General features: G+C 35.1%; 1 protein-coding gene across 1 annotated transcript; it reads left to right on the top strand.

Moving 5' to 3' along the window:
* The first annotated feature begins 22,776 nt into the window (after positions 1-22,776).
* On the top strand, positions 22,777-122,654 carry LOC148944445 (TWiK family of potassium channels protein 7-like). The gene is made up of 6 exons (XM_089100099.1): positions 22,777-23,072; positions 51,075-51,203; positions 61,264-61,408; positions 64,858-65,009; positions 101,678-101,903; positions 121,849-122,654. Exons 1-6 carry the CDS (start codon positions 22,809-22,811, stop codon positions 122,379-122,381), a joined length of 1,449 nt encoding a protein of 482 aa, XP_088956225.1. The 5' UTR covers positions 22,777-22,808; the 3' UTR covers positions 122,382-122,654.
* The last annotated feature ends 9,325 nt before the right edge of the window (positions 122,655-131,979 follow it).

Raw genomic sequence — 131,979 nt, 5'->3', positions numbered from 1 at the left:
TTCAACGAAAAAAATCCAAAATGAACTTTGAAAAAATAGACAATTTAACTGTGACAAGGTAAACCACGACAAAACACTACTGAAATATTCCAACTCTTGTCTTTCCCGAATGAAATTCAAAATGAACTTTGAAAAATCAAGAGCATGTAACTGTGACAAGGTAAAGCACAACAAAACACTACTGAAATATTCCAACTCTTGCATTTCAACGATAGAAATCCAAAAATGAAGTTTTAAAAATCATGAGAATGTAACTGTGACAAGGTAAACCACGACAAAACACTACTGAAATATTCCAACTCTTGCATTTCAAGGAAAGAAATCCAAAATGAACTTTGAAAAATCAAGACAATGTAACTGTGACAAGGTAAACCCCGACAAAACACTACTGAAATATTCCAACTCTTGTCTTTCACGAACGAAATTCAAAATGAACTTTGAAAAATCAAGAGCATGTAACTGTGACAAGGTAAAGCACAACAAAACACTACTGAAATATTCCAACTCTTGCATTTCAACGAAAGAAATCCAAAATGAACTTTTAAAAATCATGAGAATGTAACTGACAAGGTAAACCACGACAAAACACTACTGAAATATTCCAACTCTTGTCTTTCACGAACGAAATTCAAAATGAACTTTGAAAAATCAAGAGCATGTAACTGTGACAAGGTAAAGCACAGCAAAACACTACTGAAATATTCCAACTCTTGCATTTCAACGATAAAAATCCAAAAATGAACTTTTAAAAATCATGAGAATGTAACTGTGACAAGGTAAACCTCTACAAAACACTACTGAAATATTCCGACTCTTGCATTTCAAGGAAAGAAATCCAAAATGAACTATGAAAAATCAAGACAACGTAACTCTGACAAGGTAAACTACGACAAAACACTACTGAAATATTCCAACTCTTGCATTTGACGAGAGAAATTCAAAATGAACTTTGAAAAATCAAGAGAATGTAACTGTGACACGGTAAAGCACAACGAGACACTACTGAAATGTTCCAACTCTTGCATTTCAACGATAGAAATCCAACAATGAACTTTTAAAAAATAATGAGAATGTAACTGTGACAAGGTAAACCACGACAAAACACTACTGAAATATTCCAACTCTTGCATTCCAACGATAGAAATCCAAAAATGAACTTTTAAAAATCATGAGAATGTAACTGTGACAAGGTAAACCACTACAAAACACTACTGAAATATTCCGACTCTTGCATTTCAATAAAAGAAATCAAAAATTAACTTTTAAAAATCAAGACAATGTAACTGTGACAAGGTAAACCACGACAAAACACTACTGAAATATTCCAACTCTTGTCTTTCACGAACGAAATTCAAAATGAACTTTGAAAACTCAAGAGCATGTAACTGTAACAAGGTAAACCATGACAAAACACTACTGAAATATTCCAACTCTTGCATTTCAAGGAAAGATATCCAAAATGAACTTTGAAAAATCAATAGAATGTAACTGGGACAAGGTAAACCACGACAAAACACTCCTGAAATATTCCAACTCTTGCATTTGACGAAAGAAATTCAAAATGAACTTTGAAAAATCAAGAGAATGTAACTGTGACAAGATAAAGCACAACAAGACACTACTGAAATATTCCAACTCTTGCATTTCAACGATAGAAATCTAACAATGAACTTTTAAAAATCATGAGAATGTAACTGTGACAAGGTAAACCACGACAAAACACTACTGAAATATTCCAACTCTTGCATTCCAACGATAGAAATCCAAAAATGAACTTTTAAAAATCATGAGAATGTAACTGTGACAAGATAAACCACTACAAAACACTACTGAAATATTCCAACTCTTGCATTTCAAGTAAAGAAATCCAAAATGAACTTTGAAAAATCAAGACAATGTAACTGTGACAAGTTAAACCACTACAAAACACTACTGAAATATTCCAACTCTTGTCTGTCACTAACGAAATTCAAAATGAACTTTGAAAAATCAAGAGCATGTAACTGTGACAAGGTAAAGCACAACAAAACACTACTGAAATATTCCAACTCTTGCAACTCAAAGAAAGAAATTCAAAATGAACTTTGAAAAAATAGACAATGTAACTGTGACAAGGTAAACCACGACAAAACACTACTGAAATATTCCAACTCTTGTCTTTCACGAATGAAATTCAAAATGAACTTTGAAAAATCAAGAGCATGTAACTGTGACAAGGTAAAGCACAACAAAACAGTACTGAAATATTCCAACTCTTGCATTTCAACTATAGAAATCCAAAAATGAACTTTTAAAAATCATGAGAATGTAACTGTGACAAGGTAAACCACTACAAAACACTACTGAAATATTCCAACTCTTGCATTTCAAGGAAAGAAATCCAAAATGAACTTTGAAAAATCAAGAGAATTTAACTCTGACAAGGTAAACCCAGACAAAACACTACTGAAATATTCCAACTCTTGTCTTTCACGAACGAAATTCAAAATGAACTTTGAAAAATCAAGAGCTTGAAACTGTGACAAGGTAAAGCACAACAAAACACTACTGAAATATTCCAACTCTTGAATTTTAAGGAAAGAAATTCAAAATCAACTTTGAAAAATCAAGAGAATGTAACTGTGACAAGGTAAAGCACAACAAAACACTACTGAAATATTCTAACTCTTACATTTCAATGAAAGAAATTAAAAAATTAACTTTTAAAAATCATGAGAATGTAACTGTGACAAGGTAAACCACGACAAAACACCACTGAAATACTCCAACTCTTGCATTTCAACGATAGAAATCCAAAAATGAACTTTTAAAAATCATGAGAATGTAACTGTGACAAGGTAAACCTCTACAAAACACTACTGAAATATTCCGACTCTTGCATTTCAAGGAAAGAAATCCAAAATGAACTTTGAAAAATCAAGACAACGTAACTCTGACAAGGTAAACCACGACAAAACACTACTGAAATATTCCAACTCTTGCATTTGACGAAAGAAATTCAAAATGAACTTTGAAAAATCAAGAGAATGTAACTGTGACACGGTAAAGCACAACAAGACACTACTGAAATGTTCCAACTCTTGCATTTCAACGATAGAAATCCAACAATGAACTTTTAAAAATCATGAGAATGTAACTGTGACAAGATAAACCACGACAAAACACTACTGAAATATTCCAACTCTTGCATTACAACGATAGAAATCCAAAAATAAAATTTTAAAAATCAAGAGAATGTAACTGTGACAAGGTAAACCACTACAAAACACTAATGAAATATTCCAACTCTTTAATTTCAAGGAAAGAAATCCAAAATGAAATTTGAAAAATCAAGACAATGTAACTGTGACAAGGTAAACCACGACAAAACACTACTGAAATATTCCAACTCTTGCAACTCAAAGAAAGAAATTCAAAATCAGCTTTGAAAAATCAAGAGAATGTAACTGTGACAAGGTAAAGCACAACAAAACACTAGTGAAATATTCCAACTCTTGCATTTCAACGAAAAAAATCCAAAATGAACTTTGAAAAACATAGACAATGTAACTGTGACAAGGTAAACCACGACAAAACACTACTGAAATATTCCAACTCTTGTCTTTCACGAATGAAATTCAAAATGAACTTTGAAAAATCAAGAGCATGTAACTGTAACAAGGTAAAGCACAACAAAACACTACTGAAATATTCCAACTCTTGCATTTCAACGATAGAAATCCAAAAATAAACTTTTAAAAATCATGAGAATGTAACTGTGACAATGTAAACCACTGCAAAACACTACTGAAATATTCCGACTCTTGCATTTCAAGGAAAGAAATCCAAAATGAACTTTGAAAAATCAAGACAATGTAACTCTGACAAGGTAAACCCCGACAAAACACTACTGAAATATTCCAACTCTTGTCTTTCACGAACGAAATTCAAAATGAACTTTGAAAAATCAAGACATGTAACTGTGACAAGGTAAAGCACAACAAATCACTACTGAAATATTCCAACTCATGAATTTTAAGGAAAGAAATTCAAAATGAACTTTGAATAATCAAGAGAATGTAACTGTGACAAGTTAAAGCACAACAAAACACTACCGAAATATTCCAACTCTTGCATTTCAAGGAAAGAAATCAAAAATGAACTTTTAAAAATCAAGAGAATTTAACTGTGACAAGGTAAACCACGACAAAACACTACTGAAATATTCCAACTCTTGTCTTTCACGAACGAAATTCAAAATGAACTTTGAAAAATCAAGAGCATGTAATTGTGACAAGGTAAAGCACAGCAAAACACTACTGAAATATTCCAACTCTTGCATTTCAACGATAGAAATCCAAAAATGAACTTTTAAAAATCATGAGAATGTAACTGTGACAAGGTAAACCACTACAAAACACTACTGAAATATTCCAACTCTTGCATTTCAAGGGAAGAAATCCAAAATGAACTTAGAAAAATCAAGACAACGTAACTCTGACAAGGTAAACCACGACAAAACACTACTGAAATATTTCAACTCTTGTCTTTCACGAACAAAATTCAAAATTAACTTTGAAAAATCAAGAGCGTGTAACTGTGACAAGGTAAAGCACAACAAAACACTACTGAAATATTCCAACTCTTGCATTTCAAGGAAAGAAATTCAAAATCAACTTTGAAAAATCAAGAGAATGTAACTGTGACAAGGTAAAGCACAACAAAACACTACTGAAAATTCCAACTCTTGTATTTCAATGAATGAAATCCAAAATGAAGTTTGAAAAATCAAGAGAATGTAACAGCGACAAGGTAAAGCACAACAAGACGCTACTGAAATATTCCAACTCTTGCATTTCATGAAAGAAATTCAAAATTAACTTTGAAAAATCAAGAGAATGTAAAAATCCAAAATGAACTTTGAAAAATCAAGAGAATATTACTATGACAAGGTAAACCACAACAAAACACTACTGAAATATTCCAACTCTTGCATTTCAACGAAAGAAATCTACAAAGAACTTTGAAAAATCAAGAGAATGTAACTGTGACAAGGTAAACCACGAAAAAAAACTACTGAAATATTCCAACTCTTGCATTTCCAGGAAAGAAATCCAAAATGAACTTTTAAAAACAATAGAATGTAACTGGGACAAGATAAACCACGATAAAACACTACTGAAATATTCCAACTCTTGCATTTCAATGAAAGAAATTCAAAATGAACTTTGAAAAATCAAAAGAATGTAGCTGTGGCAAGGTAAACCATGACGAAACACTACTGAAATATTCCAACTCTTGCATTTCAATGAAAGAAATTAAAAAATGAACTTTGAAAAATCAAGAGAATGTAACTCTGGCAAGCTAAACCATAACAAAACACTACTGAAATATTCCAACTCTTGCATTTCAACGATATAAATCCAACAATGAACTTTTAAAAATCATGAGAATGTAACTGTGACAAGGTAAACTACGACAAAACACTACTGAAAAATTCCAACTCTTGCATTTCAAGGATAGAAATCCAAAATGAACTTTGAAAAATCAAGACAATGTAACTGTGACAAGGTAAACCCAGACAAAACACTACTGAAATATTCCAACTCTTTTCTTTCACGAACGAAATTCAAAATGAACTTTGAAAAATCAAGAGCTTGTAACTGTGACAAGGTAAAGCACAACAAAACACTACTGAAATATTCCAACTCTTGAATTTTAAGGAAAGAAATTCAAAATCAACTTTGAAAAATCAAGAGAATGTAACTCTGACGAGGTAAAGCACAACAAAACACTACTGAAATATTCCAACTCTTGCATTTCAACGAAAGAAATCCAAAATGAACTTTTAAAAATCATGAGAATGTAACTGTGACAAGGTAAACCACGACAAAACACTACTGAAATATTCCAACTCTTGTCTTTCACGAACGAAATTCAAAATGAACTTTGAAAAATCAAGAGCATGTAACTGTGAGAAGGTAAACCATAACAAAACACTACTGAAAAATTCCAACTCTTGCATTTCAACGAAAGAAATCCAAAATGAACTTTGAAAAATTAAGAGAATGTATCTGTGAAATGGTGAACCACTACTAAACACTATTGAAATATTCCAACTCGTTCATTGCAAGGAAAGAAATCGAAAATGAACTTTGAAAAATCAAGAGAATGTAACTGTGACAAGGTAAAGCACAACAAGGCACTACTGAAATATTCCAACTCATGCATTTCAAGCAAAGAAATCCACAGTAAACTTTGAAAAATCAAGAGAATGTAACTGTGACAAGGTAAACCACGACAAAACACTACTGAAATATTCCAACTCTTGCATTTCAAGGAAATAAATCCAAAGTAAACTTTGAAAAATCAATAGAATGTAACTGTGACAAGGTAAACCACGATAAAACAGTACTGAAATATTCCAACTCTTGTATTTGACGAAAGAAATCCAAAATGAACTTTGAAAAATCAATAGAATGTAAATGTGACAATGTAAAGCACAACAAGACACTATTGAAATATTCATACTCTTGCATTTCAACGAAAGAAGTTCAAAATAAACTTTGAAAAATTAAGAAAATGTAGCTGTGACATGGTAAACCACGACAAAACACTACTGAAACGAAAGAAATTCAAAATGAACTTTGAAAAATCAAGAGAATGTAAGTTTGACAAGGTAAACCACAACATAACGCTACTGAAATATTCCAACTCTTGCATTTCAATGAAATAAATTCAAAATGAACTTTGAAAAATAAAAAAAATGTAACTGTGACATGGTAAACCATGACTAAACACGACTGAAATATTCCAACTCTTGCATTTCAACGAAAGAAATCCAAAATGAACTATGAAAAATCAAGAGAATGTAACTGTGAGATGGTAAACCACGACAAGACACTACTAAAATATTCCAACTCTTGCATATCAATGAAAGAAATTCAAAATGAACTTTAAAAAATCAAGATAATGTAGCTGTGACAAGATAAACCATGACAAAACACTACTGAAATATTCCAACTCTTGCATTTCAATGAAAGAAATTAAAAAATGAACTTTGAAAAATCAAGAGAATGTAACTGTGGCAAGCTAAACCATAACAAAACACTACTGAAATATTCCAACTCTTGCATTTCAACGATAGAAATACAACAATGAACTTTTAAAAATCATGTGAATGTAACTGTGACAAGGTAAACCACGACAAAACACTACTGAAATATTCCAACTCTTGCATTTCAACGATGGAAATCCAGAAATGAACTTTTAAAAATCATGAAAATGTAACTGTGACAAGGTAAACCACTACAAAACACTACTGAAATATTCCAACTCTTGCATTTCAAGGAAAGAAATCCAAAATCAACTTTGAAAAATCAAGATAATGTAACTGTGACAAGGTAAACCACGACAAAACACTACTGAAATATTCCAACTCTTGTCTTTCACGAACGAAATTCAAAATAAACTTTGAAAAATCAAGAGCAAGTAACTGTGACAAGGTAAAGCACAACAAAACACTACTGAAATATTCCAACTCTTGCATTTCAAGGTAAGAAATTCAAAATCAACTTTGTAAAATCAAGAGAATGTAACTGTGACAAGGTCAAGCACAATAAAACACTACTGAAATATTCCAACTCTTGCATTTCAACGAAAGAAATACAAAATTAACTTTGAAAAATCAAGAGAATGTAACTGTGACAAGGTAAACCACGAGAAAACACTACTGCAATATTCCAACTCTTGTCTTTCACGAACGAAATTCAAAATGATCTTTGAAAAATCAAGAGCATGTAACTGTGACAAAGTAAAGCACAACAAAACACTACTGAAATATTCCAACTCTTGCATTTCAAGGAAAGAAATTCAAAATCAACTTTGAAAAATCAAGAGAATGTAACTGTGACAAGGTAAAGCACAACAAAACACTATCGAAATATTCTAACTCTTGCATTTCAACGAAAGAAATCCAAAATGAACTTTGAAAAATCAAGAGAATGTAACAGTGAGAAGGTAAATCACAACAAGACACTACTGAAATATTCCAACTCTTACATTTCATGAAAGAAATTCAAAATGAACTTTGAAAAATCAAGAGAATGTAAAAATCCAAAATGAACTTTGAAAAATCAAGAGAATATTACTGTGACAAGGTAAACCACGACAAAACACTACTGAAATATTCCAACTCTTGCATTTCAAGGAAAGAAATCCAAAATGAACTTTGAAAAATCAATAGAATGTAACTGGGACAAGGTAAACCACTACAAAACACTACTGAAATATTCCGACTCTTGCATTTCAAGGAAAGAAATCCAAAATGAACTTTGAAAAATCAAGACAACGTAACTCTGACAAGATAAACCACGACGAAACACTACTGAAATATTCCAACTCTTGCATTTGACGAGAGAAATTCAAAATGAACTTTGAAAAATCAAGAGAATGTAACTGTGACACGGTAAAGCACAACGAGACACTACTGAAATGTTCCAACTCTTGCATTTCAACGATAGAAATCCAACAATGAACTTTTAAAAATCATGAGAATGTAACTGTGACAAGATAAACCACGACAAAACACTACTGAAATATTCCAACTCTTGCATTCCAACGATAGAAATCCAAAAATGAACTTTTAAAAGTCATGAGAATGTAACTGTGACAAGGTAAACCACTACAAAACACTACTGAAATATTCCAACTCTTGCATTTCAAGTAAAGAAATCCAAAATGAACTTTGAAAAATCAAGACAATGTAACTGTGACAAGGTAAACCACGACTAAACACTACTGAAATATTCCAACTCTTGTCTTTCACGAACGAAATTCAAAATGAACTTTGAAAAATCAAGAGCATGTAACTGTGACAAGGTAAAGCACAACAAAACACTACTGAAATATTCCAACTCTTGCAACTCAAAGAAAGAAATTCAAAATCAGCTTTGAATAATCAAGAGAATGTAACTGTGACAAGGTAAAGCACAACAAAACACTAGTGAAATATTCCAACTCTTGCATTTCAACGAAAAAAATCCAAAATGAACTTTGAAAAAATAGACAATGTAACTGTGACAAGGTAAACCACGACAAAACACTACTGAAATATTCCAACTCTTGTCTTTCACGAAAGAAATTAAAAATTAACTTTGAAAAATCAAGAGCATGTAACTGTGACAAGGTAAAGCACAACAAAACACTACTGAAATATTCCAACTCTTGCATTTCAACGATAGAAATCCAAAAATGAACTTTTAAAAATCATGAGAATGTAACTGTGACAAGGTAAACCACTACAAAACACTACTGAAATATTCCAACTCTTGCATTTCAAGGAAAGAAATCCAAAATGAACTTTGAAAAATCAAGACAATGTAACTGTGACAAGGTAAACCACGACAAAACACTACTGAAATATTCCAACTCTTGTCTTTCACGAATGAAATTCAAAATGAACTTTGAAAAATCAAGAGCTTGTAACTGTGACAAGGTAAAGCACAACAAAACACTACTGAAATATTCCAACTCTTGAATTTTAAGGAAAGAAATTCAAAATCAACTTTGAAAAATCAAGAGAATGTAACTGTGACAAGGTAAAGCACAACAAAACACTACTGAAATATTCCAACTCTTACATTTCAACGAAAGAAATCCAAAATGAACATTTAAAAATCAAGACAATGTAACGGTGACAAGGTAAACCACGACAAAACACTACTGAAATATTCCAACTCTTGTCTTTCACGAACGAAATTCAAAATGAACTTTGAAAAATCAAGAGCATGTAACTGTGACAAGGTAAAGCACAGCAAAACACTACTGAAATATTCCAACTCTTGCATTTCAACGATAGAAATCCAAAAATGAACTTTTAAAAATCATGAGAATGTAACTGTGACAAGGTAAACTACGACAAAACACTACTGAAAAATTCCAACTCTTGCATTTCAAGGAACGAAATCCAAAATGAACTTTGAAAAATCAAGACAATGTAACTCTGACAAGGTAAACGACGACAAAACACTACTGAAATATTCCAACTTTTGTCTTTCGCGAATGAAATTCAAAATGAACTTTGAAAAATCAAGAGAATGTAAGTTTGACAAGGTAAAGCACAACAAAACACTACTGAAATATTCAAACTCTTGAAAAATTCTCTTGAAAAATCAAGAGAATGTAACTGTGACAAGGTAAACCACAACAAAACACTACTGAAATATTCCAACTCTTGCATTTCAACGAAAGAAATCCAAAATGAACTTTGAAAAATCAAGAGAATATAACAGCGAAAAGGTAAATCCCAACAAGAAGATACTGAAATATTCCAACTCTTTAATTTCTTGAAATTAATTTAAAGTGAACTTCGAAAAATCATGAGAAAGTAAAAATCCCAACTGAACTTTTAAAAATAAATAGAATGATACAGTGACAGGTTAAACCACAACAAAACACTACTGAAAAATTCAAACTCTTGCATTTCAACGAAATAAATACAAAATAAACTTTGAAAAATCATGAGAATGTAACTGTGACAAGGTAAACCACGAAAAAACACTACTGAAATATTCCAACTCTTGCATTTCAAGGAAAGAAATCCAAAATGAACTTTGAAAAATCAATAGAATGTAGCTGGGACAAGGTAAACCACGATAAAACACTACTGAAATATTCTAACTCTTGCATTTCAATGAAAGAAATTCAAAATGAACTTTGAAAAATCAAGAGAATGTAACTGTGAGATGGTAAACCACGACAAGACACTACTGAAATATTCCAACTCTTGCATATCAACGAAAGAAATTCAAAATGAACTTTGGAAAATCAAGAGAATGTAGCTGGGGCAAGCTAAACCATGACGAAACACTACTGAAATATTCCAACTCTTGCATTTCAATGAAAGAAATTAAAAAATGAACTTTGAAAAATCAAGAGAATGTAACTGCGGCAAGCTAAACCATAACAAAACACTACTGAAATATTCCAACTCTTGCATTTCAACGATAGAAATCCAACAATGAACTTTTAAAAATCATGAGAATGTAACTGTGACAAGTTAAACTACGACAAAACACTACTGAAAAATTCCAACTCTTGCATTTCAACGATAGAAATCCAAAAATGAGCTTTTAAAAATCATGAGAATGTAACTGTGACAAGGTAAACCACGACAAAACACTACTGAAATATTGCAACTCTTGCATTTCAAGGAAAGAAATCCAAAATGAACTTTGAAAAATCAAGACAACGTAACTCTGACAAGATAAACCACGACAAAACACTATTGAAATATTCCAACTCTTGCATTTGACGAAAGAAATTCAAAATGAACTTTGAAAAATCAAGAGAATGTAACTGTGACACGGTAAAGCACAACAAAACACTATTGAAATATTCTAACTCTTGCATTTCAACGAAAGAAATCCAAAATGAACTTTGAAAAATCAAGAGAATGTAACTGTGATAAGGTAAAGCACAACAAGACACTACTGAAATATTCCAACTCTTGCATTTCAAGGAAAGAAATCCACAATGAACTTTGAAAAATCAATAGAATGTAACTGGGACAAGGTAAACCACGATAAAACACTACTGAAATATTCCAACTCTTGCATTTCAATTAAGGAAATCAAAAATAAACTTTGAAAAATCAATAGAATGTAACTGTGAAAAGGTAAAACACGATGAAGCACTACTGAAATATTCAAACTCTTGAATTTGACGAAAGAAATTCAAAATGAACTTTGAAAAATCAAGAGAATGTAACTGTGACACGGTAAAGCACAACGAGACACTACTGAAATGTTCCAACTCTTGCATTTCAACGATAGAAATCCAAAAATGAACTTTTAAAAATCATGAGAATGTAACTGTGACAAGGTAAACCACGACAAAACACTACTGAAATATTCCAACTCTTGCATTTCAACGATAGAAATCAAAAAATGAAATTTTAAAAATCATGAGAATGTAACTGTGACAAGGTAAACCACTACAAAACACTACTGAAATATTCCAACTCTTGCATTTAAAGGAAAGAAACCCAAAATTAACTTTGAAAAATCAAGAAAATGCAACTGTGACAAGGTAAACCACGACAAAACACTACTGAAATATTCCAACTCTTGTCTTTCACGAACGAAATTCAAAATGAACTTTGAAAAATCAAGAGCATGTAACTGTGACAAGGTAAAGCACAACAAAACACTACTGAAATATTCCAACTCTTGCATTTCAACGATAGAAATCCAAAATGAGCTTTTAAAAATCATGAGAATGTAACTGTGACAAGGTAAACCACTACAAAACACTACTGAAATATTCCAACTCTTGCATTTCAACGAAAGAAATCCAAAATGAACTTTGAAAAATCAAGACAATGTAACTGTGACATGGTAAACCACGAGAAAACACTACTGAAATATTCCAACTCTTGTCTTTCACGAACGAAATTCAAAATGAACTTTGAAAAATCAAGAGCATGTAATTGTGACAAAATAAAGCACAACAAAACACTACTGAAATATTCCAACTCTTGCATTTCAAGGAAAGAAATTCAAAATCAACTTTGAAAAATCAAGAGAATGTAACTGTGACAAGGTAAAGCACAACAAAACACTATTGAAATATTCTAACTCTTGCATTTCAACGAAAGAAATCCAAAATTAACTTTGAAAAATCAAGAGAATGTAAAAATCCAAAATGAACTTTGAAAAATCAAGAGAATATTACTGTGACAAGGTAAACCACGACAAAACACTACTGAAATATTCCAACTCTTGCATTTCAAGGAAAGAAATCCAAAATTAACTTTGAAAAATCAAGAGAATGTAACTGTGACAAGGTAAACCATGACATAACACTACTGAAATATTCCAACTCTTGAAATTCAATGAAGGAAAACCAAAATGAACTTTTAAAAATCAAGAGAATATATCTATGACAAGGTAAACCACGACAAAACACTACTAAGATATTCCAACTCTTGCATTTCAACTAAAGAAATTCAATGAACTTTGAAAAATAAAGAGAATGTATCTATGACATGGTAAACCACGACGAAACACTACTGAAATATTCTAACTCTTGCATTTCAACGAAAGAAATCCAAAATGAACTTTGAAAAATCAAGAGAATGTAACTGTGAAAAGGTTAAGCACAGCAACACACTACTGAAATATTCCAACTCTTGCATTTCAAGGAAAGAGATCCACAATGAACTTTGAAAATTCAAGATAATGTAACTGTGACACGGTAAAATACTACAAAATATTACTGAAATATTCCAACTCTTGCATTTCAAAGAAATAGATACGAAATAAACTTTGAAAAATAAATATAATGTAACGGGGACAAGGTAAACCACGATGAAACACTACTGAAATATTCCAACTCTGCATTTGACGAAAGAAATTCAAAATGAACTTAGAAAAATCAAGAGAATGTAACTGTGACACGGTAAAGCACAACGAGACACTACTGAAATTTCCCAACTCTTGCATTTCAACGATAGAAATCCAACAATGAACTTTTAAAAATCATGAGAATGTAACTGTGACAAGATAAACCACTACAAAACACTACTGAAATATTCCAACTCTTGCATTTCAATTAAAGAAATCCAAAATGAACTTTGAAAAATCAAGACAATGTAACTGTGAATAGGTAAACCACGACAAAACACTACTGAAATATTCCAACTCTTGTCTGTCACGAACGAAATTCAAAATGAACTTTGAAAAATCAAGAGCATGTAACTGTGACAAGGTAAAGCACAACAAAACACTACTGAAATATTCCAACTCTTGCAACTCAAAGAAAGAAATTCAAAATCAGCTTTGAAAAATCAAGAGAATGTAACTGTGACAAGGTAATGCACAACAAAACACTAGTGAAATATTCCAACTCTTGCATTTCAACGAAAAAAATCCAAAATGAACTTTGAAAAAATAGACAATGTAACTGTGACAAGGTAAACCACGACAAAACACTACTGAAATATTCCAACTCTTGTCTTTCACGAATGAAACTCAAAATTAACTTTGAAAAATCAAGAGCATGTAACTGTGACAAGGTAAAGCACAACAAAACACTACTGAAATATTCCAACTCTTGCATTTCAACGATAGAAATCAAAAAATAAAATTTTAAAAATCATGAGAATGTAACTGTGACAATGTAAACCACTACAAAACACTACTGAAATATTCCAACTCTTGCATTTCAAGGAAAGAAATCCAAAATGAACTTTGAAAAATCAAGAGAATGTAACTGTGACAAGGTAAACCCAGACAAAACACTACTGAAATATTCCAACTCTTGCCTTTCACGAACGAAATTCAAAATGAACTTTGAAAAATCAAGAGCATGAAACTGTGACAAGGTAAAGCACAACAAAACACTACTGAAATATTCCAAGTCTTGCATTTCAATGAAAGAAATTCAAAATAAACTTCGAAAAATCAAGAGAATGTAACTATGACAAGGTAAAGCACAACAAAACACTACTGAAATATTCCAAATCTTGCATTTCAGCGAAAGAAATTCAAAATCAAGTTTGAAACATCAAGAAAATGTAACAGTGACAAGGGAAAGCATAACAAAACACTACTGAAATATTCAAACTCTTGAATTTCATTAAAGATATTCAAAATTAACTTCGAAAAATCAAGAGAATTTAATAATCAAAAAGGAACTTTGAAAAATCAAGAGAATATTACTGTGACAAGGTAAACCCCGAGAAAAAACTATTGAAATATTCCAACTCTTGCATTTCAACGAAAGAAATCCAAAATGAACTTTGAAAAATCAAGAGAATGTAACTGTGACAAGGTAAAGCACGACAAGACACTACTGAAATAATCCAACTCTTGCATTTCAACGAAAGAAATTCAAAATGAACATTGAAAAATTAAAAGAATGTATCTGTGACATGGTAAACCACGACGAAACACTACTGAAATATTCTAACTCTTGCATGTCAACGAAAGAAATCCAAAATAAACTTTGAAAAATCAAGAGAATGTAACTGTGATAAGGTAAAGCACAACAAGACACTACTGAAATATTCCAACTCTTGCATTTCAAGGAAAGAAATCCACAATGAACTTTGAAAATCAAGAGAATGTAACTGTGACAAGGTAAACCACGACAAAACACTACTGAAACGAAAGAAATACAAAATTAACTTTGAAAAATCAAGAGAATGTAAGTTTGACAAGGTAAACCACAACATAACACTACTGAAATAATCCAACTCTTGCATTTCAACGAAATAAATTCAAAATGAACTTTGAAAAATAAAGAGAATGTAACTTTGACAAGGTAAACCACGACAAAACACTACTGAAATAATCCAACTCTTGCATTTCAACGAAAGAAATTCAAAATGAACTTTGAAAAATCAAAAAAATGTAACTGTGACATGGTAAACCATGACTAAACACTACTGAAATATTCCAACTCTTGCATTTCAACGAAAGAAATACAAAATGAACTTTTAAAAATCAAGAGAATGTAACTGTGAGATGGTAAACCACGACAAAACACTACTGAAATATTCCAACTCTTGCATATCAATGAAAGAAATTCAAAATGAACTTTGAAAAATCAAGAGAATGTAACTGTGGCAAGGTAAACCATAACAAAACACTACTGAAATATTCCAACTCTTGCATTTCAACGATAGAAATCCAACAATGAACTTTTAAAAATCATGAGAATGTAACTGTGACAAGGTAAACCACGACAAAACACTACTGAAGTATTCCAACTCTTGCATTTCAACGATGGAAATCCAAAAATGAACTTTTAAAAATCATGAAAATGTAACTGTGACAAGGTAAACCACTACAAAACACTACTGAAATATTCCAGCTCTTGCATTTCAAGGAAAGAAATTCAAAATGAACTTTGAAAAATCAAGAAAATGTAGCTGTGACATGGTAAACCACGACAAAACACTACTGAAATATTCCAACTCTTGTCTTTCACGAACGAAATTCAAAATGAACTTTGAAAAATCAAGAGCATGTAACTGTGACAAGGTAAAGCACAACAAAACACTACTGGAACATTTCAGCTCTTGCATTTCAAGGAAAGAAATCCCAAATCAACTTTGAAAAGTCAAGAGAATGTAACTGTGACAAGGTAAAGCACAACAAAACACTACTGAAATATTTCCAACTCTTGCATTTCAATGAAAGAAATCCAAAATGAACTTTGAAAAATCAAGACAATGTAACTGTGACAAGGTAAACCACGACAAAACACTACTGAAATATTCCAACTCTTGCCTTTCACGAACGAAATTCAAAATGAACTTTGAAAAATCAAGAGAATGTAACTGTGACAAGGTAAAGCACAACAAAACACTACCGAAATATTCCAACTCTTGCATTTCAACGAAAGAAATCCAAAATGAACTTTGAAAAATCAAGAGAATGTAACTGTGACAAGGTAAACCACTACAAAACACAACTGAAATACTCCAACTCTTGTCTTTCACGAACGAAATTCAAAATGAACTTTGAAAAATCAAGAACATGTAACTGTGACAAGGTAAAGCACAACAAAACACTACTGAAATATTCCAACTCTTGCATTTCAACGATAGAAATCCAAAAATGAACTTTTAAAAATCATGAGAATGTAACTGTGACAAGGTAAACCACTACAAAACACTACTGAAATATTCCAACTCTTGCATTTCAAGGAAAAAAAATCCAAAATTACCTTTGAAAAATCAAGACAATGCAACTCTGACAAGGTAAACCACAACAAAACACTATTGAAATATTCTAACTCTTGCATTTCAACGAAAGAAATCCAAAATGAACTTTGAAAAATCAAAAGAATGTAACAGTGAGAAGGTAAAGCACAACAAGACACTACTGAAATATTCCAACTCTTGTCTTTCACGAATTAAATTCAAAATGGACTTTGAAAAATCAAGAGCATGTAACTGTAACAAGGTAAAGCACAACAAAACACTACCGAAATATTCCAACTCTTGCATTTCAACGATAGAAATCCAAAAATGAACTTTTAAAAAACATGAGAATGTAACTGTGACAAGGTAAACCACAACAAAACACCACTGAAATATTCCAACTCTTGCATTTCAAGGAAAGAAATTCAAAATCAACTTTGAAAAATCAAGAGAATGTAACTGTGACAAGGTAAAGCACAACAAAACACTATTGAAATATTCTAACTCTTGCATTTCAACGAAAGAAATCCAAAATGAACTTTGAAAAATCAAAAGAATGTAACAGTGAGAAGGTAAAGCATAACAAGACACTACTGAAATATTCCAACTCTTGCATTTCATGAAAGAAATTCAAAATGAACTTTGAAAAATCAAGAGAATGTAAAAATCCAAAATGAACTTTGAAAAATCAAGAGAATATTACTGTGACAAGGTAAACCCCGACAAAACACTACTGAAATATTCCAACTCTTGCATTTCAAGGAAAGAAATCCAAAATGAACTTTGAAAAATCAAGAGAATGTAACTGTGAGAAGGTAAACCATAACAAAACACTACTGAAATATTCCAACTTTTGCATTTCAAAGAACGTAATTCGAAATGAATTTTGAAAAATCAAGAGAATGTAACTATGATAAGGTAAATCAAGACAAGACACTACTGAAATATTCCAACTCTTGCATTTCAACGAAAGAAATTCAAAATGAACTTTGAAAAATTAAGAGAATGTATCTTTGACATGGTAAACCACGACGAAACACTACTGAAATATTCCAACTCTTGCATTTCAACGAAAGAAATCCAAAATGAACTTTGAAAAATCAAGAGAATGTAACTGTGATAAGGTTAAGCACAGCAAGACACTACTGAAATATTCCAACTCTTGCATTTCAAGGAAAGAAATCCACAATGAACTTTGAAAAATCAAGAGAATGTAACTGTGACAAGGTAAACCACGACAAAACACTACTGAAATATTCCAACTCTTGCATTTCAAGGAAAGAATACAAAAATTAAATTTGAAAAATCAATAGAAGGTAACTGGGATAAGGTAAACCACGATAAAACACTAATGAAATATTCCAAATCTTGCATTTGACGAAAGAAATTCAAAATGATCTTTGAAAAATCAAGAGAATGTAACTGTGACAAGGTAAAGCACAACGAGACACTACTGAAATGTTCCAACTCTTGCATTTCAACGAAAGAAATCCAAAATGAACTTTGAAAATTCAAGAGAATGTAACTGTGACATGGTAAATAACGACAAAACACTACTGAAATATTCCAACTCTTGCATTTCAACGAAAGAAGTTCAAAATGAACTTTGAAAAATTAAGAAAATGTAGCTGTGACATGGTAAACCACGACAAAACACTACTGAAACGAAAGAAATCCAAAATGAACTTTGAAAAATCAAGAGAATGTAACAGTGACAAGGTAAACCACGACAAAACATTACTGAAATATTTCAACTCTTGCATTTCAAGGAAAGAAATCCACAATGAACTTTGAAAAATCAAGAGAATGTAACTGTTACAAGGTAAACCACGACAAAACACTACTGAAATATAACAACTCTTGCATTTCAAGGAAAGAAATTCAAAATGAACTTTGAAAAATCAAGAGAATGTAACTGTGAGATGGTAAACCACGACAAAACACTACTGAAATATTCCAACTCTTGCATTTCACGAAAGAAATTCAAAATGAACTTTGAAAAATCAAGAGAATGTAACTATGACAAGGTAAAGCTCAACAAAACACTACTGAAATATTCCAACTCTTGCATTTCAACGAAAGAAATTCAAAATGAACTTTGAAAAATTAAGAGAATGTAAGTGTGACAAGGTAAACCATAAAAAGCACTACTGAAATAATCCAACTCTTGCATTTCAATGAAAGAAATCCAAAATTAACTTTGAAAAATCAAGAGAATGTAAAAATCCTAAATAATTTTTGAAAAATAAAACAGTTAAAAAAAATAAATGTTGGGGGGGGAGGCTGGAGGGAGGGTGGAGGGATAGGGGTGGAGGGATGGTGGAGGGATAGGTTTAAGGGATAGGGGTAGGACTTGGGGACCAAGTATCAGAAGAAATTGTTTGTCTAGTATGCATCTCAAATCATCGTGGTATGCATATTCTGATGATGATGCCATAAAAATGCCCCGAAACATGTCACTTTTAACACCTATCAAAAATCCAATTGATAAATCAAATGTGCTTGAACTTGTTCCAGTTCAATGAAATGAACCTGTTACGATATTGTGAGGCTTAACATCAGTTGGGCAATGTCCCAGAAACAATTCATTGGATGTATTTCTAAAACCATAATATGTTCAAAGGTTTTTTGGTTCAGTCGATTTACGTTTCGTTCTTTTACCTTAGGAAATCACGGGTCTCACGTTCGATTCCTACATCAAACACAAGTTTCATATAAATCAATGGGAAGATACTTAGAACGTAAATTATCATATCATTGGAAAAGAGAAATATCATCATTAGAGTACAATAAAATGACATCAATAAAAAAAACTATTAAAATAAAAAAAAATTAATGCAATTATGTAAATTAATGTAATTATGTAAATTAATGTAATTATGTAAATTAATTAATAATAAGTTAATTTGTGTAAATTAGTTAAAGGTTAAACATAAGTCAACCACGCCTAACAAATTAAATTACAAGAAGAATTTCACAATTTCATACAAAGGAATCATCACGCACTTTGAACAACACGAATTTTGACGGTGGTTGAATTCCGGTCATTACACTGTGTGCTTGTATTGACGGGAGTACTGTCCGCTTGAAACTGTTATAGCTATATGGGAGACATCCCGCTCTTAAGCATTATAGCTATATAGGGAGACACCCCGCTCTCTTATATTATATACATACTACTGGCGTATTCACCCCTTTTTCCAAAATCCGGCAAATTTTCCAGGCTTGTAGCTTTTGATAGGTAACATTGAAATTAATAAATTTTAAATATTTGGAATTAGCATAAGAAATAACTATTGTGATGCATTAATTGTTTTCAGTTTGCTTTTAGTTTCGATTACTATTAGCCCGAGTCACTTCTTATTTACAGTTCGTTGCCACAATATGTTTGATTATGATTCAGTTTAAACAGCTGCAATCGAATCACAACGAAAATGTTTGAGAGCAATAACTGCGGTGCCATATGTCTAAATTACTTGTTTAGAGTTGTACTTCTCGTAGAAGACGGTAGGCTTGAGTTCGAGTTGCGATAGCACATTCTTATGAACAATTTGAGTAACAAGTAATTTTTGATTATGCTGCATACAAACAAAAACATTATTACAATGAGAATCATATACTGCTTCTCTATTTAGCAACTCATTACAGGGCCAAGCCACCTGAGGCCAAAGCAGCTGTGAACCTTTTTTCTCCATCTAAAACATCCTTCTCCAATAATTTGTATACAAATAAAAGGGTTAAAAAATAGTTCCTTTTTATAAGCGATCTAGACGTATACTAATAAGAACACACTGACATCAAACAGTTCGTGGTAACGAACTGTAAGTAAGGAGCAAACAGGCTCAATAGTAACCGAAACTCTAAGAAACGGAGTTTTGATACCAATACATAAATCAAAAGAATCAGCTTTTTATGCTGATTTCAAATATGTTAGTTTCATCAAGTTTAATCTTACCTAATCAAAAGCTACGAACCTGAGAAAATTTGCCTTATTTTTAAGAAAGCGGGAAACAACCCCCAAAACTCATAGAACTCAAATGTAACTCACACCGTCAGATATAGCATATTAGAAAGCCTTACTATAAAGATTTTAAGCTCACGTGGGGTAAAATGCTTAATTTTGTATTTTTTGTAAGAAGATAGATCATGGAAGTGTTTTCTTTTGTTTTTTTTTCCCCCATGGATGATCGTGTCGATCAAGTAGTCCAAGAATATCGTGAGAAGGCTCTTTCGAACGGAAATTAAAAGTTCTAGTGTCCTTTTTAAGTGACCAAAAAAATGGAGGGCAACTTGGCCCCCTCACACGCTCATTTTTTTCCCAAAGTCACCCAATCAAAATTTTGAGATAGCCATTTTATTCAGCATAGTCGAAAATCTAATAAATATGTCTTTGAGGGTAACTTAATGCCCTACAATTCCTGAGGAAAGGGCTGCAAGTTATGAACTTTGCCTATTCTTTACGTATAGTATTGGTTAATGGGAAGTATACAGACGATTTCAGGAGGGAGTTTTTTTTCTGGTGGGGCGGGGGGTGGGAGGAGGGGGTTACGGTGGAGGATCTTTCCATGGAGGATGTTTCCTTGGGGAAAAGAACTTTTCTATGATGGAGGCACTGGATTTCCCAGCATAATTTAAAAGAACGTTCAGAAATAAAATAAAAAAACAAGTTCTTTTCAATTGAAAGTAAGGAGAACATTAAAACTTAATATGAGCAGAAATTATTACGTATATCATGGGGTTCGCCCCCTATTCAATACCTCGCTCTTTACTCTAAAGTTTCTTTTTTGTACTGTCAAAAGAGCTATCTATTCTAACTAACCGGCCTTTGTGATTCAGAGGTTTGTGATTCGAACAAAATTCAAACTTCAGCATAAAGAGTGAGGTATTGACTGGGTGGGCGAACTCCCTAATATACATAATAAAAACATAGAATTTCGTTACGTAAGTTAATTCGTAAGTTATGTCAGAACAAAATTTCGAGAAAGCTATTTAGACAAAAAAAAGTAAAACTAGTATGCAAATTTCGTTTTAGTTATTCATGTACGGTGAGCCAAGATCAAAGCTGCATTAATTCAAAAATGTTCAGAAATTAAATATAAAAAAATCAAGTTTGTTTTAACCGAAAGTAAGGAGCGTTAAATTAAACCTTAAAACGAACAGAAATTATTCCGTATATGAAAGGGGCGGTCCCCTCCTCAACGCCTCTCTCTTTACGCTAAAGTTTTTTATTTTTTTAAAAAAAGAGTTGTGAGACAGAGTCAATCTTTACGCTAAAGTTTGACTCTGTTTAAGAGTCATATATAACATATATATATGTATATATATATATATATATATATATATATATATATATATATATATATATATATATATATATATATATATATATATATATATATATATATATATATATATATATATATATATATATATATATATATATATATATATAACATAATATATAACATAATATTTCCTAAGCATTTGGCTGAAAATGTCCTTTTTTAGTATAAATCCTTTGTTGCCTTTATTCGTCATCGACATTTTAAGTCTTAGATTCGCCGACCATATTGTAAGCTTCTTTATGAGGCTCCATCGGTAAGAGACGAAAGTTGAAGCGGAAACAATCGGTTTTTCTTCACCAACACACTTAGCGTGACTAATCGTTAATATGTCGAGTCACTTTTTTTATTATGATGTTTTGCCACAGAGACGAAATCCATGCCAACAAGTGGACATCATTTCTAAAATCAGATTTCCTGAAGACTTTCAAAATGCTGTCTATGATTAAAGCTTTCTCGTAGTCTCGCTCGTAGTTAATTAAATAAAAAGTTTTTTCTCATAGAAGTAAAGAGGAAGTTGAAACTTAAAATGAACAAAAATTATTGCTTCTCAGTTCACGCAACAGATGTCTACAAAAATGATTCAAATAACTGACTAGTCATATTTCCTTAAATATGAAACTATGAAAGTTTCAAGTTTGAAAATTGAAGTTTGTTAAATTTTTTTAATTTGAAACTATTGTTAGTCGAGTCTTAAAAGAATAAAAATGAGTGGATTGATGTCTTATTCCCTTTTTAAACTTGGTTGGTCTGTAATTTTATTTTTTGTAGTTATGCATGAAGGTGATGACTTGCTAAAAACTATTCCGAGGTCAGAGAGGAGTAAAACTTACAATGGGGAAATTTTAGCACCAGAATGTGTCGCTGAAGTCATAAGCACTGAACAAAGGGATAGACAAAAGGACCGAAAAAGTGAGTGCCGTTCTTTCAATTGGAAAGTACTTAAGTTTTGTGAAATTCATCCAAAAACGACAACAGTGTTATCCAGAGTTTTGATATTTATCTTATTGGTGCTGTTCAACGGTTTTGGAGCTCAGGTAATGCTTTAGTTTTTAGCTAAGGTGAAACAAAAACCGCTCTAGGCAATTAGAAACCAGATAGAAAATATTTAGTAACTATTAAATGATTTTTTGCTAAATCCAGGGTCGTAACTTCGTTTATTGTAAAAACAATTACTAGTCTAAAATCACGTTTTCTATTATTTTTATGATTTATTTTTAAATTGCTTACTTTTATTCATTGAGATAGTTAAGAGGTGATCTCACAGAATAATTCCGCAATTTTTCTGTTTTCTTTTTTTTTCAATTAGAAGGAGATGGAACAGTCAAAAATGAACTTATATGAGTTACTAATAACTCAGTACAGCACCAAGCCGCTAGAAACCAACACAACTACGTGCATTCCCCACATCATCTTCTCAAACCTTCACTCTTTATTCCCTCCCATAAAGTTCCGATTTCTTTTAAATCCTCTTTTATGACTCTCTTCCCACCTTGTTTGAAGACGACTTGTTTTTTGTGTGGCTGCATATGAATCCCCAAAAAGAACGATTTTTGACAAGCTATTAATCAAAAAATTTTTTGCACAAAATAATTTTTTCAAAAAAAGTAAAGAACTCCATTAAACCAAAAATGAACAAAATGGAATCAAATAATCTACCAAGCATACAACTACCACAAATCAGTTACAATAAATAAATGAAACCAAAAACAAACAGAAATTAAAATAAGTCAAACTCAAAACGAGCAGAAATTAATCAGAGTAGTGCTCTAAACCCTATGCTTTCTAAAGCCGGAATATAATTTTTACTTTACTGAAAAAATTCAAATGAATTTACTGAAAAAAATGTGCATCGTCAGTTTAATATACATATGCTGGTATTTATTCCTTAAAATCTTAATTAATTTTTGTTTTCTTAAAGTTATAAGTGAAAACATTAAAAAGAGAATTTTTAGGAAAAAAAATAGGGGGGGCATACCCCCCTAGCCCCTCCCCTGGATCTGCCATTGCCTCTCACGCCCACCTTTTCCCCAAACACATACAATCAAAATTTTTAGATATCCATTTTGTTCAACGTAGTTGAAAGTTTTGGAAATTAGGTCTTTAAGGATGAAAGACCAACCCCCCCCCGCCCTTATCCCTCACGGCTAGGGTTGTAACTTATACCCTGGGGGCATATGAGCTGTGTACACAAAGCGTTGTCGTAAAAACTTCAGAAAGGGCTGATTCCATTGAAAATTTAAATGGCTAGTGGCCTTTTAATATTTAACAGTAATTGGAGGGGAACTACCCCCCCCCCCATAACGCACAAAATTTTTAGATAGCCATTTTAACGTAGTTGAAAGTTCTGGAAATTATGTCTTCGAGGATGACAATCCCCCAAAGCCCTCAGGGCAAGGATTGTAAGTTTTGCCCTGGGGGCATATGAGGTTTTTTTTTATAGAAAGCGCTGTCGTAAAATCTTCATAAATGGCTCATTCAATGGGAAATTGAAACGGCTAGTGTCCTTTTAATAGTTAAAAGTAACTGGAAGAACTAACCCCCCTCTCAAGCCCACCCTTTCCCAAAACACATCCAATGAAAATTTTGAGACTTTCATTTTGTTCAACGAGGTTAAAAGTTCTGGAATTAGGTCTTTTAGGATGACAACCCCCCTCAAAGCCGTCACATCAAGGGTTGTAAGTTAAACCCTGGGGGCATATAAGGTTTATATAGAAAGTGTTGTCGTAGAAACTTCAAAAAGGGCTCATTTGATTGGAAACTGAAAGGGTTAGTGCCCTTTTATAAATAGTTGAAAGTGAATGGAGAGCAACTAATCCCCCTCTGATGCCCACCATTTTCCCAAACGCATTCCATTAAAATTGTGAGATAACCATTTTGTTCAACATAATTGGAAGTTATGGAAATTATGATTTTGAGGATGCCAAACCCCCCAAACCCCTCAGGGCAAGGGTTGTAAGTTATACCCTGGGGCATATAAGGTTTCTATAGAAATCTTTTTCGTAGTGACTTCAAAAAGGGGTCATTCGATTGGAAATTGAAAGGGCTAGATCCGTTTTTAATAGTCAAAAGTGACTGGAGGGCAACTAGCCCCCCTGTCAAGCTTCCTCAAACACATCCAATAAAAATTTTGAGATAGATATTTTGTTCAACGTAGCTGAAAATTCCGGACATTAGGTCCTTGAGTATAACACTCCCCCAGAGCTCTCAAGGCTAAGGTTGTAAGTTATGCCCTGGGGGCATATAAGTTTTTGTTTTTATAGAAAACGTTGTCGTAGAAACTTCAAAAAAGGCTCATTCAATTGAAAGTTGAAAGGGCTAGTGACCTTTTTAATAGGCTAGTCGAAACTGATTGGAGGACATCTAACCTCCCTCTCACGCCCACCATTTCCCCAATCACATCCAATCAAAATTTTGAGATGGCCATTTTTGTCAACGTAATTGAAAGCTCTGGATATTATGTCTTTGAGGATGATCAACCCCCCCCTCACACCCCTCAGGGGAAGGATTTTAAGTTATGCCCTGGGGGAATATAAGGTTTTTATAGAGCGTTTTAATAGAAAGTTCGAAAACCTCTAAGGTCTGGTGCACTTTTTAATAGTCAAAAGTGATTGGAGGAAAACTAACACCCTTCCCACACCCACCATTTCCCCAAAAACATCCAATGAGAAATATGAGATAGCCATTTTGTTCAAAGTAATTAAAAAGTTCGGAAATTATGTCTTTAATTTTGAAACTTCCCCACAGCCCTCAGCGCATGGGTTGTAAGTTATGCCATGGGGGCATATAAGGTTTTGTAGAAAGTGTTGTCGTAGAAACTTCAAAAAGGGCTCATTCGATTTGAAATTTAAAACGCTAGTGTCCTATTTAATAGTCGAAAGTGATTGGAGGGCAACTAACGCCCCTTTCAAGCCTATCATTTCCCCAAACACATCCAATCAAAATTTTGAGATAGACATTTTGTTCAACGTAGTTGAAAGTTTTGGAAATTAGGTCTTTTCGAGCGGTGTCGTAGAAACTTCAGAAGGGACTCATTCAATTGGGAATTGAGAGGGCTAGTCCCCTTATTTTTTAAAGAAATATAATTAGAGTAGTTTAAAGTAGTATAATTTACTTAAATTAACACAAGTTTGCTTTAATTAAACTTGCTCCTAACGCAAGTTTATCGGATGAACCTAATTTGCACCCCCAAAAAAAAATTCTAGATCCGTCCCTGGTAAGAGGGGGGTTAGCTACCCTCCTATTAAAAAGGGCACTAGCCCTTCAATTTCCAATCGAATGAGCCTTTTTTCAACTTTCTAAGACAAAGCTTTCAATAAAACAATATATGCCCCTAGGGTATAACTTATAACCCTTGCCCCATGGGCTCTGAGGGGGTTATCATCCTCAAAGACATAATTTCCAAAAATTTCCACTATGTTGAACAAAATTGCTATCTCAAAATTTTGATTGGATGTATTTGGATAAATGCTGGGCGTGGAAGGGGTGTTAGTTGCCTTCCAATAAATTCGAGTTTGAAAAAGGGCACTAGCCATTTCAATTTCCAATCGAAGGAGCCCGTATTGAAGTTTCTACGACAATGTTTCTATGAAAATCTTATATGCCAGAGGGCTTAACTTGTAACCCATTTCCTGAGGGCTATGGGGGGGGGGTTTCATCTTCAAAGACCTAATTTTAGAAACTTTCAACTGCGTTGAACAAAATGGCTATCTCGAAGTTTTGATTGGATGTGTTTGGGGAAAAGATGGGCGTGAGAAGGGGGTTAGTTGCCCTCCAATCACTATGGACTATTAAAAGGGCACTAGCCCATTGGCATTCCAATCGAATGAGCCTTTGAAGTTTTTACGACAAGGCTTTCTATAAAGATCCTATATGCCCCAGGGCATAACTTACAACCCTTGCACTAAGGGCTGTGGGGGAGTGTCCGACTCAAAAACATAATTTCTATCTGGAAATCAACTACGCTGAACAAAATGGTTATCTCAAAATGTTTATTGGATATGTTCGGGATAATGGTGGGTGTGGAAGGGGTGTTAGTTGCCTTCCAATCACTTTCGACTATTAAAAAGGGCACTAGCCATTCCAACTTCCAATCGAATGAGCCCTTTTCGAAGTTTCTACGACAACTCCTTCGATACGAAGTGTCCTGGTATAAAAAAAGAGTAATAATAATACATTGTGCCAACATCGTTCTTTACTTAGGCAAAGCGATTGCGCTGCCTATGATCATACTTCATGAAAAAATACTAAATAATGATGCGGCAAAAGACTCTAAACACCAAGCCGGTGGTGCTGAACCCAATATCATGGCCCTGCATCCAGGACATATAATGGGGGTTGGGGCCAGCCATCCTGTACTTTCCTGTACATATTTTAATATGTATATATATATATATATATATATATATATATATATATATATATATATATATATATATATATATATATATATATATATATATATATATATATATATATATATATATATATATATATATATATATATATATATATATATATATATTTCTACACATTGCTCTTGATTTTTCAAAAATTTGTCAGGGTTTCTTTGCTTTGGTAATGTATTTTTAGAATTTGACCATGATTTCTACAGTTTGATCTGGATTTTCATGAATTTGTTAGGGTTTCTTTGTTTTGGTAATGATTACGTAGCTGTGTTGGCCTCAGGCGGCTTGGTGCTACGGTGAGTTGTTGTTAGTATTAGTAGTAGTAGTAATAGTAGTGTTTAGAGGTTGACCTTGATTTCTACATTTTGATCATGATTTCGATGGCATGATCTTGATTTCTATGGTTTAGTCGGGAGTTCTAGGGTTGACTCTGTCTTGTAGACAAACTCATTATGACTTTTCATGGAACACACTGCCTTTTTGGGCTTTAATATTTCATGGCAATAAGGCATAATTGGAGGTAAAAGAAGACTAAAACTTATATTCTATACATGAGTCGCCTTCGTCTCTTCTTGCTTTGTAAGAACGTCAGGGATTATGATTTTTCTTTTCCTGGAACACCAACCTTTCTTGGGTTTAATAGTTCTTAAAAATGACGTGTTTTCTAATAGCAGTGAGTTTTCCATCAAAGATAACAAGTTTCTCTAAGAAGTAACGATTTTTTTTTGTTAAGTTTTCTGTTAGAAGTAGCAAATTTCTCTTAACACTAACAAATTTTCTCTTCGAAGTAACCACTTTTTCTGTAATACTAACAAGCTTTTATGTAACACGATCAAACATCTCTTTTTTCTCAATAGTAACAATTTTTTTCTGATAGCAGGAAGTTTTCCGTTAAAGATAAAATTTGCTCCTAGAAGTAACAATTTTAGGAGGTAAAAGAAGACTAAAACTTATACTCTATACATGAGTCGCCTTTGTCTCTTTTTTCTTTATAAGAATGTCAGAGGTTTTGATTTTTTTTTCCTGGAACGCCAACCTTTCTTGGGCTTAATATTTCTTGACAATAAGGCATTTTCTAATAGCAGCAAGTTTTCCGTCAAAGATGAAAAAAATTTTCTTAAAAGTAAAAATTTTTTGTTAATGCAACCAAGTTTTCTGTTAGAAGTAGCAAGTTTCTCTTAACACTAACAAATTTTCTCTTCGAAGTAACAACTTTCTGTTTAATACTAAGAAATTTTTATTTAATGAGATCAAATTTCTGTTGGAGGTAACAGGTTTTTTCTTAATAGTAACCTTTTTTTAATAGCAGCAAGTTTTCCGTCAAAGATTACAAATTTTTGTTAGAAGTAACAATTTTCTGGGTATGCTGGCAAGTTTTTCTGTTAGAAGAAGCAAGTTTTTTCTTACAATAAAAAATTTTTTAATTCGAAGTAACAACTTTTTCTTTAATACTAACAAACTTTTATTTAATATGATCGAATATCTCTTTGAGCTAACAGTTTTTTTCTTTTTAGTAGCAAATCTTTTTAATAGCAGCACGCTTTCCTTCATAGATAACAAATTTCTCTTAGAAGTAACAATTTTCTGTTAATGCCACTAATTTTTCTGTTAAAAGTAGCAAGTGTCTCCTAACACTAACAATTTTTTTTTTAAATTAACAATTTATTCTTTAATACTGATCAACTTTTACTTAATACGATCTAATTTCTCTTGTAGGTTAAAGGTTTTTTCTGAAAAGTAACGCATTTTTTCTAATAGCAGCAAGTTTTCCGTAAAGATAGAAACTTCTCTTAGAATTAACAATTTTCGGAGGTAAAAGAAGACTAAAAGTTATATTCTATACATGAGTCTTATTTGTCTCTTTTTTGCTTTGTAAAAACGTCAGGGATTATGAGTTTTTTCCTGGTATACCAAACTTTCTTGGGTTTAATATTTCTTGACAATAACGCATTTTCTAAGAGCAGCAAGTTTTCCTTCAAAGATAACAAATTTTTCTTAGAAACAACAATTTTTGTTAATGCTCCCAAGTTTTTTTATTAGAAGTAGCGAGTTTCTCTCAACACTAACAAATTTTCTCTAAGAAGTAACAACTTTTTCTTTAATACTAACAAACTTTTACCTAATATTATGAAATATCTTTGGAGGTAACAGGCTTTTCTTAATTAGTAACAAATGGTTTTCTAATAGCAGCAAGTTTTTCGTCAAAGGTGAAAGTTTCTCTTAGCAGTAACAATTTTCGGAGATAAAAGAAGACTAAAACTTATATTCTATACATGAGTCGCCTTCGTCTCTTTTTTGCTTTGTAAGAACGTCAGGGATTATGATTTTTCTTTTCCTGGAACACCAACCTTTCTTGGGTTTAATATTTGTTGACAATAAGGCATTTTCTAATAACAGCAAGTTTTCCGTCAAAGATAACAAATTTTTCTTCCAAGTAAAAATATTCTATTAATGCTATTAAGTTTTTTGTTAGAAGCAGCCAGTTTCTCTTGACACTAACAAATTTTCTCTTCGAAGTAACAATTTTTCTTTAATACTAACAAACTTTTACTTAATATTATCATATTTCTCTTGGAGGTAACATTTTTTCTTAATATTAGCAATTTTTCTAATAGCATCAAGTTTTTCGTCAAAGATAACAAATTTCTCTTAGAAGTGACAATTTTCTGTTTATGCTAAAAAGTTTTTTGTTAGAAGAACCAAGTTTTTCTTAACACTAACAAAGTTTCTCTTCGAAGTAACAACTATATCATTGATACTAACAAAGTTTTACTTAATCCTATCAAATGTCCTTTGGAGGTAACAGGTTTTTTCTTAATAGCAACAAATTTTTTTATAATAGCACCAAGTTTTCCGTCAAAGTTAAGATACTTCTTTTAAAAGTTAACCAAAAATTGTTACCTCGAAGAGAAATTTGTTATCTTTGACTGAAAACTTGCTGCTATTATAAAATGCCTTATTTTCAAGAAATATTAAACCCAAGAAAGTTTGGTATACCAGGAAAAAACTCATAATCCCTGACGTTCTTGTGAAGCAAAAAAGAGACATTGGCGACTCATGTATATAATATAAGTTTTAGTCTTCTTTTACCTCCAAAAATTGTTACTTCTAAGAGTATTTTTTTATCTTTGACTTAAAACTTCCTGCTATTGGAAAAAAAATCGTTACTATTAAGAAAAAACCTGTTATCTCCAAGAGAAATTTGATAAAATTAAGTAAAAGTTTTCTAGTACCAAGGGAAAAGTTGTTACTTCGAAGAGAAAATTTGATAGTGGTAAGATAAAATTGCTACTTTTAACAGTAAACTTGGTAGTATTAAAAAAAATCGTAACTTCTAAGAGATATTTGTTATCTTTGATGGAAAACTTGCTGCTATTACAAAATGCCTTATTGTCAAGAAATAATAAACCCAAGAAAGGTTGGTGTTCCAGGAAAAAAATTCTAATCGCTGACGTTCTTACAAAGCAAAAAGAGACAAAGGTGACCCATGTATAGACTATAAGTTTTAGTTTTATTTTACCTCCGAAAATTGTTACTTCTAAGAGAAATTTTCATCTTTGACGAAAAACTTGCTGCTATTAGAAAAAAACTGTTATCTCCAAGAGAAATTTGATAATATTGATTTTGTTACTTCGAAGAGAAAATTTTTTAGTGTTAAGAGAAACTTGCTACTTCTAACAGAAAACCTGGTAGCATTAACAAAAAATCGTTATTATTAAGAGAAATTTGTTATCTTTGACGGGAAACTTTCTGCTATTAGAAAATGCCTTATTGTCAATATATATGAAACCCAATAAAGTTTTATGCTCCAGGAAAAAAAATCATAATCCCTGACGTTCTTACCAAGCAAAAAGAGACAAAAGCAACTCATGTATAGAATATAAGTTTTAGTCTTCTTTTACCTCCGATTATGCCTAATCGCTATGAAATATTAAAGCCAAGAAAGGCAGTATGTTCCATGAAAAATCACAATTTGCCTATCTGCAAGAAAGAGTCAACCCTATAACTCCTGACCAAACAATAGAAATCAAAACCATACCATCGAAATCATGATCAAAGTGTAGAAATCATGGTCAACCTCTAAACAATCATCACCAAAACAAAGAAACCCTGACAAATTCATAAAAATCAAAAGCAAACTATAGAAATCCTGGTTAAACTCTAAACAACCATTATCAAAACAAAGAACCCCTGACAAATTCTTAAAAAGTCAAGAGTAAAGTGTAGAAATCAGGGGCCGATTCTAGAAATCTAGATCAAACCATAGAAAACAGGACCAAAGTGTAGAAATCAATAACAAACTTTAAAAATGAAGGCCAATCTTAAAAAAAAATCTGATTAATATATAGAAATCCTTACGAATTCATAAGAATCATAGTCAATGCATAGTAGTCTGGAAGAATTAATATACAACGTAAGTGTCGTTTGGAAATCCTCACAGATTAAAAAAAAAAATCAAGATCATCCCAAAGAATCCACACCAATCCAGAGACATCATGACAAAACTGTAAAAACTATTGCCTCGAGTTTCAGTAACAGCCATCCTCAGATTTGCACATTCGTTTCTAAAGATGCAGGTAGTCCTATAAAATGAGAGTTAACACATACATTTATTTTTAGCCAACAAATCTGTCTCTCAATAAAGCGATGTTTTCAGGTGATTTGTGACACGAAACAACAATTATAGCCAAAAAAGCTCTTCGGAGGTGGCGATCCCTATGAGGCGTATTTGTTTCTAAAATGTATCATTGACTCTTAGCTGGGGGAATACAATATCAAGAAAAAAAAATTGATAAAATATGGAATTAAATAATATGTATTGTAGTCCCGTGCTGTGTTTCGTTAATAGATCGCAGAAATACCTCAGTAGTGCCTAAAAATTTGCATCTAATATCAACCCTGCCCTCTGGTAAAGATTGCTAGGGGGGCAACCGTAAAACTCCGACTTCCTTAGCCCTGTTTTAAAAGGTTCTTTTAACTAGATATGTAATTTATAGCCAATTACAACTCTAATTCCTGGCTCTTCCAATATGCCAAGTCCAACTACTTAAATATGGTAAATATTTTTCTTTAAACCTTCGAGTGCTAGCATATACTTAGTCAAAATTGCCCTCAGATGTCTGTAAAAACAGTGTGGCGGTGTTATTCCCTCTGACCCATAAGTTTACTTTTTAACGGTTTGGGTACCTACTCTTCTAGCAAGATGATCCACTTATCTTCTAAGCTCTCTCTTTAGCTGTCATTGCGTAAGATGAGCGCCGTTATTAAGCAGCACTCACGTGTATCCCATGTTCGATAACCCCTATTACTGCCACTTGTGTATTATACCGACCACACTCCGACTACTCATATAAAAATACTGAAACACAATTGCGCCATAACACCTAGAAACAGTGACCGCATTGCACAAGTGCGAGGGGCTAGGAGCTCGACTTATCTGACTTTCTATCTTAATTTCCTATTATTGTTACTTAATATCCCGAGCAAGACCATTATTAACCTCCTTTTGTCTTTTAGCCGAATTCTGGATCCTCTTTCCGGAATGTGTAGACACTTACCGAACTCCCCTGCAGTGCTCTCCACCCACAGGCTGGAGAACCCTTCAGACCGATCGGGATCTCAGGGCGAGTTATGGACGACAGGGGGGTTTAACACCGCAAAGGGTGGTCTATTCGATCCCAAACTATTCGAGTAGAGAAGTCACTACTTGTATTCTTGCCCTAGGCTTATCGAATAAGACAAAATTAATAGTAAAAACAAATTTATTGTAAGATTATGGTACAAAACTCGGGAAATGGTATATGAGAGCTCTTCCAGAACGATTTTCAACGTTTAAAATCCATTCTATATAATAATCTCCTATGTTCTCTCTTGAAGGGCCACTTTTTCTCTTCTCTTACATCATATTCATCACAATATTCTCCGATACATCTTGTATTATGCACATTTTTTTTTAGTTATCATCATTGTCTTTTATAGTATATTTTGATGTTTCTCTGTAGAGATAGCCCTCTTTTCTATGTCTGTTCTTTCGATCTTCCTCTTCCTTTTCTGTCATATCGAACCTCGTTTTATGCATCCTTACTTGTACCCTGTATAAATTTCGCTCCATATAAATCAAAATTCTTTTCCCCATTTCTTCCAGATTCTTCTCGTTTATTCTAGAATCTACAATATCTAAACATGATGTACTAGGCTCATAAGAATGGCTGAAATTATGATAATATCCTTTACATATAGAACAGTCACAATAAAAGGATGTTTGTATCTCCATATGGTGATCCATGTTAACGCACTGCAGACTTTTTCAAACTGATTTGAAATTTGTCTGGGATTAAATAGGAAATCCCGAAAGAAGGGATAATATAGTGTCATTAGCACCCCGAATCTCTATATCTTGTTCTATTCTAGGGAAAGTCAGCAACCCCTCGTAACTTCCACTGCTACTCTAGGCATTCTATGTTCCATTTCGTTAACACTTTCAAGATCTAATAATGTATAAGCATCCATTTTGATGTTGACACGCTGAACTCTTTAATAGTGAAGAAATACTGAAACACCTGGGAATCCTGTGAATCTTGCCAGCCGATCGCTAGGAACAGGGCTCCTGAGGGGAACACCTGGAAGTGCCAAGGAATAGACAGAGGTGTGTCTTGTGACGGCACGGGAATGTGTTATTTCTTGAAAGTATTTCCCCCTAGTACAGACTATTGGTAATGGCAGTTTAGTCGTGTTGCTTAGAGTGATTTTCTATTGGAAGAAAACTGACCTTTTGAGTCCCAGCGAGGACAAAGAACTAAAGAATAAAAAAAGAAAAGCTTATAACATTTCGGGCGAAAAATAAAATGTCAAAAAAGGTATTATGCGACAGTGATATGCGCCGTTATTACATAAAAGTGCACCGTCATTGCGTAAGTTGTGTGCTGACCTTACATAAAGTGTGCACCACCATTAAGTTAAAAGAAAGAAAAAACGCTTTGAACGTTTCGGGGTGAAAAAAATGCCAAAAAGGTACTATGTGACAGCGATGGTTTCGCTGTCATTACGTCACAACACATGAGGTATATGCTGTCATTAAGTTACAAGCGGTGGTTCCCCCATGGGTCCTGACGCTAGTTTACGTAAAATTGTGTCATCCATATTAGACCTGAGGGTTTAAAAGGGGGGGGGGGGTCGTTTGGCGTCATTGGAGTCCAGAGGGGTATGTTAGGGGAATCTCGCCATCTGAAATGAGATCGCGTCAAGCATATTACACCTGGAAACAGCAGTCACATTGCACAGGTGTGACGGGTTGAGGGGTTGGTAGCTCCACTTATCCAACTTTCAGGTATATCATGTTAATTTCCTATCTGACCCAACCCTGAGCCATTGTTCCGTAGCCATAGTGTAAAAATTCAAATATGAGCATTTTGAATATTTCCAGAACAGAACGACCTACAGCAATATTTTTATTCAGTGCAGTGTTTCACTTTTTCTGGTGCAAAAAAGACTATGTCTGTTGCGATTAGGTGAATGGGGTAAAACTTGGATCTGCTATAATTCGTGCACACTCCTCGGGACTCGTTACAACGTCACACCGGGTGTGATAACGAAAGATCTGCATATTTTCATGTACGGTTTTTGGTTAAATTGTAATCCCTTGTGAGTTTTCGTATTTTTGGGTTTGTTTGTTACCATCCCCTGTTAGAGAACATGGTCTACTACATTGTTTTGTTTTGGCAAACGATCGGCAATTAGTTCAATGTTTGATGGTATCCAATATGTTTGACTTTGGGACTCGCATACACATCCTCGAAAATGTTGTTTGTCCCAATCTCTGATTTTGAATGTGAAAGCTAGTAGAGAGGCCTCAGGAGGTCGTGACACTCACCCCTGCTGCCACCTACAACTCTTTTTTACATAATTTATGTCTGTTTTTATGGTTTTTGTCAGTGAGAATGAAAAAACAGGAATTTTCTTACATTTATGATTGTTTCTTGGACGGTTATGTGTGTCGGTCAATTTATCTGATGTTTATCATGGATGTCAACAGTAATTTATGTCTGTTTTATGGTTTTTGTCGGTGAGAATGGAAAAACAGTATTTTTCTCACTTTGATGGATTATTCAAATTGTTTCCGGGCAAAGTTTAATAATGTCTGACAGATGACGTCAAGTTAATTAATGTCTGTGGAGTTCGACCAGAATTGTCTCCGAGGCAAAGTTTAGATCACACGTGACAGATGATGTCATGATTGATTGATTTGACACGAAAGGGGAATTAATTTGTTTTTTCTAAGGGGAATTATTGATTCACGAAAGGGGAATTAATTTGTTGTTTCTAAAGAGAATTGTTTCCGAGCGAATGTCTATTGATGTCTTTGGAGTTCTACAAAGAGAATTGTTTCCGGGGGAATGTTTTGATCTTAGCGATGAAGTGATTAGCGCGCGAAAGGGTTTCTTAGTAATTTGAAATGAGACAGCGCAGAGATGCCAAAAAACAAAAGAAACACGCTGAAATTACGTTTAGGGGTTATTTGGGCGAAACCGTTTTAGGCATTTTATGGAATTATTTCGGCGAAACAGTTAGAGACATTTTAAAAGTTGATTTTAGAAGAGGATTTGAGGGTGAAACTATGTGGTCGTTATACTACACAGGTTCCATTTGAACAGTGTTGTGAGGTCCTCTACCCCAACCCCAAAGGGTCCTCATACCCCACCCCAACCCCGAACGAAGCCCCCCGTCCTCAAAGATCCCCCAGGCTCCCAAAGGACCACCCAGCCCTCAAGGGCCCCCCCAAACCCTCAAAGGCCCTCCCTGGGCCCCATCTTTCGTTGATGTGTGTTGTCTGAAACCTATGATTTGGGATGTCTGGGTTGCTATTTGTGACTTTTCTGAGCTGGATTTCTTAGCCTTTCATAGGTGTGTGTCGACTGAAACCTATGATTTGGGATGAGTGGTTTGCTATTTTTGACTTTTCTGAGCTAGATTTCTTAGCCTTTCATAGGTGCGTGTTGTCAGAAAATAATGATTTGGGATGTGTAGTTTGCTTTTTGGACTTTTCAGAGCTAGGATTCTTAGTCTCTCATAGGCGTTTGTTGTCTGAAACTTCTAGTTAGGGATGAATAGTTTTCTATTTCAGGCTTTTCTGAGCTAAGGTTTCCTAGTATTTCGTAGGTGAATGTTGTCTGAAACTTATGATTTGGGTTATGTAAATTACTATTTCGGGCTTTTCTAAGCTAGATTTCTTAGTCTTTCGTTGGTGTGTGTTGTCTGAAACCTATGATTTGGGATGTGTGGATTGCTATTTTGACTTTTCTGGACTGGATTTCTTAGCCTTTCATAGGTGTGTGTCGTCTGAAACCTATGATTTGGGATGATTAATTTGCTATTTTTGACTTTTCTGAGCTAGGTTTCTTAGCCTTTCATAGTTATGTGCTGTCAGAAAATTATGATTTGAGATTTGTAGTTTGCTTTTTGGACTTTCCGGAGTTAGGATTCTTAGTCCCTCATAGGTGTTTGTTGTCTGAAACCTATAGTTTGAGATGAGTAGTTTGCTATTTCAGGCTTTTCTGAGCTAAGGTTTCGTAGTATTTCGTAGGTGTGTGTTGTCTGAAACTTATGATTTGAGGTGTGTAATTTGCTATTTCTGACTTTTCATAACAAGGTTTCTTAGTCTTTCGTAGGTGTGTATTGTCTGAATCCTATGATCTTGGATGTGTGGGTTGCTATTTTTTGACTTTCCTGAGCTGGATTTTTTTGCCTTTTGTAGGTATGTGTTGACTGAAACCTATGATTTAGGATGATTGGTTTGCTATTTTTGACTTTTCTGAGCTAGATTTCTTAGCCTTTCATAGGTGTATGCTTTCAGAAAATTATTATTTGGGAGGTGTAGTCTGCTTTTTGGACTTTTCAGAGCTAGGATTCTTAGTCCATCATAGGTGTTTGTTGTCAGAAACTTCTAGTTTGGGATGAGCAGTTGGCTATTTCAGGCTTTTCTGAGCTAAGATTTCTTAGTGTTTCGTAGGTGAATGTTGTCTGAAACTTATGATTTGGGATATATAACTTACTATTTCGGGCTTTTCTAAGCTAGATTTCTTAGTCTTTCGTTGGTGTGTGTTGTCTGAAACCTATGATTTGGGATGTTTGGGTTGCTATTTTTGACTTTTCTGAGCTGGATTTCTTAGCCTTTCATAGGTGTGTGATGACTGAAACCTATGATTTGGGATGAGTGGTTTGCTATTTTTGACTTTTCTGTGCTAGATTTCTTAGCCTTTCATAGGTGTGTGCTGTCAGAAAATTATGATTTGGGATTTGTAGTTTGCTTTTTGGACTTTTCAGAGCTAGGATTCTTAGTCCCTCATAGGTGTTTGTCGTCTAAAACCTACAGTTTGGGATGAGTAGTTGGCTATTTCAGGCTTTTCTGAGCTAAGGTTTCTTAGTATTTCGTAGGTGTGTGTTTTCTGAAACTTATGATTTTAGGTGTGTAATTTGTTATTTCTGACATGATCAATTCTATTTCCCCAAAATAGTATAAAAATTTTCCACTTCAGTTCAGATTTTTCTCAAAGAGATGAAAAAATTTAAAATACTGTTCCAAATTTTACAAAGAAGATAGAAAAGTTCAAGTTCTCTTCTGAATTTTACCAAAGAGCACAATTCAATTCTAATTTCTCCAGAGAAAATAAAAAGCTTCCGCTTCAGTTTTAAGTTCACCAAGACATAAAAAATTTGAAGTTTAGTTCATCTTTTTCCGTAGAAGATAGGAAAAGTTATACTATGATTTGTGATTATTTTCCATGAAGATAAAAAGTTTCACTTTAATTCTATATTTTCTTCAATTCAGTTCCGACTTTTCTCAAAGAGATGAAAAAATTTTAAGTTCTGTTCCAAATTTTTCATCGAAAATTGGAAAAGTTATACTTTGATCGTGAATATTCAAGATCTCTTCTGAATTTTACCGAAGAACATAATTCAATTCTAATTTCTCCAGAGAAAATAAAAAGCTTCCACTTCAGTTTTAGGTTCACCAAGACATAAAAAATTTAAAGTTCAGTTCTAAATTTTTTCCATAGAAGATATGAAAAGTTATACTATGACTGTGATTATTTTCTATGAAGATAAAAATTTTTACTTTAATTCTAAATTTTCTTAAATTCAGTTCCGACTTTTCTCAAAGAGATGAAAAATTAAAAGTTTTGTTCCAAATATTTTCCCGGAAGAAAAAAAGTTCAACTTTGATTCTGAATTTTCTCAATGAAAATGAAATAAGTTATCGATCAATTCTATTTCCCCAAAATAATATAAAAATTTTCCACTTCAGTTCAGATTTTTCTCAAAGAGATGAAAAAATTTAAAATACTGTTCCAAATTTTTCAAAGAAGATAGAAAAGTTCAAGTTCTCTTCTGAATTTTACCAAAGAACACAATTCAATTCTAATTTCTCCAGAGAAAATAAAAAGCTTCCGCTTCAGTTTTAAGTTCACCAAGACATAAAAAATTTGAAGTTTAGTTCAAATTTTTCCGTAGAAGATAGGAAAAGTGATGCTATGATTTGTGATTATTTTCCATGAAGATAAAAAGTTTCACTTTAATTCTATATTTTCTTCAATTCAGTTCCGACTTTTCTCAAAGAGATGAAAAAATTTTAAGTTCTGTTCCAAATTTTTCATCGAGAATTGGAAAAGTTATACTTTGATCGTGAATATTCAAGATCTCTTCTGAATTTTACCAATTAACATAATTCAATTCTAATTTCTCCAGAGAAAATAAAAAGCTTCCATTTCAGTATTAGGTTCACCAAGACATAAAAAATTTAAAGTTCAGTTCTAAATTTTTTCCATAGGAAATATGAAAAGTTATACTATGACTGTGATTATTTTCTATGAAGATAAAAATTTTTACTTTAATTCTAAATTTTCTTAAATTCAGTTCCGACTTTTCTCAAAGAGATGAAAAATTAAAAGTTCTGTTCCAAATATTTTCCCAGAAGAAAAAAAAAGTTCAACTTTGATTCTGAATTTTCTCAATGAAAATGAAATAAGTTATCGATCAATTCTATTTCCCCAAAATAATATAAAAATTTTCCACTTCAGTTCAGATTTTTCTCAAAGAGATGAAAAAATTTAAAATACTGTCCCAAATTTTTCATAGAAGATAGAAAAGTTCAAGTTCTCTTTTGAATTTTACCAATGAACACAATTCAATTCTAATTTCTCTAGAGAAAATAAGAATCTTCCACTTCAGTTTCAAGTTCACCAAGACATAAAAAATTTAAAGTTCACTTCTAAATTTTTCCGTAGAAGATAGGAAAAGTTATACTATGATTGTGATTATTTTCCAAGAAGATAAAAAGTTTCACTTTAATTCTAAATTTTCTTAAATTCAATTCCAACCTTTCTCAAAGAGATGAAAAAATTTAAAGTTCATTTCCAAATATTTTCCCGGAAGAAGAAAAGTTCAACTTCAACTCTGAATTTTCTCAATGAAAATGAAATAAGTTATTGATCAAATTTATTTTCCCAAAATAATATAAAAATTTCCACTTCAGTTCAGATTTTTTTCTCAAAGAGGTGAAGAAATTTAAAGTCCTGTTCCAAGTTTTCCATCGAAGATAGGAACAGTTATACTTTGATCGTGAATATTCAAGTTCTATTCTGAATTTTACCGAAAAACACGATTCAATTCTAATTTCCCCAATAAAAAATTTAAAGTTCAGTTCTAAATTTTTCCGTTGAAGATAGGAAAAGTTATATTATGATTGTGATTATTTTCCATGAAGATAAAAAGTTTCACTTTAATTATAAATTTTCTTAAATTCAGTTCCGACTTTTCTCAAAGAGATGAAAATATTTAAAGTCCTATTCCAAATTTTTCATAAAAGATAGGAAAAGTTATACTTTGATTGTAAATAGTCTTCATCAGGATATGGAGCTCCACTTTAATTCTGGCTCCACTTTAATTCTGAGTTTTCTCGAAGAACTGCAAAATGTGCAAGTTCTCTTCTGAATTTTCTTAGAGAAGAGAAAAAAAGTTATCTCAATTCAGAAGTTTGCCAATGAAAATGAATAAGCTTTCATTTCAGTTCCTAATTTCTCAAAGACATAAGAAATTTAAAGTTCAATTCTAAGTTTTTACAGAGAAGATAGGAATGGCTATACTATGGTTGTGATTATTTACCATGAAGATAAAAAGTTTCACTTTATTTCTAATTTTTCTTAAATTCAGTTCATTCATATAATCACCAAAAACAATAGGCTAGGTTAGGTTAAGTATAAAATAAATATTAATAAATAATTAGAAACATTTCTCCATTTTTAAGATAGGTTAGGTTAAGTTAAATTATCCTGAACGCTCATTATAAGCTAAGCTAATCTAACTTAAACATGGTAAAAAGATTAAATTAGGTTAGGTTAGATTAAGATAGGTTAGATTAAGTTAGGTTAGGTTGGATTAAGTTAGGTTAAGTTAGGTTAGGTTAGATTAAGTTAGGTTAGGTTAAGTTAGTTTAAGTTAGATTAAGTTAGGTTAGGCTAGGTTAGATTAAGTTAGTTAGGTTAAGTTAGGTTAGGTCTGGTTAGCCTACGTACGCGCGCGTACGTAGGCTAACCAGACCTAACTTAACCTAACCTAACTTAATCTAACCTAACCTAACTTAATCTAACTTAGCCTAACTTAACCTAACCTAACTTAATCCAACCTAACCTAACCTAACTTAATCTAACCTAACCTAACTTAACCTAACCTAACTTAATCTAGCCTAACCTAACCTAATTTAATCTTTTTACCATGTTTAAGTTAGGTTAGCTTAGCTTATGATGAGCGCTCATGATAAGTTAACCTAACCTAACCTAACTTAAAGATGGAGAAATGTTTCTATTTATTTATTAATATTTATTTATACCTAACCTAACCTAGCCTATTGTTTTTGGTGGTTAGATGAATGAACTGAATTTAAGAAAAATTAGAAATAAAGTGAAACTTTTTATATTCATGGTAAATAGTCGCAATAATAGTATAGCCATTCCTATCTTCTATGGAAAAATTTAGAATTGAACTTTAAATTTCTTATGTCTTTGAGAAATTAGGAACTGAAATGAAAGCTTATTCATTTTCATTGGCAAACTTCTGAATTGAGATAACTTTTTTTCTCTTCTCTAAGAAAATTCAGAAGAGAACTTGCACATTTTGCAGTTCTTCGAGAAAACTCAGAATTAAAGTGGAGCCAGAATTAAAGTAGAGCTCCATATCTTCATGAAGAATATTTACAATCAAAGTATAACTTTTCCTATCTTCTATGAAAAATTTGGAACAGAAATTTAAATTTTTTCATCTCTTTGAGAAAATTCGGAACTGAATTTAAGAAAATTTATAATTAAAGTGAAACTTTTTATCTTCATAGAAAATAATCACAATCATAATATCGGAATCATAATCATAGAATCATAATATCTTCTATGGAAAAATTTAGAACTGAACTTTAATTTTTTTATTGGGAAACTTAGAATTGAATTGTATTCTTTGGTAAAATTCAGAATAGAACTTGAATATTCACGATCAAAGTATAACTTTTCCTATCTTCTATGAAAAATTTGGAACAAAACTTTAAATTTCTTCATCTCTTTGAGAAAAAATCTGAACTGAAGTGGAAATTTTTATATTATTTTGGGAAAATAGATTTGATCAATAACTTATTTCATTTTCATTGAGAAAATTCAGAGTTGAAGTTGAACTTTTCTTCTTCCGGGAAAATATTTGGAATAGAACTTTAAATTTTTTCATCTCTTTGAGAAAGGTTGGAATTGAATTTAAGAAAATTAAGAATTCAAGTGAAACCTTTTATCTTCATGGAAAATAAGCACAATCGTAGTATAGCTTTTCCTATCTTCTACGAAAAAATTTAGAAGTGAACTTCAAACTTCTTATGTCTTGGTGAACTTGAAACTGAAGTGGAAAATTCTTCTTTTATCAAGAGAAATTAGAATTGAAACGTGTTCTTTGGTACAATTCAAAAGAAAACATGAACTTTTCTATCTTCTATGAAAAATTTGGAACAGTATTTTAAATTTTTTCATCTCTTTGAGAAATATCTGAACTGAAGTGGAAAATTTTTATATTATTTTGGGGAAATAGAATTGATCGATAACTTATTTCATTTTCATTGAGAAAATTCAGAATCGAAGTTGAACTTTTCTTCTTCCGGGAATATATTTGGAACAGAACTTTTAATTTTTTCATCTCTTTGAGAAAAGTCGGAACTGAATTTAAGAAAATTTAGAATTAAAGTGAAAATTTTTATCTTCATAGAAAATAATCACAGTCATAGTATAACTTTTCATATCTTCTATGGAAAAAATTTAGAACTGAACTTTAAATTTTTTATGTCTTGGTGAACCTAAAACTGAAGTGGAAGCTTTTTATTTTCTCTGGAGAAATTAGAATTGAATTATGTTCTTCTGTAAAATTCAGAAGAGATCTTTAATATTCACGATCAAAGTATAACTTTTCCTATTTTCGATGAAAATTTGGAACAGAACTTAAAATTTTTTCATCTCTTTGAGAAAAGTCGGAACTGAATTTGAGAAAATTTAGAATTAAAGTGAAACTTTTTATCTTCATGGAAAATAATCACAAATCATAGTATAACTTTTCCTATCTTCTACGGAAAAATTTGAACTATACTTTAAATTTTTTATGTCTTGGTGAACTTTAAACTGAAGCGGAAGCTTTTTATTTTCTCTGGAGAAATTAGAATTGAATTGTGTTCTTTGGTAAAATTCAGAAGAGAACTTGAACTTTTCTATCTTCTTTGAAAAATTGGAACATTATTTTAAATTTTTTCATCTTTTTGAGAAAAATCTGAACTGAAGTGGAAACTTTTTATATTATTTTGGGGAAATAGAATTGATCATGTCAGAAATAGCAAATTACACACCTCAAATCATAAGTTTCAGACAACACACACCTACGAAATACTAAGAAACCTTAGCTCAGAAAAGCCTGAAATAGCCAACAACTCATCCCAAACTGTAGGTTTCAGACAACAAACACCAGAGGGACTAAGAATCCTAGCTCTGAAAAGTCCAAAAAGCAAACTACAAATCCCAAATCATAATTTTCTGACAGCACACACCTATGAAAGGCTAAAAAATCTAGCTCAGAAAAGTCAAAAATAGCAAACCCCTCATCCCAAATCATAGGTTTCAGTCAACACACACCTATGAAAGGCCAAGAAATCCAGCTCAGAAAAGTAAAAAAATAGCAACCCACACATCCCAAATCACTGGTTTCAGACAACACACACCAACGAAAGACTAAGAAATCTAGCTTAGAAAAGCCCGAAATAGTAATTTACATATCCCAAATCATAAGTTTCAGACAACATTCACCTACGAAATAATAAGAAACCTAAGCTCAGAAAAGCCTGAAATAGCCAACTACTCATCCCAAACTAGAAGTTTCAGACAACAAACACCTATGAAGGACTAAGAATCCTAGCTCTGAAAAGTCCAAAAAGCAAACTACATCTCCCAAATCATAATTTTCTGAAAGCACACGCCTATGAAAGGCTAAGAAATCTAGCTCAGAAAAGTCAAAATCAGCAAACCACTCATCCTAAATCATAGGTTTCAGTCAACACATACCTACAAAAGGCTAGGAAATCCAGCTCAGGAAAGTCGACAAATAGCAACCCACACATCCCAAATCATAGGTTTCAGTCAACACACACCTACGAAAGACTAAGAAACCTGGCTATGAAAAGTCGGAAATAGCAAATTACACACCTCAGATCACAAGTTTCAGGCAACACACACCAACGAAATACTAAGAAACTTTAGCTCAGAAAAGCCTGAAATAGCAAACTACTCATCCCGAACTATAGGTTTCAGACAACAAACACCTATGAGGGACTAAGAATCCTAGCTCTGAAAAGCCCAAAAAGCAAACTACAAATCCCAAATCATAATTTTCTGACAGCAAACACCTATGAAAGGCTAAGAAACCTAGCTCAGAAAAGTCAAAAAGAGCAAATTAACCATCCCAAATCATAGGTTTCAGACAACACACACCTATGAAAGGCTAAGAAATCCAGCTCAGAAAAGTCAAAAATAGCAATTCACCCATCCCAAATCATAGGTTTCAGACAACACACACCAACGAAAGACTAAGAAATCTAGCTTAGAAAAGCCCGAAATAGTAATTTACATATCCCAAATCGTAAGTTTCAGACAACATTCACATACGAAATACTAGGAAACCTAGCTCAGAAAAGCCTGAAATATCAAACTATTCATCCCAAACTAGAAGTTTCAGACAACAAACGCCTTTGAGAGACTAAGAATCCTAGCTCTGAAAAGTCCAAAAAGCAAACTGCACCTCCCAAATCATAATTTTCTGAAAGCACACGCCTATGAAAGGCTAAGAAATCTAGCTTAGAAAAGTCAAAAATAGCAAACCACTCATCCTAAGTCATAGGTTTTAGTCAACACATACCTAAAAAGAGCTACGAAATCCAGCTCGGGAAAGTCAAAAAATAGCATCCGACACATCTCAAATCATAGGTTTCAGAAAACACACACCAACGAAAGACTAAGAAATCTGGCTTAGAAAAGCCCGAAATAGTAATTTACATATCCCAAATCATAAGTTTCAGTCAATACAAACCTACGAAAGGCTAAGAAACCTAGCTCATAAAAGCCTGAAATAGCAAACTACTCATCCCAAACTATACGTTTCAGACAACAAACACCTTTGATGGACTAATAATCCTAGCTCTGAAAAGTCCAGATAGCAAATTATACATCCCAAATCATAATTTTCTGACAACACACACCTATGAAAGGCTATGAAACCTAGCTAATAAAAGCCGGAAATAGCAAATTAACCATCCCAAATCATAAGTTTCAGACAACACTCACCTGTGAAGTTCAGCTCAGAAAGGTCAAAAATAGCAATCCACCCATCCCAAATCATAGGTTTCAGTCAACACACATCAACGAAAGACTAAGAAATCTAGCTCAGAAAAGCCCGAAATAGTAATTTACATATCCCAAATCATAAGTTTCAGACAACACACACCTACGAAATACTAGGAAACCTAGCTCATAAAAGCCTGAAATAGCAAACAATTCATCCCAAACTATAGGTTTCAGACGAACAGATGTCTATGAGAGACTAGGAATCCTATCTCTGAAAAGTCCAACTAGCAAACTACACATCCCAAATCATAATTTTCTGACAACACACACCTATGAAAGGGTAAGAAATCCAGCTCAGAAAAGTCAAAAATAGCAAACCACCCATCCCAAATCATAGGTTTCAGACAACACATACCTATGAAAGACTAAGAAATCCAACTCAGAAAAGCCCGAAATAGTAATTTACATATCCCAAATCATAAGTTTCAGACAACATTCACCTACGAAGTACTAAGAAACCTTAGCTCAGAAAAGCCTGAAATAGCCGACTACTCATCCCAAACTAGAAGTTTCAGACAACAAACACCTATGAGGGACTAAGAATCCTTGCTCTGAAAAGTTCAAAAAGCAAACAACACCTCCCAAATCATAATTTTCTGAAAGCACACACCTATGAAAGGCTACGAAATCTAGCTCAGAAAAGTCAAAATAGCAAACCACTCATTCCCAAATCATAGGTTTCAGTCAACACATACCTACGAAAGGCTAAGAAATCCACCTCAGAAAAGTCAAAAATTAGCAAGCCACACATCCCAAATCATAGGTTTCAGACTACACACACCTACGAAAGACTAAGAAATATGGATATGAAAGGTCTGAAATAGCAAATTACACACCTGAGATCATAAGTTTCAGACAACACACACCTACGAAATACTAAGAAACCTTCGCTCAGAAAGCCTGAAATAGCAAACCACTCATCCCAAACTATAGGTTTCAGACAACAAACACCTATGAGGGATTAAGAATCCTAGCTCTGAAAAGTCCAAAAAGCAAACTAAAAATCCCAAATCATAATTTTCTGACAGTACAAACCTATGAAAGGCTAAGAATCATAGCTCTGAAAAGTCCAAAAAGCAAACTAACCATCCCAAATCATAGGTTTCAGACAACACACACCTATGAAAGGCTAAGAAATCCAGCTCAGAAAAGTCAAAAGTAGCAATTCACCCACCCCAAATCATAGATTTCAGACAACACACACCAACGAAAGACTAAGAAATCTAGCTTAGAAAAGCCCGAAATAGTAATTTACATATCCCAAATCATAAGTTTCAGACAACATTCACCTGCGAAATACTAGGAAACCTTAGCTCAGAAAGGCCTGAAATTTCAAACAATTCATCCCAAACTATAGGTTTCAGACAACAAACGCCTTTGAGAGACTAAGAATCCTAGCTCTGAAAAGTCCAAAAAGCAACTGCACCTCCCAAATCATAATTTTCTGAAAGCACACACCTATGAAAGGCTAAGAAATCTAGCTTAGAAAAGTCAAAAATAGCAAACCACTCATCCTAAGTCATAGGTTTTAGTCAACACATACCTACAAAAGGCTAAGAAATCCAGCTCGGAAAAGTCAAAAAATAGCAACCGACACATCTCAAATCATAGGTTTCAGAAAACCCACACCAACGAAAGACTAAGAAATCTGGCTTAGAAAAGCCCGAAATACTAATTTACATATCCCAAATCATAAGTTTCAGTCAGTACGAACCTAAGAAAGGCTAAGAAGCCTAGCTCATAAAAGCCTGAAATACCAAATTATTCATCCCAAACTATAGGTTTCAGACAACAAACACCTTTGATGGACTAATAATCCTAGCTCTGAAAAGTCCAGATAGCAAATTATGCATCCCAAATCATAATTTTCTGACAACACACACCTATGATAGGCTATGAAACCTAGCTAATAAAAGCCGGAAATAGCAAATTAACCATCCCAAATCATAAGTTTCAGACAACACTCACCTGTGAACGGCTAAGAAATTCAGCTCAGAAAAGTCAAAAATAGCAATCCACCCATCCCAAATCATAGGTTTCAGACAACACACATCAACAAAAGACTAAGAAATCTAGCTCAGAAAAGCCCGAAATAGTAATTTACATATCCCAAATCATAAGTTTCAGACAACACACACCTACGAAATACTAGGAAACCTAGCTCATAAAAGCCTGAAATAGCAAACTATTCATCCCAAACTATAGGTTTCAGACGAACAGATGTCTATGAGAGACTAGGAATCATATCTCTGAAAAGTCCAACTAGCAAACTACACATACCAAATCATAATTTTCTGACAACACACACATATGAAAGTGAAGAAATACAGCTCAGTAAAGTCAAAATAGCCAACTATCAATCCAAAATCATAGGCTTCATACAGCACATACCTATGAAAGACCAAAAAATAAAACTCAGAAAAGCCCGAAATAGTAATTTACATATCCCAAGTCATAAGTTTCAGACAACATTCACCTACGAATTACTAAGAAACCTTAGCTCAGAAAAGCCTGAAATAGCCGACTACTCATCCCAAACTAGAAGTTTCAGACAACAAACACCTATGAGGGACTAAGAATCCTTGCTCTGAAAAGTTCAAAAAGCAAACAACACCTCCCAAATCATAATTTTCTGAAAGCACACACCTATGAAAGGCTAAGAAATCTAGCTCAGAAAAGTCAAAATAGCAAACCACTCATTCCCAAATCATAGGTTTCAGTCAACACACACCTACGAAATGCTAAGAAATCCAGCTCAGAAAAGTCAATAATCAGCAACCCACACATCCCAAATCATAGGTTTCAGACAACACACACCAACGAAAGACTAAGAAATCTTGTTATGAAAAGACGGAAATAGAAAATTACACAACTCAAATCATAAGTTTCAGACAACACACACCTACGAAATACTAAGAAACCTTAGCTCAGAAAAGCCTGAAATAGCAAACTACTCATCTCAAACTATAGGTTTCAGACAACAAACACCTATGAGGGACTAAGAATCCTAGCTCCGAAAAGTCCAAAAAGCAAACTACAAATCCCAAATCATAATTTTCTGACAACAAACACCTATGAGAGGCTATGAATCCTAGCTCTGAAAAGTCAAAAATAGGAAATTAAGCATCCCAAATCACAGGTTTCAGACGAAACACACATATCAAAGGCTAAAAAATCCAGTTCAGAAAAGTCAAAATAACAATCCACTCATCCCAAATCATAGGTTTCAGACAACACACACCAACGAAAGACTAAGACATCTAGCTTAGAAAAACCCGAAATAGTACTTTACATATCCCAAATCATAATTTTCAGACAGCATTCACCTACAAAGTACTAAGAAACCTTAGCTCAGAAAGGGCAGAAATAGCAACCTATTCATCCCATACTAGAAATTTCACAAAACACAGGCCTATAAGAGAGTAAAAACCCTAGCTCTGAAAGGTCCGGAAAGCAAACTAACTATCCCAAATTATAATTTTTAGACAACACACACTTATGAAAGGCTATAGAATATATCTCAGAAAAGTCAACGATAGCAATCCACTCATTCCCAAATCATAGGTTTCTGACAACACATACAAAAGAATGACTCAAATACCCCGTTCGGAAAAGCCAAAATAAGAAATCCACCTATCTCGCATTATAGGTTTCAGACAACACACATCAACAAAAAATGGGGCCCGGGGAGGGCCTTTGAGGGTTGGGGGGCCCTTGAGGGCCGGGTGGTCCTTTGGGAGCCCGGGAGGATCTTTGAGGACCAGGGGCTTCCTTTGGGGTTGGGGTGGGGTATGAGGAACCTTTGGGGTTGGGGTAGACGACCTCACAACACTGTTCAAATGGAACTTGTGTATTATAACGTCCACATAGTTTCGCCCTCAAATCCTCTTCTAAAATCCTCTTTTAAAATGTCTCTAACTGTTTCGCCGAAATAATTCCATAAAATTCCTAAAACGGTTTCGCCCAAATAACTCCTAAACGTAATTTCAGCGTGTTCCTTTTGTTTTTTGGCATCTCTGCGCTGTCTCATTTCAAATTATTAAGAAACCCTTTCGCGCGCTAATCACTTCATCGCTAAGATCAAAACATTCACCCGGAAACAATTCGTTTGGTAGAACTCCAAAGACATTAATATACATTCGCTCAGAAACAATTCTCTTTAGAAACAACAAATTAATTCCCCTTTCGTGAATCAATAATTCCCCTTAGAAACAACAAATTAATTCCCCTTTCGTGTCAAATCAGTCAATCATGACATCATTTGTCACGTGCTTTGCCTCGGAAACAATTCTGGTCGAACTCCACAGACATTAATTAACTTGACGTCATCTGTCAGACATTATTAAACTTTGCCCGTAAACAATTTGAATAATCCATCAAAGTGAGAAAAATACTGTTTTTCCATTCTTACTGACAAAAACCATAAAACAGACGTAAATTACTTTTGACATCCATGAAAAACATCAAATACATTTACCGACACACATAACCGCCCAAGAAACAATCATAAATGTGAGAAAATTCCTTTTTTTTCATTCTCACTGACAAAAACCATAAAAACAGACATAAATTATGTAAAAAAAGTTGTAGGTGGCAGCAGGGGTGAGTGTCACGACCTCCTGAGGCCTCTCTACTAAAGCTGATTCAGAGCCCGGCGTTTCACTATAAAAGAATAAGCTTCTATATCCAAATATGTGTAATCCATGTTCGAGCTGATGATTTCACTACTACCCAACTAACCCAACCCTGAACCATTGTTCCGTAGCCAACAGTGTAAAAAGGCAAATATGAGCATTTTGAATATTTCCAGAACAGAACTATCTACAACAATATTTTTATTTAGTGCAATATTTCGCTTTTTCTGGTGTAAAAAGACTATGTCTGTTGTGATTAGATGAATGGGGTAAAACTTGGATCTAATGTAATTCGTGCACAATCCTCGGGACTCGTTACAACGTCACACTGGCTGTGATAACGAAAGATCCACACATTTTCATGTACAGTTTTTGGTTGAATTGTGATACCTTGTGAGTTTTTGTCCTGTAAGAGAACATGGTGTACTACTTTGTTTTGTTTAGGCAAAAGATCGGCAATTAGTTCAATTGGTCCAATATGTTGCCCTCCCACTCAACCAGGGAATAACTATAGTGCGGGCTCAAAGATTCCCGAGTGAATGGTCTATTTATACAGGGAAGACAAAGCTTTCACTGAATCATACCATTCTAAAGCAATTTTGCTGTCCAGCTCAAAATCTGTCCCACAGGTCCCTTTCTTCAACATTGGCAATGTCGGCCAGGAAATTAGGAGCAGAGGGGTCAATTAACCAAGTGTAATTACCACAGCGCAGAGAATGGTGTGAAATTTTAAATGGATACGACAATTCTTTTCCAGGAATACTTTATCTGATTTTTCACCGAGGACCCCCCCCCCTACTCCAACTGAGACTGGTTTCAAGAAAACGGTTTCCATGAAACATATAAAAACCTCTCACATAACACTCAATGTGCAAGTCTTGATTCATATTCAGTATTTGGCCTATTTCTTCCAGACTTATATTTTGTAATTTATCGTAGCATGTTTTTTTATTTACTTGTGAACATACCTCATATTCTGTTTGTGTTTCATTTCTTTGTTCTCTAGTTGTGGGATGTAGTTCAGATGACTTATCTTACAGGTTTTTGTCTGGCTAGAGCAAAACAATGAAGTTCAAGCTTATATCGAAGCGAAAGCAACATTTCAAGATGCTAGAAATAGCTTAATAGCGTTTATTCTAAATTCTTCAGAGTATTTAAATAGTAGCCAAGTAAGTGAGAACTTTTCTTTACACAGTTAATGGCAGTAAGATTAGTGGGAAAAATACACATATACGTTCTTTCGTCGCGCAACAAATAATAAGAGAATTATGATTGGATGTTCTACATAAAAATAATATTCTCCCATTTGTAGAATTTTCAGCCGGGTCTTTGGATAAATTATTTCGGAAAAAAAAGTATTCATTTTAGACATGATTTTGATTTATAAGGCATCAAGATTTGTGTTACCCATTGGAAGTAACCTGAATAACAAAATTAGCATAATAAAAAAAGAGCACAGGGGAAAATCTTCAAGAACTATTTATTTGTGAAAAACCTGTTTTCTTATTCTTCTAAGGCTGACCATGGAAAACCTTCAAAATTTGAGACCTGGTAACTTTTCATAACGAGAAATATCTTTTGACCGTTTTGGCATCGGGGGACTGACTAATTTATGCATAGGTCAATGAATGCAGTGGAAAGAGCATTAAATGAATGCAATCAACTTCTGATAAAAAAAATTATCTGGAGCCTAATCTAAGCATTTTTTTTTCAGTCATGGATTTCATCAGTATAACCCTTTCCAACCACTTTTTTGGTGGTGATAATTTTTTTTTTTTTTTTAATACAAAAATTTCTCATCTTTTGTTTTCTTACCACTTTGAAATGTATTTTTTCTCTGGAAGACGCTTCCAAAGAGCCTTATTTACTACTTGTGCCACTTGTGATTTAAATTAAAATATAATGCTATTTAATTGTTTGAAGCCTGTGGTAGCTAATTCTTCAGTGCATTACTACCACTACTATCTACAAGTCATTGAAGCACTAAGCCGCTTGGGGGCTACAAAGTTTTGCACGCTACTCTTCTACTCCAATTTGTTTAAAGCTTCGCTCTTTATCCGTCCCATGAAGCTAAAATTTCATTTAAATATTTTCTTTTAACATTTTCCCATCCCTATTTGGGGACGACCTGCTTTTCTTTCGGAACCAGATGGATGGCAAAAAAGCGCAATCTTGGCAATATGTCATCCTTCATCTGCAAAACGTGGCCTAGCCATGGCCGTCAATTGGAGAAACGTAGGGGGTGGGTGGGAAAATATATTTTCCGAAATCTTTGGGAGGGGAAAGCTAGGGGTCTGGGTATAGGGTCCTTAACTCTTCACAAAATTTAAGAGAAAAAATGGGTATAATTTGAATAAAACAGTTGAACAAAACAAAAAAGAAAAAACAACAACAAATTTTAAGCAATTCAATTCAATTTATTTATAACCTGTCAAAACAAAAAAGGGCACAAGTCCCCTAATGACAGAGTACATAAGAGAAACAAAAGAATAAAAGACTAGAAAACTTATACATTGAACAAAAATAAGTAGTTTTTACAATCATAATAATCATAGACATAATAAAAAATCATATTTAACACTAACAAGATAATACATATATAAGCAGACATAAAAAAAACGTTTGAAAATAAAGAAGGACAATCCTGATTTAATTTAATGGCGGAAGATTTAACATCTTTTGCTTTTTGATCAATAATTGTCGAAGGGAAGATGAGCTTGAATTTTTGGGACAAAAAAGAGTTACTAGTTCAAGGGGGCAAATGCAAAAGAAATTTAACAAATTTAAAATAAATCCGATGAACAAGTTTTTTTTTTAAGCAGGAAAAAATTGCAAAATAGGAGACAGAGCAAGAAGATGAGGCACAGTTAGACTACTATAAAGTTTATAAATATGGAAACGACTAAGGTGTGTAACGTTAGAGATAAGTGACGCGTAAGCTAACCTTGTCTTTTTTTCAAGATTTGAATGGCAAGCTTAATAGTTTCCTTAATTGAATTTCCAATGGGCATTCCCAGATAAATAAGGCTTTTAGAGAGATATAACTACGAATATTTTGATTCTACGTCCGTGAGCCTTTATTAATGGGGCAACAAAATAAAATTTAAATTAAATTAAAAGCAAAATAGAAAGAGAAAGACAAAAAAACTCATTTCCTAATAATCTCCAAAATACTGAAATCACTTAGAGGTTATCATTTTGGAGGTTAATAAGATGCGAGTTTTATTTATTTGTTTGTTGTCTTTTTTTTTTATGTTGCGTCAATTTAACTTAGTTGTTTTTTTCCGTTGATCAAGGCATCCTTTATCACTCCTTTAGTCGAAATTAATTAAAAAAAAACTTTCCGAAAAGGAAGTTTTTCAAAGAAAAGTAAAGACAATACTAAACTTAAGATCAGAAGAAAGGATCCTACAATAACTGAGACTCAAAATGACCAGGAATTACTTTTAAAGATTAAATGAAACCCAAAAGGAACAGAAATTAAATAAACAAACATAGCTGAAAAAAATACCACAGGTACTGATATAAATGAATAAATAAATCTTAAAACGAGTGGAACTTAAATTGAATATGCTAATCAAGCTTGAAACGAACAAACATCACTACAAAGAAGAGTTTGGGTATTGCCTCCATCCACTGTAAAAGTATAAAACCTACTGCGTCATTGGCGCTTTAATCAAAACCAATTATATTACAAATATTTTCTTTTGTACTTATTACAAAAATGAAAATAAATATAAAAAATACAGTAAAATTAAATTTTGAACTGGCGAGCTTTCAGCAATTATTATCATTATATATCAAATACTCAGTTTAATTTTATTAGTTTTTTCCAAGACCGTCTAAGACAAATTTAGTTTCACTACAAACAAGAGTTTAGACATACTGCCCCATTCCCAAAATGTAAAAGTCTAAAGACTACTGCGTCATTGGCGCTTCACTGATAACAAATTATATTACAAATATTTTCTTTTCCAGTTATTACAGCATTGAAAATGAAAATAAAAATTACAGTGAAATAAAATCTTGAACTGCTGATCTTTCAACAATTAATATCCTTGTATATCAAATATTCAGCTTGGTTTTATTTGTAATTTCCAAGACTGTTCAGTAAAGCGCCAATGACGCAGTAGGTTCTAGACTTTTACAGTGAGAGAAGGAGGCAATACCCAAACTCTTGTTTGTATGGATTTTTGTTCGTTTCAAGCTTGATTTATGTATTCAATTTGAGTTTCACTCGTTATGTTAGTCAGCGACTTCATCTCATTCTGAGCTAAGGGGGGCGGCTAAGCAACCTCTGTGGGCAATCTAAATTGACCAGCTCATAGTTGTTGAAGAGCAATATTTCTTCACAGTGGTTAGAAGAGGCCTCTCCCAAAATCGACTAATAATAGTAAGAAGCAATTAAAAAGTATTTAATGAATACAGAAAGAACTTAAGCTAGAAAGTAATTTACGGTTTTATTGCTGGTAACCGAAAAGGTCTCATTTTTCCTAAAATATTAACCATAGCATTGAAATACAACAATTTCACAAGAGCCTTTTCACTAAATATTAACATCAGATCACAGAACCTTTCGCCGCATACGGTTGGTCTTAAATAGGTTTTAATCAGGCTTAGGGTAAAAAAAAAAATCTCTCATTACTAGCCGTTGTGATAGACGGAGTAATGAAGATCTGCATAATTTTTAAAACTTCGGAATACTTTATTGACATTATCTGGTCTGGTGGCGATATTTGAGAAAATAGTTTCATGGTTTGAGGCGAATTACTTGGCCTTGAATGTTGCCAAGTCACATTTTCTTATTTTTTCTCGAATTGGTGTAGCTTTCCCTCAACTGACACAGCTTCAGGTGTCACAAGGCTCCTTGTGTAGACCAAAGAATCGGTTGGTTCGTTTTCTTGGTATCCAGCTTGATGAGAATCTTTCGCTTAGAAACAATATAGCCATGATTAGGGTTAAGGTCTCGCGGAGTTTGGGTGTCATTCGAAAACTCAAACACACCTTTCCTGGATCTATTCTGAAGCTTCTTTTTTCTGCCTTGTCCAATCATATGTCTCTTATTGCCCCATAGTGTGGATGTCTGCTTTTCCTTCTACACTGCGGTCGCTTTCTGTCATGTATGATAAAACATGGCGTCTGGTTATGGACACCAACCGTTCTTCACCAAGACCGCTTCTAAATCTACAGTCTCTCTACCTTCTTTCTTGCGCTTCTTTAGTTTTCCATCAGCTTCATGGCAATCTTCCAAAATCTATTCAAAAAACTCCTCCGTTTATTTCTGATTCAGCTCCATATAACCTTCGTTCGTCACATAATATCTGCATTCCTCCTACTCCCACTGTGCGGTCAGATTTCAATCCCCTCATCGCTTGTCATCAGGTTTGGAACTCCCTGCCTTCTTCAGTACAGAAATGCCACCCGTTTGGCACTTTCAAGAAGATTCTTAAGGACCATTTAGTTAAGAATCAAAAAGAATAGTTTTTTTTTTTTTTTTTTTTTTTTTTTTCTTTTTTTTTGTTGAGTTGATGTCCCCTGAATGTTTAGTTGTGTTTTATGGTGATCTTCTCTGCGCTATGACTCCCAGGCCTCAGGTATGGTCTCTTTTTAATTTTATATGTTGTTTGGCGATTTTTTTCTGTTTTATGGTTGTTTGGATATATTGTATTTTCTTTTGTTCTCTCAGTTCCCATTCTATTCCTAGCCTGGGAGCCTTTCGAGGGGAATTAGAGTGTTTTGGAGGGATTGTAAGTATTGATTAAATTATTCAATATATGCTTATTTTAATGTTTTTCTATTGATTTAGTGTTTGATTTAAACGGTATGTATCCCCCCTCTATTACAGGCCTAGGAGCCTTTGGGGGATTAGCACAATGTATTTTCGTGTATGATTAGCTGATTATGAATAAATCTTATCTATCTCTTATCTTATCATTGCCTTCAGACAATCGCGAAGCTCAGAGAAATCTGTTAGCTTATTGGCTAATGAGTCTATATATCTTCTCAGAAGATCCATTTGTGAAGCCAAGAGAGTTGTGTCAATGTAAGCTTCTTTGTAATTTCCTACTACACTAGCTAGTCGGATAGTTAAACAGTACGTGGTAACGAACTGTAAGTAAGGAGCGAGCCGGCTCAATGGTAACCGAAACTGTAAAAAACGAAATTTTGATACCAATATATACATCAAAAGAATCAGATTTTAATTCTGATTTCAAATATAAAAGTTTCATCAAGTTTAGTCCTACCTATCAAAAATTACGCGCCTGAGAAAATTTGGCTGATATTCGAAAAAAGGGGGAAAGACCCACTAAAATGAATAGAACCTTAATGAAAATCACACCATCATATTCAGCGTATCAGAGAACCTTACTGCGGGGGTTTCAAGCTCCTATCTACAAAAATGTGGAATTTTGCATTTTTTGCCAGAAGAAAGATCACGGATGCGTGTTTATTTGTTTTTTCTTTCCAGGGGTGATCGTATCGACCCAGTGGTCCTAGAATATCGTGGGAGGGCTAATTTGAACGAAAATTAAATGCTCGAGTGACATTTTTAAGTGACCAAAAATATTGGAGGGCAACTAGGCCCCCTCCCTCACTCATTTTTTCCCAAAGTCACCCGATCAAAATTTTGAGATAGCCATTTTGTTCAGCATGGTCGAAAATATGGTAACTATGTCTTTTAGGATGTCTTAATCCCCCGAAGTCCCCGGGGGGAGGGCTGAAAGTTATGAACTTTACCCAATGTTAACATGTAGTATTGGTTATTGGGAAGTATACAGACATTTTCAGAGGGGATTTTTTCTGGTAGTGGGGGGGGGGTAGTTCAGGGGTTATGTGGGAGGATCTTACCATGAAGGAAGTTTTCATGGGAGAAGGGACATTGCTATGAAGGGGGCGCCGGATTTACCAGCATTATTTAAATAAAGATCAGAAATTATATATAAAAAAAAACAAGTTTTTAACTGAAAGTAAGGAGCAACCTCAAAACTTAAAACGACAGAAAACATTACGTATATGATTGGGTTCATCCCCTAGTCAATACCTCGCTCTTTAAGCCAAAAATTATTTAGTACTTTCATAAGAGCTATTTATTCTAATTAACAGCATTTGTGATTAAGGGGTCATTTTTAAAGAATTTGAAAAAAATTCAAACTTTAGCTTAAAGAGCAAGGTATTGACTAGGGGGCGAACCCTCTAATATACATATTAAAAATATAAGAATATAGAGGTTCGTTACGTAAGTTAATTAGTAAGTTACGTATACTTATTACTAGTAAAAACGTTCGTAAATAAAATTAAACAGATTTCAAGAAAGCCATTTAACCAAATAAAAGTAAAATTAATATTCAAATTTTTTTTTTAATTATTCACTTACGGTGAGCCAAAATCAAAACCTGCATTAATTCAAAAACGTTCAAAAATTAAATAAAAAAAAACAAGTTTTTTTAACTGAAAGTAAGGAACGACGTTAAAACATAAAACGAACAGAAATTATTCCGTATATGAAAGGGAATGTCCCTTCCTCAACGCCTCGCTCTTTACGCTAAAGTTTGACTTTCTCACAACTCTTATTTTTTTAACAATGAAAAATTTTAGCGTAAAGAGCGAGGCGTTGAGGAGGGGACAGCCACTTTCATATACGGAATAATTTCTGTTCGTTTTAAGTTTTTAACGTCGTTCCTTACTTTCAGTTAAAAAAACTTCTTTTTTTAATTTAATTTATTGATAAAGGGCGGTGAATCGACATCTAACGAAGAGATTGACTTTAACGGTGGAAGAGCATTCATGATGCGGCTTTCCAACTGTCTGTCACAATATGTCGGTCACAAGAAACTGATCCCTTCTGAAAGTATTTTCAGTTGATTCTTTTACTTCAGCAAGATTGTTTTTTCCCAGAGTCGACATGGTTGCACAATTACGTAAGTAGGAAGCTACTTGCTGTGCAAGCCTTGGTCTTTCACTTGAAGAGTCTGAATTCTGAAAATTTTGCAAATGGTCTTCAGTGAGGCCGCACTCACAAGAGAATTTTTTTGTTTTATGAAAGATTTCATCAAAACAATCGTCTGTTCGCATGTCTATAATTTATCTCGCATACCTACAATATTTTTTTTATTTAAAAACGGGTTACAATAGATAAATAAACAAACTTTTCATTTAAAAAACACAATCCAATGCATTACTGCATGCCGGACAAAAACCCGAAAAAAAATATTTTCTTTTATTAACACCAATAGCTCTAGAGAAAACTTGGTCTTTCTCCTGCAGCTGCACAGACATAGTTTGTTGCACAATTTTTTTCCGCTAGATGGAGTATAAACATAAATTCAAATACCTGAAGTCTGGTTGCAAGTCCGTGGGTCTGAGCTGCCGATTCTCCATCACTAGATGTTCTGGTAAACAGTCAAGATACAGTTGTATCTATTGAGTACTTTGATCACCAATCTATTCCAATATGCCCATAATGTAGTAGATGATTTCTCCAGCTGAAGAACAGTTATGCCAGTGGTTTTCTTAGAATTGACAAACAGTTTGTAGCGTGTATTGTTATTCACAGTGAAACAGCACAACTTTTAAAGAGTGGAGAAGAAAGATGTCATTCAAGTTCTGAATAGAATCACCCAAGACAAGGTTGAGTCTATTAGCATGGCAGTTAATATAAATCTCATGCGGTGCAATTGCTATAATACGGGTTTACTCATCTGAACAGTGGCCGCTCGTGACATTGGCTTGGTATTTTCACAAAAAAATTGAAAAAACAATAAATTTTCACCTCCTTCTGAATGTAGGACATTAGATCGATGTGGGTACAATGTATTATTTTTTTTTTTTAGACCTGGGCACTTCGTATCGAAGGAGTTGTCGCAGGAACTTCGAAAAGGGCTCATTCGATTGAAAATAGAAAGGGCTAATGCCCTTTTAATAGTCGAAAGTGATTGGAGGGCAATTAATCCCCCTCCCACGCCTACCCTCCCATTTGTCTATTATGTTTAAAACTAAATGTTGCCTTAAGATTAAATCAAAATACACTGCGTTAATGCTAATTCCCAATAAGGCATCTCAGCAGTATCCCACGAACGACTGAGGGTATTATGTTCAAACTTTCGGGGCTACTTCTGCGTTTAAAATGTAACCAAATCAAAATAGTTTAAGCGTATCTAAGCTATCAGAGAAAGTAAACAGATTTTTTTGCAGATGGTATCAAGTTTTCTATTTAAGGTCAACTAGAGAAGTATGAAACTAAATTAAACACTACTATATTTGTCCAGATGTTTTATAGGGTGTATGTTGTTATAAATTTCTGAAAATTTTTCTCCAGTATACAAATAGCAGGCCAAACTATAAAGTCTTAAAAAAAAACAAAAGATCTAAAGTATTGCTTTCTTTTTCCCTGAAAAGACTTTGTCAATATAAAACGAACAGAAATTAATTTAAAAAAAACTTTTTCCACAAAATAAGTTTTTTCAAAGAAAAATAAGGAACTCCATTAAACCAAAAATGAGCAAAAATAAAATAAAATAATCTATCAAGCGTGAAACTACCACAAATCAGCATCGATAAATAAACGAAACCCAAAACGAACAGATCTCATCTCATCTAATATACATATACTGATATTTAGTAATCAAAATGTTAATATTATTTGAGTTATTAAAGTTATAAAATTAAAAACATTTATATTTTTCAGTAAAGTGCAAATTATGTTCCGGCCTGGGGAAGGCATAGGAGTTTTAAGCCCTAATCATGTTAATTTCTGCTCGTTTTGAGTTTCACTCGGTTATTTATATTTACTGTACTTTCTGTTCGGTTTGGGTTTCATTTATTTATCGATGCTGATTTGTGGTAGTTTCACGCTTGATAGATTATTTGATTTTAATTTTCTCACTTTTGGTTTAATTGAGTTCTTTATTTGTCTTTGAAAAACTTATTTTGTGGAATATTTTTTTAAATTAATTAAAAAATAAATGAAACACGAAAAAAACAGAAATTAAAATAAATAACATGGCCAAACTCAAAACAAGCAGAAATTGATATGAGCAGGATTCTAAACCCCATGCTTTCTAAAAGCCAGAATATAATTTGTAATTTACTGGAAAATTTAAAATGAATTTACTGAAAAAATGTGCATTGTCAATTTAAATACATCTGCTGATATTTATTCCTTAAAATCTCAATTAATTTCTGATTTCTTAAAGTTACAAAAGTGAAAACATTAAAAAGAATTTTCTCAGTAAAGTACAAAAATGTTCATCAGCCTTTCGAATGCCGCCATTTCAAAGCTATATGTGACCACCACCGTCACCGTGGCTTACCGTTACCGCTATTCTGTTTATCATTCTGTCATTATTCTAGTAAAGAACACTAATCTCTTTAATATACTTATTTAGTTTGCCTTACAAAGAAAGGGTACCTATCAGCTGGATTAAATGCCTTTTCGTAATTTTTAAACTGAAAACTAAAAGAGTCTGATGGTTGAGACACTTCTCAATTAATAATCTGACAGTGGAGATTTGGTTGACACCCTGATAAACTACCTATAGGCTACCAGGGTGTTTTTTTGGAGGGGGGAGGGCAATTTGGGGGGGGGGGACATTTTCACCCCCTTCCCCACTAATTTGGAAAAAATGTTATACTGCCAATGCCCCTTGACTATTTGGATATGAACTCCTCTTGCCTCCCCCCCCCCCAATAAAAATGCTGAAGATTTGCCTCTGACCTATTCTGTTCTCTTAAAATCTTATTTAAAGCATCACTTATTTTAATAAGTATCATCATGGAAAGTAATTTTCTTCCGGCTGAATGATGTTAATGCCTATCAAATGACCAAGCCCATTCTTGTCATCTTTCTTATAAAGTGGCTTAACCAAAATGAAAGCTTTCCTAAAATTACTAAGTTTTCTCCTTTTTCAAACGTCATATTATTGTCTTTAGTGACATATCTCCGACTTCAAAACCGTAAAAACACCAAAACCCACTGACACACTGAGCCTCATTATTTTTCCGCTCTTTTATTGGTGTCTCTTAACTCCTCTTCGCGCAATGATTTTTTTTTCCTTACAAACTGCCGGAAAAATGTCCTTTTTTTCTATATCAATTCTTACTATTTCTTAACAATATTTTCGATGCTTTTTTAGCATTATTAACAATAATACTAACATAATGCTACTGTGCATAATAACATTATATACAATAACATTAACAACAATGTTATTGTACTCCATTTTGTTAAAGGTTGAGGAAGTACTGGCTACTTACGATAAAAAATTGTCGATTTCATATGAAGCTGGTGTCAGCATGTACATAAATGATACGCAAGAAGTTAACTGGTCTTTCATTAATTCTGCGTTTTTCGCATCTACAGTCCTAACAACAGTTGGTAAGTTTTTCCAATTTTCTTATTTGAAAGAGCTACGCGCAAGACATTTTTATTAAAAATATTATAAAAGTTTCATTCAGGCTATGGTTTTATTCTATCTAACCTTCGTAATTCTTACGAAAAGTTTGGACATCGGGCCGGATTCAAGAATATTACATTATGTTCTTGCAAGCTGTATATCGGCCAATGAGCTTACCTGGGGCAAAAATCTTTGCAATTATCTTTGAGATAAAGCCTAAAGTGAGTGAGTTAAAATGGGGTCTGCGGTCCAAACTAAAAAGGATTATCTTAAGCTGTTCTGCAATGCTTTCGTTTCTTCTAGCCTTGTATTTGCTTCTGAATGGAAAGCTTCACTCAGTGGCAAACAGGCAGGCACCAGTTTAATTTTGAAGTTCGACTAAAATCAAAAGGTGAACAAGGTGTATCGCAGTCTTCTGGTCCTTTTACCAAAACATTTACTTGTAATAAGAAATAGACAAATTTTGGGATCCAAAATGGAGAACTCCCTTAAGGAGCACTCTCCCAAAGGTAGTGCTATCTGTTGTTTCTAGTCATTTCTGTTCGTAATTTTGGTTGATTTTTTTATTGATTTTTTTTTTTTAATTTAGGACTGAGGTAGATGCATGGTGTCATAGCTGCCATCTAAACCTTAATAGCTCCTTTATTGTTAAAGAAATTGGAGTTGATTCTTTATTGATCCTTTTTACTGGAAAGTCGTTACATGGCAAGAAAATGAACTTTAAAACTAAGACAGATTTTTTTTTTCTTTTTTTAAGCAGGTTAAAAAAAGGTAAAAAAACAACAGGTTATGACTCCTTGAAGAGCTGATAAAAGCATATAACATTGTTTTCTTGTTTGTACGCGAATTGACTCTTAATAGACACAGGTTTTGAGACTGAAGAAATGAACTTTAAAACTAAGACTGATTTTTTTTTTTTTTAAGCAGGTTATGAATCCTTGAGGAGCTGATCAAAGTATATAAAATTGTTTTTGTACACGAATTATCACATAAGAGACACAGATTTTGAGAGTTTCGAGGGGATGATAACTGGTTGAGATAAAAAAGAGAAATATAATCATGACACTGGGCATATATGATAACTCTTGAATGGCTGCCAAACCGCTTAAAGAGGCCTTGGAGCCTTTTGGAGCCTCTAACCATACAAAAGATAACCATTGCACGTTTCCGTATGGAATGTAAACAGGTCGTTACTTGCCTACTTTCTGCTAATAAAGCTCCCAGTGAGGAAAGGAATGGGATGAATTTCAGCTTCGAATTGGCTACTTTCTTCGCCGCGTCATAGAAAATGAATGATTTGGAGTAGGCTAAGTCTAGACTTAAACCAGGGGCTATTTTCCGCGTGTTTTGATTTCCGGAAAAATTTTCTACGTAAGGGGGCCTTTCCGGAGTGATTGAGAAACATTCTACTACAGCTTATAATGTTACTACTCCGGCTACTGCTGGTCTTTAGAAGGCAGGGGGGTTCAGCCCTACTCAGCTTAGTTTACTACTCGTTTTGAGTTTGACTCGGTTATTGTGCTTTCTGACGGTTCTGAGTTTCACTTATTCATTGATTGTCATTTGTGGCATTTCTAAGCTTGGAAAATTGTTTGATTTTGTTTTTTCGCATTTTTGGTATAATGTAGTTCTTTACTTTTTTTGAAGAATTATCCTGGATGTGAGGGATATTCCGCCCCACTCAGCCCCCAATCTTTACACTAAAGTTTAATTTTCTGGTAACAAAGAACCAAAAAACGTAGCAAGCAGACACAAAAAAGGAAAAAGAACATAGCAAGCCGGTGATTAAACTTTAGCACACAGATTGGAAGGCTGGGGGTGTCCGAATTTTTTGCCAACTATGGATAACTTCTGCTTGTCTTTAGTTTTAAAATCGCTCTTTACTTTCATGTGGAAAAAGCAGTTTTTTTTATTTATTGAGTATTATTTATTGTAATAATGCTTAATTATATCCTGGATATTCAATTTTTTTACAGTTCTTTTGAACAAGGCCTTTTAGAGTTATCTGCTTATAGTTGTTTACCACGAACTGTTTGATTCAAATTATCCATCTTTGCTTTTAATACCACCATGAATGATCATTTACAGCTTTTTTCAAAAGTGGCCAAGAGTCTTTTGATTAGTTCCTCACTATTCTCATTATACGCGTACCTTCAGAGACATATTCTTTGTATTTCAACCTTTCTGGTGAAAATGACTGTCCTGAAGTTTTAACATGATGTGATGTTGACACGAAGGACTCCAGAGGTGAAAAATGGCGCGATATGCGTCTATTCTCGGTCCGATAACTTTTGGCTCTTCAAAATGGCACCAAAATTTATAGTTTTCATTTTAATAATACTTCTTCTGAAGTTTTATGATTGCTAGTGCGATACAGGCCTGATGTGATAAACAAAAAAAACAAGAAAAAAGAATTGATACAAGCTCAAGAGTAGTAATGGTGTAATGTAGCGATAAAAAAATTTATGGCTATACTAATTGTGGTAATAAAGATTAACCGCGTCAATGTAATGTTACGATTTAAAGCTATGAACTTGCACCTTATAAGTTCTTCGATAGCGCCACTTATAGCACTAAAGATTGTGCTATCGAGGCCTGCGCCACAGCAATGGGGAGTAATGTTAATGGTTGACCGCGCCACCCGCTGAAAGAGAGACAATAAAATATATAGCTATATAAATGTAACCTATTTTCCTTGAGGTATCTGGAAATCTATTGCCTGTAATGTTATGCAGAAATCAGATCCCTGGGAGTGCTACCGTTGGAAGTATGCGAACTAATTATCTGTCTTGCGACTAGATACATACATATAAAACAAGATAAACGCCAATAGAAGAGCAATAGATTTATTGTAACTTACATTTTAGGTGTACAACAATGCTCACTTCAATTGAAAACAAATAGGAGCAGAGATAACAATAGTGACTGAACTGCAATGCCTGACGCCGAAAATAATTCTCCTCTTAATAATCCTCTCAAAAACCACTTTTACCACGCTATAAAACATAGTTTTTGTCCTGCGCTCTAAGAGCTGACTCACAATTGGCCCAAGTCCTGTGGAGGGGGCCGCTATTTTGTAATTATGTTCGCAAACTCACTACATGATAAATTATCTTAGCGAAATTCAAACCGAATAGCATCGTTGTTTGACTGAAGCTAAAATGCAATTTCTCTTTTTGCTGATTAAGGACTTTTTTTTTGAAACTAGATTTAAACTTAATTAGAGGGAGTCGGAATTATCTTTAGAAAGAAGGAACTTTATTTGTTTATTTTTAAATATATCTTATTTTACTCACGGTACATATTACCCTTCCCATTATTTAATGACGTCCCGTCATTAGGATTTTCTTGCCTTTGGGCATTTGAAATGTTTGCTCTTTAATAACTATTTATTCTAAATATTTTTGATTTACTCATCATTCTTTTTCAGGCTATGGTCACATAGCCCCAACAACATTTTGGGGCAAAATTTTTTGTATTTGCTTTGCCATTGTCGGAATTCCTTTAACGCTTGTTGTACTCTCGGACATTGGGGAAGCCATAGCCAAAATTGTTTCAGTTTGTGAGAAAAAATTAAATAAGGTAAGGAGCTTGATTTATACAATACTGCCAAAATTGCGCATTAACATATTGATTCCTGGTAACGTATTGATTAAAGCAATAACGTTTGCGACTGAAGGGAGTTACAGACAGTTTTAGTCTCTTAACCTTCACCCCGTTCTTAATTAGAAAATGACCTGATTGAATTTGTTCTGCCTTAAGCGTGTGATAACCACCCTAACGAAATTCGATAAAAAAAACCATTTGCATATGATTGCATTATGCTAATCTAATTTATTTTATGAATAAACAAATTGAACTTGCATTATGCTAAAGGACTAAAACAATTCTGTTGATAAATCAAGTAAATGATGAATTTAAGACATTGAGGGGAAAATTCTCGTTTTTTCAATCTCATTTTTTTTTTCTCAAGTTTAGATCTAAATTGATGGTCTGTCTTCCTTCTCTTTGACAGTCATCGTTTTTGTTTAGATTAGGGTAAGGTGGTTTTATAGGTTAAGAAAAGCAAACTCAACCGTTGACACCCATTAAAACTTAAGAGGAATGTCCAAGTTGTTTGTCAAACGATGAATCTTCCAACTGTTGATTATACAGAATCAAATATTTATGATTAAAAAATTTACTACTACCGTGACAAAAAAAAATTAATTCCCAGTACTAGAGTCCAAAAATAATGACAACTTTAAATGAAAATACCAGTGCTGTTGCAATTCTTCCATGTTCAAATTTTTACACAAATAGACTTGATTTAAAAATAGACCTGCAAACTAACCCATAAGGGAACAACCTAAAAATAGGGAGAATTCACATAACTACTATTATCTTTTATACTGTTGCTACTTACAACCCACTGTAGGATCAAGCCAACTGAGACAGAACAGCTGTGCGCCCCCTTCTTCGCCCCCAATCTATTCACACCTCCCATGTAGGAGTCACACGTCCCGTGTATGACTTTTACAGTTAGGGAGGGAGGTAGTACTCAAACTCTTGTTTGCAGTGATTTTGATCATTTTATGCTTGATTTGCATATTCAATTGAAGTTTTACTCTTTTAAAGACTTATTAATTCATTTGTATTAGTTCCTGTTGTATGTTTGTTTGCTATGATTGTTTATTTAATTTATGTTCGTTTTTGGTTTCATTTACACTTCAATAGCAATATATTTTTGTTCGTTTTAAGCTTGATTAGCATATCCAATTTAAGGTTTACTCATTTTGACACTTATTTATTCATTTATATTAGTACCTGTTGCATGTTTTTTGTTAAGACTGTTTATTTAATTTCTGTTCGTTTTGGGTCTCATTTATTCTTTAGTAGTAATTTCTGGTTGTTTTTTAGTTTGAATTTACTTTACTTTTCTTTGAAAAACTTCTTTTTTGGAATTTTTTTTCAATTAATTTTTGTTTGTTTTTGTTGCCAAAGTTTCACATTTTTCAAAATTCCCTAGTGCAAAATAACTCTTTTTACATATTCAGATATTTAAATATTGAAATTCCAGTATTCCAGTGTAATTTGGTATTCCAGTGAGTAATTTAAGTTTAGATTATAAGTATTATTATTAATTTTTTTTTTTTTGGGGGGGGGGGGTCAGGTCCCATAAGTTTTGGAATAGAATATCGTTAATATTTTTTTGTTTTTTTGGGGGGGGGGGGGGGGGGGGCGGTTGATAGAAGGCCAGGGGTCGGATCCCATAATTTTTGGAATGAAATATCGTTAATAAGTTTTTGTGGGGAGGGAGGGTCGGTCCATGGAGTGAGAGCCAGGGGTCAGCTCCCATGGTTTTTAGAATAAAGAATTGTTAATAAGGGTTTTTGTTTTTTTAGGGGGATCAGGCCATGGAGTGCCAGGGGTCAGCTCCAATAAGTTTTGGAATAAAATATCGTTATAAAGTTTTTTTTTTAGTTGGGGGGGGGTCGGGACATGGATGGTCAGGGGTCAATTCCAGTAATTTTTGGCATATAAGATCGTTAATAAGTTGTGATACGATCAGAAATTAAATAAAAAACAAGTATTTTCAGCTGAAAGTAAGGAACAACAATAAAAATTCAAACGAGCAGAAATTATTCCGTATATGAAGGGGTTGCCCCTCCCCAATACCTTGCTATTTACGCTAAAGATTGACTGTTTGTCCCATTTTTTTAAGAACAACTCCTGAAACACAAGGGCCGTTTAATTAGAATAGGAAGCTTTTTTGAAGTGCTAAAAGCTTTAGCGTGAAGAGCAAGGTATTGAGGAGGGGGCAACCCCTTCATATACGGAATGATTTCTGTTCGCTTTGAGTTTTAATGTTGCCCTTTGCTTTCAGTTAAAAAAAACATGTTTTTTATTTAATTTGATTGCAGGATAGGAGAATCTTTGATATATTTGTACAATCATCCCAGGGAACTAAGACTTAGATTTTCATGGGCAGAGCGCTAGCGCTGCCTAAGTAAAGAACGATGTGGGCACAATGTGTTTTTTTTTCTCTCCATACCCGGGCACTTCGTATCGAAGGAGTTTTCATAGAAACTTCGAAAAGGTCTCATTCGATTGAAAATTGGAGTGGCTAGTGCCCTCTTTAATAGTCAAAAGTGATTGAAGGGCAGCTAGTCTCCCCCCCATGCCCATCATTCCCCCAAACAAATCCAATCGAAATTTTGAGATAGCCATTTTGTTCAGCGTCTCTGATTTCCAGATAGAAATATGTTTTTGAGGAGGACACTCCCCCACAACCCTCGGGGCAAGGGTTTTAAGTTATGCCCTGAGGGCATATAAGAACGGTATTGGCACAATGTACTATTTATTATTTTTTCCTTTGGAGCAGGGCACTTCATATGGAAGGGGTCGTCGTAGAAACTTCAGAAGGGGCTCATTCGATTGGAAATTGAGAGTCCTAGTGGCCTTTTTAATAGGCGAAAATGATTGGAGGGCAACTAGCCCCCCCCCACGCCCCTCATTCCCCCAAACAAATCCAATCAAAAGTTTGAGATAGCCATTTTGTTCAACGTAGTTGATTTCCGCATAGAAAATATTTTTTTGAGGAGGACACTCCCCAACAACCCTCAGGGCAAGGGTTTTAAGTTGTGCCCTGGGGGCATATAAGGTTTTTATAGAAGGTGTTGTCGTAGAAACTTCAAAAATGGCTCATTCGATTGGAAATTCAAAGGGCTAGTGCTCTTTTTGATAGTCAAAAGTGATTGGAGGGCAACTAGCCCCCCCTCCCCACGCCCATCATTTCCCCAAACACATCCAATTAAAATTTTGAGATAGCAATTTTGTTCAGTGTAGTAGATTTCCCGATAGAAAATATGTTTTTGAGGAGGACACTCCCCCAGGGCCCTCAGGGCAAGGGTTTAAAATAATGCCCTGGGGTATATAAGATTTTTATACAAGGCGTTGTCGTAGAAACTTCAAAATAGGCTCATTCGATTGGAAATTCAAAGGGCTAGTGTGCTTTTTAAATAGTCGAAAGTGATTGGAGGGCAACTATCCCCCCCCCCCCCCCGCCCATCATTCCCCCAAACACATCCCATCAAAATTTTGAGATAGACATTTTGTTCAGCGGATTTGATTTCCAGATAGAAAATATATTTTTCAGGAGGACACTCCCCCAAAACCCTCAGGGCAAGGGTTTTAAGTTATGCCCTGGGGGCATATAAAGTTTTTATAGAAGGCGTTGTCGTAGAAACTTCAAAACAGGCTCGATCGATTGGAAATTCGAAGGGCTAGTACCCTTTTTATAGTCAAAAGTGATTGGAGGGTAACTAGCCCCCCCCCCAATGCCCATCATTCCCCTAAACACATCCAATAAAAATTTTGAGATAGCTATTTTGTTCAGCGTAGTTGATTTCCAGATAGAAAATATGTTTTTGAGGAGGACACTCCCCCACAATCGTCAGGGTAAGGGTTTGAAGTTATGCCGTGGGGACATATGAGGTTTTTATAGAAGGTGTTGTCGTAGAAACTTAAAAAAAGGCTCATTCGTTTGGAAATTGAGTAGGCTAGTGCCCTTTTAGTAGTCGAAAGTGATTGGAGGGCAACCAGCCCCCCCCCCCTCCCACGCCCATCATTTCCCCAAACACATCTTATCAAAATTTTGAGATAGCCATTTTATTCAGCGTAGTAGATTTCGAGATAGAAAATATGATTTTGACGAGGACACTCCCCCAAAACCCTCAGGGCAAGGTTTTTAAGTTATGCCCTGGGGGCCTTTAAGGTTTCTATAGAAGGTGCTGTCGTAGAAACTTCAAAAAAGTCTCATTCGATTTGAAATTCAAAGGGCTAGTGCCCTATTTAATAGTCGAAAGTGATTGGAGGGTAACTAGCCCCCCCCACACCCATCATTTCCCCAAACACATCCAATCGATCTTTTGAGATAGCCATTTTGTTCAGCGTAGTTGATTTCCAGATAGAAAATATGTTTTTGAGGAGGGCACTCCCCCAGAGCCCTCAGGGCAAAGGTTTTAAATTATGCCCTGGGGTTATATAAGGTTTTTATAGAAGGCGCTGTCGTAGAAACTTCAAAAAAGGCTCATTCGATTGGAAATTCAAACGGCTAGTGCCCTTTTTAATAGTCGAAAGTGATTGGAGGGTAACTAGGCCCCCCCCACGCCCCGCATTCCCCCAAACACATCCAATGAAAATTTTGAGATAGCCATTTTTTTCAGCGTAGTTGATTTCTATATAGAAAATATTTTTTTGAGGAGGACACTCACCCACAACCCTCAGGGCAAGGGTTTTAAGTTATGCCCTGGGGGCATATAAGGTATTTATACAAGGCGTTGTCGTAGAAACTTCAAAAGTGGCTCATTAGATTGGAAATTCAAAGGCCTAGTGCCCTTTTTAATAGTCGCAAGTGATTGGAGAGCGACTAATTTCCCTCTCACGCCCACCATTTTCCCAAACACATCCAATAAAGATTTTGAGATAGCCATTTTGTTCCACTCAGTTCAAAGCTCAGGAAATTATACCTTTGAGCAGGACACTCCCCCAACAGTCGTCAGGGCAGGGGTTATAAGTTATACCCTGGGGGCATATAAGGTTTTTATTGAAATCTTTGTTGTAGAAACTTGAAATGGGGCTCATTCGATTGGAAATTCAAAGGGCTAGTCCCTTTTAATAGTCGAAAATAATTTGAAGGCAACTAACCCCCCCCCCCACGCCCATCATTCCCCTAAACACATCCAATCAAAATTTTGTTCAGCGTAGTTGATTTCCAGATAGAAAATATGTTTTTGAGGAGGACACTCCCCCACAGCCCTCAGGGCAAGGGTTTGAAGTTATGCCGTGGGGGCATATAAGGTATTTATTGAAAGTGTAGAAACTTCAAAAGGTCTCATTCAATTGGAAATTGAAAGGGCTAGTGCCTTTTTTTAATAGTTTAAAGTGATTGGACAGCGAGTAACGCCCCTCTCATGCCCACCATTTTCCCAAACACATCCAATCAAAATTTTGAGATATCAATTTTGTTCAACGTAGTTGAAAGTTCTTGAAATAAGGTCTTTTAGGATGATAACCCCCTCAGAGACCTCAATGCAAGGGTTGTAAGCTATGGTCTGGGGGCATATAAAGTTTATATAGAAAGTTGTTATAGAAATTTCAAAAAGGGCTCATTTGATTGGAAATTGAAATTGCCCTTTTTAATTGTCGAAAGTGAGTAGAGTCATTAACCCCCCTCTTACGCCCACCATTTCCCCAAAAAAAATTCGATCAAAGTTTAGAGATAGCTATTTTGTTCAACGTAGTTGAAAGTTCGGGAAATTACGTATTTATAGATGACAAACCCCCCAGAGCCCCAAGGGCAAAGGTTTTAGTTCTGCCCTGGGGGCATATAAGATTTTTATAGGTAGGGTTGTCGTAAAACTTCAAAAAGGGCTTATTCAATTTGAAATTGAGAGGGATAGTACCCTTTGTAATAGACGAAAGTGATTTGAGGGTAACTAACCCTCCTCTCACGCTCATCAGTCCTTCAAAGACATCCAATCAAAATTTTCAGATAGCTATTTTGTTCAACGTAGTAGACAGTTCTAGAAATTAGGTTTTTGAGAATGACCCCCCCCCCCGGACTCAGGGCAAGAGTTGTTAGTTATGTCCTGGGGGCATATAAGATTTTTATTACAAGTGTTGTCGTAGAAGCTTCAAAAGGGCTCATTTGATTGGAAATTGAAAGGGCTATGGCCATTTTTAATAGTTGAAAGTGATTGGAGAGCGACTAACACCCCTTCCACGCCCACCATTTCCCCAAACATATCCAATCAAAATTTTCAGTCATTTTGTTCCACGCAGTTTAAAGTTCAGGAAATTATACCTTTGAGCAGGACACTCCCCCCACAGTCTTCAGGGTAACGGTTATAAGTTATGCCCTGGGGGCATATAAGTTTTTATTGAAATCTTATAAAATAAAGTATTGAAAAGAATAGTCTTCATTCTTTGGGCTGATTAAACGAATGTGGAGAAGAACCTTCAAAGAATACAGGATGCTTAACTAAGCAAAAAATGTAGTCGAAAAAAAATTGTCTTCGCATCTATCGAAGCTCCTCTGGATGAACCGGAGAAGGATGACATTTTCAACATTCAAAAAGGTTCTATAGAGTGATTTGGCAAAAAGCGTTGCATCAAAAACATTCCAGATAGGCGATCAAATTACGAAATCCGTGAGGCAGTTGATGATTCTGTCATAACTTCCTTTGAAAAAAGGCGGTTTGTCACTGTTGGTACTGTGTCGCGTAAGGGAACAAAGCTTAACAAGGCTCCTGGAAAATTACTAGCTGAATCGAGCGACAGAGAAGATGAAGATCTTGAGAATTCAAGGACGAGTGAAGTGAAATTTGGCAAAGCTAAAATGAAGCCGAATAAAGGAAAGGGAGCTGGAAAAAAGTTACGAGAAGTCCTGAATCTAGACTGCTTATCTGGCGACGCATCAAACAACTTCCCGGAAAAACTGTGCGACGATTCCAGTAAACTTAGGTGGGATGAAGGCCAGAACAGTGAACATGAGGGTGGTGACAATTCTACTTGTAAGAAGGACTCAGGTCTCCCCATTAAACTGCCTGACTTCTATGCTGTGTTCTATGAGAAAGATATCTACATTGGGCGAACAGAAGACTTTCCAGATGAGGGGATGGTGAAGTTCAAATTTATGGAACGTGTGAGCAATTCTGAATTCAGTTACAACTGGCCCAAGAAAGGTGATGTCAGTGTTGTTGAAGAAAGATATTTTTTCACCGGACCACTCTTTCGAAAAGGCCATGGCCCCTTCCAAATTACAGGGCACCGTGAAGTTACAAAGTCATACAAAAAACTTTGCAAAGAACATAAATTCTAGCCCCCGGTTTTCCGGGATTTTTCTACAAGTTCTGTTTTTTGACATGATCTTAGTCTAATTTTCTATATATTTTTTTTTAATTTTGTTCAATATAAGTGACCATTTTTAACATTGAATCTTAGAGGGAAAATTCTGTAAAGAAGTGGTTGTTCAAACTTACCGAAAGGATGGCCAACTTTGAAAAAATTAGGAAACTACATGAACAGTATATAAAATAAAATAACGTCGTTCAAAGTTGGACAAAGTTTGGGTAATTTTGAACACCATTTTCAAAAGAATATTATGGCCATGTGGGAAGGGATAGAAAAAATCCGTAACGTCAGTAGAGATGACCCTATTGATACAAACGGGGCTCCTTATATGGGCATAGAATACTGACGGGGCACCAAATAAGGGCATAGCCTCCCTAGGGAGACAGATTACGTAATGGGGTCAATGACCTCTTTTTCCAAGGTCGATGTTGTTGTTGTTGTAAGTGCACGCTCTCAGCGAATGTCAAGGTCGATTTATTTGTTGTTGTTGTTGTAAGTGCACGCTCTCAGCGAATGTTATGATCCAGAAATAGTATTTGTTGTTGTTTTGGTCATGTACATGCTCTCAGCGAATGTCAAGGTCGATTTATTTGTTGTTGTTGTTGTAAGTGCACGCTCTCAGCGAATTTTATGATCCAGAAATAGTATTTGTTGTTGTTTTGGTCATGTACATGCTCGAGGCGAATGTCATGGTGTCCAGAAATAGTATTTGTTGTTGTTGCTCTCGCCAATGTTATGACTTTCCCGGAAACAGTTAGATCACGTGTTTCCTTATCAGCCAATCAGCGAGTCGGATACATCCTCCTTCTCAGCCAATCAGAGACCTGCTTACATATAGTTTCCCCGTTACATAACAATTCACCCTTGAGATTTCGTATATAACGGACATGCAATGTGATTCAATTATCAGAAAGTATTTTGACGCTGTGTAAACAACAATGGATAAATTTAACTCTTTAGAAGTCTTGGCAGTCGCAATTAGCAATGTAAGTTCTGTTTTTCATTATTTTTATTTTCAAAATAAAATTTTTTTCCGTGGTCACCCTCTACTATATTCGAGTAAACCCTCCCCCCCCCCCACATACAATACAAACATCACTTTACAATCTTTATACTCACTAGGAAAACATAAAATATATTCTTTTACCCTCAAAACCTAACCCCATCCCCCATTGTTTTACAATCAAATTCTCGCAAAAAGAAATAATTTTCTTTTCGTTAAAGTTTGACTTTTCTCTATTGTGATTTAGTGTCTACTGACTTCTGTCAATTTTTAATGTAAATGCCGTTCTGTTTTGACACAAGGCTCTCCGGTGCGAGGCATATAATTAGCTCTGACCCTTTTTAAAGCATTTCCTGCACATTAGCAGTTTAGTTTCCAAAGATTTCACAGATTCAAAAAGGACACGACTAAAAACATGTTTTTATTTATTGGATAACTGAAAAAGAATCATAGCTCAGATCAATGCTTCGATGTTTGACTAAATATACACATTTTCAACGTTTAGTATTAGGAGGGGGGATTTTCTTCAAACAAACTAGGCCGGCTTTTGAACGGCTCAGTGAGCTGTAATTCTCAGATTCAAAAGGATGCGACTAAAAACATGTTTTTATTTATTGGATAACTGAAATAGAACCATAGCTTAGATCAATGCTTAGATGTTTGACTAATATTCACATTTTCAACGTTTAGTATTAGGGGGGGGGGGGGATGTTCTTCAAACACACTAGGCCGGCTGTTGAACGGCTCAGTGAGCTGTAATTCTCAGATTCAAAAGGATGCGATATCTTTCGCTGGGGGAGGGGGTATTTTTCCATGTCTTTTCTCAGGGATTATTTTCCTCGGGGTGTTTTTTCTGGGGGTAGTGTAAATACCAGCTATCTTAAAAGGATATGTAAAGATAAAAAATAGCGTTAATACTTTAAATGCATCAAACAAGGCATGCTCAATACAGATTAAAACCAGAAAAGAACAGAAATGCCTAAAAATAAGAAATTAGGCTGACTTATATAGGCCGGCTTTTGAACGGCTTAGTGAGCTGTAATTCTCAGATTCAAAAGGATGCGATATCTTTCGCTGGGGGGAGGGGGTATTTTTCCATGTCTTTTCTCAGGGATTATTTTCCTCGGGGTGTTTTTTTCTGGGGGTATGGTAAATACCAGCTATCGTAAAAGGATATGGAAAGATAAAAAATAGCGTTAATACTTTAAATGCATCAAACAAGGCATGCTCAATACAGATTAAAACCAGAAAAGAACAGAAACGTCTAAAATAAGAAATTAGGCTGACTTATATAGGCCGGCTTTTGAAGGACTCAGTGAGCCGTAATTCTCAGATTCAAAAAAGGATGCAAATAGTATATTTCACGAAATTTTTTTACGTTATGCTTTCTTTGCGATAAATACTTTTCTAAACAAATTATGTTTAATAACTTTCCTTCTATGAAAATGGGAAAATTAATTCAATACTAACTTTTTTCTTCTCTTCTTTTTTAGGCAAATTATGAAGAATGCGCGCCCCCTCCATCCAAGAAAGCCAGAGATGACAAGACAGCCCCATCAGTGCCAGCCCCAATGCAGCCTGGGTTTAAGTTAAAGAGAGAGTGGACGGCTTCTTATAATATGGTGAACCCTGCCGAAGCTATGCAAGATAGTGAAATAGCCGGCCCAGTCGCGCAAGAACATAGCGACGCCGCCCCGTCCACCCTCCAGCATGCACTACTTGGTCCTTCGGATGCCCAAGTGCAGCCGGGATATGCAAATGTATGTATTTTTTCCTACCTATCTATTTATTCATTTTTCAGTCCTTTTCAATCCCAATATAAACTTATCTCTGTGAGATATTAAGCCCTCCCCCCAACCATTGTTTTAAATTTATCTCCCTCGGAGATATCTAAATGTAATTTTTTACAATGAAACCACTCTTTTCTCTGCTCCCCCCTCCCTCGGATATATCTAAATGTAATTTTTTGCAAAGAAACCGCTCTTTTCTAATCTTTGCTATCGCTTCGATATCTCATAAGCGAATATTTTTAGGTAATTTCTATTAATAATCACTGCCTTTGAAACTCAAAATGCTATTTTTTCTAATCTTTGCTATTTTCTATGTTGCTATTTCTTCGCCGTTATCACATAAGCGAATATTTTTCATGGGTAATTTCAATTAATGCTCACCATTTGAAACTCAAAATCCCCTATTTTTCACAATTGATTATCACAAAGTTTCAAGAGAATGAACTGAGTGAGATTATTCACATTTATCTATTTGTCACATATGAATCCCGTAATTTGCGCAAGGATATTTTAAAATAACTTTCAATCTTACAAAGCCTTGCCAATATTTTAGTGATGTGGAAACATTGTTGAATAAGAATTAACGGTTCTCGAATTTAATTGTACTGTTTCCCAGAGAATACGCGTGGAAACAGAACAGACACGCAATTAAGGCTCATTGGGAGTCATAGACAACCTGTATGGGAAGTAGGCGAAACGACTTATGCCGCCTAACAATACGGTTTTTTGGGGCATTAGGTAAACGGCTGGGAGCCGCGGAGCCCGGAATGCGCTCATGGGTCCGGGAAGTGCTGTGGGGGCAAGGTTAGGGAAGTGCCGGGGGGGTGCGCCACGGGTCAGGGAAGTGCCACAGGGATGCGCCACGGGCCCGAGAAGCATCGTGGGAAGCAATGCGGGGCCCCGAAAAGCTCCACAGGGATGCGCTGTGGCTCCGAAAAGCGCAACGGATGGTCTGGGACGCACTGTGGGACAAGGTTAGGGGGGCGTTGGGGGGAGCGCCAAAAAAAAAAAAATTGAACACTTTGAAAATAAACGATCAAATTGTTGCCTTCCATGTCATATCTTAGATTATCTTCAGTTAAATTAACCAAATGTTATTAAGCAATAATAATCCAAATTTTAACAGTAGGGGTGATTTGAGCACTTTGAAAATAAATTATTTTTCATTTGTAGGTTGTCCTGGTTCCATACTCGCCATCTCCCCCCTGCTCGTCAGTTGGAGAAGGAGAAGAAGATGCACATGTGGAGCTCCCCAACAATTCACTATGGGATGATTTACATCAAATTCCAGATAATATTGATGAGTTTCTAGATTATTTTTTAAATATTTTTTATAATAGAACATTTTAACAGGGGTACTTGCCTTTGCTGATTCAAAAAACATTCCAATTTTTATCTTTTTTTCCCCGTGATTTAACTGAGACCCATCAAACCTCGTATCCCATCTCGACTCCACTTCGAAAAACTGAAGTGGAGCATTCGCCAGTTATTGTTGAACAACTTGGGGGACTGGGTAATATGCAAGAGGGGGAGGGGGGTACAACTCTCCCAGACTTTCAGCTGTCCAACAGAATTTTAAATAATATAGTTGTTTTCACTGCAATGTTCGGTGACCCTTTTAATTCGCTTTTGTGTGGTAATTTTGTTTTTGACCCCGTAGAAATTGTACACAACTATGTAGATAAAATTCGTGCACGTCTGGAGAATCAAATTCAGCTGTGGGGAGGTAGGGATTCAATTAAGGTCTCCATTGTTTTAAAAGTGTTTTATTTAAATGAGGGGAAAAGTGAGGTTTACTATCATTTTATACATTCCGAGATGCGTTTGGTTTATTCAAATTTGGAAAATGTTGAGGGAGTTTTCTTAGATTGGGTGGATCAAATTATAACGCATCTCGAGAACTTTAATGAAAACAGTAGTGGGTCTCTAGTTTTATTTGTTGAAAATTTAAGTATAAATATATGTAAAATTAAGAAAGATTTTATTTTAAGAGGGGGGTATAGGGACACGGGCATAGTTTTAAATTATAATCCAGATCTAGTAGGTTGTCGTGGTGTCCAGCGGATTTGTTTTGAAACAGATCAAATGTGTTTCCGGTATGCTGTCATCATCTCACCAGTCGAGCCTCTAGCTCGGCGCGCAAGTAAGACAAATATAGATCATTGGGCTATACAAGGGAAGGAAGGCTCCCTTTTTCCAGTGGTAGATTTCTCTTGCTTAGAGGGAAAATATCCAGTAACGCTTCGATCCATTGACATGTTTGAAAGGACTAATGCCCACTTAAATATTGGCGTTACTGTGGTACAGTTCGAAACTGAATTTGAAGATGGGGTTCGCTCTAAGAAGAAGGGGGTGGTATTCCCCGTAAGGGGCCCCTCAGTTGGTTTGGTTAAACACTGGGTTTGGTTATTATACACGCAACCTAGTCAACCGAATACAATCGGGCATTTTAATCCGATCACTGACATTAGTAGAGTTCTGGGGGGTGGTAAGAAACAGAGTGCCCGTTTCTACTGTCCAACATGCCTCTCTAGATTTTGGACTGAACTAAAGTTACAAAATCACATGAGGCATTGTAGCCGCGACGGCTATCAGACAGTGGAAACGGTTTCAGGGGATAGGTCAATTCTACGTTTTAAAAATTTTCAGAATACCCTTCTCCAGTGCAACAAAATATCTTTGGACTGTGAGGCTAAGCTGGTGGAGGTGAATGACCCCCAATTTCCAAACACCAGGCTATTGCAGTGTCCTACGCCCACGCGCAAAGAAAGAATTCTAGCACCCTGTAATTGCTAGAAGTAGTTGACACCGCGGATGAGGGCGAGTCCATGGTCAAGGCACTGACTCAACTTCTTAGCATAGCTATTGGTGATATTTCTTTTTTGAGAACTACCCTTTATTCAAGGGGGCTGTCGGCAGAGGATCGTCTCACGAAAAAAAATCAAAACATAGGGGGGGTGGGTAAGGGGGAGGTCATAGAGATGGATAAGGGGAAAAAAGGGAAAAGCGGGGGCAGGGGGACATTTACAATCCATGACCATATGTGTGAGGACCTATTCTCGGGGGCAAGTCATTTTAGAGGAGCTGCGCATCACTCGTGTAATTTAAATGTTAGCCAGCAGTTTTTTATCCCTGTTTTTATTCATAATTCCAATTATGATTTAAAATTTATTTTACCGGCACTGGCACGTATGCATCGGGAGGGAGGGGGAGTATATTGTCCATGGGTAAATAGTTCATTTACCTACAACATCATTCCCAAATCAGCAGAGAAGTTATTGCTTCTCGAACTGAATTGGCAGGCTGTGGATAATGGGCATACGTGCTGTAATAAAATTAGGTTTTTAGATTCCTTTATTTTTTTCCTCAAGGCATTGAGTCAATTGATTCAAGTGCAAAAAAGCGACAATTTTGATAGCTTTCCCTTGCTTAAACAGCACTTTCCAGACAGTGAAATGTATGACCTGTTGACCTACAAAGGTATATATGCGTACGATTATTACTGTTCTGGTGCACGCTTTAGTGAGGAGAAACTACCTCCAATTGAAGCTTTTTACAATTCACTCACCAACAGTGAATACAAAGCCGAGGAGTATGAGTTTGCCAAGAAGGTGTGGTCCAAGGGGGATTGTAAAAATGGGTGGGATTATTGTCGACTGTACTTGGCCAGTGACGTTCTAACTCTGTTGGATATAATCTGTAAGAACACAGACCAGATCTATTCAGAGTTCGGGTTAGATATAGTCTATTATTTTTCTACACCCCATTTAGTTATGGATTTAATTTTAAAAATTAGCTGGGAGGAAATAGGTATACTCACCGACGTAGATGAGCACCTTTTTTTAGAGCGTTCAATGAGGGGAGGGTATGTTTTTCATGGGGACCGCGTATTATCAACCGATCCGAGTGGACAAAGCACCGGTGTAAAGTCAAATGCAGTTTTCTTGGACATGAACTCGTTGTACCCCTTGGCAATGTCACACTACTCTTTGCCGTGTGGGAACTATCAATGGCTTGAGAATCCTTGTGAGTTCCCCGACATTACCACCGTCGAGGACAATGGGCCACAAGGATGGTTTCTTGAAGTTGATGGTCACATTCCGCTGGCGCTTCACGACTCAGTCAAAGATTTTGTCTTTCCCTGTATCAATCGGCCCGTGAGAAGGGACTCTCTGAGCCCCTACAATCGTTCATTGATTGAGGATATGGGGATGCACTGGACTCCCTCCAAACAGAAACTGATTGCTGATTTGGACCCTAAAGAGAATATCGTTGTTCACCATGTGATTTTGCACTGGATGGTGAGCAACAGTTTCAAGATCACTAAAATACACCGGGTCCTACAGTTCAATCAGCGACCATACTTGAAAACGTTTATCGACACCTTTGTCGATAAACGCTCAAGGGCAAATTCAAAGGTGGAGAAGGAAATGTATAAGCTTATCCTAAATTCAGCTTTTGGCAAAATGTGTGAAAGCGTTCGTAATAGATCTCGCTCTGACGTCGTGACTGACCCTCTAGAGTGTACACGAATTATTGCCGACCCCAATTTTACATCGTTCACGAGCATAGAGACTGGCATGGTTCTTCTACACAGGCGAAATGTGGTACTGAACAAGAATATCGCAGGAGGCAGTTCAGTACTAGAAATTTCGCTTTCGCCTGTGTAGAAGAACCATGCCAGTCTCTATGCTCGTGAACGATGTAAAATTGGGGTCGGCAATAATTCGTACACACTCTAGATGGTCAGTCACGACGTCACAGCGAGATCTATTACGAACGCTTTCACAGAGTTAGAACGTCACTGGCCAAGTACAGTCTACAATAATCCCACCCATTTTTACAATCCCCCTTGGACCACACCTTCTTGGCAAACTCATACTCCGCGGCTGTGCATTCACTGTTGGTCAGTGAATTGTAAAAAGCTTCAATTGAAGGTAGTTTCTCCTCACTTAAGCTTGCGCCAGAACAGTAATAATCGTATGCATATATACCTTTGCAGGTCAACAGGTCATACATTTCACTGTCTGGAAAGTGCTGTTTAAGCAAGGGAAAGATATCAAAATTGTTGCTTTTTTGCACTTGAATCAATTGACTCAATGCCTTGGGGGAAAAACTAAAAGAATCTAAAAACCTGATGTTATTCCAGCACATATGCCCATTATCCACTACCTGCTATTTCAGTTCGAGAAGCAATAACTTCTCAGCTGATTTGGGAATTATCTTGTAGGTAAATGAACTATTTACCCATGGACAATCTACTTCCCCTCTTTCCCTATGCATGCGTGCCAGTGCCTGTAAAATAAGTTTTTAGTCATAATTTGAGTTATGAATAAAAACAGGGATAAAAAACTGCCGGCTAACATTTAAATTACACGATTGATGCGCACCTCCTCTACAAGTACTACCCCCCGAGGCTATTTCCTGCCACAAATGGTCATGATCTCTGACGTTCCCCCTCCCCCCTCTTTTCCCTTTAGTCCCCTTATCCACCTCTTCAAACTCCCACTTACAAACCCAACATATTTTTTGATTTTTAATCGCGAGACGATCCTCTGCAGACAGCACCATTGGATAATGGGTATTTCTCAAACGAGAAATAGCACCATTAGCCGTGCCAATCAGTTTAGTCAGTGCCTTGTCCATGCACTCCCGCTCATCCAATGTTTCAACTATTTCTAACAACTGCATGGTGTTAGAACTATCTCTTTGCGCGTGGGCGTAGGACACTGCAATAGCCTGATGTTCTTTGACTCGGTTTGGAAATTGGGGGTCATTCACCTCCACCAGCTTAGCTTCACAATCCAAAGATATTTTGTTGCACTGGAGAAGGGTATTTTGAAAATTTTTGAAATGTAGAATGGCCCTATCCCCTGAAACCGTTTCCACTGTCTGATAGCCGTGGCGGCTACAATGCCTCATGTGATTTTGTAACTTTAGTTCAGTCCAAAATATGGAGAGGCAGGTAGGACAGTAGAAACGGGCACTCTGTTTCTTACCACCCCCCAGAACTCTACTAATGTCAATGATCGGATTAAAATGTCCGATTGCGTTCGGTTCACTAGGCGGCGTGTAAAGCAACTAAACCCAGTGTTTAACCAATTCATCTGACGGGCCCCTTACGGGGAAAACCACCCCCTTCTTTTTAGAACGAACCCCATCTTCAAATTCTGTTTCATACTGTACCACAGTAACGCCAATATTTAAATGAGCATTAGCCCTTTCAAAAATATCAATGGCTCGAAGCGTTACTGGGTATTTCCCTTCTAAACAAGAAAAATCTACAATGGGAAAACTGGACCCCTTCTTCCCGTGTATAGCCCAGTAATATAAATTCTTCTTGTTAGCGTCTCGATCTAGAGGCTCGAATGCTGATATGAGGAAAGCATATCTGAAGCACTTTTGACCTGTTTCAAAACAGATCCGCTGGACACCACGACAACCTACTAGATCTGGATTATATTTTAAAACTATGCCCTTACCCCAATGCCCCCCTCTTAAAATAAAATCTCTCTTAATTTTACAAATATTAACACTTAAATTTTCAACAAAAAGAACTAGAGAGCCACTACTGTTTTCATTAAAGTTCTCGAGAGGCGTTATAATTTGATCGACCCAATCTATGAAAGCTCCCTCAACATTTTCTAAATTTCAATAAACCAAACGCATCTCGGAATGTATAAAATGATAATAAACTTCGCTTTTTTCCTCATTCAAATAAAAAACTTTTAGAACAATGGAAACCTTAATTGAATCCCTACCTCCCCACAACTGAATTTGATTCTCCAGAAGTGCGCGAATTTTATCTACATAGTTGTGTACAATTTCTACGGGGTCAAAAACAAAATTACCACACAAAAGCGAATTAAAAGGGTCACCAAACATTGCAGTGAAAACAACTATATTATTTAAAATTCTGTTGGACAGCTGAAAGTCTGGGAGAGTTGTAACCCCCTCCCGCGGGGTGAGAATTCAACCTACCCCCCCCTTGGCAACCAAATCATGCGAATGCACCCCTTAAGGTGGTCGTATGGGCGTAGATATGGTTTAGGCGGGTGGATGGTTACCTGGTAAATCCCGGGGAAAAAAGTCTAAAATTTGCAATTTGTTTTGTCTTATCAAAGGTAATTCCCCCAGTTCAACTGTGCTATTATCTAAATTAGTTAAAAAATAATATAGAAACTCATCAATATTATCTGGAATTTGATGTAAATCATTCCATAGTGAATTGTTGGGGAGCTCCACATGTGCATCTTCTTCTCCTTCTCCAACTGACGATCAGGGGGGAGATGGGGAGTATGGAACCAGGACAACCTATAGATGAAAAATAACTTATTTTCAAAGTGTTCAAATCACCCCTACTGTTAAAATTTGGATTATTATTGCTTAATAACATTTGGTTAATTTAACTGAAGATAATCTAAGATATGACATAGAAGGCGACAATTTGATCGTTTATTTTCAAAGTTTTCAATTTTTTTTTTTTTCGGCGCTCCCCCCAACGCCCCCCCCCCCCCTAACCTTGTCCCACAGCGCTTCCCGGACCATCCGTTGCGCTATTCGGAGCCACAGCGCATCTCTGTGGGGCTTCTCGGGCCCCGCATTGCTTCCTGTGATGCTTCTCGGGCCCGTGGCGCATCCCTGTGGCACTTCCTTGACCCGTGGCGCATCCCCCCGGCACCTCCCTAACCTTGCCCCCCCAGCACTCCCCGGACCCATTGGCGCATTCCGGGCTCCGCGGCTCCCAGCCGTTTACCTAATGCCCCAAAAAACCGTATTGTTAGGTGGCATAAGTCGTTTCGCCTACTCCCCTTACAGGTTGTCTATGTCTCCAAATGAGCCTAGATTATTTTTAATCGCAAGTCTGTTCTGTTTCCAAGCGTATTCTCTGGGAAACAGTACAATTAAATTCGAGAACCGTTAATTCTTATTCAACAATGTTTCCACATCACTAAAATATTGGCAAGGCTTTGTAAGATTGAAAGTTATTTTAAAATATCCTTGCGCAAATTACGGGGTTCATATGTGACAAATAGATAAATGTGAATAATCTCACTCAGTTCATTCTCTTGAAACTTTGTGATAATCAATTGTGAAAAATAGGGGATTTTGAGTTTCAAATGGTGAGCTTTAATTGAAATTACCCTTGAAAAATATTCGCTTATGACATAACAGCTAAGAAATAGCAACAGATAAAATAGCAAAGATTAGAAAAAATAGCATTTTGAGTTTCAAAGGCAGTGATTATTAATAGAAATTACCTAAAAATATTCACTTATGAGATATCGAAGCGATAGCAAAGATTAGAAAAGAGCGGTTTCTATGCAAAAAATTACATTTAGATATCTCCGAGGGAGGAGGGAGCAGAGACAAGAGTGGTTTCATTGTAAAAAATTACATTTAGATATCTCCGAGGGAGATAAATTTAAAACATTGGTTGGGGTGAGGGGTTAATATCTCACAGAGATAATTTTATATTGGGATTGAAAAGGACTGAAAAATGAATAAATAGAAAGGTAGGAAAAAACGCTTACATTTGCGTATCCCGGCTGCACTTGGGCACCCGAAGGACCAGGTAGTGCATGCTGGAGGGTGGACGGGGCGACGTCGCTATGTTCTTGTGCGACTGGGCCGGCTATTTCACGATTTTGCATAGCTTCGGCAGGGTTCACCATATTATAAGAAGCCGTCCACTCTCTCTTTAACTTAAACCCAGGCTGCATTGGGGCTGGCACTGATGGGGCTGTCTTGTCATCTCTGGCTTTCTTGGATGGAGGGGGCACGCATTCTTCATAATTGGCCTTAAAAAGAAGAGAAGAAAAAAGTTAGTATTGAATTAATTTTCCCATTTTCACAGAAGGAAAGTTATTAAACATAATTTGTTTAGAAAAGTATTTATCGCAAAGACAGCATAACGTAAAAAAATTTCGTGAAATATACTAATTGCATCCTTTTTTTGAATCTGAGAATTACGGCTCACTGAGCCCTTCAAAAGCCGGCCTATATAAGTCAGCCTACTTTCTTATTTTTAGACGTTTCTGTTCTTTTCTGGTTTTAATCTGCATTGTGCATGCCTTGTTTGATGCATTTAAAGTATTAACGCTATTTTTTATCTTTCCATATCCTTTTACGATAGCTGGTATTTACCATACCCCCAGAAAAAACACCCCGAGGAAAATAATCCCTGAGAAAAGACATGTAAAAATACCCCCTCCCCCCAGCGAAAGATATCGCATCCTTTTGAATCTGAGAATTATCGCTCACTGAGCCGTTCAAAAGCCGGCCTATATAAGTCAGCCTAATTTCTTATTTTTAGGCATTTCTGTTCTTTTCTGGTTTTAATCTGTATTGAGCATGCCTTGTTTGATGCATTTAAAGTATTAACGCTATTTTTTATCTTTCCATGTCCTTTTACGATAGCTGGTATTTACCCTACCCCCAGAAAAAACACCCCGAGGAAAATAATCCCTGAGAAAAGACATGGAAAAATACCCCCTCCCCACAGCAAAAGATATCGCATCCTTTTGAATCTGAGAATTACAGCTCACTGAGCCGTTCAAAAGCCGACCTAGTTTGTTTGAAGAAAATCCCCCCTCCTAATACTAAACGTTGAAAATGTGAATATTAGTCAAACATCTAAGCATTGATCTAAGCTATGGTTCTATTTCAGTTATCCAATATATAAAAACATGTTTTTAGTCGCATCCTTTTGAATCTGAGAATTACAGCTCACTGAGCCGTTCAAAAGCCGGCCTAGTTTGTTTGAAGAAAATCCCCCCTCCTAATACTAAACGTTGAAAATGTGTATATTTAGTCAAACATCGAAGCATTGATCTGAGCTATGATTCTTTTTCAGTTATCCAATAAATAAAAACATGTTTTTAGCCGTGTCCTTTTGAATCTGTGAAATCTTTGGAAACTAAACTGCTAATGAGCAGGAAATGCTTTAAAAAGGGTCAGAGCTAATTATATGCCTCGCACCGGAGAGCCTTGTGTCAAAACAGAACGGTATTTACATTAAAAATTGACAGAAGTCAGTAGACACTAAATCACAATAGAGAAAAGTCAAACTTTAACGAAAAGAAAATTATTTCTTTTTGCGAGAATTTGATTGTAAAACAATGGGGGATGGGGTTAGGTTTTGAGTGTAAAAGAATATATTTTATGTTTTCCTAGTGAGTATAAAGATTGTAAAGTGTTGTTTGTATTGTTTGTGGGGGGGGGAGGGTTTACTCGAAGATAGGAGAGGGTGACCACGGAAAACAATTTTATTTTGAAAATAAAAATAATGAAAACAGAACTTACATTGCTAATTGCGGCTGCCAAGACTTCTAAAGAGTTAAATTTATCCATTGTTGTTTACACAGCGTCAAAATACTTTCTGATAATTGAATCACATTGCATGCCCGTTATATAAAAAATCTCAAGGGTGAATTGTTATGTAACGGGGAAACTATATGTAAGCAGGTCTCTGATTGGCTGAGAAGGAGGATGTAACCGACTCGCTGATTGGCTGAGAAGGAAACACGTGATCTAACTGTTTCCGGGAGAGTCATAACATTGGTGAGAGCAACAACAACAAATACTCTTTCTGGACACCATGACATTCGCCTCGTGCATGTACATGACCAAAACAACAACAAATACTATTTCTGGATCATAACATTCGCTGAGAGCGTGCACTTACAACAACAACAACAAATAAATCGACCTTGACATTCGCTGAGAGCATGTACATGACCAAAACAACAACAAATACTATTTCTGGATCATAACATTCGCTGAGAGCGTGCACTTACAACAACAACAACAAATAAATCGACCTTGACATTCGCTGAGAGCGTGCACTTACAACAACAACAACATCGACCTTGGAAAAAGAGGTCATTGACCCCATTACGTAATCATTCTCCCTAGGGAGGCTATGCCCTTATTTGGTACCCCGTCAGTATTCTATGCCCATATAAGGAGCCCCGTTTGTATCAATAGGGTCATCTCTACTAACGTCCACCCTCTTAAGCGGTCAGAAATACATATTGAAATGTGTTTCTAGGTTGTTATGTTACCATTTACAAAATTTACTGCGAAATAAAGGAGGAAAAAAGGTACTTTTAGTTCAAAGTAACCCCGTTTAATGCCCTTTTTAATAGTCGAAAGTGATTGGAGGGCAACTAGTTCCCCTCCCGCGCCCACCCTCCTATTTGCCCATTTTGTCTAAAAACAAAATGTTGCCATAATATTAAATCAAATGCACCTTATTAATGCTAATTACCAATAAGGCATCTCAGCCATCCCAAGAACGACTGAGGGTATTATGTTCTAACTTTCGGGGCTACTTCTGCTCTTAAAATTTAACCAATTCAAAAGTGTATCCAAACTATCAAATAAAGTAAACAGATTTTTTTGCGAATGGTATCAATTTTTCTCTTTCAGGTCAACTAGAGGAGGTATGAAACTAAATTAAATACTACTATTTGCGTCCAGATTTTTAAAAGGCTGTAAGCTGTTAAGAATGATGGGAAAATTTTCTTCAGCATACAAATAACGGGCCAAACTATTAAGTCTTAAAAAAAGAAAAGATTTAAAGTATTTTTTTATTTTTCCCTAAAAAGACTATGTCAGTATAAAACGAACAGAAATTAAAAAACTTTTTCCACAAAATTAGTTTTTCAAAGAAAAGTAAAGAATTCCATTAAAACAAAAATGAGCAAAAATAAAATCAAATAATCTACCAAGCGTGAAACTACCACAAATCAGCATCGATAAATAAATGAAGCCCAAAACGAACAAAAATTACAATAAATAATCGGGTCAAACCGAGACCACAAAGACTTATTTTATGGAAGAAGTTTTTTTGATTAATGAAAAAAGGAAGAAATTAGTGAGAAGGGTCTTCAAATCGGCCCTAGTAGTTTGATTATCACCTGAGTTTTCAGTTTAAATTGGGAATGGTTGGAAAGTATTAAAAGAAGTATGGTGAAGCTAGTAGAAAGGGAGGTGCTACTCCGAACCCTCACCCCTGCTGCCACCTACAACTTTTTTGAACACCATATATTGGCACGAGAACCACGTGGTTTATGGTTTTTTGTCAATGAGAATTTGAAAAACAGGAATTTTGTCAAATTTATGTATGTTTTATTGGATGGTTATGTGTGTTGGTCGATTTATTTGATGTTTTTCATGGATGTTTAATGGTTTTTGTCAGTGAGAATTTGAAAAACAGGAATTTTGTCACATTTATGTATGTTTTATTGGATGGTTATGTGTGTTGGTTGATTTATTTGATGTTTTTCGTGGATGTCAACATCAAATTATGGATGTTTTATGGTTTTTGTCAGTGAGAATTTGAAAAACTGGGTGACAAGACCAGGTGGTTTTTGTTTTTCTCACTTATAATGAAAAAACTGTAATTTTATCACTTTTAAAAACAGTACCTTTCAACCATTCAAAACAAAACCCCCCGTGGTCCTGTCACGAGTAGCACCTGTGAACTTGATTTACATAAAGTTCGCTGAGAGCGTGCACTTACAACAACAACAACATCAACCTTGGAACACCTGTGCTGTCGACCTCAATTCACCTATCGTGAATCAATAATTCCCCTTAGAAACAACAAATTAATTTCCTCTTTCTTGACAGATCAATCAATCAATGACATCATGTGTCAGACTTTAAAAATTTTCGCCTAGAAACATTTCTCCAGGAATAGATCCAAATCATTAATGTCTTTGCCTCGGGAACAGTTCTACTGGTCGAACTCCAAAGGATATTAATAACCAAAGGACATAGAAACAATTAGGCAAGAAACATCTTAGCGATGAATTGTTTTAGCGCGCGAAAAGGTTTCATAGTAATTTGAAATGCGTTAGCGCAGAGATGCCAATAACAAAGGAACACGCTGAATTTGCGTTTAGGGATTATTTGGGCGAAACCGTTTTAGACAGGTTATGGAACTATTTCGGCAAAACAGATAGAGACATTTTAAAAGAAGATTTTTGAAGAGATTTTAGAAGAGAATTTAATGGTGAAACTCTGTGGTCGTTATAATACGCAAGTTTCATTTGAACAGTGTTGTGAGGTCCTCTAACCCAACCCCAAAGGGTTCCAATCCTCCTACCCCAACCCCGAAGGAAGCCCCCGGTCCTCAAAGGCCCCCCAAGCTCTCAAAGGCCCTCCACCGGTCCCCAAATGTCCCCCAGGCCCCCAACTGCCCCCCCGGACACTCAAAGGCCCCCCAAGCTCCCAAAGGGCCACCGAAGCCCCAAAGGCCCACCCAGACCCCCAAATGCCATCCCCGGGCCCCCCAAAGGCCCATCGAGCTCCCAAAGAACTAGCGGGGTCCCAAATGCCCTCCACCAGTCCCCAAATGTCCACCAGGCACCCAAAGGCCCTCCCTGTGCCCCAAAGGCCCTCCCTGTGCCCCAAAGACCCTCCCCCGGCCCCCCAAGGTACCCCGGACCCGAGAAGCGCCGCCGGGATGCGCCGGGGGCCCGGAAAGCGCCGCAGGATGTGCCGCAGGGATACGCTGCGGGTCAGGAAAGCGCCGCAGGGGATGCACCGCAGGGAGGCACCGCAGGAAAGCGACGCAGGATGCGCCGCAGGGATGCGCCGCAAAAAAAAAGTAAACTAAAAAGTAAAAATTTCGAAATGTTATCCCCCAAACGCCCTCCTCAGACCCCCAAAGGTCCTCCCCTGGTCCTCAAAGCTCCCCCGGGCACCCAAAGGACCACCCGGCCCTCAAGTGCCCCCGGATCCCCAAAGGTCCTCCCCGGGCCCCCAAGAGTCCCCTCTCCATTTTTTTAATGCTTTTTTATGGCTTTATTATATCTTTTCAGAACAAGTTCCAGAACCTATTTTCCAGATCCACTTTTCAGAACAACTTCAGAGTAAGTTACTTTCTTAATGTCCCTCCTAAACCCATTTTCTAACTTGAAGTACTTATCTTTTTCACCCACAACTATACTTTACAGCTTTTGGATACCTCAACACCAAGAAATATTTTTAAAAAGTCATTTCAGAGCAAGTTACTTTCTTGATGTCTCTCCTAAACCTATTTTCCAACTTGAAGTACTTATCTTTTTCAAACACAACTATATTTTATAGCTTTTTGGTTACCTCAACACCAAGAAATACTTTTCAAAGACCATTTCAGAGCAAGTTACTTTCTTAATTTCGCTCCTAAATCCATTTTCTAACTTGAAGTACTTATCTTTTTTCACCCACAACTATACTTTACAGGTTTTTGGATACCTCAACACCAAGAAATACTTTTCAAAGACCATTTCAGAGCAAGTTACTTTCTTAATGTCCATCCTAAACCCATTTTCCAACTTGAAGTACTTATCTTTTTCACCCGAAACTATACTTTACATCTTTTTGGTTACCTTAACACCAAGAAATACTTTTCAAAGATCATTTCAGAGCAAGTTGCTTTCTTAATGTCCCTTCTAAACCCATTTTCCAACTTGAAGTACTTATATTTTTCACTCGCAACTATACTTTACAGCTTTTTTGGATACCTCAACACCAAGAAATACTTTTCAAGGACCATTTCAGAGCAAGTTACTTTCCTAATGTCCCTTCTAAACCTATTTTCCAACTTGAAGTACTTATCTTTTTCAACCGCAACTATACCTTACAGCTTTTTGGATACCTCAAAACCAAGAAATACTTTTCAGACCATTTCAGAGCAAGTTACTTTCTTAATTTCCCTCCTAAACCAAGTGTCCAACTTGAATTACTTATTTTTTTCATCACATCGATACATTACAGATTTTTGGATACCTCAAAACCAAGAAATACTTTTCATAGACCATTTCAGAGCAAATTACTTTCTTAATTTCCCTCCTAAAAACATCTTCCAAAATGGAGTACTTATATTTTTCAATCACATCTATACATTGCAGATTTATTTTTAACTAAACACCAAGAAATACTTTTCAAAGACAATTTCAGAGCAAGTTAATTTATTAATGTCCATAATAACTGCATTTTCCAACTTTTAGTAATTATATTTTTCACCAACAACTATACTTCACAGCTTTTTGGATGCCTCAACACCAAGAAATACTTTTCAAAGACCATTTCAGAGCAAGTTACTTTCTTAATTACACTCCTAAACCCATTTTGCAACTTGAAGTACTTATCTTTTTGATCACAACTATACCCTACAGCTTTTTGGTTACCTCAACACCAAGAAATACTTTTCAAAGACCATCTCAGAGAAAGTTACTTTCTTAATGTCACTCCTAAACCCATTTTGCAACTTGAAGTACTTATCTATTTCACCCGAAACTATACTCTACAGCATTTTGGATACCTCAACACCAAGAAATACTTTTCAAAGACCATTTCAGAGCAAGTTGCTTTCTTAATGTCCCTCCTAAACCCATTTTGCAACTTGAAGTAATTATCTTTTTCATCACAACTATACCTTACAGCTTTTTGGATACCTCAACACCAAGAAATACTTTTCAAGGATCTTTTCAGAGCAAGTTACTTTCTTAATGTCCCTCCTAAACCCATTTTCCAACTTGAATTACTTATCTTTGTCATCCACAACTATACTTTACAGCTGTTTGGTTACCTCAACACCAAGAAATACTTTTCAAAGACCATTTCAGAGCAAGTTACTTTCTTAATGTCACTCCTAAACCCATTTTCCAACTTGAAGTACTTATCTTTTTCACCCACAACTATACTTTACAGCTTTTTGGTTACCTCAACACCAAGAAATACTTTTCAAAGACCATTTCAGAGCAAGTTACTTTCTTAATCTCACTCCTAAACCCATTTTCCAACTTGAAATACTTATCTTTTTCACACACAACTATACTTTACAGCTTTTTGGTTACCTCAACACCAAGAACTACTTTTCAAAGACCATTTCAGAGCAAGTTACTTTCCTAAACTCCCTCCTAAACCCATTTTCCAACTTGAAGTACTTATCATTTTCAACCAAAACTATACTTTACAGCTTTTTTGGATACCTCAACACCAAGAAATACTTTTCAAAGAGTATTTCAGAGCAAGTTACTTTCTAAATGTCCCTCTTAAACCCATTTTGCACCTAGAAGTATTTATCTTTTTAATCCTCAACTGTAGTTTAAAGCTTTTTTGGATACCTCAGCACCAAGAAATACTTTTCAAAGACCATTTCAGAGAAAGTTAATTTCTTAATGTCTCTCATAAACACTTTTTAAACATTTATTAACTTATAATTTAAAAAACAAAAATATCAGAAATATTTTTTGATCCCTCACCAACAATAATTACTTTTAAAAAACCTTTCAGAGCACGTTACTTTCTTAATGTCCCTCCTAAACCCAGTTTCCAACTTGAAGTACTTATATTTTTCAACCGCAACTGTAGTTTACAACATTTTGGTTACCTCAACACTAAGAAATACTTTTCAAAGACCATTTCAGAGCAAGTTACTTTCTTAATGTCCATCCTAAACCCATTTTACAACTTGAAGTACTTATCTTTTTCGCTCACTTTCTCAATGGAAAAAGAAATTAGTTTTTAATCAATTTTATTTTTCCAAATAATATAAAAATTTTCCACTACGGTTCATATTTTTCTCAAGGGGATGAAAAAATTTAAAATAATGTTCCAAATTTTCTCAACAAAGTGAAGAAAAGTTTATGATCTCTTCTGAATTTTACCAAAGAACACGCTCCAATTCTAATTTCTCCAGAGAAAACATAAATCTTCCAATTCAGTTCTTTATTTCACAAGGACATAAAGAAATTTAAAGTTCAATTCTAATTTTTCGGTGGAAGATAGAAAAAGTAATACCAAACTTGTGAATATTTTCCTGGAATATGAAAAGTTCTTGTCCAATTTAAAATTTTCTCAACGAAATGAAGAAAAGTTCAAGTTATCTTCTGAACTTTACCAAAGAACACACTTCAATGCTAATCTCTCCAGAGAAAACAAAAATCTTCCACTTAAATTCTTAATTTCACAAAGACATAAAGAAATTTAAAGTTCAATTATAAATTTTTCGGTGGAAGATGGAAAAAGTAATACCATACTTGTGAATATTTTCCCGGAAGATAAAAAGTTCTAGTTCAATTTACAATTTCCTCAACGAAGTGAAGAAAAGGTCAAGTTCTCTTCTGAATTTTACTAAAGAACACAATTCAATTCTAATTTCACAAGAGAAAATAAAAATATTCCACTTAAGTTCTTTATTTCACATTGACATAAAGAAATTTAAAGTTCAATTCTAAATTTTTCGGCGGAAGATAGAAAAAGTAATACCATACTTGTGAATATTTTCATGGAAGATGAAAAGTTCTAGTTCAATTTACAATTTCCTCAACGAAGTTAAGAAAATCTCAAGTTCTCTTCTGAATTTTACTAAAGAACACAATTCAATTATAATGTCACCAAAGAAAATAAAAATCTTCCACTTAATTTCTTTATTTCACAATGACATAAAGAAATTTAAAGTTCATTTCTAAATTTTTCGGTGGAAGATAGAAAAAGTAATACCATACTTGTGAATATTTTCATGGAAGATGAAAAGTTCTACTTCAATTTTAAATTTTCTCAAAGAAGTGAAGAAAAGTTCAAGTTCTCTTCTGAACTTTACCAAAGAACACAATTCAATTCTAATTTCTCCAGAGAAAATAAAAATCTTCCACTTCAGTTCTTTTTTCACAAAGACATAAAGAAATTTAAAGTTCAATTCTAATTTTTGGTGGAAGATAGAAAAAGTAATACCATACTTGTGAATATTTTCCCGGAAGATAAAAAGTTCTAGTTCAATTTACAATTTCCTCAACGAAGTGTAGAAAAGGTCAAGTTCTCTTCTGAATTTTACTAAAGAACACAATTCAATTCTAATTTCTCCAGAGAAAACAACAATCTTCCAATTAAGTTCTTTATTTCACAAAGACATAAAGAAATTTAAAGTTCAATTCTAAGTTTTTCGGTGGAAGATAGAAAAAGTAATACTATACTTGTGAATATTTTACCGGAAGATAAAAAGTTCTAGTTCAATTTAAAATTTACTCAACGAAGTGAAGAAAAGTTCAAGTTCTCATCTGAATTTTACTAAAGAACACAATTCAATTCTAATTTCACCATAGAAAATAAAAATCTTCCACTTCACCTCTATATTTCAAAAGGACATAAAGAAATTTAAAGTTCAATTCTAAATTTATCCGTGGAAGATAGAAAAAGTAATACCATAATTGTGAATATTTTCACGGAAGATAAAATGTTCTATTTCAATTAAAATTTTATCAACATAGTGAAGAAAAGTTAAAGTTCTCTTCTGAACTTTACCAAAGAACACACTTAAATTCCAATTGCTCAATAGAAAATAAAAATATTCCACTTCAGTTTTAAGTTCCCCAAAGAAATAAAGAAATTTAAAGTTCTATTCTAAATTTTTAGCTGAAAGAAAGAAAAAGTAATAATATGATTGTGATTATTTTCCATGAAGATCAAGAGTTTCACTTTATTTATAATTTTTCTTAAATTTGGTTCTGATTTTTCTCAAAGAAATAAAAAATTTAAAGTTCTGTTCCAAATTTTTCATAGAAGATAGAAAAAGTTATACATTGATTGTGAATATCAACATGAAGATAAGGAACTCCACTTTAATTCAGAGTTTTCTCGAAGAAGTTCAAAATGTTCATGTTCTCTTCTGAATTTTCTTAAAGAATAGAAAAAAGTTAGCTCAATTCTGAATTTTACCCATGAAAATGAAAAAACATTCCACTTCAGTTCAAAATTTCTCAAAGACATAAAAATTTAATTTTAAGTTCTAAGCTTTTCTGTAGAAGATAGGAAAAGTTATAATATGATTGTGATTATTTTCCAGTGAAGATAAAAAGTTTCACTTTAATTCTAATTTTCTTAAATTCAGTTCCGATTTTTTGCAAAGATATTAAAAATTTAAATTGTTTAAGTTAGGTTAGGTTAACTTATCATGATCGCTCATGATAAGTTAACCTAACCTTTTCCGGCGAGTATGGTTAGGTTAGGCTAGATTAAGTTAGGTTAGGTTAAGTTAGGTTAGGTTAGCCCACGTACGCTTCACTTAGGTTAGCTTAGCTTAGGTGAGAGACAGGCAAAAAGTTAGGTGTATGATTAGGTTAGGTTAGGTTAGATTAAGTTAGGTTAGGTTAAGTTAGGTTAGGCTAGGTTAGCCTACGTACGCGCGCGTACGTAGGCTAACCTAGCCTAACCTAACTAACCTAACCTAACTTAATCTAACCTAACCTAACCTAATCATACACCTAACTTTTGCCTGTCTCTCACCTAAGCTAAGCTAACCTAAGTGAAGCGTCCGTGGGCTAACCTAACCTAACTTAACCTAACTTAATCTAGCCTAACGTAACCATACTCGCCGGAAAAGGTTAGGTTAACTTATCGTGAGCGCTCATGATAAGTTAAACTAACCAAAATAAAACAATTTAAAATTTTAATATATTTTCAAAAAATAGGAAATGAATTTAAGAAAATTAGAATTAAAGTGAAACTTTTTATCTTCACTGGAAAATAATCACAATCATAGTATAACTTTTCCTATCTTCTACAGAAAAGTTTAGAACTGAAATTTAAATTTTTATGTCTTTGAGAAATTTTGAATTGAAGTGGAAGGTTTTTCATTTTCATGGGTAAAATTCAGAATTGAGCTAACTTTTTCTCTTCTTTAAGAAAATTCAGAAGAGAACTTGAACATTTTGCACTTCTTCGAGAAAACTCTGAATTAAAGTGGAGTTCCATATCTTCATGTTGAATATTCACAATCAATGTATAACTTTTTCTATCTTCTATGAAAAATTTGGAACAGAACTTTAAATTTTTTATTTCTTTGAGAAAAATCAGAACAAAATTTAAGAAAAATTATAAATAAATTAAAAATTTTGATCTTCATGGAAAATAATCACAATCATAGTATTACTTTTTCTATCTTTCATCTAAAAATTTAGAATAGAACTTTAAATTTCTTTATTTCTTTGGGGAACTTAAAACTGAAGTTGAATATTTTTATTTTCTCTGGAGAAATTAGAATTGAAGTGTGATCTTTGGTAAAGTTCAGAAGAGAACTTGAACTTTTATTCACTATGTCGAGAAAATTTTAATTGAACTAGAACTTTTTATCTTCCGTGAAAATATTCACAAGTATGGTATTACTTTTTCTATCTTCCATGGATAAATTTAGAATTGAACTTTAAATTTCTTTATGTCCTTGTGAAATAAAGAGGTGAAGTGGAAGATTTTTATTTTCTCTGGTGAAATTAGAATTGAATTGTGTTCTTTAGTAAAATTCAGATGAGAACTTGAACTTTTTCTTCACTTCTTTGAGTAAATTTTAAGTTGAACTAGAACGTTTTATCTTCCGGTAAAATATTCACAAGTATAGTATTACTTTTTCTATCTTCCACCAAAAAACTTAGAATTGAACTTTAAATTTCTTTATGTCATTGTGAAATAAAGAACTTAATTGGAATATTTTTGTTTTCTCTGGAGAAATTAGAATTGAATTGTGTTCTTTAGTAAAATTCAGAAGAGAACTTGACCTTTTCTTCACTTCGTTGAGGAAATTGTAAATTGAACTAGAACTTTTTATCTTCCGGGAAAATATTCACAAGTATGGTATTACTTTTTCTATCTTCCACCAAAAATTAGAATTGAACTTTAAATTTCTTTATGTCTTTGTGAAAAAAAGAACTGAAGTGGAAGATTTTTATTTTCTCTGGAGAAATTAGAATTGAATTGTGTTCTTTGGTAAAGTTCAGAAGAGAACTTGAACTTTTCTTCACTTCTTTGAGAAAATTTAAAATTGAAGTAGAACTTTTCATCTTCCATGAAAATATTCACAAGTATGGTATTACTTTTTCTATCTTCCACCGAAAAATTTAGAAATGAACTTTAAATTTCTTTATGTCATTGTGAAATAAAGAACTTAAGTGGAAGATTTTTATTTTCTTTGGTGAAATTAGAATTGAATTGTGTTCTTTAGTAAAATTCAGAAGAGAACTTGAACTTTTCTTCACCTCGTTGAGGAAATTGTAAATTGAACTAGAACTTTTTATCTTCCATGAAAATATTCACAAGTATGGTATTACTTTTTCTATCTTCCGCCGAAAAATTTAGAATTGAACTCTAAATTTCTTTATGTCAATGTGAAATAAAGAACTTAAGTGGAAGATTTTTATTTTCTCTGGTGAAATTAGAATTGTATTGTGTTCTTTAGTAAAATTCAGAAGAGAACTTGACCTTTTCTTCACTTCGTTGAGGAAATTGTAAATTGAACTAGAACTTTTTATCTTCCGGGAAAATATTCACAAGTATGGTATTACTTTTTCCATCTTCCACCGAAAAATTTAAATTGAACTTTAAATTTCTTTATGTCTTTGTGAAATTAAGAATTTAAGTGGAAGATTTTTGTTTTCTCTGGAGAAATTAGCATTGAAGTGTGTTCTTTGGTAAAGTTCAGAAGAGAACTTGAACTTTTCTTCACTTCGTTGAGAAAATTTTAAATCGGACAAGAACTTTTCATCTTCCATGAAAATATTCACAAGTTTGTTATTACTTTTTCTATCTTCCACCGAAAAATTAGAATTGAACTTTAAATTTCTTTATGTCTTTGTGAAATAAAGAACTGAATTGGAAGATTTTTGTTTTCTCTGGAGAAATTAGAATTGGAGCGTGTTCTTTGGTAAAATTCAGAAGAGATCATAAACTTTTCTTCACTTTGTTGAGAAAATTTGGAACATTATTTTAAATTTTTTCATCCCTTTGAGAAAAATGTGAACCGAAGTGGAAAATTTTTATATTATTTGGAAAAATAGAATTGATTAAAAACTAATTTCTTTTTCCATTGAGAAAGTGGGTGAAAAAGATAAATACTTCAAGTTGTAAAATGGGTTTAGGATGGACATTAAGAAAGTAACTTGCTCTGAAATGGTCTTTGAAAAGTATTTCTTAGTGTTGAGGTAACAGAAATGCTGTAAAGTACAGTTGCGGATGAAAAAAATAAGTACTTCAAGTCGGAAAATGGGTTTAGGAGGGACATTAAGAAAGTAACTTGCCCTGAATGGTTTTTGAAAAGTATTTCTTGGTGTTGAGGTATCCAAAAAGCTGTATGATCTGGTTGTGGTGAAAAAGATAAGTACTTCAAATTTTAAAATGGGTTTAGGAGGGAAATTAAGAAATTAACGTTATATGAAATTGTCTTTTAAAAGTATTTATTGGTGTTGAGTTATCAAAAAAGATGTAATGTATAGTTGTGGGTGAAAAAGATAAGAACTTCAAGTTGCACAATGGGTTTAGGAGGGACATTAAGAAAGTAACTTGCTCTGAAATGGTCTTTGAAAATTATTTCTTGGTGTTGAGGTATCGAAAAAGCTGCAAAGTATTGTTTTGGGTGAAAAAGATAAGTACTTCAAGTTGGAAAATTGGTTTAAGAGGGACATTAAGAAAGTAACTTGCTCTGAAATGGTCTTTGAAAAGTATTTCTTGGTGTTGAGGTAACCAAAAAGCTGTAAACTATAGTTGTGGTGAAAAAGATAAGTACTTCAAGTTGCAAAATAGGTTTAGGAGGGACATTAGGAAAGTAACTTGCTCTGAAATGGTCTTTGAAAAGTATTTCTTGGTGTTGAGGTAACCAAAAAGCTGTAAAGTATAGTTGTGTGTGAAAAAGATAAGTATTTCAAGTTGGAAAATGGGTTTAGGAGTGAGATTAAGAAAGTAACTTGCTCTGAAATGGTCTTTGAAAAGTATTTCTTGGTGTTGAGGTAACCAAAAAGCTGTAAAGTATAGTTGTGAGTGAAAAAGATAAGTAATTCAAGTTGGAAACTTGGTTTAGGAGGGACATTAAGAAAGTAACTGACTCTGAAATGGTCTTTGAAAAGTATTTCTTGGTTTTGAGGTATCCAAAAAGCTGTAAGGTATAGTTGTGATAAAAAAGATAAGTAATTCAAGTTGGAAAATGGGTTTTTGAGGGACATTAAGAAAGTAACTTGCTCTGAAATTGTCATTGAAAAGTATTTCTTGGTGTTGAGGTATCCAAAATGCTGTAAAGTATAGTTTCGGGTGAAATAGATAAGTACTTCAAGTTGCAAAATGGGTTTAGGAGGGATATTAAGAAAGTAACTTTCTCTGAGATGGTCTTTGAAAAGTATTTCTTGGTTTTGAGGTAACCAAAAAGCTGTAGGGTATAGTTGTGATCAAAAAGATAAGTACTTCAAGTTGGAAAATGGGTTTAGGAGTGAAATTAAGAAAGTAACTTGCTCTGAAATGGTCTTTGAAAAGTATTTTTTGGTGTTGAGGCATCCAAAAAGCTGTAAAGTATAGTTGTGGGTTAAAAAGATAAGTACTTCAAGTTGGAAAATGGGTTTAGGAGGGAAATTAAGAAAGTAACTTTCTCTGAAATGATCTTTGAAATGTATTTCTTGGTGTTTATGGATCCCAAAAGGTTTAACGTAAAGTTGTGGGTGAAAAAGATAATTAATTCAATTTGAAAAATGAGTTTAGGAGGGACATTAAGAAAGTAAATTGTTCTGAAATTGTCTTTGAAAAGTATTTCTTGGTGTTGAGGTATCCAAAAAGCTGTAAAGTATTGTTGTGATGAAAAAGATAAGTACTTCAAGTTGGAAACTTGGGTTAGGAGGGACATTAAGAAAGTAACTTGCTCTGAAATGGTATTTGAAAAGTATTTCTTGGTTTTGAGGTATCCAAAAAGCTGTAAGGTATAGTTGCGGTTGAAAAAGATAAGTAGTTCAAGTTGGAAAATGGGTTTAGAAGGGACATTAGGAAAGCAACTTGCTCTGAAATGGTCCTTGAAAAGTATTTCTTGGTGTTGAGGTATCCAAAAAAGCTGTAAAGTATAGTTGCGAGTGAAAAAGATAAGTACTTCAAGTTGAAAAATGGGTTTAGAAGGGACATTAGGAAAGCAACTTGCTCTGAAATGATCTTTGAAAAGTATTTCTTGGTGTTAAGGTAACCAAAAAGGTGTAAAGTATAGTTTCGGGTGAAAAAGATAAGTACTTCAAGTTGGAAAATGGGTTTAGGATGGACATTAAGAAAGTAACTTGCTCTGAAATGATCTTTGAAAAGTATTTCTTGGTTTTGAGGTATCCCAAAAGCTGTAAAGTATAGTTTCGAGTGAAAAAGATAAGTGCTTCAAAATGGAAAATGGATTTAGGAGTGACATTAAGAAAGTAACTTGCTCTGAAATGGTCTTTGAAAAGTATTTCTTGGTGTTGAGGTATCCAAAAAGCTGTAGAGTATAGTTGAGGGTGAAAAAGATAAGTTCTTCAAGTTGCAAAATGGTTTTAGGAGTGACATTAAGAAAGTAACTTGCTCTGAAATGACTTTTGAAAAATATTTCTTGGTGTTGAGGTATCCAAAAGCTGTAGAGTATAGTTGTGGGTGAAAAAGATAAGTACTTCAAGTTAGAAAATGGGTTTAGGAGGGACATTAAGAAAGTAACTTACTCTGGAGTTGTTCTGAAAAGTGGATCTGGAAAATAGGTTCTGGAACTTGTTCTGAAAAGATATAATAAAGCCATAAAAAAGCATTAAAAAAATGGAGAGGGGACTCTTTGGGGCCCGGGGAGGACCTTTGGGGATCCGGGGGCCCTTGAGGGCCGGGTGGTCCTTTGGGTGCCCGGGGGAGCTTTGAGGACCAGGGGAGGACCTTTGGGGGTCTGAGGAGGGCGTTTGGGGGATAACATTTCGAAATTTTTACTTTTTAGTTTACTTTTTTTTGCGGCGCATCCCTGCGGCGCATCCTGCGGCACTTTCCTGCGGGGCTCCCCTGCGGCGCATCCCCTGAGGCGCTGTCCTGACCCACGGCGCATCCCGGCGGCACATCCGGCGGTGCTTTCCTGGCCCACGGCGCCTCCCGGCGGCGCTTCTCTGGTCCGGGGGACCTTTGGGGGCCGGGGGTGGGCCTTTGGGGCACAGGGAGGGCCTTTGGGGCACAGGGAGGGCCTTTGGGTGCCTGGGGGACATTTGGGGACCGGTGGAGGGCCTTTGGGACCCCGCTGGTCCTTTGGGAGCTCGATGGGCCTTTGGGGGGCCCGGGGATGGCATTTGGGGGTCTGGGTGGGCCTTTGGGGCGCCGGTGGCCCTTTGGGAGCTTGGGGGGCCTTTGAGTGTCCGGGGGGGCAGTTGGGGGCCTGGGGGACATTTGGGGACCGGTGGAGGGCCTTTGAGAGCTTGGGGGGCCTTTGAGGACCGGGGGCTTCCTTCGGGGTTGGGGTAGGAGGATTGAAACCCTTTGGGGTTGGGTTAGAGGACCTCACAACACTGTTCAAATGAAACTTGCGTATTATAACGACCACAGAGTTTCACCATTAAATTCTCTTCTAAAATCTCTTCAAAAATCTTCTTTTAAAATGTCTCTATCTGTTTCGCCGAAATAGTTCCATAACCTGTCTAAAACGGTTTCGCCCAAATAATCCCTAAACGCAAATTCAGCGTGTTCCTTCGTTATTGGCATCTCTGCGCTAACGCATTTCAAATTAATATGAAACCTTTTCGCGCGCTAAAACAATTCATCGCTAAGATGTTTCTTGCCTAATTGTTTCCATGTCCTTTGGTTATTAATATCCTTTGGAGTTCGACCAGTAGAACTGTTCCCGAGGCAAAGACATTAATGATTTGGATCTATTCCTGGAGAAATGTTTCTAGGCGAAAATTTTTAAAGTCTGACAGATGATGTCATTGATTGATTGATCTGTCAAGAAAGGGGAAATTAATTTGTTGTTTCTAAGGGGAATTATTGATTCACGATAGGTGAATTGAGGTCGACAGCACAGGTGTTCCAAGGTTGATGTTGTTGTTGTTGTAAGTGCACGCTCTCAGCGAACTTTATGTAAATCAAGTTCACAGGTGCTACTCGTGACAGGACCACGTGGTTTATGGTTTTCAAAGTGAGAATGTTCCTGTTTTTCCAAGTGAGAAAATTCCTGTTTTTCATTCTCAGTGAGAAAACCATAAACCACGTGGTCTTGTCACCCTGTTTTTCAAATTCTCACTGACAAAAACCATAAAACATCCATAATTTGATGTTGACATCCACGAAAAACATCAAATAAATCAACCAACACACATAACCATCCAAGAAAACATACATAAATGTGACAAAATTCCTGTTTTTCAAATTCTCATTGACAAAAACCATTAAACATCCATGAAAAACATCAAATAAATCGACCAACACACATAACCATCCAAGAAAACATACATAAATGTGACAAAATTCCTGTTTTTCAAATTCTCATTGACAAAAAACCATAAACCACGTGGTTCTCGTGCCAATATATGGTGTTAAAAAAAGTTGTAGGTGGCAGCAGGGGTGAGGGTTCGGAGTAGCACCTCCCTTTCTACTGAAGCTAGCGATTGTTCTTGCATTCTTTTTGTCAATTGAGGTTGTGGGAATATATAAGGATACGAAGTAAGAATGGGTAGGTACGCATGACAACGAGTACATTGGATAAATTTAATGAAGATCAGACAATAGGTTACAAAAATACACTGAATCTGATTGGCTCGATAAAAAAAAGGTCAAAATATTTTTTTCAGAGGAAATTGAGGTACAAAGGATTAAACCCGAATAAGCAGTACTACAGACGATTGATAAGAACAGGGAAACGTATATGGCTCGTTGTTTTTGCCCTGCTTGGCCTTGCAATCTACCTCGCAATTGGGAGTGTTTTCTTCATGTTCTCGGAAGGATGGAGTTACCTCGATTCCTTCTATTTTTGTTTCATTACTGTCACAACTATTGGTTTTGGTGACTACGTTCCTGGTAAGTTAACAGATTTTAGACTTGGACACTTATTTTTTGAAGATGAGGTGAGGAGTGCCAAACAAGCCGTTTACCAAGGAAAATTCTTATCGACCAAAATACCTAGGTACTTATGTATTATAGAAACCCACTTTAGAAGTTTGGTCTGATCTGTCTGCGTAAAACCGGTTTGTCTGTCTGCATTCGGGGACAATTAGCTTAGACACATTAAGATAAACTATGATAAAGTATATTTTAATTAAAAATTTAATATATAGAGTTTGTGTTTTGGTTTGGTATTTAATGTAACGCGTTCTGGGTGGCCTGGTCTCCATAATTCTTTGCTTTAGTTTCGATAATTTTGCTACTAAAGTATTATATTTTCATCTTATTTACGTATGTCTCATTAAGATTAACTTCACCGCTGGAGTGGTGTCGCGATAATACACAAGTACCTCGAAATCTTTTTAAATGTTGTTCTAGTCCCTTTCAGAAGAAGGAGAAAAAGATAAAATTATCATTTTTTGCGAAGTTTCCTTAGAAAAGGAAACATATTCAAGGTAAAGGGAAATTATTCAATTTGAAAACGTAGGGATCCGTAGAAAGTTTACTTTTCTGATTTTGTTAATTAAATACACTGAAACTTAGATAATTTGTGGTAAATACAAACTCCTTATAAACAGTTTTATGTAGTTTTTCCAGTAGATTTTCTTGGAAAAGCAGATGAAATTAGCCGTTTCAACTTGCTTTTTGACCAAATACTCAGTTACGCCTTTACAACTCATCTGCATATCACAAAAGGCATTTCATATCACTCACCTGCATATAACTAAAGGCATTATTATTGAGGTATCAATTCATGGTGACTTATTACTGAATTTAATCTATTGGTACACTATCAAAATGTGCTTTATTCGATAGTCATAAATTATTGGCATTTTAGTTAAATTATTTTTATTGCATAACAAAGTGCAGCTATTTTAATTTCGGTTTTTTGTCATAGTCAGTGGAGCAGCTTTGACTCAATAAAAACGATGTATCGCCCATGCAGCCCCCTCTCCTCATAGTATCATCATATGTGACGTATGGTAGTAGAAAACTAGACTGAGACTTACTGAATAAAACATTTTGAGTTTTGGTACCCTTGCATAGGTCAAATATTTTAGTAGATTAGTAGACATTTTGCACTTTGCTGAAATCACATTCATACAAGGATTTTAGATCAGTATGAGTGGAAATTCTAAGCTATACTTTTGATCTCATGCCCTTATGACGGCACAATGACATAGTCAAAAACTGTAGCACACAGCCATTTTAATCAGACTGGTTTGGAAGATCCAGCTAGGAACATAACGAATAGATGCCGATTTCAATAAAAATCGCTGTTTACGCTGAAGTTTTTTATTGTTTAAAAAAAATAGAGTTGTGAGAAAGTCAAACTTCAGCGTAAAGAGCAAGGCGTTGAGGAGGGGACAGCCCCTTTCATATACGGAATAATTTCTGTTCGTTTTAAGTTTTAATGTCGCTCCTTACTTTCAGTTAAAAAAACTTGTTTTTTTTATTTAGTTTTTGAACGTTTTTGAATAAATGCAGGTTTTGATTTTGGCTCACAGTACATGCATAATTAAAAAAAAAATTGATAATAATTGTACTTTTATCCGGTTAAATGGCTTTCTCGAGACTTGTTAAATTTTATTTACGAACGTTTTTATTAGTAATCAATATACGTAACTTACGAATTAACTTACGCCACGAACTTCTATATTCATAGACTTTTAATACGTATATTAGCGGGTTCGACCCCCAGTCATTACCTTGCTATTTAAGCTAAAGTTTGAATTTTGTTCCAATTCTTTAAAAATGATCGCTTAATCACAATGGCCGTTAATTAGAATAAATAGCTCTTATGAAAATACTAAAAAATCTTTGGCTTAAAGAGTGAGGTATTGACTAAGGGGTGAACTCAATCATATATATAATATTTTCTGTTCGTTTAAAGTTTTGATGTTGCTGCTGTTGCAGTTGAAAAACTTGATTTTTTATATTTAATTTCTTATCTTTTTTTTAAATAATGCTGGGAAGTCCGGCGTCCCCTTCATAGCAATGTCCCTTCCCCCATGAAAACTTCCTTCATGGAAAGATCCTCCTACATAACCCCCGACCCCAGGCACGTACGCAGGAATTTGTTTAGGGGGGGGCCAATTTGTTTCGGGGGGGGCCCAAATCCTTCAAACCCATTATTCTGTGAGAAAAATCAGAAAATTATGGGGAAATGAAAAAAATCGTGAGATTTCGGGCGGCAGGGGCCCAAATCCCTGCGTACGTCCCTGCGTACGTCCCTGCCCGACTCCCCCCTCACTACCAGGAAAAATCTCCCCTGAAAACGTCTGTACTATATACTTCCCAATAACCAATACTATATGTTAACATTGGGTAAAGTTCATAACTTTCAGCCCTCCTCCCGGGAACTTCGGGGATTAAGTCATCCTAAAAGATATACTTATATTCGAACATGCTTCGAAATATTTTCGAAGCATCTATATTCGAAATATTTTCGAACATGCTGAACAAAATGGCTATCTCAAAATTTTGATCAGGTAACTTTGGGAAAACAATGAGCGTGGGAGGGGGCCTAGTTGCCCTCCATTTTTTGGTCACTGAAAAAGGGCACTAGAACTTTTAATTTCTACTCCAATGAGCCCTCCCACGACGTTCTAGGACCACTGGGTCTATACGATCACCCGTGGGGAAAAAATAAATAAAATAAACACGCACCCGTGATCTTTCTTCTGGCAAAAAATGCAAAATTCCACGTTTTTATAGATAGGAGCTTCAAACCTCTATAGTAGGATTCTCTGATACGCGGAATATGGTGGTGTGATTTTCATTAAGGTTCTATAACTTTTAAGGGGGTGTCTCCCCCTTTTTTCGAAAATCAGCCAAATTTTCTCTGGCGCGTAACTTTTGATGGGTAGGATTAAACTTGATGAAACTTATATATTTGAAATCAGCATTAAAATCCGATTCTTTTGATGTATCTATTTGTATTAAAATACAATTTTTCTAGAGTTTCGGTTACCATTGAGCCGGGTCCCAATAACCAATAATATAGACCCTGAAGCCGCGCCGAAATGTCGGGGGCGCACCGCCTAAAAAAAAAACGGCGGCGCGCCGCCGATCTTGCATCAGCGCACTGACGCCGCGGCGTCACGAATACGCCACCGTTTTTTTTGTTTTTTTTCTCTCTTTTTTGGTTATCGATATCGACCTCCGGGCTTCAACCGTCATCCCGGCTAATCTGTGTCTTAAAAATAAATACTGTCATCTTGGGCTCGCCATGTATATCGGTTCATAGGAAGGAGAAGAAGAAATTTTTCTTGAAAAAAAAAATTCTACCTTCCACTTTAAAATTCTGTTCATTTTTCTTTGTGATTTTTCGGATGAAAAGAGGTAGGTAAAAGAACATTAGGCAATTCAGGATGTTGTCATAGGCAGCGCAATCGAGCTGTCTAAGTAAAGAACAATGTTGGCACAATGTATTATTTTTTTTTTTCCATACCAGGGCAATTCGAATCGAAGGAGTTGTCGTAGAAACTTCGAAAGGGGCTCACTTGATTGGAAATAGGAATGACTTGTGCCCTTTTTAATAGTCGAAAGTGATTGGAAAGCAACTAACACCCCTTCCACGCCCATCATTTGCCCAAACACATCCAATACAAATTTTTAGATAGCCATTTCGTTCAGAGTAACTGATTTCCAGAGAGAAATTATGTTTTTTGAGGAGGTTACTCCCCAACAACCCCTAGGGCAAGGGTTTTGTAGTTATGCCCTGGAGGTAAATAAGAACGATGTTGGCACAATGCATTATTTATTATTTTTTCCTTTAGACCAGGGCACTTCATATCGAAGAAGTTGTCATAGAAACTTCGAAAGGGGCTCATTCAATTAGAGATTGGAGTGGCGTGTGCCCTTTTTAATAGTCGAAAATAATTGGAAGGCAACTAACACCCCTTCCACGCCCACCATTTCCCAAAAAACATCCCAAAAAAATTTTGAAATGCCCATTGTGTTTACCACTGTAAGAAGTGCTGAAAATCATGTCTCAAAGAATGACAACCACCCTTACAGCCCTAAATGTAAGGGTTGTAATGTATGCCCTTGGGGCGTCTCCGTCGTTAAAGGAAAATGCTGCAGTACAAACTCAAAATGGGATCATTAGTTTGGAAATCAAAAAGCCTAGTGCCCTTTTTAATAATCGAAAGTGATTGGAAGGCTTGACATTTTTATAGTAGAGATCGATGTGGGTATAATATATCATTTTTTTTTGTTGTTGTTGTTTAGACCAGGGCAGTTCGTATCAAAGGAGTTGTCGTAGGAACCTCGAAAAGGGCTCATTCGATAGAAAATAGAAAGGGCTGATGCGCTTTTTAATAGTTGAAAGATAATTGGAGGGAAACTAATCCCCCTCCCTCGCCCACCCACCTAATTGCAGTCATGTTTAAAAAGTCAATATTTCCTTAATATTAAATCAAAATGCACTGTGTTTTTGCTAATTCCCAATAAGGCATCTCAGCAGTATCCCAAGAACAACTGAGGGTGTTATGTTCAAACTTTCAGGGCTTCTTTTGCTCTTAAAATTTGACCAAATCAAAATAGCGTAAGTGTATCCAAGTTATCAAAGAAAGTAAACAAATTTGTTTGCGAATGTTATCAAGTTTTCCATTTCAGGTTAACTAGAGGAGGTATGAAACTAAATTAAACACTACTATTTGTGTCCAGATTTTTATAAGGGAGACTATGTCAATATAAAGCGAACAGAAATTAATTAAAAAAACTGTTTCCAAAAAATGAGTTTCTTCAAAGAAAAGTAATGAACTCCCTTAAACCAAAAATTAGCAAAAATTAAGTCAAATAATCTACCAAGCGTAAAACTACCACAAATCAGTATCGATAAATAAATGAAACACAAAATGAACAGAACATACAATTAGTAACCGAATCAAACTGAAAACGAGCAGAAATTAACATTAGTTGGGCTCAAAACCCCGATGCCTTCCCAAGGCCAGAACATAATTTGCACTTTACTGACAAAAATACAAATGAATATGCATTGTCAGTTTAATGCACATATACTGATATTTAGTAATCAAAATGTTAATATTATTTGATTTATTAAAGTTGTAAAAGTATAAACATTTATATTTTTTCAGTAAAGTGAAAATTATGTTCTGGCCTTGGGAAGGCATAGGGATTTTGAGCCCAACTTATGTTAATTTCTGCTCGTTTTGAGTTTGACTCGGTTATTTATCGTAATTTCTGTTCGTTTTGGTTTTCATTTATTTATCGATGATGACTTGTGGTAGTTTCTCGCTTAGTATATTATCTAGAGCTAGTATATAAACATATGTATAGAAATGAATTACATTTTTTTTTTTTTTGCACAGTTAGCAGAGCACATTGATGTTGAAGTGGCCTTAAACTTTGACTTTAAATATTATAACTTGACCACTTCTTTCAAAAAAGAATTCCGGACGGTTATTTCGTGTCGATAAGAAAAGAGGGTCAAGGTACAGTTCAGTTCCTCCTGTACTGTAGGGCCCAGGAGCCCTATGGTGAAGGTGCAGGTTTGTTCTCCCTTATAAAACAACTTATTTCAGCAGATACAAAGAAGAAGCCCATTTGCGGCATTCTGTGGGACCCCAAGGTCCAATAATAGTATCAGATCCCGCGAGTGACAGTTTATGCTCGTCAAGTTCTGGCTGTACCGGCCACATGTACCCCAGCTAAAAGGCTTTTTAGCACGACAGGACTGATAGTGACTGCAAAAAGATCAATTGCTCCAGGCAGAGTGAACAAACTGACTTTTGTTACATCAGTTGTAACTGAAGTGATGTAACCGCTGATTTAAAATTGTTAGTGTTGTTAAGCCATGGTATCTGACTTTTATACAGTGTTTTTTCGATGTTGTTATTTGTTTGTTTTTTTCACTTCCTTTTTGTATGTATTTGATGAACAGGAGATGTTTGAACTTCAAACTTTGAAAGTTATACACACATTAGCCCAAATCATTAACAAGAAGGAAATGACTAAACACAGGATTTTATAGGAACAATTCGATGTTAAACATAAACACAACATAGGTTTGCCTGGGTCTAGTGGCTAAAAATGAGAATTCTACTTGGTCTGATCGACGGTGAACATAAACACTTTCCGCACGGCCCAACAAATTCCTGTTTTGTCATATTGTTCTTGTATGTTTTTACCAAACAATTTAAAAATCCTTACAAAAATCGAGGTTGAACGTGGTTGGTGATGTGTATTTTTTATTTTTTTTTTTAAATACAAAAATCGGGGGGCCGGGGCGCCCCGCCGGTCTAAAATCGGCGGTGTGCCGCCAAAAAAATTTCTGGCGGCGCGCTGCCGCCGATACTAAATCACACATTCGCTGCCGTCATTTCGGCGTGGCGCGGCTTTGGGGACTACAATACTATATGTTAACATTGGGTAAAGTTCATAACTTTCAGCCCTCCTCCTGGGGGTTTCGAGGGATTAAGTCATCCTAAAAGACATAGTTATAATATTTTCGACCATGCTGAACAAAATGGCTATCTCAAAAATTTGATCGGGTGACTTTGGGAAAAAAATAAGTGTGGAAGGGGGCCTAGTTGCCCTCCATTTTTTTGGTCACTTAAAAATGGCATTAGAACTTTTAATTTCCGTTCCAATGAGCCCTCCCACGATATTCTAGGACCAATGGGTCAATACGATTACCCCTGGGAAAAAGAAAAAAAAACAAAAAAACAAATAAACATACATCCGTGATCTTTCTTCTGGCAAAAAATGGAAAATTTCACATTTTTGTAGATATGAGCTTGGAAACTCTACAGTAGGGATCTCTAATACGCTGAATCTGATGGTGTGATTTTCATTAAGGTTCTATAACTTTTAGGGGGTCTTTCCCCCTTTTTTCGAAAATCAGCCAAATTTTCTCAGGCGCGTAACTTTTTATAGGTAAAATTAAACTTGATGAAACTTGTATATTTAAAATCTGATTCTTTTGATGTATCTATTGGTATCGAAATTCCGTTTTTTAGTTTCGGTTACCATTGAGCCGGGTCGCTCCTTACTTACAGTTCGTTACCACGAACTGTTTGACAGGGAACTAGGTGTTCTTTCAGTGAACAGTTCCAGATTAGGTTGACTGTGCAAAGAGAGAATTTTTGATCTAATATTTAACACCCATCCTAACAAATTTAGCTTAAACTGTCTAGCAGAGACTTAAAGAGACGTGGCGATTATTCACACAATGGAAGGAAATGACAGGTGGACAGTTGGAAGGAAACAAATCTTTAAATAGACTAGGGATATTTAAGCAAACACAAGCTTCTTATATCTGAAAGTGACAAAGAAAAAAATAAAAATAAAATGTGAATTTTTGACCAAGGTATAAGTCAGAAGTGGTTAAAAGTAGTTTAACATTACGTATCTTCTTTTATTTTTTATTTTTTTTTTTTTAATGTCAAACAGTTTAATCAGCCCACCAATTAAAGCTCACCAATTTTTTTAAGTAAAGAGATGACTAATCAAACCGTTCCTGGTGACTAACTTTAACAAATGAAGTCTATCATCCATCCATCCATCCTAGGGTGGAACTAAGGTAGATAGCCATAGAACTAAGGGATGATCGAGATTTTTGGTTTGACTCATGACGGACAATAGAGACTGGACTTGTATGCATTTATTAAGTTTAATGTTAACCATCAAATGCTACGAGCTTTAAAAAATTTTCCTTATTTTCAGAAAAGGAGGAAATTCCTCTAAAAATCAAGGAATTTTAATGAAAATCACACCAGCAGATTCAATACACCATCCCGGAGAAGAATTACTCTGGACAACTATACTTAACAACTCCATACGTAAAATTGAGTAGGCAAGAAAAAAGCAAGGCAAATAAAAGGAATTTTGTATAGAAATTTTGGCATATTCCCCAGTTTAAAATTTCCCCTGATAACTCCCCCGGGGAAACTTTCCTCCCCATAGAAAATTTTCCCGTGGGGAATCCCCCAGTATTAAATTACTGTAGAGGTTTCTGGCTTCCATCTGCAAAAAGGTGGATGGTTTTCTGCCAGAAAAAAAGATCACAGATGTGTTTTGTTTCTTTTTTTTTTAGAGGGGATGTTATCTTCTTATTTATTGCGCTAAATAAGGTTTAGCATAAAATATTTTAGAGTACTAAAATGACGATGAGTCCTTAATTTGAAGTCCTTAAAATTGCAGTGGATATCGTTTGTAACAAATGTTCATGTTCAACCAAAAATGTTTGCCATTATTCAAACACAAAAGGCAATTATTATCCTAGGTTTTTTTCAAAATCTTCGCTCTCTATTAGGATGTAGCAAGTGCTATAACCATGATGCTACCAAATCAAACAGTTCGTGGTAACGAACTGTAAATAAGGAGCGACCCGGCTCAATAGTAACCGAAACTCTAAAAAAAGGAAGTCTGGCACCAATAGATACATAAAAAGAATCAAATTTTTATGTTGATTTCAAATATATAAGTTTCATCAAGTTTAGTCAAACCCATCAAAAGTTACGCACCTGAGAAAATTTTATTTTCGAAAAAGGGGGAAATACCCCTTAAAAGTCATAGAATCTTAATGAAAATCACACCATCAGATTCAGTGTATCTGAGAGCCCTACTCTAGAGGTTTCTAGCTCCTATCTGCAAAAATGTGGATTTTTTTTTTTTGCCAGAAGAAAGATCACGGATGTGTGTTTATTTGTTTGCTTTTTCCCCAGGGGTGATCGTATCGACCCAGTGGTCCTAGAATATCGTGGGTTATTGGGAAGTATACACAGGTTTTTAGGGGGATTTTTTCTGGTACTGGGAGGGAGTGGATTGGGGGTTACGTGGGAGGATCTTTCCATGGAAGAAGTTTTCATGGGGTATGGACATTGCTATGAAGGGGCCTCCGGATTTTCCAGCATTATTTAAAAAAACGATCAGAAATTCAATAAAAAAAAAAAAAGTTTTCATCTGAACAACTTTTCAACTAAAAACTTTTCAACATCAAAACTTAAAACGAACAAAAACTATTACGTTTGTAATTGAGTTCGCCCCCTAGTCAATACCTCGCTCTTTACGCTAAAGTTTTTTTAATACTTTAATAAGAGTTATTTATTCTAATTAACGGCCTTTGTGATTAAGGGGTCATTCTTAAAGAACTGGAAAAAAATTCGAACTTTAGCGTAAAGAGCAAGATATTGACTAAGGGGGCGAACCCCCCTTTTATACGTAATAAAATTATACGAATATAGAAGTTCCTTACGTAAGTTAGTTCGTAAGTTACGTATAGTTATTACTAATAAAAACGTTAGTAAATAAAATTAAACAACTTTCTAGAAAGCCATTTAGCCTAAAAAAAGGTAAAATTAATTTACAAATTTCAGTTTAATTATTTATGTACGGTGAGCCAAAATCAAAACCTGCATTTATTTAAATACCTTCAGAAATTAAGTAAAAATCAAGTTTTTTTAACTGAAAGTAAGGAGTGACATTAAAATTTAAAACGAACAGAAATCATTCGGTATATGAAAGAGGCCCTCCCCTCCTCAACGCCTCGCTCTTTACGCTAATTTTTTTTTAATAGAGTTGTGAGTAAGAGTCAACTTTAGCGTAAAGAGCGAGGCGTTGAGGAGGGGACAGCCCCTTTCAGATACGGAATAATTTCTGTTCGTCTTAAGTTTTAATGTCGCTCCTTACTTTCAGTTAAAAAAAACTTTTTTTATTTTGTTTAATTAAATAAGAAGGATTAGAAACCTAGTATAGCCTATCCACTCTTGCATTACTCTGGAATTAAGCTCACTCCTCATCCCCGTTCTCTCTCTCTCTCTCTCTTCAGTTTCTTTTTTCTCTTTGTCTCTATGTTGATGTTCTTGAAGGTTTTACCTATCAAAAACTCTTTTCTTTTTCTTTCAACAAGGGCAATTTTATTTTTTGGTATAAATAAGGGCTAGCGGAAAATATTTTTAAACTACTAAAATGATGATGAATTACAAACTCTTCAAATTGAATTCCTTAAAATTTGTCGTCTTGGCATGGACGTTGTTTTTAACCTCGGAAAAAACATTTGTTTGTGAATTATAGCTGGGAAATTGACAGTATCTAATCAGTGGTTCCAAGAACTTTTTTGTTTCATAATTAGCTACGCATTCTAAAAAAAAGTGGTGAGGTCGTACAGTTTATGTTTTAAGTGCTGAAAAAAGATAATATACAAAGGGAATTACTGCACAGAAAAATCAACTTTTATGGGTGGCCTATAATCCTTCTAAATAGTTAACTCTTTTTTTCTTTGTTGGCTCTATTTTTTCTCTTGTTTTCTTAAGACAGTTTGCCAAGAACTGCAAGCAAATAAATACGCTTAGTTTTTGTTTTGTTTTTTTTAACCCAGAAGTTTTTTTTTCTTTTTACCTTCTTTTTATTGTAATAATTAACTCTGTGTTCTTCCCGAAGCATACACGTACACAAAGAGATGTCTGAAGGAGGAGCGTAACAAGGGAGTGGGTTTCAAAAGGGTCATACCCCCTCCCATTCATTTAGATCAAAGAAATCAAAATTACAGTTAATGCTCGTACAACAAAGAAACAAAGAAATTAGGAATGGCAAAATCTTCTAACTATAGGGTACAAGAGGGGGCATTCTCCCTAAGGTTTCTTCTAAAGGATCCTCTCTTTTTCCCACTCTCTGATAGAAAGTTTTTAAAAAGAGTATTGTAAGTCTCTGAAAATCCCAATATCTGGACCTCAAAACGTCTCTCCTTTAGGGTTTGGTTGTGTGACTCTATAGGGGAAAATGTGGTGTATTTTACTAGAAAACAAACCTTAAGGTTAAAAAAAAATCTACATGTGAAGAAGAAAAATAAGTTTTTACAAAACTGAAAAGGTTTTTTCAGTATTTTAAGATGTTTTTTTTTAGTGACGCCATTCATGCACTTTCTTAGTCATAATAAATAAATAAACGAGTTTTTTCAACTGAAAGTAAGGAGCAACATTAAAGCTTAAGAAAAACACAAATCATTCCATATACAGGGGGTCTGGCCCCTCCTCAATACCTCGCTTTTCATGCTTACGTTTTATAATACTTCAAAAAAGCTTCTCATTCTAATTAAACAGCCCTTGTGCTTCAGGAGTCATTTTTAATGACCTGCACCAAAAAGTAAAACTTTACTGTAAAGACTGAGGTATTGTGGATGGGCTAGCCCCTCATTTACGGAGTATTTTTTGTTCGTTTTAAGTTTATTATTTTGCTCCTATTTTTCAGTAGATTTTTTTTTTATTTATGTTCAGATCATTTTTAAGTAATGCTGGGAAATCTGCCTCTGCCTACCTTGGGGAATCCCCCCACGTAAAGCTTCTCCATGGAAAATTCCTTCCACGTAAAATCTCACCCCCTGGAAAATTGTTCATAGACAAAACTCTCCACGGGAAATTTTCTGGGGGTAATTAGACATGGAAGATAATTTTTAGCCTACTTTCATTTGAAAAAGATTTGTTTTTATTTAATTTCTAATCGTTTTTCAAATCATGCTGGGAATCCCTCTGTCCGTGGAAATGTTTTTTTCAGAATTCTCCTCCCCCAAGGAAAATTTTTCCTGATGAAAATTTCCCATGGAGAATTTATCCCGCAGAAAATCACCATCCCCCCCCCCCGAAAAAATCCACCTGACAATTCCAATCCCGCTGAAATTTCGCTCTGCCAATTCCTCAGAACATCACTTCTTTCCCCATAGAAAATCCTCCCCGTGACAAATCCCCGACTAAAATATATATGTGTACTTCCCAATAACAAACAGTATATGTGCACAGTGGACAGTAGGGAGTCATATCATCCCCAGAGGCATAGTTATGGGAGACCTTTAACTATGCTGAATAAAAATAGCCATCTCAAAATTTTTGATCGGATGACTTTGGGGGGAAAGGTGGGTAGGTGGCTAGTTACCCTCCAATTTTTTTGGCCACATAAAAAGGGCACAGGAACTTTTGGTTTTCGTTCAAATGAGGTTTTCCCCGATCTTCTAGGACCATTTTTACCTTTGGGAAACCGCTAGGACCATTCGATACGATTACCCTTGGGAGAAAGTAAAAACGCCTATCCGTGATCTTTCTTTTGGTAAAAGAAATCGTGATCTTTCTTTCATTTGCATAAAATACACCAAGAGGACGACTCACAAAAATACCAAGTAAATGACCTTTTAAGCTTTCTTCAGCTGAATCCACGGAAAATTTTTAGTAAAAAAAATTAAATATCACGAGGGGGGTATCAGGATTTGAAAAATTCCAGGTGGGGCAAAGCTCAAAATCGGTTGGGAAACATTGGTCTAGGCGCTTACAGGCTTCAAGATTTTATTTTTGGGGGCTTACGAATAAGTCCCCAAGTTTTGATATTATTTTTCCATATCATACATGATATGCTGCGTTTGGGCTTTTGCACATTGCAGTATTCAGTTTTTCGTCTAATTGGCATTATCATAATTTACATATTATCAGTTATGATTTTGCTTAAATGGTTTAGGCTGACTGTTAAACCATATTCATCTTTGGTAATGACGAGTTTGCGATTTTCGCCGGTTGGTGCACCAATTATTGGTTTTTGATATGGATTTGAGGCGAAGAAATATTTGTACTCGTCTCTGTCAGTGAGAGTTACTTGTAAGCTAAGTCGTACATTTAATGCTAACGAAAATTCGTTTCTTGAATAAAATTTTTCTCATTATAAACCATTTCGGAAGCAAATTATGGGTTTTGCATTTTGGACCAAAGTAATAAAAAGCAACAGTTTGCATATATAGTACCGGCATATAAAAAGTAACAGTATTAATCGGGTGTCTGGAAACAAAGAATAAAGTTGGATTTAAGCAGAAGCACTAATTTGAGAATATCTCGAAGGAGAGAGTTTTCTTGTAAATACTTTCTTTAAAAAAAAAAAAAATAAATAAATTCATAGAATACTTGGGTTGGCGAAGCCAACAAAAGGTTGCTCTGCAACGCCCCTCCTTGCCCAGACCTTATAAATCTACTTTCTTGTCGACTGTTCCCCCTAGAACAATTTTTGAGTATCTAGGACTCCATATTCAATTTAGGGTCACCTCTTTTTCTTAGCCAATTACCGCTTTTTCTTCTATTATAACTTCTTTTTCTTCCATATTTGAGAAAGATCAAAATTAAAAAGATACTAAATAATAAAATAATACTTCTGGTATTTAGATAGAAAAATGTTAATTCTCTCCCCAAAATTAGAATTATCCGTAGGCCTACTAATTTATTGTTTAGCCCGAGAAACTGTGAAAGTCACACTACAAGAAACTCGTGTAGCTGAATAAAGGCCTATTAAAAGGTTTATTGCAGGTTCAGTTTGATTCTAAACTAACAATAGTTTTTGCGCTTTGTTTCCTATTTGCGGATTAAAACTATTATTACCATAACCAGGACTGTAAAGGTGAGAGACTAGGTTCCAAGAAAAAAATTATCTTGTGCCCATTCATTGACTACAGAAGTCTTTTGACTTTGAAGTTTCCATTGAGTAGGAAAAAGAACTCATTGAAATCACTTATCATAAATAGATAAAAATACTTGATCACAAGATAATTTAAAAAGAAATTTAAATAATAAGTAATAAAAAGACGACAGTGTTTTATGAACAGGGGTCGAAGAAGCAGCAGACCCAGCCCCTAAAAGCTCCTTGTAATGTCAATCAGAGGCAACGCTATAGAGTTGCCTATAGTAAAGGCCATGCGACTCCAATGTTTTATTATTATTATTTGTTTCCGCAGAGGCACTTCATATGGAAGGGGTCGTTGTAGATATTTCAAAGGGGGCTCATTCGAATGGATATCGAGAGTTCTAGTGTCCTTTTGAGGGTCAAAAGGGATTGGATAACTAGCCCCCCCCCCCACGCCCATCATTCCTCCAAACACATCCAATCAAAATTTTGAGATAGCCACTTTATTGAGCGTAGTTGATTTCCAGATACAAAATAGGTTTTTGAGAATGAAACTCCCCCACAACCCTCAGGGCAAGGGTTTTAAGTTATACCCGGGGCCTTATAAGAACGATGTTGGCACAATTATTTTTTTCCTTTATAGCAGGGCACTTCGTATCGAAGAAGTTGTCGTAGAAACTTAGAAAAGGGCTAATTCAATTGGAAATTGGAGTAGCTTGTGTCCTTTTTAATGTCGAAAGTGATTGGAAGGCGACTAACATCCCTTTCATGTCCACAAGTTCCGGAAATACGTCCAATCAAAATTTGTAGATAGCCATTTTGTTCAGCGTAGTTGATTACTCGAGAGAAATTACGTTTTTGAGGAGGAGACTCCCCCACAGCCTTCAGGACAGGGGTTGTAAGTTATGCCCTGGGGGCATATAAGGTTTTTATAGAAGGCGCTATCGTAGAAACTTCAAAAAAGGCTCATTAGATTGGAAATTCAAAGAGCTTGTGCCCTTTTTCAATAGTCGAAAATGATTGGAGGGCAACTAACCCCCTCTCACGCCCACCTTTTCCCTTAAATACATCCAATCAAAATGTTGATATAGCCGTTTTATTCAACGTAGTTTTAAGTTCTGGAAATAAGATCTTTGAGGATGACAACCCCCCCCCCCATACCCCTCAAGGCAAGGATTGTAAGTTATGCCCTGGGGGCATACAAGGTTTTGTATAGACAGCGTTGTCATAAAAACTTCAGAAAGGGCTTATTCGATTGGAAAATTAAATGGCTAGTTACTTTTTTTATAGTCGAAATTGATTCTAAGGCAACTGGCATCCCTTCCACGCTCACCATTGCCCTCAACACATCCAATCAAAATTTTGATATAGCCATTTTGTTGAATGTAGTTGAAAGTTCTGGAAATTATATGTTGGAGCAGGACACTCCCCCCACAGTCTTCAGGGGCAAGGGTTATAAGTTATGCCCTGGGGGCATATATGTTTCTTATGGAAGGAATGCTGATATAAATTTCAGAGAGGGGTCATTTGATTGGAAATTGAAAGTTCTAGCTAACTTTTCAAGCGTCAAAAGATGTTGGAGGGTAGCCAGACTCCCCCCCCCACCAAACCTCTTTCCCCCAAATGCATCCAAAACAAAATTTAAGATAGCCATTTTGTTAAAAATAGTTCAAAGATCAAATAACGAAAATTCTAGTGTCAACACAACCCCCCAGGGCCCGGGGGCAGGCGTTGTAAGTTATGCCCTGGGGGCATATATGAGTCTTATGGAAGGGATGCTCGTATTAACTTCAAAGATAGCTCATTTGATTGGAAATTGAAATTTCTAGTTCACTTTTTAAGAGTCAAAAGAAATTGGAGGGCACCTAGCCCCCCCCCCTCCATGCCCTTTTTTCCTCAAACCCACCTGATAAGAAATTTGAGATAGTTTTTTTTAAATAGTTCAAAGACCATATAACGAAAACTCCGGGGTTGACACAGCCCCTCAGGGCCCGTGGGTACGTGTTGTAAGTTATGCCCTTGGGAGATACATGGTTCTTATTGAGGGATGCTCGTAAAAACTTCAAATATGGTTCATTTGATTGGAAATTGAAAGTTCTAGTTCAGTTTTTTAGAGTCAAAAGAGATTGGAGGGCAACTAGCCCCCCCCCCCACGTCACCTTTCCCACGAATATATCCAATAAAAATTGTGATATAGCCGTTAAGTTGCAAATTTCACAGAAGTCACATAACAAAAACTCAGGTGTCGTCACAATCCCCCAGGGCCCGGGGGCAGGTGTTGTAAGTTATGCCCTGGGGCGTATATGGATCTTATGAAAGGGATGCTCTTACAAACTTCAGAGAGGGCTCATTTGATCGGAAATTAAAATTTCGAGCTCACTTTTTAATATTAAAAATAAATCCGAGGGCAGGTAGCCCCCCCCCCCATGCCTTCCTTTTCCAAACGCATTCATTAAAAATTTTGAGATAACCATTTTGTTAAAAATAGTTCAAACGTCGAATAAGAAAAAATCCGATGTCAATACAACCCCCCAGAGCCCAGGGGAAGGCGTTCTAAGTTATGCCCTAAGGGTATGTATGGTTCTTATGAAAGGGATGCTCGTATAAACTTCATAGAGGAATCATTTGATTGGAAATTGAAAGTTCTAGTTCACTTTTTAAGAGTCAAGAGATTTAAGGGCAACTAGCCCCCCCCCCCACGCTCTGTTTTCCCCAAACCCATCCGCTACAAATTTTGAGATAGCCAGTCATTTGGAAATTGTTCAAAAATTAGATAAAAAAACTCCCCCAGGGACCAGGGGATAAACGTTGTAAGTGTTGTCCTGAGGGCGTATATGGTTCTTATGAAAGGGATGCTCGTACAAACTTCAGAGGGGGCTCATTTGATTGGAATTGAAAGTTCTAGTTCAATTTTATGAGTAAAAGATATCCGAGGTCAACTATCCCCCCCCCACACACACACCCTTTTTTCCCCAAGCCCATCCGATAAAAATTTTATAATATCCATTTCATTAAAAATAATTCAAAGGTCAGATAAGAAAAAGTCCTGTTTCGACGGAACCCGCCAGGGACCGGAGGCAGGCGTTATGAGTAGTGCTCTAGGGGCAGATATAGTTTTTATGGAAGGGATGTTTGGAGAGGGCTCATTTGATTGGAAATTGAAAGGTTTTGTTCACTTTTTAAGAGTCAAAAGAGCTCGGAGGGCAACTAGTTTCCCCTCCTCCACGCCCTAAATGCATCAGATAAAAATTTGTAGGTATACATTTTGTTAAAAATAGTTCAAAGTTCTAATAACAAAAAACTCCGGAGTCGACACAGCCGCGGGGGTAGGCGTTGTATGTTATGCCCTGGGGGCATATATGGTTGTTATGGAAGGGGTGCTCGTATAACATTCATAGAGGGCTCATTTGATTGTAAATTGAAAGTTGTAATTCACTTTTTGAGAGTCAAAAGTGATAGGAGGGCAGCTAGCCTCCCCCCACACTCTATTTATTTTTTTCCCAGGGGCACTTCATATAAAAGGGGTCGTCGTATAAACTTCAAAGGAGTTCACTCGATTGGAAATCGAGAGTTCTAGTGCCCTTTTTAAGAGTCAAAAGTGATTGGAGGGCAACTGCCCCCCTCCAAAGCCCTTTTTCCCAAATACATCTAAAAATTTGAGGTTGCCATTTTGTTAAAAATAGTTCAAAGATCATGTAACAAAAATTCCTTTACTTATGACCATTTCGTTAAAATAGTTCAATGGTCAGATAAGAAAAACTTCTGTGTCAGCACAACCCCCCAGGGCCCGAGGCAAGTCCTTCGAGCAATTTTAGATGGGTTTATATTGGTCTTAAGGAAAGCGTGCTGGTCTAAACATTGGAAGGCTCATTTGGTTGGACACTGGAAGTTTGCTTTCACTTTTTAAGAGTCAAAAGAGATCGGAGGGAAACTAGTTCCCCCTATCCACGCCTTATTTTCCTAAAACCGATCTGATAAGAACCTTGAAAGACCCATTTTTTTTTCAAAATTGTTCAAAGGTCATATAACAAAAACTCCGTTTTCGACACATCCCCCCAGGGCCCGGGGGCAGGCATTTTATGCTGTTTCCTTGGGTCGTATGTGGCTCTTATGAAAGGGATGCTCGCATAAACTTCAGAGAGGGTTCATTTGAATGGAAATTGAAAGTTGTAGTGCATTTTCTCAGAGTGAAAAAAAATCGGGGGGCAACTAGCCCCTCCTGCCTTCCACGTCTTTGGGTGTATCGGATGGATAAACCCATCCGATAAAAAATTCAAGGTGACAATTTTGTCAAAATAGTTCAATCATCAGATATTAAAACTCCAGGGTCGACACAACCCCCCGGGGCCATAGGACAGGCATTGTAAGTTATACTCTGGGGATATATATGGTTCTTATAGAAGGGATACTTGTATAAACTTCAGAGAGGGCTCGTTTGATTGAAAATAGAAAGTTCTAGTTCACTTATAAAGAGTCAAAAGAGACTGAAACTTAATTAGTCCCCACACGCCCTTTTTCCCCAAACCCATCCGATAAAAATTTTGAGATAGCAATTTTGTTAAAAATAGTTCAAATGTCAGTTAATAAAAACTCTGAAGCTGACTCAAACCCATTTTTTTACTTTGGTATTGTTATTTTGATATCAGTTTTGATACTTTGATGAATATTTGATTTTTTTTTAAGTTAGATTTTGAAAAAAGGAATTTTTAAAAACTTGAAATTTTTTTCAATAAAAAACGAACAAAAATCAATTAAAAAAACTTTCCGAAAAATAAGTTTATCAAAGAAAAGTAAAGGTTATTTTAAACTTAAGCTCAACAGATACAAATATCTTTTAAAATTCAAACTAAAAACGACCAGAAATTACTATTAAAGAATAAATGAAACCAAAAACGAACAGAAATTAAATATACAATCAATGCAAACAAACATACAATAGATACTAATATAAATTAATAAATAAATCTTTAAACGAGTGAAACTTATATTGAATATGCAAACCTAGCTTGAAACGAACAAAAATCTCTAGAAACAAGAATTTGAGTATGACCTCCTTCTCTCACTGTAAAAGTCTAAAACCTACTGCGTCATTGGCACTTTATTAAAAACTAAATGCGTCATTAACAGTCTTGGAAAGTATAGACAACATCAAATTGAATATTTGAGGTATAATGATACTAACTGATGAAAGATCCATCAGTTCGACAATTTGTTTCACTGTAATTATATTTTTATTTTCAATACTGTAAGAACAGGAAAAGAAATATAATTCGTTTTCAGTTAAGCGCCAATGACGCAGTAGGCTTTTGGTTTCTATTTACAGTTAGGAAATGAGGCAGCATCCAATCACTTGTTTGTAGGGAAACTAAGATCGTCTTGAACAATTTAAAAAAGAGCTAATAAATTAAACTGAATATTTGATGCGTAATGGTATTAATTGCTGAAAGCTCAGCAGTTCAAAATGTTACTATAATTTCAATGTTTATTTTCAATATTAAGTACAAAAGAAAATATTTGTTATAAAATAGGTTTTCAGTAAAGCGCCAATGACGCAGTAGGTTCTAGGCTTTTACAGTGAGAGAAGGAGGTCATACCCAAACTCTTGTTTGTAGAGATTTTTGTTCGTTTCAAGCTTGATTTGCATATTCAATTCAAGTTTCACTCGTTTTAAGATGTATTTATTACTTTACATTAATATCTATTGTATGTTTGTTTGCATTGATTGTTTATTTAATTTATGTTCGTTTTAAGTTTCATTTATACTTCAATAGGAAAATATTTTTTTTGTTTTTAAGCTTGATTTTCATATTCAATCTAAGCATTACTCGCTTAAACATCTATTTATTCATTTATATTATTACTTGTAGTATATTTTTGCTATGACTGTTTATTTAATTTATGATCGTTTTGGGTTTCATTTATTCTTTAATAGTAATATCCGGTCATTTTGAGTTTGAATTTTAAAAGGTATTTGTATCTGCTGAGCTTAAGTTTAAAATGGACTTTACTTTTCTTTGAAAGACTTATTTTTCGGAAAGTCTTTTTAATTAATATCTCTTAAAGTCGTCGTGCAAGGCATATCCGAGAAAATGAAGTTTTTTATATATTAAGAGTAAAGAATCTCAAATATTAGATGTAGGGGATTGTACTGGTGTCATAGTGATTGAATAGAAAAATGCCTCGGGGAAAAGCCGAAATGAATTTGGGCCTGTCTGAATTTCCAAGAAAAAAAAGATTATAGCATAGTTTACTTGCATTATTTTCTGAGAAAATGGTAAGTGAAAATGCGTGATGCATCGATTTTTTTAATTCAGAGAGTGACTTTAATTCCATAATCCTAGTTTCTTTAGCGAGTCTACCCAGAATAAAAATGCTAAAAGCTTATAGCACTGAGATGTTTATTGGGCTATTTGTTTGTATTAGAAAGGCAATTAACGTTTTCATTTTTATTTTTCTCTCATTTCAGCCCAAACCTACCACATGCTTGCCTGTACAGCATATATTTTAGTGGGGCTGGCCCTCACAAGTGCAGTAATTGAGATGATACGACTCAGGTTTATTGAGAGTTTGAACAAACTCAAGTCATCTGTAAACCAATTGTTGGAATTAAGCAATAAAATGGGTATCCTTGTCCGTAAAGTTAGAGACCAAGCTATGTACGGAGATGGAGGAATTGATATTGATCTTATTAATGAAATGATGAAAGTTCAGCGCCAGATTGATCAAGTCCAAGCCGAAAATGGAGCAAATCCTTTTGATTCAATCTTTGACATCCCTACACAGCTACTGCTAGGCCCTCAGCTTAGTCCAAGCTTCTTATCTTTACGTAGCACAGACATAGAAGAATACGATAATGTGGAAATTAAGAAGCATGCTCCACCACTTGAATGGGAACACGACTGGGAAGATTTGTGGTTACGGCTTGAATCAGGGGAAAAAGTTTCATACCGACTAATGAAGATAGCTGAGGACTACAAGAATAAGTGCCAGGATAAATAGTATTATTCACACGTTTATTTACCTCAAATAACTCACTGGATAAATTAAAAAGTTGCGTTTTATCTTGTTTTACTATTGTGTGTAGAAAAGCAAATATGCATAAGAATATTTGGGTCAGTGAACCGTTAAGTTTAGAACAGTCAACCATTAAACTATGTCATTTTTGCTCATTCTAATGTAGGACTTCCATTTCTAATCAAATATCATAAACTAAGCTTTATATAAATATATTGCTGCCGTAGTTTCAATAATGACTACGAAACGAGATTCAAGAAATTTACAAATTGTGCTTTCATTAAACTGTATATTGTATAAAAAAAAAACCGTTATTGTTTTGAAAATAGTAACTGTTATCCAGTTTCAACTTAGAAGTATTTTATTATTTAATAAAAAACGAGCTTGAAGTTTTTGAAACGAATTTTGAAAATAAATTTTCACGAGCCTGAAAACGAATTTTGCAGAGGGGGAAAAATATTTTTTTAACATCTAGAAGGGGTAAGTTTGTTGTTTTTCTGCTTTTTAGCGAAAATGTCAAAAAGTGTTCCCCCTCCTCAATTGGCACTACTGGAACTAACAGGCAACTGCAACTTAGTAGAAAGATGTTTAAAGACTCTGCTCAAGGTTATTGATATTTTTTTTCTTTTGTATTATAGATTTATGGTTGAAAAGAGCATAAAAAAGCTGCATCGATTGGTACATCCCTGAAGAAATAATTATTAGATCTGTTATCAATTTTGAACCAATGGAAATATCAAAATTATGATCATACGTATTTGGGGGAGTGTTCATGAAGGGCGACTGACAAAAAGAACGCAGAAGGGAACTTGCTGCCTTCTAATCACTTGGCTCTTCAAAAGGGCACTAGACTTTTCAATTTACAATTGAATTGACTCTACCGAGTTTCTGTGCCTCCCCCCTTCATATTATGTGGCCAAAAAACAAGTAAATAATGCATGGGAGGTACATGGCTCCTTACTCAGTCAGCGCTGCACCACTACCTTTGTAAGTATATCTACAAATATAAAGAAGGATGCTTAGAGCAAATAGTACTACAAAAGTTTCAACACTATTCAAAACCGAAAAAAAAAATGCGAATAACGTGTCAAATGGTTATCCCCTTCCCCCATTCGGTCGACAATAGCTTATTTTAGAGAAAATATATTTTCTGTTTATATCAGTTGTTACTTAAAAAGAAGGCTGGTTCCCGGTACAAAAAAAAAAAGAGTAAAAATGCAAGTGTGACTTAGTCATAAGGCAATGGAACAAGGTGAAAATGTCTCGGCGTCTTGGCGAAGAGATTCGTGTGCCATTTTCCGCTTGAACATATCATTCTAGAATGTGACCTATCTACGGCATTTGTAAGGGATAGCCTTAAAAAAAAAATACCAGTTAAAGTTGAAGTTAGTGAGAACAATGTTCTTTATTCCGCAAAAGTTAACAGAAGAGGTAATTCAAGAAGGCGTGAGTGTGTTGCTGCTTCTCCAACGATCTAACAGAAACCACGCTCGGTAAGCCCAGTTCGAAATGTTTGATAAATGCTGTCAACACCCTTTGGCTTTGTAAATCCCTAGGAGATTATTTCATCTTCCTTTACGACCAAAACCCATCCATGCACATACACGTACATTTACAATAGCCAAAAGGAGAAAAAGAGTGTGACGAAAATGGATCGGTTGAAAAACAATTTTGAAGATTCAGGCTTTTTTCTTACTTATTTTTTTTTATTTGAAGCCGTTTCTGATGCATGGTTTTGATTGAATTACTAAGGTTTAGTCTCTTTTTTTTACTATTTTTTCGTTAATTTTACAATAAACTATCATGCTGATTGAGATCAAAGCTTCCTTAGAAATGAGTCTGATTCACAATGGACGTTAGAAGACTTGTGGGCACAATGACTTTTGGAATTAAATATCACTGTAAGCAGCTAATTGCTTTGCTAATGATCTTGTAAAAGTGGTTAATGGTTACTGGTCCCGAGAAATAAACCTTACATGTTAACAATAGGCAACTTGCATAACTTATAGCCCCTTCCTTGGGAGCTGTGGGTGCTATGCTAACCCAGGAGGCATAACTATTTGACCTTTGGACTAATTTGAAAAAAAATGGCTATCTCAAAATTTCAGTCAGTTGTATTTGAGGAAAAAGGCAAGGGAGGGGGACTAGTTGCCCTCCAATCACATTTGACTTTTGAAAAGGGCACTAGAACTTTTAATTTCTGGTCAGAATTTTTTGTCCCTGATGAAAAATGTAATTAATCTTATTGAGACTAAGTTATGTTAGGTTTCTAAGGAAAAAAAAGCCAAAATCAAAAACGAAACTGGTCTTTTGAGAAATATGCTAATAACTATTTTCTATAATACTACGTAGGTATCAATCCTTAATGCTGGGTCAAACAACAAATTTGACAGACATCTTGCTGTTCATTCCAAGAAACAAACCTAAAAAAAAAATCAGAAGACATTGTTTTCCAAAGCAAACCATATAATTTAATGTGGGGGAAAGAGAGCTAGCAATACCAAATTCTGCTATGCTATTCAAACTGCTTTGTTATTTTGCTTCTAATATAATTGCAGCAACAATTTTGTGTTGTAATTTGTTCTAGATGAAATTTATTTTAAACCTAGATCTAACCAAAGTAAGACTATTATTTTGAGCTAAAATTTTATTCTTTTCAAAACAAAGTATTATCTTTAACAAAATAAGGAGTTGGACTTTAATTTTTAGGTTTTTATTTTGGTACAACCTGTGCTAGGCTGCTGGGTGAAACCTATAGGCGTTATTTGTATTCTGGCAAGTGTTGCTGGCTTAGGTTTTTATCACATTCATGACTACAGGAAAGCTGACAGACTGACATTTGCGAAAAAAATAACTCGATTGGAAAACTAATCCGGGGTTTTAGTGGAATAATTTCTTGGCTTATGGTTTTTAGAACCAATTTTGAATTGTTTCACTCATGGCTCTAAGACTTATAGAATCATAACTGTGACCCAGTTAAGTATGCAAGTTTGTTGAGACAAGCTAATTAGAACAATAGAAGCGTCGCTGCTATTCAAATATTATTTTTTTTTATATTCGTGAAAAGTTTTGCTAGCCTGTTTTGTAAGCCAGCTTTGCTTTTCATTGGATATTGCCAATAGGCATTTGTACTGTTAAGATGTGGCTATTTTCAAATAATTGATTGAAAAACAAAACTTTCCGAAAAATAATTTTTTCAAAGAAAGTAAAAGCCATTTTAAGCTTAAGCTCAGCAGATACAAATGGCTTTTAAAATTAAAAATCAAAACGACCACGAATTACTATTAAAGATTAAATGAAACCCAATACAAACAGAAATTAAATAAGCAATCATAGCAAAAACATACAAAAATTAATAATATAAATGAATAAATAGATCTTAAAGCGAGTAATACTTAGACTGAATATGAATATCAAGCTTAAAATGAAAAAATATTTGCCTATTGAAGTATAAATGAAACTTAAAACGAACAGAAATTAAATAAACAATCAATGAAAACAAACATACAATACCTATTAATGTAAATAAATAATTAAATCTTAAAACGAGTGAAACTGAATTGAATATGCAAATGAAGCTTGAAACGAACAAAAATCACCACAAACAACAGTTTGGGTATGACCTCCTTCTCTCACTGTAAAAGTCTAAAACCTACTGCGTCATTGGCGCTTTACTGAAAACCAATTTTATGACAATTGTTTTCTTTTGTACTTAATATTGAAGATAAACATTGAAATTATGTAGAAATTTTGAAGTAGCGAGCTTTCAGCAATTAATATCATTGTACATCAAATATTTAGTTTGGTTTATTAGCTCTTTTTAAAGTTTTCAAAGTTGAATAAGTGTTCCTACAGACAAATGTTTGGGGACTGCCTCCTTTCCTAACTGTAAATAAAAAACAAAAGCCTACTGCGTCATTGCGGCTTAACTGAAAACGGATTATATTACAAATATTTTCTTTTCCAGTTCTTACAGCATTGAAAATAAAAATACTATTACAGTGAAATAAATTCTTGAAGTGATTGATCTTTCAACAATTAATATCATTATTCATCAAATATTCAATTTGACGTTGTTTATACTTTCCAATACTGTTCAAGACGCATATAGTTTTCAGTAAAGAGCCAATGACGCCGTAGGTTTTAGACTTTTACAGTGAGAGAAGGAGATCATATCCTCAAAGACATAATTTCTGGTATTTTAATAGTCAATAATTTCTATCGACTATTAAAAAGGGCACTAGCCATTTCAATTTGCAATCAAATGAGCCCTTTTTAAAGTTTCTATGGCAATGCTTTCTGTAAAGACCTTATATGCCCCCAGGGAATAGCTTAAAACCCTTCCTCTGAGGGTTGTGGGGGAATGTCCTCCTCAAAAATATGTTTTCTATCTGGAAATCAACTACGCTGGACAAAATGGCTACCTCAAAGTTTTGATTGGATATGTTAGGGGGAAGGATGGGCGTGGGGGGGCTACTTGCCCTGCAATCACTTTTGACTAATAAAAAGGGCACTAGAACTCTCAATTTCCAATCGAATGAGCCCCTTTTGAAGTTTCTACGACGACCCCTTTCATATGAAGTGCCTCTGGGAAAAAAATAATAATAAATAAATAATAAAGCATTGGAGCCGTATGGCCTTTACTATAGGCAACGCTACAGCGTTGCCTCTGATTTCCTATAATCACAAAAGAAAAAAGCGGGTTATCCTTGTCAAGTAGTGTCTTAAAGGCGAAAAAGTCCATTTGTAAATATATAACGGAAAGCAAAGTTGGTTTATAAGAGTGGTTAGCGGCCAGTGAAAATTATCCGTAATATCAGCTGAAACTCAACGTTACTTGAACACTGCCCATGCTTTCATTGTCATTATCAAACGTTTCAATTAACCCCCGTTTGAATTTAGTACTAAAAACTGTTAGCCAGAAACAGTTTCCACTAGTGGCCAGGATTTACTTTCCAAAGTTTAGACAATCAACCTTTCCACAAATTCTCAGATGCCTTTAAAATTTGCGTTAATCTTTAAGAGAAATTCAAATCTGTTGTGCTTTAAAACTCGAAAATAATTTCAGGCTACCAGCATGCATTGTAATTTATCAGTGTGACTATAATTCCTCAAACAATAGCCAAGATTTCATTTAACAACGTTTCATTTAAATTAAATCCGATTTCAGTTGGAATTTTCGAAGCAAATCCTAGTTGAATTTCACAATGATTTATGATTGCTCTTGAAAATGACGGCCAAATTTTGCGGAATGGTCTATTCTTGTCTTTTTGTGAACATGGCTCTGACACCTTTCCCTTAGTCAGTAGTCAGTTCAGTCAGTAGTCACCGACAATAGACACCGGCTTTGCTTTTTCGAACTGCCATCTAAATTACGATCCAAAACCATAAAAATACATTTAAAAGCGACTCGTTAGAAGGGTTGCCACTCCTAATGATTTATCACTATTTCTAGTGATTATTATGTTGCCTAGTAATTTTTTTCTAGCTAATGATTTATAGTCATTTTCGTTCTAAAACTAGTGATTTTTCCCTAAATCTAGGGATTTTTCATGATATAGCGCGTAGATTGATGATCCAATCGAATAAATCATACGAGAAGCTAACTAATAAAAAAAACACAAAATAATGATTCACTACACTTTCTAATATGTTCAATATTTGCATTTATGCAAATATACCGCCTTTGAAACTTCCGATTTCCCTATATATGTCCATATCAAATATGACCCTAGAGCGTTATCATCAAGAAGGCACACTTGTGCCTCTATAAAGAGGCGACCCACCAGAATGTTAAGCGATTTCCGGTCCTAGCGGTCGCAGAGAGACAGCGGTAATTGCATTTTGTAGCCCAAGCTCAAACTAAGAAACGTGCACTTGGGTTGAAATTTAGACGTTAAGCTTTCCTAGGTCCCGGGAGCTTATCCTCGAAATTTCAGCTCAATCCGATCACTCCTTCCCTGTTTTCCAAAAACCAAATATAGCCACTTAAAGTTCAAATTTTTTTTTCTTAGCCACGCCTACAGGCCACAGTTGGCAACTGATCCGGGTGAATGAGGACTTATTCGAAGCAGAATTCAACCTGTTAGGACCTTTTGATATTTTCAGACCGAAAAAATTATCCCCCGAATTTACATTTACGAAAAACCTCGTTTTCCTATAAGAACCCGCTATAAGCGGGCTCTTATCGTTTTCCTATAAGAGCCCGCAAGCTGTCAAATCAGCTAACAGTTAGTCAAGCAATAATAAGTAATAAACTGTACAAAAACGTGCAGAAATTATTTGAAAAAAACTACGTTTTCTAAAGAGTTATAGAGGCTGAGTTACAAGGTCGAACCTTAAAACGTACAGGGATTAGGAGGCACAGTTGGGGGGCTGCCGCCCCCAAACCCCCGCTTTCGCAGCCTTTAAATAAAAAAAAAAAAGTTTTTTAAACTGAAAATAAGGAGCGACATTAAATCTTAAAACGAACAGAAATTATTCCGTATATGAAAGGGGCTGTGCCCTCCTCAACGCCTCGCTCTTTACGCTAAAGTTTGACTTTCTCACAACTCTTTTTTTAAACAATAAAAACTTTAGCGTAAACAGCGAGGCGTTGAGGAGGGCACAGCCCCTTTCTTATACGGAATAATTTCTGTTCGTTTTAAGATTTAATGTCGCTCCTTACTTTCAGTTTAAAAAACTTGTTTGTTTTTTTTATTTAAAGGCTGCGAAAGCGGGGGTTTGGGGGCGGCAGCCCCCCAACTGTGCCTCCTAATCCCTGTACGTTTTAAGGTTCGACCTTTTAACTCAGCCTCTTTAACTTTTTAGAAAACGTAGTTTTTTTCAAATAATCAAGATAATAGGCGAACTAGTTAATCGTAAGATTGCAAAAATGTTCTATACTTCCTATTTTACAACATTTTCTCAGGTCGAATTTTTGTCTTCATATTCCTGCTTTTTTTTAATTCTCTCTGTAATCTATCAATTCTAAATTAGATTTTGTAATTTATAATTTAATTTTAATTATAACATAATTTTCTAAGTGAAAAAAAGAAATCATTGAAAAAATAAATAAGACTTAGGGCTTTTTATAATATGATTTGTAATATAATTAGATAAATTAAGCCCATTGTAGTTTGATGATTGAAGTTAGTTGGGAGCAAGGGGGAGGGGTATCTACTCTGGGAATGGTCTAATGATTTTAATTTCTAGTTCTAATATCTAATCAAAACTCCAACTATTCTCCGAATTTTCTTGTTTGTAATTGAAATACCTAATATGCGCAGATAATGTCCTATTCTTTAAGTTTTTGGATTTATGTGCTAATTTATCAAACAGTTTTCGGTAACGAACTGTAAAAATGGAGCTACAAGGCTCAATAGTAACCTAAATTCTAGAAACGGAATTTTGATATCAATCAATACATCATCGGCTTATTAAGTTGATTCCAAATATATATATAAGATTCATTAAGCTTAGTTATACCCATAAAAAGCTAACAAACTGTGAAAACTTGCCTGAGTTTTCGAAGAGGGAGGACACACCCAATAAAAGGGAAAGAATCATAGGCAGCGCGCTAGCCCTGCCTAAGTATAGAACGATGTGGGCACAATGTGGTTTTTTTTCTCCATACCCGGGCACTTCGTATCGAAGGAATTGCCGTAGAAACTTCAAAAAGGGCTCATTCAATTGGAAATTGGAGTGGCTAGTGCCCTTTTTAATAGTCGAAAGTAATTGGAGGACAACTAGCCCTCCCCCCACGCCCATCTTTCCCCAAACACATCCAATCCAAATTTTGAGATAGCCATTTTGTTCAGCGTAGTTAATTTTCAGATAGAAAATATGTTTTAATGGAATATACTTCTCCACAACCCTCAGGGCAGCGGTTTTAAGTTATGCCCTGGGAGCATATAAGGTTCTTATAGAAGCCGTTGTCGTAGAAACTTCAAAAAAGGCTCATTCGATTGGAAATTCAAAGGGCTAGTCCCCTTTTTAATAGTCGAAAGTGATTGGAGGGCAACTAGTCCCCCCCCCCCACCCCCATCATTCCCCCAAACACATCCAACCAAAATTTTGAGATAGCCATTTTTGTTCAGCGTAGTTGATTTCGAAATAGAAAATATGTTTTTGAGTAGGACAGTCCCCCCCAACCATCAGGGCAAGGGTTCTAAGTTATGCCCTGGGGGCATATAAGGTTTTTATAGAAGTCGTTTTTGTAGAAACTTCAAAAAAGGCTCATTCGATCGGAAATTTAAAGGGCTAGTGCCCTTTTTAATAGTCAAAAGTGATTGGTTGGCAACTAGCCCCCCCCCCCCCACGGCCATCATTTCCCCAGACACATCCAATCAAAATTTTGAGATAGCCATTTTGTTCATCGTAGTTGATTTCCATATAGAAAATATGATTTTGAAGTGGACACTCCCCCAGATCCCTCAGAGCAAGGGTTTTAAGTTATGCCCTGGGGGAATATAAGGTTCTTATAGAAGGCTTTGTCGTAGAAACTTCAAAACAGGCTCATTCGATTGGAAATTCAAAGGGCAAGCGCCCATTTTAATAGTCGAAAGTGATTGGATGGCAACTAGCCCCCCCCCACACCCATCATTCCTCCAAACACATCCAAGAAAAATTTTGAGTTAGCCATTTTGTTCCGCGTAGTTGATTTCCAGATAGAAAATATATTTTTGAGGAGGACACTCCCCCACAACCCTCAGGGTAACGGTTTTAAGTTATGAACTGGGGGCATATAAGCTTTTTATAGAAGGCGTTGTCGCAGAAACTTCAAAAGGGACTCATTCAATTGCAAGTTCAAAGGGCTACTGCCCTTTTTAATAGTCGAAAGGGATTGGAGGGCAACTAGCCTCCCCCCCTCGGCCATCATTTCCCTAAACACATCCAATAAAAAAATTTTGATAGCCATTTTGTTCAGCGTAGTTGATTTCCAAAAAGAAAATTTGTTTTTGAGGAGGACACTCCCCCACAACCCTCAGGGCAAGGGTGTTTAGTTATCCCCTTTGGGCATATAAGGTTTTTATAAAAGGCGTTGTCGTAGAAACTTCAAAACAGACTCATTTGATAGGAAATTCAAAGGGCTAGTGCCCTTTTTAATAGGAGAAAGTGATTGGAGGGCAACAAGCCCCCCCCCCAAGCCCATCATTTCTCCAAACATATCCAATAAAAATTATAAGATAGCCATATTGTTCAGCGTAGTAGATTTCCCGATAGAAAACATGTTTTTGAGGAGGATACTCCCCCACAACCCTCAGTACAAGGGTTTTAAGTTATGCCCTGGGGGCATATAAGGTTTTTATAGAATGTGTTGTCGTATAAACTTCAAAAAGTGCTCATTCGATTGTAAATTCAAAGGGGTAGTGCCCTTTTTAATAGTCGAAAGTGATTGGAGGGCGCTTAGGCCCCCCCTACGCCCATCATTCCCCCAAACACATCCAATCAAAATTTTTAGATAGTCATTTTGTTCAGCGTAGTTCATTCCCAGATAGAAAATATGTTTTCGAGGAGGATACTCCCCCACACCCCTCAGGGCAAGGGTTTTAAGTTATGCCCTGGGGGGCATATGAGGTTTTTATTGTAGGCGTTGTCGTAG

This window comes from Artemia sp. Qi Xiang Cuo, chromosome 14 (genome assembly GCF_049724085.1).
Source record: "Artemia sp. Qi Xiang Cuo chromosome 14, ASM4972408v1, whole genome shotgun sequence".
In the NCBI taxonomy this organism is placed as follows: Eukaryota; Metazoa; Arthropoda; class Branchiopoda; order Anostraca; family Artemiidae; genus Artemia; species Artemia sp. Qi Xiang Cuo.
This window is presented reverse-complemented; position numbering and strand designations above follow the sequence as displayed.

Bases quoted from the DNA above. Each gene is read 5' to 3' on its own strand.
- LOC148944445 (XM_089100099.1), top strand. From the start codon at position 22,809: ATGCATGAAGGTGATGACTTGCTAAAAACTATTCCGAGGTCAGAGAGG. The intron at 61,409-64,857 runs GTAAGTTTTTCC...ATTCTTTTTCAG, and splicing joins TACAGTCCTAACAACAGTTG to GCTATGGTCACATAGCCCCA. The intron at 101,904-121,848 runs GTAAGTTAACAG...CTCTCATTTCAG, and splicing joins TTTTGGTGACTACGTTCCTG to CCCAAACCTACCACATGCTT.